At 47.7% G+C, this 118,017-nt stretch overlaps 15 protein-coding genes and 3 long non-coding RNA genes across 27 annotated transcripts; 8 read left to right on the forward strand and 10 right to left on the reverse strand.

Moving 5' to 3' along the window:
- Positions 1-10,119: 10,119 nt before the first annotated feature.
- Positions 10,120-13,036, forward strand: LOC120664577 (protein phosphatase 2C 51-like). Its single transcript, XM_039943847.1, has 3 exons — positions 10,120-11,031; positions 12,126-12,231; positions 12,316-13,036. The coding sequence occupies exons 1-3, from the start codon at positions 10,303-10,305 to the stop codon at positions 12,633-12,635; spliced, it is 1,155 nt and encodes a 384-aa protein (XP_039799781.1). The 5' UTR covers positions 10,120-10,302; the 3' UTR covers positions 12,636-13,036.
- A 17,512-nt stretch (positions 13,037-30,548) lies between these two features.
- On the forward strand, positions 30,549-31,892 carry LOC120664578 (ethylene-responsive transcription factor ERF061-like). Its single transcript, XM_039943848.1, has 2 exons — positions 30,549-31,689; positions 31,720-31,892. The coding sequence occupies exon 1, from the start codon at positions 30,649-30,651 to the stop codon at positions 31,501-31,503; it is 855 nt and encodes a 284-aa protein (XP_039799782.1). The 5' UTR covers positions 30,549-30,648; the 3' UTR covers positions 31,504-31,689; positions 31,720-31,892.
- Positions 31,893-34,306: 2,414 nt separating this feature from the next.
- Positions 34,307-35,703, reverse strand: LOC120668099. Its single transcript, XM_039948041.1, has one exon. The coding sequence runs from the start codon at positions 35,317-35,319 to the stop codon at positions 34,978-34,980; it is 342 nt and encodes a 113-aa protein (XP_039803975.1). The 5' UTR covers positions 35,320-35,703; the 3' UTR covers positions 34,307-34,977.
- A 509-nt stretch (positions 35,704-36,212) lies between these two features.
- Positions 36,213-38,340, forward strand: LOC120664580. Of its 2 annotated transcripts, XM_039943850.1 has the most exons (3): positions 36,213-36,601; positions 37,827-37,844; positions 37,934-38,340. In XM_039943850.1, exons 1-3 carry the CDS (start codon positions 36,223-36,225, stop codon positions 38,122-38,124), a joined length of 588 nt encoding a protein of 195 aa, XP_039799784.1. In that variant the 5' UTR covers positions 36,213-36,222; the 3' UTR covers positions 38,125-38,340. The 2 variants fall into 2 exon arrangements, with proteins under 2 accessions (XP_039799784.1, XP_039799786.1); XM_039943852.1 differs by lacking the exon at positions 37,827-37,844 and having other exon boundaries at positions 36,214-36,601.
- Positions 38,341-38,390: 50 nt separating this feature from the next.
- LOC120664579 (transcription factor WRKY19-like) lies at positions 38,391-39,862 on the reverse strand. Its single transcript, XM_039943849.1, has 3 exons — positions 39,459-39,862; positions 39,233-39,358; positions 38,391-39,091 (listed from the first exon to the last, which is right to left on the reverse strand). Exons 1-3 carry the CDS (start codon positions 39,734-39,736, stop codon positions 38,620-38,622), a joined length of 876 nt encoding a protein of 291 aa, XP_039799783.1. The 5' UTR covers positions 39,737-39,862; the 3' UTR covers positions 38,391-38,619.
- Positions 39,863-49,903: 10,041 nt separating this feature from the next.
- LOC120664581 (protein WHAT'S THIS FACTOR 1, chloroplastic) lies at positions 49,904-51,691 on the reverse strand. The gene has a single exon (XM_039943853.1). The coding sequence runs from the start codon at positions 51,614-51,616 to the stop codon at positions 50,096-50,098; it is 1,521 nt and encodes a 506-aa protein (XP_039799787.1). The 5' UTR covers positions 51,617-51,691; the 3' UTR covers positions 49,904-50,095.
- Positions 51,692-55,290: 3,599 nt separating this feature from the next.
- LOC120667317 lies at positions 55,291-55,791 on the reverse strand. The gene is made up of 3 exons (XR_005672149.1): positions 55,685-55,791; positions 55,497-55,569; positions 55,291-55,381 (listed from the first exon to the last, which is right to left on the reverse strand). It is a non-coding gene; the product is annotated as an uncharacterized LOC120667317 (long non-coding RNA).
- A 79-nt stretch (positions 55,792-55,870) lies between these two features.
- Positions 55,871-56,563, reverse strand: LOC120666119. Its single transcript, XR_005671567.1, has 4 exons — positions 56,492-56,563; positions 56,195-56,375; positions 56,010-56,099; positions 55,871-55,917 (listed from the first exon to the last, which is right to left on the reverse strand). It is a non-coding gene; the product is annotated as an uncharacterized LOC120666119 (long non-coding RNA).
- A 3,214-nt stretch (positions 56,564-59,777) lies between these two features.
- On the forward strand, positions 59,778-62,222 carry LOC120667592 (protein FAR1-RELATED SEQUENCE 5-like). The gene is made up of 6 exons (XM_039947634.1): positions 59,778-59,858; positions 60,020-60,130; positions 60,206-60,289; positions 60,382-60,444; positions 60,573-60,662; positions 60,774-62,222. The coding sequence occupies exons 1-6, from the start codon at positions 59,778-59,780 to the stop codon at positions 62,220-62,222; spliced, it is 1,878 nt and encodes a 625-aa protein (XP_039803568.1).
- Positions 62,223-63,832: 1,610 nt separating this feature from the next.
- On the reverse strand, positions 63,833-65,139 carry LOC120667377. 2 transcript variants are annotated; one of them, XM_039947464.1, is made up of 5 exons: positions 65,022-65,139; positions 64,762-64,914; positions 64,550-64,662; positions 64,385-64,457; positions 63,833-64,216 (listed from the first exon to the last, which is right to left on the reverse strand). In XM_039947464.1, the coding sequence occupies exons 1-5, from the start codon at positions 65,109-65,111 to the stop codon at positions 64,115-64,117; spliced, it is 531 nt and encodes a 176-aa protein (XP_039803398.1). In that variant the 5' UTR covers positions 65,112-65,139; the 3' UTR covers positions 63,833-64,114. The 2 variants fall into 2 exon arrangements, with proteins under 2 accessions (XP_039803398.1, XP_039803399.1); XM_039947465.1 differs by lacking the exon at positions 64,762-64,914 and having other exon boundaries at positions 65,022-65,124.
- A 5,904-nt stretch (positions 65,140-71,043) lies between these two features.
- Positions 71,044-79,351, forward strand: LOC120664582 (protein SPA1-RELATED 2-like). Of its 2 annotated transcripts, XM_039943854.1 has the most exons (9): positions 71,044-71,468; positions 71,549-71,650; positions 71,739-73,418; positions 74,120-74,277; positions 74,743-75,583; positions 76,759-76,905; positions 77,296-77,613; positions 77,728-77,787; positions 78,360-79,351. In XM_039943854.1, the coding sequence occupies exons 3-9, from the start codon at positions 71,754-71,756 to the stop codon at positions 78,549-78,551; spliced, it is 3,381 nt and encodes a 1,126-aa protein (XP_039799788.1). In that variant the 5' UTR covers positions 71,044-71,468; positions 71,549-71,650; positions 71,739-71,753; the 3' UTR covers positions 78,552-79,351. The 2 variants fall into 2 exon arrangements, with proteins under 2 accessions (XP_039799788.1, XP_039799789.1); XM_039943855.1 differs by lacking the exon at positions 71,044-71,468 and having other exon boundaries at positions 71,558-71,650; positions 71,744-73,418.
- A 350-nt stretch (positions 79,352-79,701) lies between these two features.
- On the forward strand, positions 79,702-81,288 carry LOC120664584 (umecyanin-like). Its single transcript, XM_039943860.1, has 2 exons — positions 79,702-80,252; positions 80,338-81,288. The coding sequence occupies exons 1-2, from the start codon at positions 80,069-80,071 to the stop codon at positions 80,658-80,660; spliced, it is 507 nt and encodes a 168-aa protein (XP_039799794.1). The 5' UTR covers positions 79,702-80,068; the 3' UTR covers positions 80,661-81,288.
- Positions 81,289-81,355: 67 nt separating this feature from the next.
- On the forward strand, positions 81,356-83,713 carry LOC120664583 (vacuolar protein sorting-associated protein 25-like). 4 transcript variants are annotated; one of them, XM_039943858.1, is made up of 7 exons: positions 81,356-81,594; positions 81,830-81,940; positions 82,039-82,175; positions 82,437-82,490; positions 82,598-82,686; positions 82,794-82,866; positions 83,317-83,713. In XM_039943858.1, exons 2-7 carry the CDS (start codon positions 81,858-81,860, stop codon positions 83,430-83,432), a joined length of 552 nt encoding a protein of 183 aa, XP_039799792.1. In that variant the 5' UTR covers positions 81,356-81,594; positions 81,830-81,857; the 3' UTR covers positions 83,433-83,713. The 4 variants fall into 4 exon arrangements, with proteins under 4 accessions (XP_039799792.1, XP_039799791.1, XP_039799793.1 ...); XM_039943857.1 differs by having other exon boundaries at positions 81,356-81,485; XM_039943859.1 differs by having other exon boundaries at positions 81,356-81,485; positions 81,834-81,940.
- A 1,007-nt stretch (positions 83,714-84,720) lies between these two features.
- Positions 84,721-86,133, reverse strand: LOC120667593. The gene has a single exon (XM_039947635.1). It carries the CDS (start codon positions 86,131-86,133, stop codon positions 84,904-84,906), a length of 1,230 nt encoding a protein of 409 aa, XP_039803569.1. The 3' UTR covers positions 84,721-84,903.
- Positions 86,134-86,798: 665 nt separating this feature from the next.
- Positions 86,799-87,336, reverse strand: LOC120664585. The gene is made up of 2 exons (XR_005670964.1): positions 87,030-87,336; positions 86,799-86,936 (listed from the first exon to the last, which is right to left on the reverse strand). It is a non-coding gene; the product is annotated as an uncharacterized LOC120664585 (long non-coding RNA).
- A 15,291-nt stretch (positions 87,337-102,627) lies between these two features.
- On the forward strand, positions 102,628-104,358 carry LOC120664586. Its single transcript, XM_039943861.1, has 2 exons — positions 102,628-103,733; positions 103,966-104,358. The coding sequence occupies exons 1-2, from the start codon at positions 102,768-102,770 to the stop codon at positions 104,116-104,118; spliced, it is 1,119 nt and encodes a 372-aa protein (XP_039799795.1). The 5' UTR covers positions 102,628-102,767; the 3' UTR covers positions 104,119-104,358.
- A 582-nt stretch (positions 104,359-104,940) lies between these two features.
- LOC120664587 (putative glucose-6-phosphate 1-epimerase) lies at positions 104,941-108,259 on the reverse strand. 2 transcript variants are annotated; one of them, XM_039943862.1, is made up of 8 exons: positions 107,536-108,259; positions 107,348-107,422; positions 106,779-106,835; positions 106,448-106,611; positions 105,985-106,119; positions 105,779-105,881; positions 105,449-105,548; positions 104,941-105,350 (listed from the first exon to the last, which is right to left on the reverse strand). In XM_039943862.1, exons 1-8 carry the CDS (start codon positions 107,650-107,652, stop codon positions 105,145-105,147), a joined length of 957 nt encoding a protein of 318 aa, XP_039799796.1. In that variant the 5' UTR covers positions 107,653-108,259; the 3' UTR covers positions 104,941-105,144. The 2 variants fall into 2 exon arrangements, with proteins under 2 accessions (XP_039799796.1, XP_039799797.1); XM_039943863.1 differs by lacking the exon at positions 105,985-106,119.
- A 3,820-nt stretch (positions 108,260-112,079) lies between these two features.
- LOC120664590 (common plant regulatory factor 1-like) lies at positions 112,080-116,361 on the reverse strand. Of its 3 annotated transcripts, none has more exons than XM_039943865.1 (12): positions 116,165-116,361; positions 115,125-115,206; positions 114,729-114,773; positions 114,563-114,652; positions 114,398-114,481; positions 114,155-114,291; positions 114,006-114,051; positions 113,832-113,874; positions 113,326-113,477; positions 113,075-113,152; positions 112,788-112,913; positions 112,080-112,680 (listed from the first exon to the last, which is right to left on the reverse strand). In XM_039943865.1, exons 2-12 carry the CDS (start codon positions 115,182-115,184, stop codon positions 112,459-112,461), a joined length of 1,083 nt encoding a protein of 360 aa, XP_039799799.1. In that variant the 5' UTR covers positions 115,185-115,206; positions 116,165-116,361; the 3' UTR covers positions 112,080-112,458. The 3 variants fall into 3 exon arrangements, with proteins under 3 accessions (XP_039799799.1, XP_039799798.1, XP_039799800.1); XM_039943864.1 differs by having other exon boundaries at positions 113,326-113,528; positions 116,165-116,359; XM_039943866.1 differs by lacking the exon at positions 115,125-115,206 and having other exon boundaries at positions 113,326-113,528; positions 116,165-116,359.
- Positions 116,362-118,017: the final 1,656 nt, after the last annotated feature.

Genomic DNA, 118,017 nt, shown 5'->3' on the forward strand with positions numbered 1-118,017 from the left:
GACCTAGACGCTGTGGAGAAGTGGTTGGCATTAATGCCTCCCCACGGCGGGCGGGTGAGTGGAATGACTGTTTGTCCTTTCTGTCGAGGGGTGGCTTTGCCCAGCGTCAGAAGAGCATGCCTCAACCACTCGCACTTAATACGGGTGGATGAGGGAGCTCCCAGTGGAAGGCTTGTGCCTGCGCCCACGTCCGTGTGACACGTGGCGGCTCCGGACCCCTCCCGAGCAGCTAGCTTTGCCGAGAGCTCACGGGGGTCCGGATAGGTACGTGGAGGTCCCGGACCCATCTGCGAGGGTCTGGGTCCTCGGCCACAGGTGCTGAGCTTTTCCGTCTCTGGGACACGTGGCGACACCGGACCCGTCCCCGAGCGGGAAGCGGGTCCGGGGCCGTTGGTCCGGTGAGATGGAGTCGGACCCCAGGGGTCCGGCTGCTCAGCTCCTTAGGGCGTAAACGATCCGCTTTCTCGAGGGTATGCTCGCTATCCTTGAGCGAGGCAGGGGCGCAGTCGAGGGCTTCGGCGGGGAGCCCTCGAGCGAGGGGGGGTGCGGACGGGCCGCACTGCGTACGTGGGCCGCGTGCTGGGCTTCTTGGAGTCCTTTCCTTTTTTCCAGATTAGGAGGCTGCAAGCCTTCGTGGGCCTGGTTGCCCAACATGCATTCGTTTTTAGAGTGATTTTAATCACTGATTAGGATGCCCTAATCATAGTACCCGACAATCACGGACGCTGATCGAGCTCTTTTTCTGGGGGGCTGCGGTTGCTCTAGTCCGGCGACAAATGATACGTACACGGACACCACCACCACTAGATGTACCCGAGGGCAGCATTGTATGTTTGCTGCCCGGTTATAGTACTATGCAGGTCGACATGATGCAGTACTACCGTATAATACGCCAGGCACAACTTATGGTTTGTACGTACAGGACCACTCACTGGTAGGAGTATACAATTTAGTAGTACGTGTATATAGTACACTCGGAGTCGGAACACTATTTTGAATATTTTGCGGCCGCGATCACTTCATCGGTGTGTTCGCTTGACTATAGCTGGTGCTGATTTATTCTGAGAGAACAGTACTGCAGACTGGTTAGTAACTGGTGGCTGGTGCTGATTTGTATGATAGAACAGTACTGCTGGTTGTTTGACTGACAAGTTAAACGAACAGAATATTAAACTGTCACTGATCGGTCCCTTTTGAACTAATCCTGATTTTTAATGTAACGACGGCCGACGGCATTCCTGTTCGGTTCGTGTATTTTTTTAGAAAAAAGTATATTTACCGAGCGCAGTATCACACCACTACTAGCACACGTGTAGTAAGTTAGTAACGGCACTTCTAAATTTCTATATGTTCATCACGACGCGTTCGTCACGCTAGCTAGATGCCAGGCAAGGCGCGCGCTTACGCACTGACGCACAACGACGCGAGATGGACGTATGTATGTGTATATGTACAATTAGGGGGTGTTTAGTTGGTGAAAAAGTTTGGATTTGGATACTATAGCATGTTTCATTGTTATTTGATAACAAATATCCAATTATAAATTAATTAGACTTAAAAAATTAATCTCATTCTAATCAGTTCAACTGTGTAATTAGTTATTTTTTCAATTGCATTTGATGCTTCATGTATGTGTTCGAAAATTTGATGTGATGGATACTATGCAAACTTTTTTGCCAACTAAACGCGGCCTTATTCTTATCTCGAGCCCTTAAGTGGCGACACGTCGACACTTCTTCCACCCCGCGCTTGCTTGCTTATCGCCCGTATATAAATACAGCTTGATACGACGACATGCGTACGTGGAGGAGCGCTAGCTAGCTAGAGGCCGCAGCGCCGACGAAATTGTACTCCCTTCCCAAAATAAATATAATTCTTGATTTAAAATTTATCCTATAAATAATGCAACTTTTACCTACTAATCACAAAAGATAAAAGTCTCCAGAAATTTTTCATACAAAAGACAAGCCAAGCCAATGTCTAAATTTTTCTTACAAAATACAAGAGACAAATTAGTAATTTTTATTTAGCATTGATTTACGTGTTCGATCTTAAAATTGTATTTATTTTAGGACGGATTGAGTACGTACGTGCACCCGATCGAACTGCGAAGAAACGATACCAAATACGAACATGCTCTGGCATGCATGCGTGGGCGCCTGGCACAGCTCGTGACACTCCTACTCTGTAGAACTGTCAACTGTGGAACTGTGTACTCTAGTATCAAAAAAAAAAAACTGTGGAACTGTGCATGCATGAGCACGAGCTTGAGCATTTGAGCCGGCCGGCGCAGGCAGGCATGCTGGCGGGTGGCGGCAGCAGCATTTGGCGCGTGTCTAGATGAAACACAAAATTTTTTTCGATGGAATCCTACTAATTTAAAGTAATAAATGAAGGTTATTTATAAAATATTTTATACAGATGGGTTGTAAATCGCGAGACGAATCTAATGATGCTAATTAATTTATGATTAATTCATAATTAGCGGATAGTTAATGTAGCATCGCTGTTGCAAATCATAAATTAAGTAGGCTCATTAAATTCGTCCCACAATTTACGGCCCATTCATATAAATTTTTTTTTATAAATAGACTCCATTTAGTATTTCATGTATATGTCTAAATATTCGTGATGTTTTTTTTTGTGTTTACGGAGTTTACGGGTTGTGATGGCCTTGAAAAACCGGCGGCATGCACATGCGAGCGCCAAGCTCTGGCCGTGTTTAGTTGCGCGTTGTAAAGTTTTTGAAAATGCATCTTTCTATATTTGAAGTACTAAACATAGACTAATTTGGAATTTAGCATCTAATTACAGTAGTAATTTAGCATCTAATTACAGTTTAATTAGGTTCATTAGATTCGTCTCGTCATTTACAGACAGCAGTCGCAATGTGTTTTTTATTTCGTCTAGATTTAAATCTCCATGTAGGTGCCGGAAAAAAATTTGGAATTTTGATTTTTTAACTAAACACGGCCTCTGCCTGCGCAGGGACATGCGAGCGCGCGAAAGTACATGCTACCTGAGCCCGTCGTGGCAGCGGCTGAGCGCCTCGAGCCTCGCGCGAGCACTGACCGGGACGCGTGGCCTCGTGGCCGCCTGGCCGGGGACTAGGGAGGAGGACGAGGACGAGGAGGCCCCGAGGGAGGTGAGCGGAGCAGCCGAGCAGGGAAGGGAACACCGTCGCCTCCGCTACGTTGGCGTAGGCCCTCCACGTCGCCGCGTAGGCCGTGCACGGCCGGAACCGGCGCCCGAGGCCCGCCGCTCAAACAGGGGGAGAATTCACAAAATAGCACTAGTTTCGTAGTGTTCAAGAAATAGCACTTGTATCATGCTTATCCATGAAACAGCACTCCAAGCACCCATACGATTCACAAAATAGCACCGGTCTTCATTTCCCTTTTGTTTTGATTCCCCTTTACAATGTTACTAAATGCAAAAGACCAAATTGCCCATGTTTGTCTGCTGGTTCCCAGTACATTAACTTCTTTTCCTCCAAGCTATTTCCTCCAAGCTAGAGACGAGTTAACAAAAATTAATGTATCCTAGTGTGGTATAAAACACTAAAATGTCTAACATATTATCAGTGACATGTGATTTATTAAATTTTGCATGGTTACCGAATTGGTCAAATCAATCAAAATTTGTATGTGCTAGTGTGGTACGAGACTATTTGTGGTGGGATTTCTAGGGTACCCACAGCCGGGTGGCGGAGCGCACCCGCTTATTCCCAGAGAGGGAGTACTCGGGGAGGTACTAGGCGATTGGGCTGATCTAGCTCTAAGGCGTGCACACAAGAACACACGATCTAAAGTGGTTCGGGCCGCCGGAGCGTAATACCCTACGTCCACTGGGAGAAGTTTTGATCTCTGTTGTGTATGAATCTATCCTCTGCCGGGCCTTGGCTTTCATCCAGGCTGGGTCTTCCTTCTAGCGGGCGCCCCCTTTTATAGACCAAGGGGGCGGATACATAGGACGTTGGGGCCCCAACAGGTGGGCCCAACGTGACTGCGTAGCATACTACGCAGAGTATTCAGATGGGTACAGTGGTTACGGATCTTTCCTCCGATACGCTCTGCTAGCGCCACAGCGGTCTTCTCTTGTCCCGTCACCAAGGTGTCCGTTGGGGGAGCGTAGCTTGCGGCGTAGCCTGTGGAGGCTATTATGTAAGCGTCATAATGGGTGAAGCCGAGCTGTCGTATCCATCTGTTATGGCAGACCTGGCAGGCGCAGCGTGGGCGGCACCTGCGGCTCCACTATCTTGGTAACACGCGATCAATAGTGCCTCTTGGTCAAAGAATCGCCTTGGCTTCCACCGCATCAATGCGGGTGTCCACCTACCACAATAAATGCAGTGGTGGGTGAGGCTTAGTATGGAGACCAAGCGGCCTTGAAATGTCGTGCTTGTAGACACGTGTCGCTCCGGACCACCCCGAGGCAGGGCGTCGACTTCTTCCCTTAGTGAGTGGTCCGGTTACCATACAAGGGGTCCGGGACCCTATGAGGGGTCCGGGACTTCCGCGGGGGTCCGGACCCCTCGGGAGGTCCGGAGCCCCGGCTGTTCGGGCTGCCCGCCTCTTTCAGGACACGCGTCGTCCCCGGACCTTTCCCAGTCTTGAGGAAGGTCCGGAACCGTCGCCGAGAGATCAGGACTCCGGACCACAGGGGACCAGCTGTTTGGACGTAGTCAAGGATAACTACAAGGCTCTTGCCTAGATACAGCAAGAAGGGGTACCCCAGTCCTGGGGTACCGACAGTGGCCCCCGGGCCCACCTCGGGAGAGGTACGAACCCGCGGGTGGGGCCACTATCGTGATGTGTTTCTACGTAACCTGATTACGCTGGTGTGCTCATACAAAGAGCGGGTGCTCCGGACCCCTGAGGCCGGTACACCGGTTGCTAGGTTCAGGCTCTAGAGTGCTCTCCGCAGGGCGATGAAGGTGTAGGCTTAGGGTACGGAACCAAGCTAAGCGGCTACACAGACCTCGGACCGCTCAGGGAGCAACACCACCTCCTGGACCTGGCTCTTAGCGACCGTGGCGAGCGGTCTCCGCCGGAGCGGGCCACCGGAGTGGACTTGAGTCGACCGTGGCGAGCGGTCTCCGCCGGAGCGGGCCACCGGAGTGGACTTGAGTCGACCGTGGCGAGCGGTCTCCGCCAGAGCGGGCCACCGGAGTGGACTTGAGTCGACCGTGGTGAGCGGTCTCCGCCGGAGCGGGCCACCGGAGTGGACTTGGGTCGACCGTGGCGAGCGGTCTCCGCCGGAGCGGGCCACCGGAGTGGACTTGGGTCGACCGTGGCGAGCGGTCTCCGCCGGAACGGGCCACCGGAGTGGACTTGGGTCGACCGTGGCGAGCGGTCTCCGCCGGAACGGGCCACCGGAGTGGACTTGAGTCGACCGTGGCGAGCGGTCTCCGCCGGAGCGGGCCACCGGAGTGGACTTGGGTCGACCGTGGCGAGCGGTCTCCGCCGGAACGGGCCACCGGAGTGGACTTGAGTCGACCGTGGCGAGCGGTCTCCGCCGGAGCGGGCCACCGGAGTGGACTTGGATTATTGCTGACGAACCAAAGGAAAATGTCACCGGTCCTCACAGTAAGGTGCAAGAAACCAAGCCTTATACTAGAAGGGAGCCCGGGACCTCTAAAGACAGCAGTCTTGGATACCAGAGTACTTGTAACAAGGTAGTGAAGTACGTAAGCTTAGGGTACATTACCAGGCTAAGCTACGCGGAGCTCCTCTACCCCAGGATACGAGTACTACTTCTCCAGAGCAGGTCCTTAGGGGTCCGGACTGCCTTCCAGCTAGAAGGGGCGTCCTCACCTGACTTCAAGCCGGCAACTTAACTTGGATCGCTTAACAAAAGAAAAGACTCTGTTTGGGGGGAAGAGACGGTTAACGAAGAAATAGCCAACCAGAACGAATGAATGTAATTAGAGTAGAGTCGAGACAAGACTAAGAAAATAACTCTCCTTTATTATTGTGGTTATCACGGTATACATCAGAGGTCGGGATTACGAGGTCGGACCTCCACCGCTCCGGACCGCTTTTTGCCTGTTTGTGTGATAGGGCCAGAGGTCGGGTTTACAAGGTCAGACCTTGACCGCTCTGGACACACACATAGGCGCCACGTTATTACAAAGGAGGATTCTCTTAATCTTTTCTTAGGAGTAACCTACGACTGCATGCTATACAGCGTGTTCTTCTCCGGTTGAAAGTGGCACGGCCACCCCTAAATTCTTCATAGTCGTCGGAGGCGAAGGCGCTCTAGATGTGCCTGAACTGCATCATCCAGCATCACCTCGGGAGCCCGGGGGGCCACTCCTTGCCTAAGAGCTGTCACATGCTTAGGTAGCATGAGACAAATTCTTTGGCTTTGAGTGGGAGAGGCCCCCCTACCGCCGTCGTCGTCTGCCGATGGAGACCAGACGCCCTTGCGCAGCAGAAGGACCGGACGTGGAGCGCGGAGAGGTGTGGTCGTTCGCCGGCTTGTCCTTGGTGCTAGCGCCAGGGGCCCCCGCGCCTGGCGGCGGGGCCTTGTCTGCAGCAGCACCGAGCTACGCTGAGGCGGATCTCCGGTGCTGGCGACGGCAGGACGACACGGCCAACTTCCTCCGGGATGGCCGTCGGCTCCGGGCTCTATGTTGAGAGAAAGCCTTGAGCCGACGTCATACCGCCGGAGAGGAAGGATGGCCGTTACTTGAGACAAAACCTTGAGCCGACACCGGGATGGCGCGGGGCGGCACGCGACAGGCGTCGCCCCCGCGCACCACCGTGCCGGCTCTGAGGCGTCGCAGTGGCAACGCACAGCAGGCGCAGCTGCCGTGCACCGTTGCACCGAGGGCGCTGGCGCCCCAGTGCCACAGCATGCGGCGTGGGTGCCACCATGCCTCTCTTCATCTTCTTGTTCGTCGTTGCAGAGGATGAACACGGCCCCAGAAGCCTGAAGATCCAGCCAGCGCCTGTAAGTCCCCACGGACGGCGCCAAATGTGGTGGGATTTCTAGGATACCCACAGCCGGGTGGCGGAGCGCACCCGCCTATTCCCAGAGAGGGAGTACTCGGGGAGGTACTAGGCGATTGGGCTGATCTAGCTCTAAGGCGTGCACACAAGAACACACGATCTAAAGTGGTTCGGGCCGCCGGAGCGTAATACCCTACGTCCACTAGGAGAAGTTTTGATCTCTGTTGTGTATGAATCTATCCTCTGCCGGGCCTTGACTTTCATCCAGGCTGGGTCTTCCTTCTAGCGGGCGCCCCCTTTTATAGACCAAGGGGGCGGATACATAGGACGTTGGGGCCCCGACAGGTGGGCCCAACGTGACTGCGTAGCATACTACGCAGAGTATTCAGATGGGTACAGTGGTTACGGATCTTTCCTCCGATACGCTCTGCTAGCGCCACAGCGGTCTTCTCTTGTCCCGTCACCAAGGTGTCCGTTGGGGGAGCGTAGCTTGCGGCGTAGCCTGTGGAGGCTATTATGTAGGCGTCATAATGGGTGAAGCCGAGCCGTCGTATCCATCTGTTATGGCAGACCTGGCAGGCGCGGCGTGGGCGGCGCCTACGGCTCCACTATCTTGGTAACACGCGATCAATAGTGCCTCTTGGTCAAAGAATCGTCTTGGCTTCCACCGCATCAATGCGGGTGTCCACCTACCACAATAAATGCAGTGGTGGGTGAGGCTTAGTATGGAGACCAAGCGGCCTTGAAATGTCGTGCTTGTAGACACGTGTCGCTCCGGACCACCCCGAGGCAGGGCGTCGACTTCTTCCCTTAGCGAGTGGTCCGGTTACTATACAAGGGGTCCGGGACCCTATGAGGGGTCCGGGACTTCCGCGGGGGTCCGGACCCCTCGGGAGGTCCGGAGCCCCGGCTGTTCGGGCTGCCCGCCTCTTTCAGGACACGCGTCGTCTCCGGACCTTTCCCAGTCGTGAGGCAGGTCCGGAACCGTCGCCGAGAGATCAGGACTCCGGACCACAGGGGTCCGGCTGTTTGGACGTAGTCAAGGATAACTACAAGGCTCTTGACTAGATACAGCAAGAAGGGGTACCCCAGTCCTGGGGTACCGACACTATTTATAAGAATCTTTAAAGATTTTGATGCATTCCTACAGAGATATAATATGTATTTCAGTAAGCCATTAACAAATTGTTTTAGTCTAAAGGATTTTGTTTTTGTAGTTTTCAAGCAGATTTGATGGTCATTTTGCTAAAACCAAAACTTCATAATTGAATTAACCAAATACCATGCCTTAGGAAAGACACAGATAACGCAACGGACCGCACAAATGATGGGGTGGCTGGCAATGAGCTGCTGGATGATGAGCTAAGGCACATCTTCATCTCTTTTTTTTTTTTGCATGGTGAAATTTGTTACTGGTGGATGGAAGGATAAAAAAAAAGGGTTGTCCTTGTGCCAACAGGGGTAATCTTGTCTTTTTGCATGTGAAGAAAAGATAAATAAAGAATGGAAAAGGTATGTGTAGTGTTGTTTTGTGAATATATTTTGTAAAACCGGTGCTATTTAGTGAAGATATGGTTTGGAGTGCTATTTCTTAGACACGGCTGCAAACCGGTGCTATTTTCTGGATTCTCACCTCAAAAAAAAACAAAAAAACAGGAGTCGCGGCGCGCGGGCGAGGAGCTGGGGAGGCGGGACTGCCGCGGCCCTCGGCCCTCCCTCGGCAAGCAAGGAAAGAAAGCGTAAGGGGACCCGGCGCGCGGCCTGCCCGCCACGCGTCCCCCCGCCACGCCCCCCCCCCCCCCCCCCCCCCCCAGGCCGCTGAACACTCGTTGTCGTCGCCACTCGCCACGCACGCTGGCCGCTCCCCGCATCCGCACCGACTCCGGGTGCGAGTGCAGGTGCAGCAGCGTTCAATTATGAAGGACGTGTCGCTGGGTGTCACTGCCGCTAGCTCCGCCAAGCTGCCAGCGACGACCTCCTGCTGTTGCACGGACAATGCCGCAACGGTTTTCGTGAGCAAGCCCGACGAAATGCTGCTGCTACGTGTACATGGAAGAGTGAAGCGTTACGGACTGTTCTTCGCTCGATAGGTTTGGAGTTGGGAGTTATGGAAGGCCCTGTTTGGATGTCCAGATCCAAAAAAAAATCTTAATTTTTGGAGTATTAAATAAAGTTTAATCACAAAACTAATTGCAGATCCCTAAGACTATTTTGCGAGACGATTCTAACGAGATATATTAATCTATGATTAGTGGATAGTCACTGTAGCATCACTGTAACAAATTATGGTTTAATTACCATCATTAGATTCGTCGCGAAAAGTTACACCCATTTATAGAAAAGTTTCACAAATAGACTTTATTTAATATATCATATATATAAGATTTCTTAATTTAAAAATTTGGATCCCTGTAACGACCCAAGGATGTTGTTGTTAGGAACGCTTGCTTGGCCCGTAGAATCTGCTTTCTTGCACGGAAAGCCTGTGCCCCCAACATTTGTCCCCGGCCGCGGACAGAGGCCTTGTTTGGCTATTTCACGATTCTAGCGTGCACATTTTTCAAGAAAAAAATTTATTTGTAAAAAATTTTTAGGAGTGGTGTAACTTTTCGCGACGAATCTAATGACGGTAATTAATTGATGATTGGCTACAGTGATGTTACAGTAACCATCCTCTAATGGCGCGGTCAAAAGTGTTATTAGATTCTTCAAGATCACTAGCGCGGGGTTTTAGTGTTAGTTTTGTAAACTGTTTTTATTTAACACCGTAATTAATGATTAAAATATCACTGTTCATTAGCACGCTAAAATCACGAACCAAATTTGAACTATAATCATCAACGTGGTGGAGAGGCCAGTCAATTCGCGCGACGTGCCCCCAGCCCCCCACACCCTCTCCGGCCGCACCCGCTCGCCCTCCACGTAGCCCCCTCGCCGCCCCCACCAGGGGGGCCCACGCGTGACCCGGGTGGTCCAACCCGCACGGAACCTCCCGTGCACCCGCCCCACCAACGCCGCGAGTCGCTGCGGCCGCGGCCCCGCGCGTCCCCCCGTTCCGAGAGCCGCGCGCCTCGGCGCCGTGGTCCATGGACCGCGCGCAGGATATTTTCCTGCCCCGCGCCCGAAGCGCATCGGGCGCGCACACGCCACGCGCCACCGGCGATCTCGCCCGTCCCGTCCTCACAGCGCTGGCGCGCGCCCCACCGCCCGTGAGGGATCCGACGGTGCCGCGCGCTTCTCCTTCCTCGGCCTCGCCGTATTAAACCCCGCCTCTGTGCGTCCTCGCCGGCCTCGTTTTTTTCTTCTCCATCGCTTTTTTCGCGAGAGGCGGGACAGGGACGGACTCATGAGGGAGACCAGCGCCGGCCCCGTGTGTAAGGCTGTGGCGGGCGGGGATGGGGACGTGGACGGGAAGGGTGCCGCCGTGGCGGCGACCGCGCGGCGACGGCGCCGGCGCCTTGAGCTCCGGAGGCTCGGGCGGACCGCGTCGGCGGCGGAGGAGGCCGTGTCAGCGAAGAAGGTCCGACCGGGGTCGGACAGGTCGTCCGCGGAGGCGGACCACGGGGCGGGCTGGCCGGCGTGCCTGTCGCACGGCGCCGTGTCGGTGATCGGCCGCCGGAGGGAGATGGAGGACACCTTCTCCGTCGCGCTGTCGTTCCTGGCCTCGCCTGACGCGGGGGGCAAGGGCGGCGGCGGGGGCTCGGACGGGGAGGAGGACTTCTTCGCGGTGTACGACGGCCACGGCGGGGCGCGGGTGGCGGAGGCTTGCCGGGAGCGGCTGCACGTCGTGCTCGCCGAGGAGGTGGGCCTGCGCCGCGGCGTCGGGAGCGACGCGCGCTGGAAGGAGGCGATGGTGGCCAGCTTCGCCCGGGTGGACGGCGAGGTCACCGGCGGCCTCGCGCCCCCGCCCAAGCAGGCCGCGGACGCCGACCCCGACCCGCCCTACCGGACCGTGGGGTCCACCGCCGTGGTTGCCGTCGTGGGGCAGCGCCGCATCGTCGTCGCCAACTGCGGCGACTCCCGCGCCGTGCTCTCCCGCGGCGGCGTCGCGGTGCCACTCTCCACTGATCACAAGGTACGTTGCGCGGTGCACCCCCCCCCCCCAACTCAAATCTCCCCTCCGACACTGACCAAGTGCATAAATTAACACAGCTAATTACACTCCCAGATGCCCAGATGGTACCTAACGACTTTAATACCTCGGATTATTGTTTAAACAACGAGACGATCTGCGCCTGAGGAGGATCAGATCTGATTTTCCAATCGCACTAGTTTAGCCTCCAGAATGTTCCTGCACGGCACGAGCACGGGTAGGCGATGATCTCTCGTGTCGTCTGCTCCTGGTTGGGGTGGTGCCAAAGCTGGCCGGCTCCGGAACGGGATGGGCCGTGGTGAATTCCCTAGCGCGCCTGCCGGCCCGAGGGTGGTTGCGGTTGGTGGGGGCTGGGGCAGAGCGCGCGCGGCGGCATTTCGTTGAGGGAGGCCACGTAGGTGACCTCTCCTGGGGAAGAAAGCGAGCTGGCACTGGCACTCTGCTGTTCGTCCGTGAGTTGTGTGTTAGGTCCAAGCACCCTGCCCCCACACAGAAAACGTTTTCTCTGTTGGGAATGCTCCATCTCGCAGGGTTGTAGGATCTGCTCCGGTGGTCGGTGTTGTTCTGGTACATTCTTGATTTTGAGCAGTGGGTGCCAACCAGTGGCTACTCCACCTAGCTTGTACGCACATACGCCCAAGGGTGCAGCCTATATAGGTATACAAGTTTGCAATGCAGAAACACTTCCAAATGTATGTATCCTCTTCTAGTAACGTGTCCCAGACGTGACTCTATGGACGTGGTTACATGTAGTTGGCGTAGAAAGTGCTTCGTCCTTCGTGTACAGTGTACTGCCGAAAGGATTTGTTTTTGTTGGTGGTGCAATAGTTGGGATAGATTAGATATAGATAGAATATGTTACTCTTTTAGCGCGAGAATTGAGTTGATATGATTTGGATGTTTAAATTTCGTTGTACCGTGGTTGTGCTCCTTTAGTACAAGGATTACTTTGTGTTGAGATCTGTAGCAAGCAAATAAAAACAAGGTCTGCACGGCCCATGCATTTAGGCGTGGTTTAAGCCATGAGCAGTGCTCAGGACGAGTGATCTAATGGATGCTTTGTTCTGACTGCGCAGCCAGATCGGCCGGATGAGTTGCAGAGGGTGGAAGCGGCCGGTGGCCGAGTCATCAATTGGAACGGGTATCGTGTCCTGGGAGTGCTTGCAACTTCTAGGTCCATTGGTAAGAACACACCTCTCCTTCCCATTTTTCTTACCACTGCAATCAGCGATCCCCTGAACGGCTGTGCCTTGCTACATGTTTCAGGTGACTACTACCTGAAGCCGTACGTGAGTGCGGAGCCGGAGGTGACCGTGGTGGAGCGCACGGACCAGGACGAGTTCCTCATACTGGCCAGCGACGGGCTCTGGGACGTGGTGTCCAATGAGGTGGCGTGCAAGATCGCCAGGAACGTCCTCAGCGGGCGGGCGGCCTCCATGTTCCCGGAGTCCGTCGCCGGGCGCACCGCCGCGGACGCCGCCGCCCTGCTGGCGGAGCTGGCCATGTCCCGCGGCAGCAAGGACAACATCAGCGTCGTCGTGGTCGAGCTGCGGCGACTGAAGAAGGCCAGCGGCGGCGCGGCCTGATGGGTTAATTAATTTACTAATGAGGCTGAGAGCACGTAGCTGTAGCGTGTAGATGATGACAATTTTTAAGAAATTTGAGCGTGCTGAGGAGCCGGGGATTAAGAGGTCTCTCGGCTATCATCAGGGGTTCGAATTGAAAGTCATGGTGATGCAGGGTGTTGGGTGTACATAGGCTGAGTGTTGTTGGATGTTTGAGGCTCTCGGTGTCCTAATCATAGCTATATGCAATTTATTATTAAATTCCCTTGCATTGCTTTCTTGACGTCATATGTGTTGATGTTCCTTTCTCGTGATTTAGCAGCAGTAGTTGACACCAGTCTAGGTTTAGCAGCACTCGAAAATTCAGTATCGGACCACGAGCAGTGTACACCTGGTCCAGACTAACAGGTTATCTTCAGGATCAAGAAGACCTCGCTCGAAAGAGAGCGAGAGAGCCTTGTTTGCGCTTGCGCCAGGTGTTCAGAGTGGTTTCTTAAAGAGCTTTGTGTTGCTGTAGAGCACTGGTTCTTTTGTTTCTTCAATTTCAATCCCTTTGTTTTGCTGCTTGGATGTTTGGCAGTAGGTAGTCTAACTTTGCTTGGGACTGCTTTTTGAAAGGTGGCGTTGTGATTGTTTGGGGTTGTGATTCTCTACTGTCGGGCAGGCGACTGTGTGTTTCCTGGTTTCTGATTGTGACTTTTGCCGATGAATGCTGTAATCCCTGCCCTGAAAAATGAAAATCGACGTTTTCAATGACGGCTACGATCGGCCCTTCGATTTTGTCCGCAACGGCAGCTCTCTCCTCAACTATGGCGATGGCTCCAACATTGGCAACATAGAGATTTGTCATCTGTTGAAGCGTATAGACCTTAAGATGCAACACATCTCGGTGTCTAGGTTTTAGGATCGAGGTCAGGACGGAGCCATGAATATAACATTACGGCTCGGTGAGATCAAATCACTCATTTCATATAACAAAACAGCAAATACCACGTAATTTATATACAAATTCAAATTATAGCACAAAACACGACGTAAGAGTGTACAATGTGCAATTCGGCACCATCTTAAGATGTACTGGTCACTATTTTTTTCACGAAACATGTACATGTGTGTTTAGAAATATGCATGCAACCTATATCTATATGGTCACCTCCGAAAGACTGATCAGGTGGACATTGAGATCATCATTGTCGGCAGGCACGCTATCTACCACAAAAAGAGTAGTGATCTGAGTAAAGGTTCCATTTATTGTAATATGTCGCCAAAAGACCTCTAGCTGACTTGGTTAGGGGAATCCAGCGGCACTCCTCAGGTCCTGGGTTCGACTCCCCGTGGGAGCGAATTTCAGGTTGAGGTTAAAAAAATCCCCTCACCTGCCTCACGGGTGGGTGCAGGAGTTCGGGGGTTTTCTCGGCCTGTATGAAAAAGTCTTCTTGTATTAATACAATGCCTGCCGTGGGGGAGGTCTTTCCCCCACAGATCGAGTTTTTTTTATTGTAATATGTCTGCTAGAGTTCAAATCCTCTGCCCAACAAGTGAGCTTGTATTTTCCTGAATTTATTTTATTTGTCAATAATTTGAAATGCTAAAATCATCTATATCGCATCAATCATAAAATCTAGAAAATGTAAAAGCAGATGTCTATTTTTTTTAAGTATATGCTAGCATATATTATGTGATTCTATCGAATAGAGAAATTAGAAATATGCTCCATCTTGTTGATGAAGGCTCGCAAAGAAAAGAAGGCTCCTCTTGTTGTGCTTTGTTGTTTGAGGAAGGCGAAGGAGGTAACCACCACATCCGGTAGCAGTGACAATAGTTTCTTAGTATAAGGTTACTCCAAATCTCTGTTAACAACCATAACTGTAGCATGATCCTAGTTCGCTACATGTAAAAATAAAGGAAGTGCATATGGGCCATTAGATGTAACGAGGGACATTCTTAGCCCAGTTTCGTTTTGTTTTAGTGGGCCGAATTCCTTTTTGTACGGAAAATAGTGGATCGAATGAAATGACGCCAAGCTTGTGCTCGTTGTGTACTTGTGTACAACCCGCTTACCATATGCAGCCCACTTTGTGGGTTTTTTTTTAAGAGGAAAGATCGCCATCTTTGTGTGTTGTTAGAGCAGCCGCGGCGTTGGTTTTTCATCGATGCCTCGACGAAACTACACGTCATGTTCCCTTCCGACTTCCGAGCATCGAGGTTTGCCAGTGCAGCAGCTAATGCTTGATTCGGAAAATTAAGGTTTGTTTATCTAAAAATGTCACATCGAATATTTGGACACATATATAAACTATTAAATAAAATTTATTTATAAAATTTTTTGTATGGATGAGTTGTAAATCGCGAGATGAATCTAACGAGACTACTTAATTTATAATTTGCAATATTGATGCTGCAGTAACCATCCACTAATTATGAATTAATTAGGCTCATTAGATTCGTCTCGCGATTTACAATCCATCTGTGCAAAATGTTTTGTAAATAGACTTTATTTAATACTTCAAATTAGTAAGATTCCTTTTCAAAATTTTTTGCCCTGTTTAGTTTCCAAAAAATTTCCTACAGTATTCGTCACATCGAATCTTTGGACACATGCATGAAATATTAAATGCAGTTGAAAAAAAGTAACTAATTACACAATTCAACTATAAATGATGAGATAAATCTTTTAAACCTAATTAGTCTATAATTAAATATTAATTGTCAAATAACAACAAAAATGCTACAGTATCCAAACCCAAAAATTTTCGCGGACTAAATAGGCTCTTAAACACACCCCAGGCACTGAGGCTTTTACATGCAATGACGCCGGGTGAATTCGAATCGCTTGAGCCTGGGCAAGGGCGGTCAAAGAAGAGGTAGTTGATGGTGGGACACACGTACGCTGCAGCTCAAAAGACAGCATGAAACGGTGCTGCCCTGGTGTCAAAAGAGCTTCGAATCCTTCGATGCTCCTGCCTGAACACTGTGGTTGAACACATTGGCGGAGCTTCATTGTGGCCAAAGAGAGCCATGGCCCCCGCTGGCCAGTGAAAATCCCCACTGTGAGAACAGTAAAACAGTTACTGTTCATCAATTTTTAGAGTACATTGTCATAGATCTCGTTAGCTCCACAAACTCCGCCGCTGGTTGAACACACAGTAGGAGATCTTAGCATGGCAGCAGCTCGCGCACTCGTAGAGACGAGACGAGAAGGAAGCACAAGCCATCAGTTTTCTGGCGAAAAGAGAGAATCAAAGAGAAGCCCGCCACGTCCGTGCGAGCGCGACTGTGGGCCGCGCTCAACCGGGATTGGCCTCGCCTCCCGAGAGGGGCTCTATTTGGTGGTTTAGTAGCGCTAGGTACTGTAATTAATTTTGACCATTAGTTACAGGTATTAAATAAAATTAGTTTACAAAACTAACTTCATAATTCTTACGCTACTTCGTGAGACGAATTTAATGTGGCATTTGACCGCATGATTAAAAGATGGTTATTGTAGCATTACTGTAGCCAATTTTCAATTAATTACCGTCATTAGATTCATCGCAAAAAGTTACACCCGTCCATTAAAAGGTTTTACAAATAAACTTTACTAGACATATGACCCATGCATTTGCGCGGTTAGTATTGAAAATTCAAAAATTTGCATATCGTTGTATCCTTACTATTTTTTAAAGAGTATACTATTTGTTACCATACATCACCCTATTCATTATCATAAATTATGTCTTGTTGGTTAAAACAATTCAAATACGATCTACTTATAATAATGATTTGATTTGTTTAGTTTTAATAATATTATGCATATAATTATTTTTATTTTCTTTTTATTCAGATTGATTGTTGTTATCTTTAGTTTTTATTAATAGTATATGTTTGTAGCTGATACATAGTTAAATGATATTTTATATTTAATTTTTCGTAATGACATTGGTCGGTGATTTTTAATTAGGCACACGGGTATTTTAGGCTAACTTTTACCGTAATGGCAGTGGTGGGTAAGGCTAATTTTTATCTTAATAGCAGTGGTAGGTAATTTTTATTTTTTTATTTTTTTCGATTAATGTGGGAATTTCTAAACCTGGAGAGCAAATGTGGAGGCTCGGTTTGTTCGCCAAATAATAAGATAATAGTATATGTTTGTAACTTATACATAGCTAAATTGTATTTTATATTTAATTTTTCATAATGGCATTGATGGGAGATTTTTAATGAGGCACGGGGATATTTTAGGTTATTTTTTATCGTAATGACAGTGGTGGGTAATTTTTATTTTTCTATTTTTCTCCGATTAACATGAAAATTTCTAAACCTTGAAAGCGAATGTGGAAGCTCCGTTTGTTGGCTAAATAATAAAATAATAGATTTAGTACTGCATGCATACAAGATTCCTTCCTAGCACTAGTTGCGCTAGGAGGAACCAAACATGGTCAGGGTTCCATGGATGGGCCCGCCCATCTTACAAGTGTACTCTCTCCATTCCAAAATAAATGTAATTCTAGAATCAAATACGCAAACCAATACTAGGTATAAATTACTAAAATATTATTTATCTTTTGTGATGAGTGGATGAAGTGTTAATTATTTTTTAAAAAATCTTTCGAAAATTATATTGTCTTTTGTGTTAGGTAGATCAAAATTAGTAATTTTATGGAATAAATTTTAAACTCTATAATTACAATTATTTTAGAACGGAAGGAGTACCGTGGCATGCTCATTTACTCCCCACACTATGGAGGACTGCAGGTGTAGAGGTGCAGTGCCCAGCTCGAGCTTCCCCCGTTTCTTCACGAAACCGAGCTCAGCTAGGCTAGCCCCCGAGGCCCCAAACGTTGCTGCAAGCAAGCAAACCTCGTTCTCAGTCTCCTAGATCTTAGAGTTAATTCCTTGAATGCCATCAAAATTTATATCAATCTCTTCAATGCCACTGAAAATTAAGCTATCCCTTTGTTGCCATCAAAATTTAATGTTTTATCCCTTCAATGCCATTCCGTTCAATTCTGCTGTTAACATAACGGAAGCTACTGCGGACCCCACGTGTAGGTGAAAGGGAAGACTAAGACTAACGCCGACAGGTCATGGTCGGCGGCGTGGCGAGCTGCCTCTGCTCGCGCCGCACCCCAACAGCACCTCCGCTCGCTCCGCCCCGCCGCGCCATGGCCCCTGCTCCTCCTCCCTCCCTCCCCCCGGCGCGCCGCGCCGCTCCGCCATGGACGCGTGCCGGAGGAGGAGGGCAACACGCCGCGCGTCGTGTGGCCTCCGCCCGCCGCAGCTGCCCCACTGCCAGCAGCCGAGCTCGCGCAGGCCCGCCCGCACGCACGCGCGCCGAGCTCCGGTCACCGGCGGAGGGAGCAGAGAGGGGGCGCGACGCCGAGGAAGGAGGCGCGGCGCGGCGAGGTGAGCCGGCCGTGGCGCCCCGAGGCGAGCCGATGGGCAGAGGTCGAGGCAGGCCGAGCTCGAGCGCCCCCGAGCTCCAGGGAGGGCGTCGTGTGCGCTGCTGCCGTCGAGGCCACTCCGAATCGGCCGGGCCGCCGCGCTATGGCCCTGCTCGTCGGAGGAGGACGCGGCCGGGTGCCGCCGCCGCAAAGAGCCTCCACCGCCGCCCCCACGGTGACGCGCCGCCTGCTGAAGCCGTCGCGCGGCCACGGCCAGGGGGGAGCGGAAGCAGGCCTCTGCGCGCTCGCCGGCCGCTGCTCCGCTCCGGATCCGGCCGCCTGCCATGGAAGGAAAGGAGGAGGGGCTGGCTGCGCGCCACTCCGGATCCGGCGCCGGCGAGGGTGGGCGGAGAGGGAGGGAGGGGGCAGAGGGTCGGCGGCGCCCCGATACAGTCGCCGGCGAGGGAGTGGGAGGACCGTCCCCGGCGATGGGTGAGGGAGCGCCGGCGAGGGAGGGGGAGGAGCGCCGGCGGCCGGCCCGCGTCGTGCCTCCGCGCGGAGAGGGAGCAGGGAGGGCGCCGGTCGCGAGCGCCATGGGGGCCGGCCGCGCGCCCCGCCATGGCGGGATAGAGGAGCCGTGGCGGCCGAGCTCTGCTGCCGGCCCGCCCGGCCGTCCGCGCGGCCCTTCGCCTTAGTCCTCCCTTTCACTTACACGTGGAGTCCGCAGTAGCTTCCGTTATGTTAACAGCAGAATTGAACGAAATGGCATTGAAGGGATAAAACATTAAATTTTGATGGCAACAAAGGGATAGCTTAATTTTCAGTGGCATTGAAGGGATTGATATAAATTTTGATGGCATTCAAGGAATTAACTCTAGACCTTATTAGGTTTTTTATATTCTATTTTAGGATTTTTTAGAAAGGAATTCTGTATGTATAGAGTATTAAATGAAGTCTATTTGCAAAACTTCTTCATGGGTGAGTATAATTTTTCACGACGAATCTAATAATGATAATTAATTGATAATTGGTTACAGTGATGCTACAGTAATCATCTTTAATCACGTGGTCAAAGACCTCATTAGATTCTTCAAAGTTTCTAGCGTAGGGGTTATGGAGTTGGTTTCGTAAATTGTCTTTATTTAATACCTCTTTTAGGAACAAACCAAATGGGGCATTGGATGATGCTGCGGCGACACCTATTCCCTCCATCTAAAAATATGCAAATCTCGTTCTGCAACGAGTTAATTTTTTTAAATTTAATTAAATTGGTACAAAATAATTTTAACATTTATGTTACAAAATTAGTATCATTAAATTAATGATGTTATATATATTTTTATATAAACTAGCATAGTGCTCGGGTAATATAATAAATCTAAGTAATATTATCAATAAAATAATATCACCAACTTTGTGCTCGTTCTCCGTGTGCTAGCCATGTTGTGATCATACGAGACATTGATTGTCTAGATTCGATGGGATTCCAATTAATTTATTTGAGTTCCGATTATGATTATGATTAATCTATCCAGATTTCAATTAGAATTTCGATTGACGAATGACTAGTCCGACTCGCATATGGCATGGATCAAACCAAAAATTTAGGTGGAAACCTTACTCGCTTTAGTAATATATATAAAATATATTTGAAAATATAAATATTAGTAATTTTTATACAAATATGATCGAACTTAAAAATATTTAACTTTTTTAAGAACGAGAATTGCTTTTTTTTCAGAGGTAGTACTCTGATGAGTAGCACAGCAGCGTCCCTCGCGGTGAATTCCTCGGACAAGCAAGCGACGGCATGCCTCTGCCGAAACTGTTTGGTTCGGAACCCGGCGGTTGAGCCGTGCACGTCACCGCGTCCGCCGCTGCCAAGTGCCACCTCCGATCCGAGCGACGCAGATCATCGGATGATGAGATGCCAATGGGCGCCTGATTCCCCTGCCAGCAGGGCACGCCTGCCACCGGGTCAATTAATACCAGCCCATGACTTTGGTCCGAAAGGGAGTGTCCCGGGCTCCCGGCCGCTCTCGCGGTCTCGCCTCCCCTGCGCCGTGCTACGTGTGCAAAGTCAAACACCCTCGGAGAACATCGACAGCTCAATCATTGAGCTCGAGCCACGCCACGGCTCTGCCGCTGGTTACACACATCACGGCCGTGGCGGGGCTGGATCAATCAATCAGTCAGTGAGTGAGTCAGCTATCGATCCCCGCTCAACAACTGCCCGCAGTAAGGAGCTCGGAGCAAGCGGAGCGCCGGTCGACCGATCGGCGCGCAGCAAACGGAACGCCCGGGGAGAGCGAGCGCAGCAGCCAAGCGGCGGGCGGCGGCGGGGGCCAAGTTTTTCTCCAGGTTTGACCACAACGCCCGGCCGAGATGGACAGACAGATAGACAGCCAGCCAGCCAGCCCTCGCCGTCTCGCCGTCGCGTCGGGCGCGCTCGTCTGCTTTTGTTTTTTACTCGCCGGGACACCGCCCTCGCGGCCGCGCGCCGGACACCTGTGCTCTGTCGCGATCGGCGTCGCAGGCGCCGGGGCGCGGCCTTGACGACGGAGGGGAAAAGGCGGTGTTAAATGCGGCCCGAGAGCCAGACGTTACGCAAGCAAGGCCGGAGCGGGACGCGTCGTCGTCCGGAGGATGGATCGGGTTGCTCGTACGGGTGCAGAGGGGAGGGGGGAGGTGGCGCGGGCGCGGTGGTCTGCGTCGGGGAGCACCCCCGGAAAAGCGTTCGTTTGGCTGCATCCGGCGCCGAGCGCGACGCGACGGCGACCGGCATGTGCAACCGCTTCGTCGTTCCCGGCGCCGAAACGGCCCCCCGCGTTCGCTTGCGAACTGCGATGGATGGCGCACCGGCACCGCGCGGGCGGCCGGGGGCGGCAGCGCGGAGCCAACCGGCCGCGGACACGTTCGCGCGCCGGGGCCGCCGCGTCGCTCTCGCCCGCGCTCGCCTCTGACCGCCCCGGTTCCTGCTGCGACCCGCAGTCCGCGAGCGCTGTGCTGTGCCTGCTCCCCGGTGGCCCTGCAGTGTAGGCCCGGCGCATACCGTCGCACAGGGTCGGTGAGCCGCCGCTGCGTGTAGTGTCCATGGAGAGCTGACGGCGCGCGGCAGAGACTCGCTCGATCCGCTGCCTGTGAGGGTGTTTGTTGTGTGCATGGAATGGCATATCAAAGAAGTCGTCGAAGCTGATCTGAATTCTGAACGAGAATCGTGGCTGTTTACAAGACTACGAAGTCTTCTCGGTTCAAAAGTTGGGAGAAATTTTGTTCCGGGCAAGTCAGAGAGAGGATGGCAAATTCTCCCTCCGGTCACGCTGCTGTTACGTGTGGCATCCAGCCTAGGACACAGGGCGGACGCAGAGCCCAGCACAGCGCTCGCAACGCGCGTGGCGAGTGGCGACCACGGCCGTATCCCATGCTCGAAGCTCACTACGAGGAGCAGAAAGGGCGCATAAAAACCGTAGTAAGCACGCGATTGCCCATCTAATTCATGCAATCATGTGCATAAAAGTTCAGTACGGAAGGTAACAACGAACAGCAACAAATCAACCTGTTTTTGTACGAACAAAAAGTGGCAATCAAGCAGGCTATAACATCCCGGGTTGAAAGATTGAAATTCCGGAAGCTCCGGGTTCAAAAACCGGAACCTCTGGTTTTACTCTGCTCCGGTCCCTTCCCCTCAAACCCTAACCCTATCCCTAGCCCCAACCCGACATGGCCGCCGCCCCCGAGCTCCGTTGCCGTCGCTGATTCGTCGTCCCCGGTGAGTGCCGCGCCAATTCCTCGTATGGGGAGCTTCATTACGTCGTCCTCCTCCAATTTCCTTCCTTACTCGGCCTCTTCCATCGCCGCGCAGAGCCCCGGCGAGCTACTCCGCCCACCGCCGCTCCTCTCCGTCGCGCCGCCGCCTCGTCGTCGTTCCTCGCCGTCTGCCGCCGGGGTGAGCTTCGCCTTGCCGTGGAACACCCCGTGCGCGCCTCCTCCGGCCCGCTCCGGCCCTGCTCTGCCGCCGGAACATGGCCGTGCCGCCGCTGCACCATGGTCGCCGCGTCGAAGTCGAGTCGCGGACGGTCCGGCTCTTTGGAGCGATCAGTCCGCCAGTGACAAGCTGAAACCGGAACCGCCGGTTTTAGAAACCGAAACTTCCAGTTTTGGCCTGACAAGTGCTTAAAACCGGAACATCCGGTTTTGCAACCGGAACCTCCGGTTTTGTTAGGGTTGCATATCCAAAATGTTATTTCATGTATATCTTTTCGCACATAATATTTCATGCATTTTATTTTATGCATAAGCATAACATCGCAATAATGCATGCATCTCATTCATGCATTATAGTGACTGAACCGTCGGAGGTCGAATACGTGGAGCCCACCGAGTCCGTTGAGCCTGAACCCGGGGTCCCGTTCGCGGTCGAGGCCAAAGCTAACCGAGGCAAGCAGCTAAGCATGAATCTTTGCTCCTATTTAACCTGATTTAATTAGTTATCTCACCGGGTAATGTTGGGTTATGTATATTATGTATGTATTGCATTCTTGTACCTATCTGCGTGCATTATCATTCCTTGATTTGTTATCCTTGTTCTTGGCACTAGTTAGTCAGTTAATCACTTAACTTGACCAGATGCTTAGCCCTGCTTAGAATATTTAAATCGCTCGCTAGACAGGAATAGTTTGGAGGATCACATTTACCAGTTACCCTTGATCGCACTGGCTCGGTTTGGTTGTTAAGGGTTTGGTAGCCTTGAGGTTCGAGCGGAATGGTAGGACCCAGTGAATTGAGTCACATGGGCAAATCCGCTTAGATCGTTTAAGGACCGTCCGTGGATGACGTCAGCTTTGAGCACCTTTCCGTGCTACCACATATCCAATATAATGGTACGGATAAGCCAATTACCTTCTTTGACTTGATTATCGATGTGCAGTTCTAGATACGTGGCTAAGGGCTATGCAGAGAGGCTCAGTGTGTCTCTGGGTGGAACTATGTGTAGGAAAGTTTAGAACATCCTGGTGGAACTAAGTCTCTACGCGTAAACTAGGTGTGAAAATTTAAATGAGCGAGCCTTGTTGGGAACGGTTGACGTGAGTACCCCCTTGCCCGGCGTGATCGGTTGGGTGAGTTGCATGGTCCTCGTGTCGTGTGGGTAAAGTAGTATACCCTTGCAAGGTTATAATCAATTCGAATTGCCGTGCTCTCGGTTATGAGCACGCTCTTTATCCCATGAACTCCTCGTAGAAGTGCGAACATGTTGGAATGGATTTTAGTAACTCGGGAATAACTATGTTATTCTTAATATGTTCTACTAAAATTTAATAGGGGTTCGGGCAACATTAATTAATTTTGCTATGTGTTAGTTTAGAGAGCTCATGCTTATGCAATAATTACTTAACCTTAAAGTTTTTATTTGAGTCTTTGCATGATCCTTGTGTATTTAATCGCGTAAGTCTTGCAAGTACCTTTGTACTCATGGTGCTTCTAACCCTAGTTGCAAGTGAACTGGAAGTGGTGTTCGGCCACTTCTACCCTGCCGATTCAGACGTGGGGAAGGAGTAGGTCGTTGAGGCTGGGATGGTGTCCTTGAGCAAGACATCATCATCGTAGTAGGTTTTATCGTAATCGAACTCCGTGAGAACATGTAAATATAATAATCTTTAAGTTTCTGTATAATATGGCTTCTGTGAGCCCAAAGTTTGTAATGGTGATTAGTTTGAACCATCCTATGTTGAACTTGTAATTTTAAGTGTGTAAAATTGCTCTTTGTGAATCATCGGCAATGTACGAGCTTGTGTAACGGTACGTGTGCTTAATTCTGGGCATGTGGCAAACACATACCGGGACTATCGGGTTTGTTCTCGTTCTAGGTGAATTGTGTTGGTTAAGTGTCTCTAAGGTGTGTATTAGCACGTGGCGTGTCGAGAAATAGACACGTGATAGTTCTCATTTTAAAGAATTAATCAATAATTTCATCTAAACCGAAGTCAAATTGAACGGTTCTCCCACAGGCCGAACCAATTAATCCGCTCGGCTGGATCGCACATCAGAGTATCAGACTACAAGTAGCCAGGTACTAGTATAGCAGGGTAGAAAGTCAAAGAATCCTAGACAGGGTTGCTGTAGCTACAGCGACGTGTGATCGCCGAGGGGGCCTGACCGAAAAGGCGGAAACGAGAAGCCGGGCCGCCGCGGCATCACACGAAGGAGGAAGAGGGAGGAGTTCGTGGGCTCGTGGCCGGGCGGCCGGCCGCGCGTCGCTGAGCGCCTGCCTGATTCCTCCTGGGCTCCTGCCCGGCACGGCCACGAGCCATTGACTTCCACGCTCGGCAGCCTTTCTCCCTCATCCTCACGCGCGGCCGGATGCCACCCTGCTGCCGTTGCTCTCGCCCTCGCCTTTTGCGCTTCAATGCCGGCCGCCAGGTTCCCATCTGAACGCGACGCCGGAGGCCCGGAGCTGGCCGGGGGCTCGCGACCAGCTCACCGCATTCACTGCGCGCCTTTTGGCTCCCGGGCGTCAACAAGAAACCGTGCCCCGGTGGGGGCGGCGACGGCGAGTGGCCTGCTCTCTCGTTTGCTAGCTTTGCTGGCCTTTTGCGTTTCGTTGCTTGGATTGGATTGGATTGGAGCTGGAGTTGGAAGGAGTTTGGCTGTTGTACCGTTCAACAAGGGTACCGATCCGAATCTTCTTTGTCCGAGAGGGACGCGTCAGGACTGACCTTACTTTTGTTGCCTTGCCTCTGTACTGTCACGGGTACCGGTTGTGTACCACAGTACCACACTGGGCTGCAGGACGCCAGTACTAGCTGAAGCATTTCTTTCTTCAGAGCTAGGATCAGCACTAGATGATCTGATCGTCTGTGGAATTGCAGCTCACAGTACAGCCAAAAGCCCAAAACTAAAGCAGAATTACGCACAGCTAACGCGTTCAGTGGGCACCCTGTACTTTGGTGACGAGAAATCGAGAGCAACGCATCATCTGACGATACAAGCCAAGGCTATCTGCTGATGAACCCTAACATTACTTCAGAGAGGAAAAACACAAGGGCGGAGGCAGCAAGCATTATGAGCAGACCGTGTGAACAACAGGAAATATGGCTCGGCGATCAATCAGGCGCTCGTGATCCATGCATGCCCGGCCATCCGCGGGCCTCAAGAGACTGAAACGACGTGACCGGCCCTGGGGACCTTCTTCAGATGATGCCATCGGGGGTAGGTCGAGGGCGGTCGGGAGCTTGCTGTTACGCTGTATCATCAAGTCATCTCATGGCCTCTGTGGGGGCACCGCAGATGCGCGCGCGCACTCACAGAGACACTCCTGGTCCCTGCCATGGCGCCTCCCTTTGACTTGGCACCACGTAGCCATTCAATTTCATTCCTGGCCACCGCCACGTATCCATCCGAGCTGGCTGTCAAGCACTGCTGCGACCATTTTCCTCGCCACCGCGACGTGTACAAACCGCATGGATTTGGATGATTGGCTGTCAATCATGCTCGGTTTTTCTCCTTCCATTTCTTCATGTTTGTGACAAATGGTATTTTTTAAGAGCATACGCTACCGTTCACAACTTAAAGTAGGAGCAGATATTATAGCCTTTTTAAAATGAAAACAAATACTCGATTGTGCAAACGGAAAAAGGAAGAAAAAAAGACACAATCATGCCATGAGAAGCCGCTTTCTAGAACGCAAATACGTGTCCCGCGAGTACCATGCTGCTGCTGCAGTGCTGCTCCAAACAGTCCCTTTTGGTTTTGGCCTCGGGGCATAAAAATGGCGTTTGACCACGAAAGGGACGTGAGCGAGTTAAGCGTGGGAACGGCCCCGTCCCCAGCCCCCTACATGACAAAAGAGCACTTTCGAGTTGCCTTGCTTCGTCCTCAACCTTCCTTCAATCCAATCCTCCTCCCACCGGGACCGACCGATGGCAATCACGCGATGCCCAGCAGCACCACTCCTGCACTCAACACCTTCTCCCATCACAACAATTGCTCGACAATGGTTGAAACAAATTGCTCGTCAATCTTTTTGCTGCAAAGCTGCCGAAAAAATCCAGCCAAAAACGCACCATTTTCACTTTTTTTTTTCACCTCACCCTGCGCATTGTTCCGTTTCAGCACTAGCAGCGCGGCCGTTTCGGTGGCCGCCGGTGGCTGCTCCCTTTCCTCGCGACCCTGCTTGTCACGGTCACGCTCTTGCTCGGCGACGGCGCCCGCTCCGTCGAAGCGGCCATCAAGGACCGGCTGCTGGCCGGCGACTTTGCCGCCGCCGATGACCGAGGTCGGGGTAGCGCAATCCGAGGTGGTTAGTGCCTCCAGTCGTAAACGTCACGCCGAGATCCGAGTTCCTGCCTGTAACATCCTGCTTTTCGTCACTAAATAAAAACTTGTTTTACTTCGCAATCATCTAACTGATTTAACTACAACAAACAACAATATGATTTTACACGCGTAAAACACGTGAATAGGCAAACCATTTTCTTTGCTCTCGCATACAAGTATACTCTCTCCCACTAGCCGCCTCAAAAGCAAACCAACCCACATGCTTCCCTCCCTGCACAAGTAAAGATGTCTTCTTCCTCTCCAGAAGCAACGAACGCATGGTCCTTTCCAGTAGCTAAAGCATGCCATGCTGGAAACAAGCTTGCCAAGTCTCTTCCCATGGATGCCTCTCGATCTCGTCGTACGTCGCCATAACTCTCAGTCCACGCGTAGCAGCATCTACCCGCCATCACTCACATCACGACGGCGAGGCCAACCACCTCAGCTGCTGTGCCCGTCGAGTTGTTGCCATCCGTCGACACGCCTCATCAAGCACAGTACGCCGGCCGAGATTTTTCTTCCGTGCGAACCGCCTTTTGCTGCCTATAAATCGAGCTGAGCCTCGCCGTTGCTGCCCATCGCCGTGTCCCCACCTCGCCCACGCCGCTGCCGCGTCCTCGCCGGCTTTGCCGCCTCGACGCTCGCGCACTTCAACGCTGCCGCTGTGCACGTTGACGCCGAGCTGCCACGCCGTCGTCCTTGCCGTTGTCCGCCTCGCCTATAAAAAGGAGCGAGGCCGTGCCGAGCTCCGCCACCAGCCCAAGCTCACCGAGCCGCCTCGCTAGCTGAACCACTCCCACGAGCCCAGCTAGATCGCTCTATCTCTCTGCTCCACTCACGGGACGAAGCTCCAGTGGTTGACCCTCTTCTTCAAGCTGTTCTGCACCAAGTTGAGATGACAGGCAGCTTCCCCACCATTAACTCCACACAACCATCGTCCCCATCCCGAGCTCAGAAAGCTACGGCCATGGTTGCCACGTGGCCGGAGCCGACCTGCACTGCCCATGCTCGAAGTCACCAAAATGGAACCCCTCGCCCTCCTCTCTCTCTCCCCATATGCTCAGTTTTCCGTATGGTAGCCGAGCTGCCGTGCGGCAAGCTCCCAAGAGCTCGGCATGCCCAAGCATGGTGCCCAAGGCAAGGAGCACGAAGCCCCTGTATCCTGCATGCACGTGTTCCCTCTGTTCCTTCTTCCCAAGACCAAAATAATTATCAAATCTAAAGCCCAAGTGCTAGCCCCAAAGCCCCAACCAAGAGTCCAGCAAACACCACTGGAAGCTCCTCCCGTTATGTTAATTCATTTTCGGAATTAATTAAACACCCAATATTACAACTATAATATCTCATCCATCCAAGCTCTGATTCCATTGATTCTTTTTCCTAAATTATTCTAAAATCATATACTATCTACTCCTCCTATTTTCATCTCCATTTGAACTCATTTTATTTTATGTTTGTGTTTGCTTGTGTTTATTTGCCGGTGGTGTCGTTCTCGTTCGTAGGCGACGGAGTGATTGAGGAGGAGCGCGCTGAGGAGCACGAAGGCCAGTACCGCGAGCCGGAGCCAGAAGACCCGTACCGCGATCAGGAAGCCGCCGACGCGTACGTAAGCGAAGGCAAGTTTCATCGACCCCTACGTGAGCGGTTGCATCCATGTGAGGACGTTTAGCTGTAGCCTGGGTCTAGGATCGATTACATATACCAGTACTTGAGTGATTGAGTGTGCTCATGCATGCATCTGAGTAGTCATGCATATCCAGAGCTGAGACTAGGATACGAAGGGATCTGGCTGAGATCAGGGCAGCTGGGTGTGCTGGAGCCGGTGCTACCGTGGTGGTAGACTGGCGGGTGAGTGCTACCATGGTGGTAGGCTCGAGTTGGTATGTTGAGGGATGGTTGCTGCCCTGGTGAACCATAAGGACCGAGTTGTTTTGACATCTCACCTAGCTTTAGTACGACCACAGGTTCCGGTATGGGCCGGACTTAGCCTAATCCCATTGGTTAGCCTAACGGTTTGTGCGGCCGGGCTGGGGTGTGACCACGGCTGGGTGTCGGCTATGTCGGTTGTCCGTTCGGGCAGTCGAGCGTGTGGGTACAGTGTACGACCTCTGCAGAGTGTATAATCCATTCGAATGGTCCATGCCCACGGTATGGGCAGGCTAAGGTGTGGTCCTGACAACTAGTGAGCTACCTACTGTGGGTTGTGTCTGGAAGGGTTTGCATACCATTAGTTGCATTGCTATTAGATTGTGCTTAATGTGTATCATGCATGTCATTCCCCTCCCGTAGGGCGAGGTGCAACTAGCTGAGTACTTTTGTACTCAACCCTTATTGATTATCTCCAGAGGATCCCGACTTTGTGCCGGAAGACTACGAGTAGATCGTATCCGCACCCAAGCTGATCGAGTGGAGCCGTGATGGATGAAGAGCTAGTCCTGCATATCGTTATGATAGTTGTTATTCTATGGTTGTTCTGTATAGTTTTGTGTTGTCACCTTACTTCTAGTGTATGTGTTAAATAAAAGCTATGTATGACTCTGGACTCCACTTGATGTAACATATATTATACCGGAGAATTAATTCGGTAATTAATACATGGTTTAACTTTGATCTTTGGGTCGAGGCGCTTCACTGCCCGGCCCACGGCAGCCCTCGTCGTCGAACCCGTGGCTCCCTCGAGAGCTACTGGATGGTGAAGCTGGTGGTGGCGCCGGCGGGCTCGGGCGCTGGGATGGCCGCGACGTGCTCGCGCTACTTGGCGAGCTCGAGCGTCGGGCTAGCCGTAGCACGCTAGTGCTCCTCTGCGCGCTCGGCGTCCAGCGCGGACGCCGCCCCAGGGCTTAGCCACATTCAAGCAGACAGGTGGGAGGCGCCTCAGCAGCGAGCTATCGACGGCGGCGGGGATCTGCCCGTAGAGAGAGGAAGGAGAGGATGGAAGGAAGAAGTCTAGGGTATTTTGGTCTATAAATTTTATAAAACACGTTAAAGGAGTAAATAGTGGCATATTTTAACAAATTGCAAAATTACAATGATACAGTTCCAATATTACAAATGGTATATGAGAGAACTCGTCCAATTCTAACGGCCACGGCTCCGCACCGCCGGCCGCGACGAGGACTGGAAACGTGGCGCCCGAAAGGCCGCTGTCTCCACAACAAATCCTCATAAATGCCAAAAGTTTGCTTTTGGGACCTTCACGGCTCCGCTCTCGTCATCTTCTGTTCCGACCTTTTGACGCGCCTAGCCCCCATGTCCCCATCCGCTGACCAGTCGCCACGTGTCCCTGCTCCGGCAGACCCACTCCCGAAACTACCCTTCATCACGAGTCACAGTGATGCACAAAATGCACAAAACCTTTATTTATGTGCAGTATTTAGGAAAGGGAAAAAGTAGAAGGAAAATAGTACTCTTTATTGATCATAATGTGTGTTATGATTGTTCTTCGGGGGCTCTTGCTGCTACTGATCTGGACACGTAACCAACCATAGCCTTCTCTTGTCCTAGTTAATTAATACTCCATCCGTTCCAAATTTCAAGTCATTCCAACAATTTTGGAGAGTCAAAGTTTTTTAAATTTGACCAAAATTATATAACAAGATAATAACATTTATGATACTATTTAAGTATTATTAGATTCTTTGTTAGGTATATTTTCATAGTATATCTATTTAATGTCATAAATCTTTGTATTTCTCCCTATAATGTTGGTCAAATTTTTGAGATGGTTTGACTCTCCAAAATTATTGGAATGACTTATAATTTGGAACGGAGATAGTACCGATTACAAATATGTTACGAGAGGATGTATGAGTTAACGTACTTAGCTGTTTTTCAACTAGAACATGACAAATGATGATAGTTTTGAGCCTATCATTTGTTCTCTTTTACTAGTTTCTTGGAAATCCTCAATATTTTATATTATCTTTGACCTAAGAGAAGGGTACGTCAGTTTTCAACATGAATGTTATCGTTTTGTGCATTGACAATTTGATATTGACACTAGGATGAACTGAGTCAAATTTGTTGCACAAGGCCACGAATTATAGCAGCTCGAGCCTCATCTAGTTGAGACGATAAGTGTAAACATGCCGAGGAGTTGACTTGTGCTGCAACTTGCAAAGCAAACCACCTGGATTTGGCTTCCGCTACTGCTGCGATGACATACTCCAGGGGTATAACGGTAAAACCGCGGTGGGATTCCTCGCCTATATAAGCCACCTGGCGCGCACCTTGGTCCTCCAACAGCCCGTGCAGAAGGAACACTAGTCACCAGTCGTGCGTCCCCAGAATGCCCTGCCCGCCTCGGCCGTAACAGCCTCCCGCAATTACTCCGCCTCGCCCCCACAACGCCGGAGCCCATGGACGCCAGCCTCCGCACGCTGACCCCGGCCAGCTTCCCCGGCGAGGTCCGCTCGGCCGTCTCCTCGCTGCTGCTCTCCTCCCCGGGCACGAACGCCCTCGACACGGTCTTCTCCCACCTCCCGCCGCCGGTCACCATCCCGCCGCTCGGCTCCAGCGTCTACTACCGCCAGTGCGAGCTCCTCCGCCACGTCGCCGCGTCGCAGCCGCAGGCCGCCGCCTGCTCGTCCTCGTCCTCCTCGTCCGCCGCGAGCTTCCAGGCGCCGCCCGACGACGCGGCGGCGGCGGCGGCCATGCTGCGGCAGAAGCTGTACCGCGGCGTGCGGCAGCGGCAGTGGGGGAAGTGGGTGGCCGAAATCCGGCTGCCGCAGAACCGGGTGCGCGTCTGGCTCGGCACCTACGACTCCCCCGAGACCGCCGCGCACGCGTACGACCGCGCCGCCTTCAAGCTCCGCGGCGAGTACGCGCGCCTCAACTTCCCCGGCGTCATGGACGGGCAAGACTGCCCCGAGCACCTGCGCCAGCTCCGCGTCGCCGTGGACGCCAAGATCCAGGCCATCCGCGCCCGCCTGGCGCGCAAGCGCGCGCGCGCCCGCAAGCAGCGCGAGGAGGGCAAGGAGAGCGCCCGCTCCGAGGGCGCCAAGCCGGCCACCGCGACGGCCGCGCGCCCGGTCGTCTCGGAGGGCGCCGCAACGACGTCCGAGACGACGACGACGACAACGACTTCGACGACGCCGTACGGGTCGCCGGACGGGGTGCTGTCCGTGAGCGCGGCCTCCGCCGACGGCGACTGCCCGCTGGAGCGGCTGCCGTCGTTCGACCCGGAGCTGATCTGGGAGATGCTTAACTTCTAGCTGGCTAACTGCATGGTGATGGAGGTGAGGAAAGGAACGAGGACCAAAACAACATCAGGGTCCTTGCTTGGGCTGTTGGGCATGGGCGCATGGCCGACGGTTGCAGCGTGTGAGCTCGTAGACCTTGCAATTTAGGTGCTGTTCTTTTCAGTTTATGAGCGTATAACCAACTATTAGCAGAAGAAAGTCGCAAAAAAAAACTATTAGCAGAAGAAGGATACTGTGAGTGTGAAGAAATAAAATGCCCAGGAAAATTGGGCCTCCTAGACATGATTAGTGGCTGAATACCCGACTTGTCGTGTTCTTTTCGCATCGATCGACGAGTTGTAAGAACTAATTGATGAATTTCTATCTCTGCATAAGCATCATTCCATTCCGGTGTTCTTCAACTCGTAGCATTCATCTCCTCTGTTTCTTGTTCCACTTGCTCTGCTTATCTCCGGTCAAACTTTCTCTACAGCACATATCACGCTAAGAGGTGTTCCTGCAACTGTTCGAGAACTATGATCCCCTCCCTCCATGCGGCCATGGTCCAGACTTCAGAAGCGTGTCTGCAGTGCTGCTGCGCTGCACAGTGCGCGCCCGTGTCGAGCTGGATCCTGAAGCGTGTCGAGACCGCGTTTTTTTCATTTTTATATTAAAAAAATAAAATTTCAAAAATATATGCCGAATAAGGAAATTTTCAAAAATAGGTGTCTGTCGCCCATTCAGTGGGCGACAGGACCTAAATGTAAAAAAAATACATTTAGGTGCTGGCGCCTAGGGCGCATTAAACAATGAACTTGTAAAATCGATATAAAATCGTAGAAAAATCAAAAAAATACAAACTCAACTATTATGGATTCTATGAAATAAGATCTACAACTTTTTTACATAAATTTTTTTATTTGATTAATGTATCTTGCTCTATTTTAAATATCAGTTTAATGCACTTTTATTTAAATCTCAAGATCCATCCTTTGGATGCATGTCATCTTTGGCCAGAGTGTTGCATATGGTGAGCATAGGCTTGTACAAAATTGGTAGTCCCATAAAACATTTCTAGTATAAGTTTTTAAATTAGATCTTGCAATATGTCTAGTTTAAATGTGTTATTTATCCATGCTGTTATACTGAGTATTAGAAGCGATAACTTTTACAGTACCATTATTTTATTTCCTAAGAGTTATAAAAAAAGTTTGGTAAATTTTAGATAAGCACAACTAGACCAAATGAATTATTTCATATTTTTCTAGGTACAAGAACTATTTTTCTTGATTTAGATACATTGATCAAATGAAAAACTTTATGTAACAAAAGTTGTAGATATTATTTCATAGAATCCAGAATAGTTGAGTTTATATTTTTCTGATTTTTTTACGATTTTATATCGATTTTACAAGTTCACTGTTTAATGCGCTCTTGGCGACAGTCACCCATTTTTGAAAATTTCACTATTCGACATATATTTTTGAAATTTTGTTTTTTTTAATATAAAAATGAAAAAGCTCCGTCGAGACCCGAGGAGCTGAGGCCCAGAGCAGAGCATGGACCGGGAAAACAGACGAAGATTTGCCCCATGCGTCCGTCTAACAGCTCGATATCCTTGTAGAGCCTGTTCATTTCGTTTGATTTCCTGAAAGATACCTCGCAGCCAGTAGTGGTCGATGGGGATTACTGGTCGCGTCATGTGCAACGTTCTCCCCCGGTGGTAGGCATGTGGCCTGAACATCGGTTGGTTGAACTGGGCTCCACGGTTGTGTCGAAACTCCTCCACAAAAATCTGGCCGGTACAGCCATCGTCGGAATGTTTGGACAATAGCAGCAGCAACGTAATCCAAACTGAAAGCTTCGTCCCACGCTGCGGGTCGAGGGTTTGCAGGCTTAGCCATTATAGCCTCGCGAGTCGAGGCCTCGAGCGTTTCAGAAGTTCAGGAATCCGAACGCTACACTAGTTCTGATTTCCGAAGGCCTTTGGGACACAGAGGTTTGACTCCCTTCGCGTACGCGTATGGCCGTTGGCGCGTGAAGCATCAGCTATGGCGCCCTGTGGGCATAGCGAACTGCCTGATGTTAACACGCAAAAAAATCCATACATTTCTTGGAGATCTAAGTAGATCTCGGCGTAATCATGTAAAGTTTAAAGCTCAACCGTCACGGACTCACGGTGGAAAGAGGAACCAAAACGTGAAATTAGGCTAACGAGGCAGTTCTATCATTTGCAGGCGGTACAAACGCCCAAAAAAAAACCTGGTGCATGTCCTCCATTATTATTCATCGATACGTGGGAGTTTGTCTGAAATCTGAAGCCTGGACTACTCTGCTGAACGGATGTCTGAACTCTGAAATGCACAGAAACACACCATCCATGGAGGCGGCGGACGGACGGATGGATCGCCTGTTCCATGTCTGTTGAGATCGATGCATTTGCCAATCTCACGACGTCAGGCGTCTGTCATGCAGAACTGCGCTACTCTGGCCGATATGTGTTTTTGCATTCAGGATTCAGGAACACCGCGCAGGTTGTGACAACCACTTTGGATATCACGAGTAGTGATTCGAATTGGCGGGCTGGTTTCGTATCGCCGTCAGGCCCCGTCGGATCAATGCAAGCACCAACTGGCCAGAGTATGAAGAATGGAATGGTGAAGTTGGTTCACACTGTAGACGCAAAACTGGAGACCGGAGCACGTGAGGAGAAGAGCCGCTTCTATCGTCGAAGCTCACCTCCATCTGCCCGTTTGACACATCCATATGTACACTTGGTTTGGCGAGGCAGACAGTTAAGCAGTAGCACAATCAGGTTAGTTTGGTTTGATATAGCTAGCTCATTTTTTGAACTCTGAATTCAATTTCTTGCTGACCTTTTCTGGAAGTCTGAAGATAAACTACTGAATGGAAGGCTAAACCAACAAAGCACTTGAAGAGCACCGGATCGGCAGGTGCCACCATATTGATCAGTCGAGCGATGTTGAGACCATTGTCTTCTCGGAATCGATCCGTTGCGCGGGTGTCAGAGCTCGACTCTGGGGTTGTTTCCAATTCAGTTTGAGGTCTAGTGAACCTACCTGGACTGCACGGCTCAACTGTGTTTGAGAAACGGACCTGCACGGCTGTACCAGCGGAGCGGAGGGGCGCCCTGTCTTTTCACCAATAATCGCACGAACTGTACAGAGAGCGAGAAGAAAGGGAAAGGATTCTGAAACGGGAGCAAGAAAAGGAACTGATGGCAATGGAAATCTAACATCTAGACTAATAATACCACCCTTTTCTTTTTCTGATGAGATGCACGGTATGCTAGCAAATCAAGCCATTTCTAACCGTTCCCTCCAACCATCTCGATCCAAATCAATCCATTTCGTGCAGTTTGCTCGTCCAGTCGCGCAACGCCGTCTGCTGCCGGGAGCGCGACACGAGCGTTCCTCTCCTGGCTGCGCGCGGGGTGTTGCCGGCAGCAGTAGCACGCGCGATCACGACGCGCCATCGGTTTCCTCCTCACAGCTTCCGGCCGCCGCAGGTGGCGACGGACCTGAGGATGGAGTGCAGCACCGCCTTGCCGGAAACCCTCGCGGCCTTCGCCACCGTCCTCCGGCGCCGGCCCCGCCCCTTCGCCTGCGCCACGGCCACCGCGGCGCGCTCCGCCACCGCCAGGGCCGCCACGTCGCCCGTGCCCCGCGCGCGCGGTGGAGACGGCCGCCGCGCGTACGGCAGCGCCATGAGGTGGGTGTCGAGGACGCGGTACACGGACGCGAGCTCGAAGGCGTCGTACAGCGGGCTCCCGCAGTCCCACGGCGAGAGCGCCGCCGTCGGCTGTGGCCTCTCGCGTTCCACCGCCATTTTCGTGCTCTGACAATTACCTGTAGCTCGTTATATCGAGACAGATCACGCCAGATTTAGCAGCAAATCTCCTAGATGACGAGCTCATCAATTTCCACCCTGGAAACGCAGATCTGGACGCGTTTCGAATAGGACATTTGACATCTTGACGAGTTGCTATTGAATGGTTAGATATGGCTGTGCAAGTGCAACAGCATCTTCTTGTTCTTATCAACATGAGAAGCGTCTCTTACACATTTAGCAATTTGCTTGCTTAGATGGTGAGTGAGAGTAACATGTTTCGCATCTACCCTAATTATGGAATGTACCTACCGCAGTTGGGCGTGATGCTGAACGATATCTGGACATGCCGCTCCGTACCTCCTTCCTGCTGCTACCATTCTACTCCCTTCCTTTCAAATTGTGAGTCATTTCAATTTTTTTGAAGAGTCAAATTATTTTATATTTGACCAAAATTACAGAAAAATTACAAATTTATAGAACCATATAGATGTACTATAATAAAAGTATAGTTAATAAAGAATATAATAATACTAGTATCATAAATGTTATTACTTTATTGTATAAACGTGATCAAACTTGAAATATTTTAACTTTTTAAAAAGAATATTGGAGTAACTTACATTTTGTAATGGGGAGTAGCGTTTAGCATCCACCATCCACGTCGCGGATGAAATTTATCCCACTCCAATATCCTTTTTTTTAGGAGGGGATGAACATTCACACCACAGTACCACCACACCATCTCGGCATCTTCTGTTCGGGAATTTAAGCAAAATTTGGGCCCGATTAGCGATTTTTGAGTGGAGGAAGAACCATATCTTTGCTGGGCCATATGCCGTTTCCGACTTCCCAGGCCCGGCCCATTTAGGCGCATCATCACCCCCAGAGAGGCGGAGAGCAATGGGAGCCACCCAAACACGGCAAACCATCCTTTCCTGCCCCCACGCCCAAATGCTGGCGACCGCCTGCGGCGCGCCGCCGTGCCCGTGCGCGCGGTCCCGTCTGCTCCCCTCCGCGAGCTTACGAGTAGGCTACGGCAGTGGGCGCGTCCGCAGCACGAGGCGGAGGGCGCCGAGGAGAGCAGCTGTGGTGCGGTGCGGGCTGCTGCCCGTGGATCCGTGGGCGCCGACCATGGACTCCCAGAGCTTGGCGTCGCAGCTCTTCGCCGTGTCGCTCTTCCCCTACCTGGGCTTCCTCTACTTCATGACCAGGTCCAAGACCGCGCCCGGGCTCACGCTCTTCGGATTCTACTTCCTCCTCGCCTTCGTCGGGGCCACCAGTACGCGCTACTTTCCCCGCCTCTCTCTCCCTACTCCCATTCCGCATGCGATCCTTCCTTCTGTTCTTCACGAAAGAGCAGATCTTGTTCTAAAGTAACATTCCGGCAAATGTAGGGCTTGTGTAGTTTAGAAGCACCATGACCAAGCCTACCAGTTGTAATAATTAATGCAAGTTGTGCTTTTGCCATTGGAGTAGTAATATTGCGCTAATAAACAACACATGATTCATTTTTTTTCTGGATGAGCGCACTCTTACATACAAGTTGGTGGATTGCATATGTCAAGACAAGTTGTCATAGCTGGAGAAAATGTACATGATTTTTTCTCTCGACAAATGTACATAAAAATTGACACATAGGCTTTTGTAGTACTGTTCATAGACTCAACATGAGTCTGTGAGAATGTGAGATCAATTATGTGACTGTCTGTCGCATTTGAGCAGTGGCTGAATGGTTAGATCATTGTCGAGCATAGAAACAGAATTATAGATATTGGTGGTTAAACACAGCATTCCGTGTACTGGATAAATTAGCTTAACAGTGAGTTTAACATTTGCGTGGCCTGCTCATATATGAACAATTGAACTTAGCCATTTGCTACGGGATACACCTCTTTTAGAAAAGGCTGTGGATCTTAAAGCGAAATTGTTAATATCAGATGAGGCCTGCATCATTATTCAATTTATCCTTTTACGATTAATGTTTGTGCCCTACCTAATATTAGTTGCTTTGCTTTAAGATTCATAGACTTTTTGGAAAGACATGAAATGATACAAACCTCGGTAACCAAATAAAAATTCCAGTAGTTTACATATGGAACTGAGTCAAGAAACAGTGAGTATTAGGACAAGTAGGACAGCAACCTTCAAGTTTATTGTTTTTGGATTCTTTGTTCTCTTTCTAAACCATTAGTCCAATGGCAAGTCATGCAAAGCAACTTTTAATGCATACAGGGAGGTGTAAAGTTAGCTATATAAGTTCTGCAATGCAGAAGCAATATGAATCTGATGTAGTTGAATGTGGTGCAAATGGACCAGATGACCAGTTTATTTCGAGGCCACAATGACACTTGCAGTTCAGTAGTGTACCTGAAATTCCTATGCATAGCCCTCCTGAGTTTAGTAATGCTTCTTTTCTGATTATTTAGCTGTCTAGCAGAAAATTATGTCAGTGCCATTAATTGTTTTCATGTTGTTTCATGCACCGGTTTTTATCCCTGGAGCAGTACCTGCTGGGATTTATGGTAATTGCACCATAAAATTTTCATCATCCTTATATTCTTGCTTACATTCATGCCGTGTGTACTTACTGATGCAATGATCTCCATTGCAGCAAAAGTTCATTATGGAACCTCTCTGTCTAATGTCGACTGGCTGCATGGGAGTGCAGAATCGCTGCTTACTCTTACCAATCTATTCATTGTTTTGGGGCTGAGAGGAGCGTTGAGGAAGCTGGAGGAAGAGGATACGAAGGATAGTATTTCTGAATCTTCTCAAGACAGTAAAGAAAAAAGCTCTATCTAGACAGTTCTGTCAGTATCCTGATGGTGCATCTAGTGATGTAGGTGTACAGGCCAACAAGGTTTATGTATTGAAACCCTTGCAGATTTTCTTTGTGCATATGCTGATCCAGAACTTTTTTCTTTTGAACCGCGCTGATCCAGAACGTTGGAGCTACTGCGATTCTGAGTAGTTGCAACGTCCACTGTGTAATGAGATCAGAGATTTTGATATTTGCAATCCTAGCTAGTGGCTATTCACATTCAAAGTGCGCCAACGCTGTTATTGACTAAGCCTGGATCTCTGCCTCAATTTGGATTTAGATAAACTGGGTACAGTGTGTTTTAGCTTTGTCCCGTTGCCCATTTTTAATCAGTGAAGTCAGGTTTGCCTCGGACAAGGCCATAGCACCCAGCTGTTGAAAACTTAACTAGAACCTGGAGCTAATACTGACGGCAAAATTCAGTACAGCTACCGTACGTGTTGCACATAACACTGACTGGACGATGGCAGATCCATCTAATTGGCAGCGTACAAGTCCTGATACTCCCAGTGGAAGGGATCGGCAGCATTCGTGTAGAACTCTTCGAAATGAGGCTCGTAGTCCATGCCGACCCCGAGGCCGCCTGCCGCGTAGCTGCTCCTGAGCTGCCACTCCAAGCCCGTCGGCGAGAGGAGCGGGAGGTAGCCGCCAAAGTCGGCGCCGGCACCCGGCGCGGGGCCGAACGAGTACGGCGCCGTGGGCTCTAGCCCGGCCCGGAGGCCCTCGGTCTCCGGCGCCAGCGGCGAGCGCAGCTCCTGGCCGGCGTCGGCGTGCCCCTCAGGCTGCAGCTGCCGCCGCAGGTGCTCCGCGGCGGGATGCGCAGCCTGGGCGCAGACGTGCGCGCCGTGGTACACGACGTCGTAGAGCAGCGGGTCGCCGTCGGCGCGCTGCACGTGCTTGGTGGCGGGGCAGCCGTGCGAGTGCCGGTGCGTGCACCTGAAGTAGGCCCTGCAAAAGCGCGAAACCGATCGACGGTCCACACGTGTCAGCGTCGCTCTCTCTACGCCGTCGATTTCTAGACTGGCCGTAACAAGAGTTTGGTGTAGCAAGATGGGAGTGACGTGTGGGGCTGTGACGTGAGCGGCTGACCTGGGGTACATGGCGCCGAGGATGTCTTTCTGCCCGTACTTGCGCCAGCTTAGCCCGTCGTCCAGGGGCGCCATGTCCTGCACCGCGGCCACCCGCACCTGCGTCCTGACGCACGGCGCCCCCTTCCTGCGGCAACAAACCGAAAGAGCGACCAGACACATGTCAGAACTCTGTTGATCGATGCAACGAACGACGAAACAAAGAACGGGTCGATCTTTCGACTTGCCTCCTCTTGGACTGGGCATTGCCGCCGCCGCCGCCGGCCGGGTGCTGGGCGCCGTCGCTGCGCGGGCTCCCGTCGCGGGACCCCGGCGAGTCCCAGCCGCACGCCCTGGCGATGCGGATGGACCTGTCGACGGACGACGCCAGCTCCCCGCAGAGCTCCCTGGCCGCCGCCGGCAGGTCCTGGTCCATGCGCGCCTCCAGCTCCCTCACCATGGCCTGCACCTGCGCCAGCTCCGAGGCCAGTGCGCGCTTCTCGCCGCCGCCGCCGCACCCGTCCATATCCTCACACCTCACTTCTGGCTCCTTCTGCTGATGAGGCGCTGAGCTACTTCGCCACGAAGGCAGTTGCCCAGTGTGGGAGCTTGGCGAGTGTGGTAGTGACGGGGAGAAGGCTACTTATAGAGTTGGAAAACGGGGGCTTTCCACTGGTCATAGCTGGGAAAAAATGGGGATCGTTTCAAGTTGGACCGGACTGGAGAAAAGTTTGAGACTAACGAGAGAATATTACCCTCCGACTCCGAGGCTCTGACTGCCTGACTGGCGTGGTTCAAACCCTTGGACCGGTCTTCTGGTGCTGGGCCCGGGCAACGCCATGTCCCGGACAGGCGGGCCCAGCTAGAGCTGCAGAGCCTAGTGCTGTCTGACTATTATTCTGGTCGGTCTTTCTTTTTTGCAAGAGAATCCCCTTGCTTTCGGTCCTCAAGTTCCCATTCATGGCGTGGCGTGATGTACGTGGTAACCAGGGTGATTAGCTTGCCTGCCATCCGATCATTGCTGGACCTGGACGCGTCGTGTCACTGCAGCAGCGTGAGTGTTTTCCCTGAAGATTCGTGTGCTCGGCGGGGCAAGCTTGCCGGGCCACGGTCCACGGAGCTAGCGAGCGCGAGTTCCCGGCCGCGGTACGTGGCGACGGCGGGAAGCCGTAGGTGCTGGCGCCTCCGCCTCGCCGCGGATGGGGATGGAAGGAAGGTGCCGGGAAGGCGGCGTGCGGTTTCTCCGGGGCTTCCTGCGGGATTCAGCGAAGATTGCGTCGCACGCGCACCTCCTTTCTTTTCCTGTCAGCGGCGCACGGCGAGTTTACCCCCGGGCGACTGGTGTAGCGAGCGTGGCGGACAGCAGCGGCCTTGGCTTGGCCTGGCGCGGTAACGTGGCGTGGTGTCAATGTGTCAGGTCATGGGGACGTACTAGGCCATGTAGCCATAGATTCTCCGTGATCTCGACTCGTTGGGGGGTGTCACGTCGTGGAAGTGCACAGGTAGAAACCCCCAAGCGCTTCTGGACCCAGCTGCCTCCTCCGGATCATGGCGGCTCGAGCAGCCGGGGGAAGAGGTGGCACTGTTGCTGCCGTCCCAGCGAAGCAAAAGCCGACGGGTCCAGGTCCAGCCAAGGGTTGGGGGTGGGGCTTTCGGGCGGCGGCGCGATGGGTTGCTCCGGTTCGAAGTAACGTTCGGGCACGGGGCGGGCAGGCTTTCAATGGCAATGGCACCACCGGTTCACCAATGGTGCCCCGAATCTCATCATCATGAGTCACACAGTTCACACGGTCCAGCCGGCCCGGGACACGACTTCCCTTCGAGAACGAGGAGCATCCCGGATTGATTGGGGTCGAGCGGTCCCTCCATAAGACCAAGTATTATGAGCAGTGAAGGAGAAGCAGCCCGCGGGCGCCTCTCGTTGTCCGGCCGGCCCGCCGCTCGTCGGTGGCTCGGACGCTCGGATAAGCTGGCGGCGGCGCGGACGACCAAGCTCTCTGTCCCCTCGTTTTTGAACAGAAGTTGCTCTCCGTCGGTTGCTGTCCGAAAGAAAGAAAGAAAGTTCCTTTTCCACTCCGCGGGCTTCCACACGTATGCTAGCTGGGCAGCTGGCTAGGCATGTCTGATCGATCCGTCGGAGCGACGGATCGGGGTCGGGTCGGGGGGCCCTTTTTGAACAGGAAAGGGGAAAGGCGACGCAACGCCAGCAGTAGGCTCTACTACTAGCACGCATTGTGTTTGCTTCGGCCTGGCGACTTTGACGGCAGGACGGGGCTAGAAGTTTTCGCCCCATGGCCTTTGATGCTGGTCTCGGCCTCTGCCACTGGTGCTGCCTTTGACCGTTTGACCGGAGAATTGGAGCCAGTAGCTGTGCTGTGAGGACGCCCCAACGGCCACGTGAGCGACTCGAGTGCTTGACTCGTTGACTGCCATCGAGCGGCTCAATGGATCGTCCCGCGCGAGCAAACACGTGCGCGCGCTTCGGTCCTCCGTGACTGTCCGGAGTCCGGACCGGGCTCCACGGCTCCGTGTACGATCGGCCAGGCGGCGCCGCCGCCTCCCGGGCGCGCGCCCCCGTGCTCTGGCCTGGCCGTGAAGCCGCGACACCGCGCGTCGCCCCCGTCGTTCCTGCTCGTACGCCGAGCACCGTGCTCCGGCGGCACCGTGCTCCTGTCGACAACCAGTCAGCCAGCACGATTCACCGCCAGTCATCCCCGTCAGACACTCAGACCTCAGCTCTCTGGCGATCGTCTAGGTGCAGGGTTTCATCAGCGCACGTCTGCAGTCAATGGAGCCCAGCACCACATTGCAATATTACAACAGGCATCTCGCATCTGGGAAGCCACAGCCAAGATTCAAGGCCAACACTGCAGGTACCCAACGGGTCAAGTCTTCCTAGCATCCGCGACAAGCCAGGCCAGGACAATTGAGAATTTGGAACTGTTTGTTATCACAATGCGACGGCAAAGATCAAAATGCAAGATCTGTAAATAAATCAACGAGATGAGATTTGAAGCGGACTGTGCATCGTTGAGTACTTGAGTAGGTGTTATGTTGGATCCGAGCGCTAATATCCAAAAATGCTAAACTTTAGCACTAGAGTATCCAAACAGAGTGTTAATGGGATAGACTTATCTTTAGCTAAGACTCAAAATTTTAGAAAGGATATGAGCGCTAACCGTGCTAAAGTTTAGCACTCAACTTTGGCCAATCCAAACATGCCCTTATAGCAGGCACCGGCTAATGGACAAGTCAGAGTTCTAACACCTAATATTTACCAATGGCACTTCTAAAATCGTTAACATAACTGATTTCCAAACAAAAAGCTTGTCTTAGCAACAACTGAAACTACATGCATGATTTCGCAAAGAGTTGAACAGAATGTATTGCTACCCCTGTTTTCAAATGTATGAAGTTTAGACAAGCTAATTAGTTCATCGTCATATGTTTAAAGATGGAAGGAGTATGTACCACAAGACGATTTAAGTCTCACTCAAAACACACTGTATTTAACTGAGTAAATAGCAGGGCTCCTCTTTTTTTTCAAGGGAAGGCCATAGGCAACAGATGGTAAATTAATACATTTTCCTTATATACAGGTTGGAACAAAATTGATATCAAATGAATGATGAATCATACCTCCCCAAATTTCTTAAAATTGCAGATTTCAGACCATGGTTATAGAATGAAAAAAGAGTAAACTGGAAGGGATGTGTTTTTGAATTTTTGACAGTGCCACATCCACCTATTTACCTTTGAGTTCGGTTTGGGCATTCCACTATTCCAGTTGTTTGCACTTCTCATTTCTTGCCTCCATCTTCTTGTTATGGCTTCAAATTGAACAAGCACTGGAGCCTGGAGGAGTAAAGAAATGCCAGTTCCCTTGGTTCGGTGGCAATATCTCAGAAACAATACTCTATCTGGTATGCACCCTGGAAACGGAGGCTTCAGGGTGCTCCTGGGAGGGCTTCCTTCCATTCACGGGGCGACACGTACCTTGCCTACCCAGATGCTCGGACCGCTACGCCCGACGCGGGCCCCGGCTTCCTTCCATTCACGGGGCGACACGTACCTTGCCTGCTGCCCAGATGCTAGGACCGCCGATGGGGAGGGACGCCCGACGCGGGCCCCGGTTTCTCCAGCACCGCCTTCCTCGGTCCCTGCGCTCTGTCCTCTCGCTGAGGGTGCACTGTGCGGTCTGCGTGTGGGCCTGCTTGGTGGCGCGCCGCCTCCGAGTCGCCTGGCCCTCCCCGGGGTGCACTGCCTCTGCCTCCGCGGGACGCAGCCCGTTCCCCCTCTCCCTCTTTTGCGGTTTCCTGTTCCTCCTGTTGCGGCGGCCTAGGGTTTGGGAGGGTTTGGGGGTGACGGGATCTCGCCGCCGTCGCAGGAGAGGGCGACGGTGGGCGGCCCGGATGACGACGGCGTCCTCCCGCCGCGCTCCTGCTGAGGCGCACCTCTTTCCCCGCATTGCCCCCTGTTCTCTTCGCCCCTTTGGTAAGCTCCTGATCCGATTTGCTGTTCGGGTTCTCTCGCGCCTCCTGCTGATTCTCGCCTTTGTGATTCGTGTCTCCCTTGAGGTTCTTTCCCTGTTTGTCGGTGCCCGCTGCCTTCTTCTGCTCTCGTGGGCTGCAGTGCTGCTGCTGCCGCTGGTGGGTTTCAGATCCATTTTATTGTTACCATTTTCTCCAATTTCCTGCTGATTCTTGCCTGTTCGTCTAATGTTTGTGCTCGTGATGCGCAGGTTTTCTCTACCTACTCTGCTTTTGGGTCACATTGCCGGTGATTGCCTCCTGCTGCAGTTGGTCAGGTATGAGGTTTACGGATTCTTTACCTTTGTGACCTGCACCTTTCCTTTTTGTGTGTGTGCTGCCATGCGTATGTGTGGCCAGTGTTGCTGCCGCTGTGATGTTGTTCATACTTCAATTTGGCCTGCGTTCAGCCCTTCCGTCCGTTATGGTTTGTGCTATGTGTATACTACAGTATGTTCAGGCGGCCTTTGCCAGTCATTTGCGAGGAGTTTATTAGCCCTGATAGGCAGATGCTTGGGTGGTCCTGCTCACCCCTTTGACGCCTTCTTAGAAGTTTAGTCGATTCTGTACATTGGTGCTCGCGTGTCCCTGACGGGAGATGTTTTTTTTTTCGTGTAGTTCCTTAGATGGATGTTCCTGGTCCTTCTCGCCGTCGTTCCAGGGAGACTGCCTCTTTGGTCGGTAGAAATGTACGCCCTAGATGTCCTCTACCAGATTTGGTTCAGTCACGGCACCGACGGCGTGAGGAGGCCGCTGCAGCCACCTTAGCTGCTCGTGCCGCTGCGCCGCGTCGGCCTGGGGAGGCCCGCAACTGGTTTACCTGTTTGTGCCGGCCATGTTTGTGCTAGAAATGTCCGCCCGAAGCTGCCTCTGCCCAGGGCGTCTTCTTCACGCCCGCTCCTGTTGTTTCAGTCCCGGGCTATGACTCCCGGCCCACGGCGGTATGCAGTTCTCAGTGAGTTGCCCTAAAAAATCCCTGCGTTTACCTTATTCATGAGCCTCTCAGCATCTGATTAAGACGGCACTCATACTTAGGAGACCACTTCTGTCCCCGTGTGCCTGTGAGCAGTGAGCACTGCTCAGCAGAATAGGGCCCGAAGAATGGCCAGGAATAAGAACAGGTCCCTAATGAGGAAAGGTTGTCTTAACTTGGCCCATGCCCTTCTCCATCTCCTGTTGTGTTTTGTGGACTGAAATTTTCAAGCTGTTCTCTTGGAAAATGCAGGGTATTTCCCTTGTGAGGAATTTACTAAGCCTATAGTTGCGTTCCCAAGAGAATTTTGCTGCATTGTTGAAAGGTGCAGTGCCCTTTTTACCTATGGTCTTCACCATCTGCGGCCACTGGTCCATGTTCCTGCATCTTAGCCTCTTACCTTTTTCCTGTAGAAACCTACTCCGGTTCTTACTACGGCGGCCCAGATTACATGTGCGAGCACTGTAACGCTGGTTTTTGGTACCAGGAACGTGTGGTTAGTCTCAGCTCTTATGCGCAGAAATGGATTGTGTACCATTCATGCTGCCGTGGTGGGCGCATTTCGCTTCCAAAGAATAGGCCATTCCCTCCTCCATTGTGTGATCTGATAAGGTTCAATGGAGGGCCTGCATCCAAGAGTTTCATGAAGCTCATAAGGCAGTACAATTCTATGTTTGCCTTTACCTCCTTAGGAGTAGACATTGACAGGTCAATAAACACTGGTCGAGGTCCCTATATAATCCGAATCAACGGAGTGGTTCATCATCGTATTGGCTCTCTAATTCCAGAAGAGGGTAATAGACCCCAATATGCGCAGCTGTATATCTATGACACCGAAAATGAGGTGCAGAATAGGCTTGCTATCCACTCTTCTGATCCAGCCGGCGATTCTGCGGCAGATGCCCGCATTGTTGAGTCTTTGATTGCCACCAATGATTATTTCTATGATATCATGCAAGAAAAAAATCACCAAACTGCTCCAAGACCGCCATGTTCAGAAAGAGCGCTACAGCAGGATCATACATGGCATGGCTGCTGTCTGTGATGAATTCAGTGACCTGCCACTTAAAAAGGTTGAGGATGGTCAGGACATCTTAGAATTCACCGAGACTGAATTCATTTTCAATGGCAGCAAAACAAATCCATCTCGTGTTGATCAACTTGCCTTGGCTCTCCTGAACATCCTTCGTGATGTGATCATTTGTGAGACCAAGCACAGCACCACTGCATTTTGTGAGTCATTTACCTTATCCAAAACCAATTCTCTGCAGCCTTATGCTCTATCTCCACACACACCTAATCAGCACTCAAATAACTTCTGATTGCAGGAGGAGGTGCGCCGTTCCAGCCATTGTATATACCCACGTACTAATATTACTTCTGCCTTGCCAGCACAAAGACAGGAGCTGCCTAAAGACCTGCTGATGGGTTCTTTTGCGTGCTCTGTCACTTAGCATGGCTAACTATGGTATAGCTCTTCCTTTTGCGAGTTGCCTTTACAGACAGCACCAGCACAACAACTGTGCCGACATTCTTTTGCGTCGTCCACCGTCTGACACCAATTACAGCAGTCATCCAAAATATGCTTTGGAGGACAGCTTTGTGCCAACTTCAGGCACAAAGGGCTAGAAACCAGCATCTGAATCATGAGTACGATAGTTCAGTCAAAGATCTCACTCAATTTCTTAATACAAGATAGGCCTGAGCAAGGAACTGGTGATCTCTCAAAGCTGGTTTCGACTTTGTGCGTGTTTAGTTTACCGAAATTAGTATGGCACCTGCCCTTCATAGTGTGTCTCTTTTGTAGTAACACATACCTCATCAACGCAGCTGCGCCTGTTGGATGTGCCTAAAACTTCTAGCACCTGTTATTGCCATTGTCCAAACTGGTCTTGATTCATATATGCAGGACTATTTAGTTTCAATTATAGTGCCTGTCTGCTGTGTTGCTTATGCCAAGTACTGTGATTACAGCATGTGTGCGTATACTAGGTTTCATGTGTTTTTGCTAGAGTTGCCCTGTTCAGCGAGTTCCCTACCCTGCGTCTAAATGTTTTTATCACTTAAATAGATGGAGTCATAAACCAAAGCATACTATGGATACCAACAAGTGATATACGAACTCAGATAAACATACATTCCAGCCACATTAAACATGATGCCCATTGTCACTCATACAAAACATTGCTACACTTCAGATGAAGACACATTCCAAACACATGGGGTCGCCTAACATTTTGGCCCATACAAAACATTGCTACGCATACTGTTAGACCAAACAAGCAACTACACGACATCAGTGCCCCGGCAAGCACAGGAAATGACTCAAGTTTCATCCATGAGCTCGGAGGACAATTCTTCCACTGCAGCTGTGGCCATCCAAACACTCTCCTATGCCCAGACAGCAGCTCCATGAGCGAGTATCCCGATGGACTTCCTGGACGAACCACCAACGGCATCCAGAGTAATATGTTCCAGCGTCTTCTGGAGTATCTCTACATGATTGATTGTTTGAGCCCAACCAGACTTGAGCAGCATGTTGTGCCTGAGCAGTTTTTCGTTCTTCTTTTGCAGGTCCTCTACATCACTGAAATTTGAGTTAGTGACCACAACACCAAAATCACGGCTTGCTGCCTGGATCAGTGCACTCGCCGCGGCCTCTTCTGCTCCATCCTTCGTCGTTGAAGCACAGCCCGTTGCCTCCAGAAGAGTAAACTCATCAAACTCAACGGGTAGAGGAACAATCACAAAACCCGTTGCCACGTAGAGACCATCAGCGCTTTCAAATGAGTAGAAAGGAATGGAACCCTCTAAAGTCTTGACCACATCAGCCAAAACAGTACGGCAAGAAACATGTGCCGCAACAATTCCTCCTATAGGGATACAAAATCGCGTCACTTGCCAAGCAAACACACGCAGATGCTACCACTTCACCTTCAGATTACACAAACAAAGACTCACTGTGCTCACCAGTGCCTGAAGCCATCGCCTCTTTGGTGAAGCCGGCGGTGCCTCTTCACAGCCACTTCCGCTGCCTCCACACGCACAAACAATGTCGCCTGAGCCCGACCTCCATTAAAATACAGAACTTTCCTTGCCTCCAACGAAACTTGCCATGGAAACCGACATCCTGGAACCGCCTCTGTCTCATCATGCCAGCAAACCGACCTGCTCGAGCATTAGGCAGCAGCAGCAGCAAACACAGCGTGTGCCAAGAGGTGGTCCACAAACATAGAAGCGGCCCAGCCCAAATGGCAACGTTAGAGCTCATGACAATGTTGCAATCCGAAAAAACAAAGTCTCAGCCCACTAACACGCCATACAAACGGGCGCAGCGTAGCGCGCTACTGACCTAGTATGACTACATGTATTGTTGTGCCAAAGTTTAAACATCACTGTTGTCTGCTACCCAGTCCACACAAAACTCGAATTACTACCCTACATGACTCCATAACAGCTGAAATCCGTTTTCTATGAAAAAGGTCCACATGCCCAACAAAGATGTTAGATTTTCATGCATCATCTCTAGAAACACAATCCTTACATATGGCTTGCCGTATATTTTATATCTCAAGATATGACTGATCATACAATCCAAAATCTTAGAACAATGACCTGAACCCAGTCGTGATGACTATACACACATTTTTGTCAATTCTAGTTTTACAAATATGTGTGCCATTTAACATTCACTGAAGGATTATTGTCGGTACCTCTAGACTAGGGTACCCCCTCTTGTTGTGTCTAGGCGAGAGCCTCGTAGTTATCCTTGACTACGCGCTGACGGACTGAGCAGCCGGACCCCCGCGGTCCGGCGCCCTTCTCACCCGGTCAGCGGCCCCAGACCCATTCCTTGCTAGGGAAGGGTCCGGTGGCGCCGCGTGTCCCGGAGAAGGGAGCGCTCAGCCAAAACAGCCAGGGGCACCGGACCTCCCACGGGGTCCCGGACCCCCATATACTATCCGGACCTCTCAGCGGGGAGGGAACAGACACCCCCCTGGGGCAGGTCCCGAGCCGCCACGTGTCCGCAGGCGCAGGCACGTGCGCGGCCGCGAAGCTTCCTCGGGAAGACTCGCCCACCTACCACATTCAATACGGGAGACGTAAGTGCGCTCTGCCACAGCAGAGTCCGAGGCGACTTTTGCCAGACTGCACTGTTGATCGCGCATTACCAAGGCACACAGTGCAGCCGCTGGTGCCGCCCACGCCACGCATATCAGTTTGCTATGCCAGTTGGACACGACGGCTCGCCTTCGCCCATCATGACGCCTACGCAGTAGACCCAACAGTCTACGCCGCAACCTACACTACCTCAAACGGGCGCCTCGCCGACGGCACTCCTCGGTCAGAGAGTCCACAGGGCGATGAAGCATATCCGGGAAGAGATTCTCAACCACTGTAGCATCATTAATGCCTTCTGCGCAGTATACTATACATCCGCGTTGGACCCACCTGTCGGGGTCTCAACGCCTGTGTGCGCGTCCTCTTAGGCTATAAAAGGGAGACGCCCGTTAGAGAAAGGTCAAGGCCGAAGAAGTCCCGGCAGAGGCCAGTACCTAGGGATGAAAGTGGTAATCTGAACTGTTAGAATAAATTTAATATTTTAAAATAGATATGTATAAAATTTGATGGTGATCATTACTTATATTATCAAGCATATTATTACAAATAAGAATAAAATTTTGCATAAATTACTTTATGCATTATTTGCTCCCTACAACAAAAAAAAGGTGAAAAAAATACCGAATTTGTTTCCGAATCCATACCGAATTTTATATCTATCATTTGAGAAAATATAGGATGAATTTAAGGTTTACCTTTTATGAATCTTTACAAGCTCAACGCTCAAAACAAGAATACAAATTTGTATACAAGATTCTATATCCTATTTATTCGCAATCAAAGAAAAACGACCAAAAAACTGATTACCGAATAATTACCGTTTCCGACCGTTTTCATCCCTACCAGTACCCAGCGTGGGCAGATGATAGATTCATTCATATGTAAGAGCAATACAACTCACAGTGGATGTAGGGTATTACGCCCCGGCAGCCCGAACCACTCTAAATCCTCGAGTGTTCTTGTGTTCTCGCTCCCTAGGTAGACCTACCGAATCGCTTAGCGCTTCCCCGAGTACTCACCCTCTGGGATTAGGCGGGTGCACTACGCCACCCGGCTGTGGGTCTCCACAAACCACAACAATTATGTTTGTAGAATTATCAGCACTGTCATGTAGGTTCCTCAAAAGTGTGTTCTACTGATGTTCTTGGTAACAAAAATCAGTAGGACACCTCAAAAGACAAGAGCTTTGCAACTTGATATTATAAAGAACTAACATTAGAGACTAATAATTCTATCAATGAAAAGCTTAGATCAGCTCAATTTACCACCGTTCCCTTGGTCTACCATCAGGAAATACAGGAACAGCTGCCCTGCCATTTGCTGAACCATCAGCATTTTTCATAGTAACCTTGACTTCTTGTGGACTTGAGTCGTCGTCTGCAAAGTCTGGCGGCGCGTCATCATTCTCACCAAACCAACCATCACCCCATTGGTAGTCAGCATCCGATTTTCCACCAGAAAGTTCACTGATCAAATCTTCCATATCAGACAGTCCCTCATCTTCATCATATTCTTCATCACTTCTTTCATTTGACAATTGTGCTGCTCCATTGGCTCCCTCGGCTTCCTCACTGGTCCAAGCCCCACCTCTTCTAGGAAAGCGCGGGACAGCAACGAGAGCCCTCATTTTCTCCTTAAGCAGCACCAGCATGTTCTTCTCAACCAGCTGTGAGTCCTTGTATGCTTCGCGGAGGAAGACTGAGTCCCTATCCCCTTTGAATGATACATAAAACATGTCTGGGTGACGAATGATCATGCCCCGCAGGGATTGCGAGAACCGGAACTCCTCCCTGAAGTGCGTCAGGTGATCCACCAATGTGCGCTTCTCAACTGTTAAGCTAAGAATCTCGTGAACCACTCCACAAGCATGCTTCTCCTTCTCAGCCGACCCAGAACGCAGGTGTGAGAAGTCAGCATATGGTGAAATATATGGCATTTCATTGAATTGCGCAATCCTGCGTGACTCTCCCCGCGTCAATTTCAGCCCCTTCGGCAGCTTCACTCGGTTGAATTTTAGTGGCCTCTCAATTATCAAATTCCTCTCCTCAGCTGCCCGTGTCCGATTCTCCTCCTCTGCGAGCTCCGCCGCAGACACCACCAGCTCGGGGTCCCAATGGGTGAGCTCCAGCCCCGGCCCTCGGTCCATCCGAACGATACGGAAGTACTGCGGGTACCTGAGGCAGATGGTGTCGCGGAACTCCGGCGGGAGGCCGAGGTCGTGCTTGAGGTGCGCGATCTTCTCGATGAGGATGCGCTTCTCCTGCGACATCATGAGCAGCTTGCGGAGCTTGGTGACGGCGAGGCCCTCGGACTCGTTCTTGAGCTGGAGCTCGTCGAGGTAGAGCCGCTCGGCGGCGGGGGTGAGGCGGAACTTGAGGGAGTAGACGCCCTCCTCGACGACCTCGAAGACACCCGGGAATTTCTTGAGGAGCGCGATGAGGCGGCGCTTGCGGGTGAGGCCGAGGTCGCGGCGGAAGCGGCCGAGGTCGCGGAGGCTCATCACGCGGTCGGGCTGCGCGACGAGGATGTTGCGGAGCTTGAGCACCAGCTTGAGCTTCTTGTCCCTCTGGATCACGTTGTCGAAGGGGACCTCCTTGCGGCGCTTCACGGCGGCCTGCGCCACCACCACCGCCGGTCGCGGGCGAAGGCGCATCGGGAACGGCGGCGGCGCGCGCGGGTGGAGCGGGAGCGAGGCCCCGAGGAAGAGGGACTTGGGTACCGCCGCAGCCGGGTGGAGGGCGGCCGGCGCGGAGGGGAAGGGGAGCAGGAGCTTGGCGTCCATTTCCGCCGCGGGGGTTTCCTTGCTTGCCCGCTCGCTCACCCTCGCCGCACCGGGAGTGGTAGGGATAAACCTCTGTACCAACCCCTTGACGGGTTGGATATTTTGGGTTCTGGACGAGCGACATTTTGGGGACAATGTTATTGGGCTTGGCCCAAACATATGGGCCCTATGCGAGAAGAAGAAGATCCTGACTTACTTTGGCAATGGACAATGCCATGGGCCTAGCTCGGTTACTGCTTTATCTCTCCTGTTTTTTCCCTGTAGCAAGCCAACCATGTTTACAGCCTTCAGCTTTTCTCACTAGACTGGGAAGGCATTCATTTGATGTTTTGAACCCTGCAGAGGACAAACGACTGAACTGAACAGTATCTTGCTCTAGTACTCAATTGGGACTGTCAGTTCCGACGTTCCGTGCACATAATAATACCATTAGAACATGGAATTATCATCAGAGACAGAGCATCATCCATGAGCAGGAGACGCTGCGCTGACAACCGGATCTTGCACACAAAAATTCCATCTGTCTATATATAGCGGATGCACCAGCCGGTCCGATCCGATCCTCTCCTCCCCACGCGCGCGGATCGGGGCCGCGCATGTCACGGCACAAGGCGAGGCCGTTTTTAATAAGCGAAGGCCCCGGCCGGACGCCTCTCCAGGTGGGCGCGTCTATTCATAACTCGGGCGAGCGTACGGCAACATATCGCAGAAGGGCGTCTGTCCGACTCCGTCAAGTGGACGTCAGGGCGTCAAGCTGTTTCCTGGGCCGCAATTTCTGGCCCGACGCGATTTTCTTCGGTTTCGGATTTCAGCTTCTTCATGCTCTCGTTCAGCTTTGCATTCTCCTGCTGGAGCTTCTTCATTTCGCTGGAGGATTTCTCCTCCTTCTCGCGGAGGGATCGGTTCTCCATCTGAAGTTTATCGACCTCCTCCCTGGATGTGCTGGATGTTTTCCTCAGTGTCATGAGCTTTCGCAGGTAGTGGTGCAGCCGGTCGATTACAAATATAAAAGTCGAACATGTGAACATTTAAACAATATAAATTGTTCGAAAAAATATTTCGAGACTTTCTAAACAATTAAAAATGTTCCAGTTTTTCAGAAACATTTTGCGAAGTATTAAAAAAAGTTATGAGTCTTAAACAATTAAAAATGTTCTGAACAAATGTTCACATTTTTTAGTCCAAAAAAAGTTCTGAGTCTTAAACATTTTTTATTAGAACTTTTTTGAATGTTCTGGAACATTTCAAAAGGTTCCCGGACTAGTTTGTGAACATTTCCAAAGTGTGAACATTTCAAAAAATGTTTGAGAACAGCTAAAAATATTCTGGATAATTACTAGAAATATTATGAAAGTTTTGAACTTTTTAAAATGTTCCCAAATAATTTGTTCAGAACATTTATTGATGCTCAGAACATTTTGTGGTGTTTTAGAGAAATGTTCCAATCTGTCCACAAAATGTTTGAGAACTAAAAATGTTCTAGATAATTACTAGAAATATTCTGAAAGTTTTGAACTTTTTAAAATGTTCCCAAATAATTTGTTCAGAACATTTATTGATGTTCAAAATATTTTTTGGTGTTTTAGAGAAATGTTCCAATCTGTCCACAAAATGTTTGAGAACAACTAAAAATGTTCCCGATAATTACTATTCTGAAAGTTTTGAACTTTTTAAAATGTTCCCAAATAATTTGTTCAGAACACAATATGTTCAGAACATTTGTGTGGTGTTTTAGAGAAATGTTCCAATCTGTCCACAAAATGTTTGAGAACAACTAAAAATGTTCTGGATAATTACTAGAAATATTCTGAAAGTTTTGAACTTTTTAAAATGTTCCCAAATAATTTGTTCAGAACATTTATTGATGTTCAAAATATTTTGTGGTGTTTTAGAGAAATATTCCAATCTGTCCACAAAATGTTTGAGAACAACTAAAAATGTTCCCGATAATTACTATTCTAAAAGTTTTGAACTTTTTAAAATGTTCCCAAATAATTTGTTCAGAACATTTATTGATGTTCAGAACATTTTGTGGTGTTTTAGAGAAATGTCCCAATCTATTCACAAAATGTTTGAGAACAACTAAAAATGTTCTGGTTAATTACTAGAAATATTCTGAAAGTTTTGAACTTTTTAAAATGTTCCCAAATAATTTGTCCAGAACATTTATTGATGTTCAGAATATTTTGTGGTGTTTTAGAGAAATATTCCAATCTATCCACAAAATGTTTGAGAACAGCTAAAAATGTTCTAGATAATTACTAGAAATATTCTGAAAGTTTTGAACTTTATAAAATATTCCCAAATAATTTGTTCAGAACATTTTGTGGTGTTTTAGAGAAATGTCCCAATCTGTTCACAAAATGTTTGAGAACAACTAAAAATGTTCTGGTTAATTACTAGAAATATTCTGAAAGTTTTGAACTTTTTAAAATGTTCCCAAATAATTTGTTCAGAACATTTATTGATGTTCAGAATATTTTGTGGTGTTTTAGAGAAATGTTCCAATCTATCCACAAAATGTTTGAGAACAGCTAAAAATGTTCTAGATAATTACTAGAAATATTCTGGAAGTTTTGAACTTTTTAAAATGTTCCCAAATAATTTGTTCAGAATATTTATTGATGTTCAGAACATTTTGTGGTGTTTTAGAGAAATGTCTCAATCTGTCCACAAAATGTTTGAGAGCAACTAAAAATGTTTTGGTTAATTACTAGAAATATTCTGAAAGTTTTGAACTTTTTAAAATGTTCCCAAATAATTTGTTCAGAACATTTATTGATGTTCAGAATATTTTGTGGTGTTTTAGAGAAATGTTCCAATCTGTCCACAAAATGTTTGAGAACAGCTAAAAATGTTCTAGATAATTACTAGAAATATTCTGAAAGTTTTGAACTTTTTAAAATGTTCCCAAATAATTTGTTCAGAACATTTATTGATGTTCAGAACATTTTGTGGTGTTTTAAAAAAATGTTCTAATGTGTTCACAAAATATTTGAGAACAACTAAAAATGTTCTGGATAATTACTAGAAATATTCTGAAAGTTTTGAACTTTTTAAAATGTTCCCAAATAATTTGTTCAGAACATTTATTGATGTTCAGAACATTTTGTGGTGTTTTAGAAAAATGTTCCAATCTGTTCACAAAATGTTTGAGAACAACTAAAAATGTTCCTGAAGATTTGGTTGAACACAACTCAGAATGTTCCATTAGAACATTTTAAAATGTTCCTAAATATTCAATGTTTTGGAAAAATGTTCCAAAAATGTTCCAAGGTTCCGGGGATTTAAGAAAGTGTTCCAATATTGGACAAGAGTGTTTCGAGGTGCCAGATTTGTAAAGTGTTCTATAATTCAATGGAAAAAGTATAAACTAAGTGCCGCAGCAATTACAATTCAGAAAAAAGTTTCTGAGCATCAAAATAATACACTAAATGAGCATGTAGAGAAATGTTTTCATTTGAGGCTATGAACTCAGTCTTCAAGATTCTTCCGCAGATTGTAGTCAAAAGCTTCTCTGCCAACAATTGTTGAAACTGATCTTGAAACTTAGAAGAAGCCAACGTTCTATAGAAAAACAAATGAAGATAAATTAATACGTGTTGCATTCAAAAAATTATAAAATACGCAGAACGATTTTGGAAAAAAGAAAAATGGACTAACATTTTGTCTCCTAAATGTTGAAATTATATCTGCTTTAGCTTTATTCTCCTTGCTGAAAATCAAGTGAAATAGCTTTTTCTCTCTTAATGCTTGGATGTCTGCCTGAAAAAGATGGATTTGCAAATTTCTGTTATCATTTGTAGTTAAATGAAATAAAAGAATATGTAGCAAAAAGATCAGTTAGAGAGGAGGGGGGGGGGTCTGCTTTTCAACTTACAATATTGAACTTAGCAATGCTTGTACCATCATATGTTTCCATAAAGCATGTTACAAAGATTCCAGAGTCCTCCCTAGTAAAAGTAGATTATTGCAGAAAAAGCATATATCAAATATTTTTTAGTGGAAATCACAAATTTGAATGTTTTTCAAAAAAGAAAGAAATCATGTTTAATAAATATGGCTTACTTTGATTGCTGTTTTGGAACATCAATGTAAGAAACAATGAAGTCATGTATGTTGAATTTTTGGAATGATGGAAAGGCCAAGATGAATAAGATTCTAAAGTTGTAAACCACAGTATTTGTCACTTTCAATGTCCTGTCGGCTCCGTATTCTGGAGATAAAATATCAAATCTTCCTTTGATGAAATTAACAACCACCAACACCCATTGTTTGTCAATAAAACATGGAATATGTACCTGGATTTAAAAACATGAAATTGTCATGAATGGAAAATAAAGATATCAGTAACAAAAACAAAAAAAACTATTGATTGAAGCCATGAACTCACCAGATTACAACTGTTCGGATCTACTCCAATGATTTGTATAAATTCACTCTTCAAATTTTTAGGATCAAGGGAATGATTCATTAAGATAGACTGAAAAAGAATATAAACAAATAAGTAGAAATTAACAGATAACAATATTTTATTATCTGAATTATATAAATCTGAAATTTGATGAAGTGTCTTACTGCAGTAACATTGGAGAGGAATATCTTTGAGATGTGGCAATTCAGTTGAGGGGATTGTTGGTATGAGAATAACTTACAAAAACAATCCATAACTCTAAAATGAAACCATCCCCCGGGCATCATAGAAAGGGAAAGTGTTCTTTGGTCAACCCAGATCCCATCTTTTTCAAATATCCTAGGACTGCGAATGAAATGTAATGTAAATGATTAAATTAAACAAACAAAATGAAAATTGAAAGAACTTGAGCATTTGTGATATATTTAATTTCGCTGAACAAAATCTGTGAAATAACAAACCTGAAGGTTAACTTTGAAACGTTATGTGTAAGCAAGGAATAGAAGCTGTGCTCCAGAGGGGTTGGAAATATGAATTGGATGTTTGTAGAGTGTATTCTTGAACTTGTTTCTGTTGGAACATAATTGAATTCTGAAATCTGCATAAGTTCACTACTTTTGATGAAGTTTTTTCCTAGGCCACTTGTGGCAGCAACAGTTGGATTCTTACTCATTCCAGAATTTTGTGCAAGTTCTTCGGCGAATATATCAAAATTTGGAAAACCCTGCTGCAGATCAACTTTTGTCATAGTTCGGCCAAGCAAAGCTTCATTCAATGATAAGCCATATTTGGGTCCTTTGATGAATGTTCCACTGACTGATTGGATACCAATTCGTTGGTTACCATCATTTACAGGTCTCGGAATGTCCATCGGAACATTGGCTTGTTGGGGGATGAAAGAATCCAGTAGAACTTTCTCTTCAGGAATTCTTTTTTTGGCTTGTAAAGAATCTGGAGCAAACAAATGAAGGATTATTAGTAAAAATGAAACATAACAGCTGAAAAGTGTTTGTAAGAAGAGTTAAATAATTTATGAGAATATTTTACCATTGCATTTGTATTGACCAAGCTTTATCAAGTCAACAATTTCTTCATTACTGAATAGATTATAATCAGATTTCAGCTCATGTAAACCAGAAATCAAATGATCAAAACTGTCATAAGTACTATCGAGAGTACTACCAAGATCTGTGACTTTTGGAAATTCAAGAATTTCATAACACAGTTTTGAAAAAACTTGTTCAACAATGCTTGTGTATTTCACTTCTTCTTTGAGTTCAGGGACAGGCAACATTTTGAAGTCAAGTTCATTTCTCTGCAGCTTTTGCCTCTTTTGAAAATGAGTCTCATGGACTGAAAGATGAGCATGTTCACATTCTGAATCTGAATCTTCAAGAAATTCCAAAGTCTTCTCTTTGGTTTTCTGCAGTGTTTTCGATGACACTACAAAAAGAACACTATGAACAAAGTCTGAGGTGTCTTTCATGATTCTCTGGGATATAGAACGTTGGAACTTCTTTGAAAGTGCAGATATTTGAAGCTTGACCTGTTTACATAATTTGTTAAGATGTTAAAAATGAAATATAGTTGAAGAGTTAAAACAATACTAAAACAGAAAATGGTTAGTAAAAATGAAAATATAAGAATATGATCTTACACTTTCAATTTGATCTGGTGGACAATTTTCTTTTATGATACATTCTAAATCATTTGCAAAAACTGAGTAATGATTCTCTTCTTTAAAACATTCTTTGAAAGGGGTGCAACAGAGATGTTTTACCTAGCAGAAAAAAGAGGAAATGAAGTCAATGAACTGAAATGTAAAAAGAGTAACAATAATTATTAGTAGAAGACAATGTTGTTTGGCTTACTGGTAATCTGCCAAATTGATTATTTGAACCAGGCTGTGCATCAAGTAGTGTGAATGTTTGTATGACAGTTGTTGACCAGAATTTCAATCTTGGGGGTGCCATTCCGAAATTGAATTCAGAGGAATAGAGAAACTCAAGATAAGCCACCTAAAAAACACACAGTAATTAAATTTTTTGCGTGTGGAATGATTTATAGATCATTGTTAGGAATCTGTATTATTGTTCTCTAAGATGTAAGTACTTACCACTAAGAGAATGACACAACCACCAGTTGGAATGCTTTGTCCGTTACTCTTCATATTCTGATACTTTTTCAAAGAAGAATTTAACCACTGCAGAACCAATGAGCACCAGTCTAGTTGAATAATTTCATCAACAACAATGACAGCAGACTAGTATTTGGAGCTGCAAACATTCTTAGTATTGGGGCAAAGAAATGAAGACAATGCCAACAAGACGAAAGCTCTTGCAAAATTTTCTCCCTTGAAGTCTGGTGTTATAATAGACACTAACTCATCGACAGAAGGTGTTCTTCCAGCTGAATTGAATTGTAGTTTGATAAACTGATAAGCTTCATTTCTACAGCATGGTATTGTTTCATTGCTCATGGGGATACCGAGAATTGATTTGACTACAGCAGAATTAATTGTGAATGATAAACCATTTGGAAGATTGACTGTATTAGATGCAGTGTCAAATCTATCTGCCAGCCATAGCACGAGATTCTTTGGAACTGATGAACAACAAAGATCCAGAATGGTTGAAAAACCAACATTTGATACAACTTGTTTCTGATCATCATTTAACTGGCCGATAACATGCATTAATTTGAAAGTGGAGTTCATCATTTTTAGATCCTAGAAAAACATTGAAAAAGACAGATTAAAGATGTAGCACTTGTAATTATATTTGTAGAAACACCAATAATCTGATTTGAAGTCGGTGATTTGAAATTTCGGGCAAGAGTACCTGATCCAATCTTTTTGAGGGTGGAATTGCTGGAACTTTAAAAGAACTTTTACTGGTAGTCCCCATTTTAATTACTCTAGATGACACCTGAAAAAAAAATGATCAGTCTAGAATAAGATAAGTTAGTAGATTTCAGTTTTAATTGAAAAAAAATATTAGTGGTCCCAGAAAAACATCTACAGTTGAATTTCATTGATTGGGTAAGCTGTAAAATATAAGAGTCTCTTACTGATGAATTCCAACAGTAATGTGAATCTGTAAATTAGCACACCGTGTAAAAAAAAGTCTGGAACCCTAAACGCTATCATCTAATTACAGCACACCATGAATTCCAAAAAGTAATGCTTAAAAGAAATGTTAGAACCCTAGAAGTGAACCAGACTCAGTTTTGGGTTATGGGGGCCTAGAATTCTTCAATCGACTTGTAGGAACTAGTTAGTGTGCCAATGAAAAATGGTCTTACAGATTTGGAATATAGAAAATGGTATTCTGAATTTGGGAAACACAGATCTGAGCAATGAAAGTTTTCTTCTAGTGGCGGACCAAAAAAGCAGGGGACCCAAAGATGAAAAAACAAAAGGGCGGATCCATGATGCAGGGAGGGATGGAGTTCGAAAAAAAGAAAGAAGTTTACCTGCTGTTAACTTCAGAAATCTAGAGCCATGGGTGGGGAGCTTTTGAGTAGTCTCATCTCTGTTGGAAGAAAGAGTGGCAAGAGGCTCTTCTAAAAAAATGATGTGGCTCGAGTTACTCTGCATACCGGTTCAATAAAAAAACAAAAAAGGACCAAACTACCCTTACCTTTAGACGGCTTGAGAAAGGGGAAAGAAACCAATCCTATTGAAGTCAACAGAAAAAAAGAGAGACCCGCCGCGCGCCGCCGGCGTGGGGGGATCATCTGAAGAGAATGGGGGGCGATTTGATTGATGCAAGATTGGGCTTCAGTCGAACATCAGATTTGGAGATTGAAACTTCGAAATCTACAAAGGTTAGAACGCTTTGTTTCTCTGAGTTGCGCCTTTCTTGTTTCGAAAATTGCTGATACTTTACTAATAGATCGAATTGCAAGTAATCTAGTACTCGTGCCTAAAAACAGAAGTTGTACAAGAACAATCTGTATAGAGTTTGACATATTATTATTTATGTTAGGTATGTTTATCTGGTTCAATCAACAGTGTTACAGCTGCGACAAGGCATGAATATGAAACTAGCTTAAAGAATCAGGATCCAGATGTTTATGATTTGAATCCAATAACCAAGGTAAGACAAATTTAACATTGTATAGATACCAGCCAAAAATAGATATTATGTCTGTCTAAATAATTTTCTTTTCAGGATACTGGATTGGAAGACTCTTCTATGCAGAAAACAACAAATATTGGAAAGAAGTTTGAGAGTGTGGTATCTGAACTAAAGAAGGTAAAACTTAAATTTTGTTCTCAAATGATGTTGTCATGAAAACTACATTGAGTTTGGTAGTTGTTATTTCATTAAAATTGTACATGCAAAAGTTGGATGATAATGCAAGTTCCAGAAATGATGTTTCAGCACAGAGTGATATGGTGAACCAATCGGTATGTGCTTGTGGTTCTATATCAGAAAATATGAATTGAGTTGAAGTGAAAAAAAGCTTTATCAATATTTTTTGTGTGTGATTACTATGGAACTATGTTATGACTTAAACTACTCAAATATTATTTAGGATCCCATGCTTGCAATTGCTGATATCTATAATGAGGAAAGATGTGAATTAGCTGGCTTGTACAATGATGGAGAGCACTATGATTCAGAGGTAATTGGGGGGGGGGGGGTGAAAACTTAAATGATTCCATCTGTAGATTGAAATAATTACCTTACTATTTTGGAAGTGAAAGTGAATATTGAAAAAATACTTTGTATTCAGGATTCTGCAGAGGGTGGTTTTCTAACAGATGAAGAAGGGGAAGATGATGTTGCCGAAGATGAAGAATATTTGTTTCCCAACCCAGATGAGGCTGAAGGTACCAAGAAACCAGAGATTGGAATGAGTTTTGACACGCTGGATGATGCTCACAGATTCGTGAATATATATGGGCAAGTGAATGGATTTGCAGTTTTTAAGGGGAGAAACTACAAAAATAAGAAAATATTTTTGATGTGCAATAAAAGTAAGAAAGCAGCAGAGCCAAAGAATCCACACAAGAAAAGGAAAAGATCCTATGTTAAGGGAACCAGTTGCAAGATGAGGATCATTGTAGTGTTGCAGCAAGGCAGATGGAAGTTCAGTGATGTAGATCTTGTGCATAATCATGATTTAGTGAGCAGCCCTTCTTTGACCAAATTCTTCATTAATCATAGATATATGACTGTTGAGGAGAAAATTTTTTCAAGAATTCTCCAAGAAGCTAGAATAAAGCCAAGGAGAATAATGCAAATATTTAGAAAGATGAAAGGCAGCTTCAAGAACATGAATTTTGGGAGAACACAGCTTAAAAATCTGAAGCAAGCTGATAGAAAGCAAAAGATGAGAAATACAGATATAGATAGCACCATGAACTACGTGAAGAAAATGCAAAAGCAACATCCTGGTTTCTACTACACTATGAGAACAGATGACAACAACACGGTTAGAAGTATTTTCTGGACTGATGCGTCTTCAAGACTAAACTACAAGCTGTATGGAGATTTCATTTCTTTTGATACTACTTTCAGCACAAATAAGTATAATATGCCTTTTGCTCCTTTGGTTGGGATTAATGGTCATGGGAGAACTGTGGTTTTTGGATATGCATTGCTAGAAAATCAAACTGCAGAAACTTTCTCTTGGCTATTTAATGTACTGCTGGAAGTAATGGATGGTAGAAGACCAGAAATTATAATTACAGATCAAGATGCTGCTATGAAGAAGGCAATATTTGAAGTTTTTGGGACAAAAGTTCATAGAAATTGCTTTTGGCATATCATGAGGAATGCTAGAGAGAATCTTGGAACCTTATTGAAAGACATAGAAAATCTCGGAAAAGAATTAGAGAAGTTGATATATGAGTCCATAAGTAGAGAGGAATTTGATGAAGGGTGGACAGCCATCATAGAAAAATATGGTCTGCAAGAAAATTCATCCCTGAAATTGATGTGGAAAAATAGACATATGTGGGTACCAGCTTACTTCATGGACGTGTTCTTTCCATTCATCAAGACCACGGGTAGAAGTGAAAGCACCAATTCATCATTTAAGGATTATGTTTTGAGAAAGGATAGCATAGAAACATTCCTTCGGCAATGTGAGATATTTCAGGAGGAACAAGCTGAAATTGAGCGGAGGGACAGATTTGAATCAAATGTTCAGGAGCCGGTTTTGCTTCTATGCAAATGATTGAGAGGCATGCTGCAGAGGTTTACACGAGAAGCATATATCTGAAATTTCAAAAAGAAGTTCACAATTCTGGAGCGTACTCTATTGAAGAGGTAGAAAAGGATGTGAAATATAATGTTCATAGGCTTATCCAGCATGAAGATATTGAGTTCTATAGGAAGACTTTTACAATTGAAGTTGACCAGAACTACAATTCATTCAATTGTATTTGCAAAAAGTACAACAGGGATGGGATAGTTTGCTGCCATGTGCTCAGGTTATTTACACAGCTTGGTATCCACAAAATTCCAGATAACTACATCAAGCAAAGATGGACTAAAAGCTATTTGGAAGAAGAATTGAAAAGGCATAAGCTTAAAGGACTTGAACAAATAGTAGATTGTGGAGATGACCCAATATTTAGGCATGCTATGATGATGAATTCCTTGTCAGAAATGTGCTCGAAAGTTTGCAAAGATTCTGAAAGAAGTGAGAAGTTTATGAAGGAAGTTCAAATGATTTTTGACAGAATGGAATGTGAAGAAAATGCTTCTCAATCAACTGATTTAGTTGTGTACAAAGACCCAGCAATTGTAGAAGTTGTTAGTGTCGATAAGGGCCACAGGTTGTGTCGGCCGGCTGAGAAAAGTTCAATGCAAAAAATTCAAAAGGATAAGACAGCCAAGGAGAAGGCGGCGAAAATGAAGGAGAATGCTACTCCCAAGAAAAAGCAGATCAGCAAGCAGCCTCCAAAAAAAAAGGCAAGACAGAAGCAAATGCTAGTGAAGTAGATGGTGCTCCAAAAGAAAAGTGATTCTTGAGACTTTATTAGCTACGATAGAAATATGATTATGAATTAAGTTAAATAAATTGTTGTTGCTCAAATGTGGGAGGGGGGTTAATTATGAATTGACCTTCGTCTTCTTTAAGTAGTTATTGTCTACGTGCTGCAAACAAAAACAGACATGTGGTTGTGTGTGTGACTACAAAGTTATTAGAATTGATGGAGAAATAGTGCAGTTGGCTGATCAGCTATAACTGTTGAAAATTGAAGCTCCTTGAAGACATCTCATCTTGTGACTACAAAGTTATTTCTGATTTTTCTTATTAGTTATCGCAATGGAATCAGTGCAGTTGGCTAAAATCAAGCGGCGTGAAAAAAGACTCCGAATCTTTGACACACTAACAGTTGACTAATCGGTCAGCGATGTTGAAAAATAAATCCAGTTACTAATAATCCTTCACCCATAACTAGAAGAGATGTGCACCACGTACTGAAGTCTCCAACCTTTAGCTGGCCTGAAAACTCGGTGTTTCTCCTCTTCCTTTTGCCTGAGGAGCAAAACTGATCGGAATGGTTATCTAACTAATTGTCAGTACTTGATGCTATAAGAGGGGTTAAAGCACTGACTCCAATGTTCGAGGGGACAAAAAGGAAGCCAATGTGAACGCATACAAGTTGAAATTCAAAAAAGAATTGAATCATTCATCTGCACCTTATGTCAGGTAATTAACACACAATGGGAAACAAATTTGCAGGTGAACACAGCTCTAGAAAAGAGAAACAGAAACCCAGGGGACATCGATCCTTTGTCAACCAAAGTCGGATGATTTTTACAAACAGAAATTATATTAGTAACTGATTACATACGGAATGTTTAGTTTCCAGAAACAGAAACTTTAAAAAATAGCATTGAACAAGCAACTTCCGAAAACTAGAACATCCAAGCACTGCCCAGCATAGAGGGTGCAGGGGTAGCAATGTACTTGAGCTCTGATTTCCATGTTATACCACCCTCAAAAAAAAATCCAAGTTTAACTTGGGTACATATTACATTAGTTTTGACACATATTTTGATTGCTACAGCTATCCCAAAAAGCAAAATTTCTGTAGGGGGATGGAATAGAAGATATCAAGGCTGATCTTCGGTTTGGTTGTTCTTTATTGCAGCTTCATTAAGATCTGAATTCATCAACTTGTAAGCGATGAGCTTCCTGAATTTAGTTGCTTCAGTCTGTTTTGGGAAAATAAAATGAAATTGAAAGTCAGCTTATTACTTCTTAAAGAGGGAAGCATGATTCAAAAACAATATAGAAACGCTGGTAAGAGATAATTTGGTCAAAAGATTGTTAAAAAAGCACTATGTTGATTATTAAAAATAATTCAATGAATGAGTACTTACGTGGTCAAATATCTTAATCACCGAACCATTCCAGTTGTACATAAGCAACATAGCAAAGATGCCTGAATCAAACCTGGACACAAAAAAAAATTAAAAATTAAAAAAGTTTACCATGGATGTATTCCCTGGTATGTTTGGTTAAAAGAAGAAACTAAAGCTACATACTTTTGAAATGGTGAGTTGGAGTGCTTTGGACATCTTGGAACTTGTAATTCATAATTCTGCAAGTCTCTGTCAAAAATTTCAGCAACTTTGCAAGTTCTTTGGAAATTGATAACCTGAAATGCAAAGTGACCAAAATGAAACTAATAAGAAAAATGAAAACAGAATTGAAAGTGAACACTTGCATCAAGCTGACAGGACAAAAAGACAAATACCACATTGTTTGTAGCAAATTTTATTGAATTTGCAGGCAATACGGATTCAGAGTTTGAAGCTCGAATTGCTGGATCAAAAAAGTGGACTTTCTTGACAAGGTAGTTGATGCATATGAGGATCCAATGTTCATTGAGTATCAAGGGGAACAATAACTGTCAACGAAAAATAAATTACATGATAAGCAAACTTAGAAAGTTAAATGACGAAAAAAACATCATACAAAAATTGGAAAAAGAAAGCAAGAATTAAAGAAAGGTACCAGATCAGCATTTGCGATGTCCATTTGTTCATTGATCCTTGTCAGTTCTGGCTCATTGGACTCTGGAATATATGTCTTAGGATCAAGCATGAGTTTTTACTGCTCCAAGAAATGTGAAAAAAAAATTCAGTATATGAAGACATTAAAAAACTAAGATTTGTGCGTGCAGAAAATTTGAGATAAAAAAATAGGTAGAAGAGTAGTACCACTAAAAAAGGTGTGAAAGCAACTTTGTTACGATCATAAATGTTTTCAGTATTAAGCTTGTGATCATCATTGAAGTATTGCACAAAAACTGCCATTAAATCATTGGACACAAAACCTCTGGGCTGAAGAGAAAGACGAAATGAATCATATGAACATTCAAATCCAGCGATTGAGACAAAAGTTGGGCTGCAAAGATGACAAGAAAAAAAATAATAGATGAGTTATACATTGAAATTAAATTGATGTGAAACAAAAGGGGAGACAGGAGGTGTGTGGCCTTACGATGGGCCATTCTCAATTGGATCAATGTTTTGTGAACGAACATACTTGATATATGAAAGTTCCATTTCATTAGTCAACTTGATTTTGACAGGGGAATTAACATGAGCTGAGGGGATAGCTGCCCTCTTCTTCCTTTTCTTCTTATCAATTGTAGATGAACCCATTCTGCACTTTCTTTTTGGATTAATACCACAAGGGGCTAGAAAAAAAAGGGACCAGGAAAAATTAAGAAGCATACACAAATAAAAAAATGAAATAAGACAAAGAATTAAATATGACAGGTAAACATGTGTCATTCATAACCGATGGCTCAATGTCTTGTTCAAAACCGCCGACACCTTCCATTTGATCAGTGAATGTTGGGGTGCTTGGACAATTAATATCATCATTCAACGCTGCTTGAGTATTAGAGCATGATTTTTGGCGATCATGATTAAACGAACTTGAAACAAGTCTCTCTTCATCAGTATGATCGACAAGATTATCAGTTTCTTGCTGTATATTGGACAAATCATGATGTGTATCATTTTCAGTGGGAGTTGATTCAGAAACAGCAACATTCTCACTGTGGCAATGGATATGAAGAGATCCTGAATTGTTTGTAAGCTTATCAGTTTCCTCTGAATTAGTGGCATACTTGACAGACTCAATGTGTGCAAGTATCTCAGAAGAGAGTAGAGACAGCCGATTTGAGAAAACAGAACCAAACTGATTCACGAAGTCCGAATAAACTGTTTCACCCTTGTCAACAATGCCAGCAGAAACATCATTTTTTAGAAGATTGCAATGCTTATCTATCAATCCTTCAATACTTGGGATGATCTACGAAAAAATGATATAAATCAATAAAACTGGACATAAAAAAGGAGACATATGAAAAGGGAAAAAAACTCACTTGAAAAGGGGCAACAGATTCATGATGTGAGCCTGAAAAAAAATCTGAGCTTATAGAATAATCATGTTCAATAGGTCCATCAGTAAGAGGCTCTTCGAAGTATGGTGAAGATATCAGACTATGAAACTGCATAAACAAATGAATAAATAAAAAACTATCTATGAATAATAAGAGGTTGGCAGTGTGTAGGTGTAAAACAAAAACTGAAGTAATGTAATAATCATATGACCGATTACCATCGAGAATAAAGAATGTATGTCGCTTACCTCAAGAATTCCATACGAAGGGCGACCTGGGTTTGATAGATTTCTGTCCACATTGGCAGCGAAAAGGAAGTCCTCTGATCTAACATTACAAATTCTTGGAACATCATAGCAAAAATTGTGATGATTGGCATATTCATGGCTGAAGTCGATGAAATCCATGTAGGCAATCTGCAGGAATAACAAGATTTTATGATGTAGAACAGGTAAAAGAAGAGTGTGAACCAGACTGGGAAAAAAACAGTAAGAAATGAAAATAAAAAACTTACAGCAAGGAGTGGGAGGCAAGAGCCAACGTATATCTTCCCATCATCTTTTGAAGAGATGAAACCTTGGTATTTTTTAACCTCAGATAAAATGTAGTTCAGCACATGAGTGCTCCAATCAAAAGTGTTGATTTGGGAAACATCCAAGAGATATGGAAGATAGTTGATGTTAACAAAGTTCTGAGTAGAAGGACAAATGATGGTAGAAAGAGCAACAAGCATGAACCATTTAATAAATGATTGCTCATCATGTTGATCGAGAAGGTTACGAACAACATCATGGATGGAAAGTTTGTCAGAAATTTTGACACCACAAGAATGCAGAATGATCGGGATCTCTCCAGAAGGTATTCCAATTATTTGTTGAACCATGTATCTTGTGAACTTGAAAGATTTCAATCTGTGCTTGAATTGGGAGAGATCAGTAACAACCTGCCCCATGACCCATTCAAGGAAAGGCATAGGCACTGTGAACTTGCGAAAACCCAGAAACTTTTCAAAACCATTCTTCGCCAAGAAACCTTTCTGATCTTCTGAAAGAGAATCTATGACTTTTTGAAAACGTTGGGTAGAGAAGCGATACTTGACACGATCCATAGCTGTTGTCATACTAGACAAAACACCCTAAAAATAAAATAGAAAAACCTTGGAATAAATTAGAAATATGATATAAGAAAAACTATGTTAGTAAACTGTAAACACACGAAAAAAGTTAAAAATATTACACGCATGAATTCTTTGTAACACATGAATATTTGTAACCCATACAATCACTCTGCACAAGGGGGGTGTTTACCCAGACATTCTCAAACTGCACATGGGGGATGTTTGTAACACAGCAACCTAACTACATACATGTAAAATCATAAAAAGGAGATCTCTAATTGGATACACAAAAATAAGGGAATTGGGGCGAAGATTTTCAACTAATTACATGTATGAGAAAAAACAATCCTAAGCAAAAAGAAGTATGGGATCCAGATGATAGCTCTAGCTAATAAACATAAAACTTGCATACAAAGAGGGAGACGACTTGATTTGCACTTGAACTAAGAATGGCACGACTCAAAATAAATTGGACTAGCAGACGAAGAAATGAATCGGAACAAAGTCGTCTCCCTGGGACTTGACCTAGAGAAGAAGAACAAAGGGAACAGCCAAGAGAAGCTGGGAACGAACCTAGAAAGATGCTGCAAAGAGATCGAGTGCCACCATGAAGACGCACAGAGGAAATGGAAATTCACCAGAAGAGAAACCCTAACAGCGGACCCGGAATGGGGGAGGGGGCGGCGGATGAATCGAGATAGAACGACGACCGGGTTAAAAAAAATGGGCCAACCTGGTTAATGGGCCGTGAGAGGTTAAAGGGCCATGGGGGGGGCTCTACGGTGACTAACGGCGCACGGACGGAAAGCCCTTCTGTGATGGATTGGAGCGCAGAAGCGCGCGCGATGAATAGACACCGCGCTCCAGGTTCCCCAATGGCAGCAGCTGCGCGATCGTCGCCGACGCGAACGACAGCCGCGGGGGCACAGTTCTAGGAGCAGGAATGTATGGCGGTGGCACTGTGGCAGTACTGTACTATACAATGTCGCCTTCAGTCTTTTTTTTTTGAAACGTCGCCTTCAGTCTTGGGATAGCGCTAGTAGGATATGTTAGAGCAAGGATTATAGAAATCGCCGACTGCCGGCTGGGAGCGCGTCGCATGCGGCGGACCCCACGAACCATCATTGCGCTGCAGTGAGACAACACATCCATTTCGCCGGCTCGAGCGAGCGAAATAACAAGCGCCCGCTCCACCTTTCTCACTTCTCCACGTTGGATCCCAGCCCGTTCCGCGCCGCCCATAATACTTGCTCTTATCTTCTTGAGAACGGGAAACAAGCGAGTGGTCGAAGTGTAAAGCTGCGTTCGACTGCCCATACCGCCATGCCCAATTGCTGGTACCTTGTCACACCTCAAGTCCTCAACTTCACGAGGACAAGCGTAGGTGAAGTGTCACGACTCACGACGCAATTCCCCAAAAGGAAAGAGAAATAGATGAAGATGCATCGCATCGCATGTAGTATAATTCTAAACTAAAACAAATATAGTAAAGTGCATAGCTGGTCCTAAAATTTGTAGTCACTTACTTTCTCCGTCCCACAAAAATAAGTCATTCTAGAAATTCTAGGATAAATTAACAAAAAGGTAAAATGACCAAATTTGCCTCTATAAATTTGGCACTAATTGATTTTTTTCCATGCATATGTACTTTCTAAATAGGGTAAGATGAGTAGTTCTTTGGGACAAATTTTAAATCCTATAATGACTTGTTTTTTTTTACGGATGGAGTAGATCCCTATATTCTTAAATTGCATATATTACTCCCCAAACTTACTCTTACCCCCTAAACTTACCCTCGGGTGCCACTTAAGTCAATATACTCTCAAAATGTAAATATCTTAAATCTCTAAACTTAGCTTCAGGTGTCATCTAGATCTATACTATTAAAGTACAAGTACATCCCACTAATAAAGCATAATATGATATGGTTGTTTAAATTCGAATAACCTTCTAAGAATAAAGTATGGTTGTCATGCGACCTAACAAACTAAGATATTGCCTTCAAATTAAAGTGAAACATCATCAACCATCTGGATTCATACTTAGCAATATTGCTTTATACACTTGGAGCTAAATTTTTTATTTTGACTCTAAGTAAATTATATATAATTTTTTCTCAATTTATTTTGAATGTCACTACATTTAAATAGTACAAGGACCTACCTGACACCAAAAGCTAAGCTTAGAGAGCTAGATTTGTATTTTAAGAGTATATGGACCTAAATAACACTCGAGACTAAGTTTAGAAAGCCAAATCAGTAACCTCAGAATATATGTACTTAAATAAGAGTTTAAGAACCGACCATGTGTTTTATTTAAAAAATATATAAAGATTAAGTTGTATTACGAAGATATCGCTAGGGTATCATCGGTTACCACCTCTAAACGTGGACCTGGGTGTACGACTGTACGAGAATATGGGCAATGAATAAAAATCAGGGGCCGGCGGCGCCAGCTCGTGGCCTCACGATTTATTTGTCCTATGGACTCGAGCTGGATCGAGATCGCGCGGCGGGGAATTGTTTAGAGGCCCGGGTGGTGGCGGGCAGCGCCCCACGTCGCGGCCGCCGCGGGCGGGCGCGCGGCGCGACCAAGGGCCGGTGGTATCTGGAGAATAATCCAAGGGCCTGAAGCCCTGAAGCAGGTTGATCCAAGGGCCTGGGCTGCCTAAAATCCGTCACTGGATTGATGGAGCACGTGATGTCATCTCCGACACAAGGATATGGTTCTTGCTGGTTGCTGCCGTTGGAAAAACACGTACTAGTACTAGGAAAAAAGGAGGGGAAAATAGCTTGGCCCTTGACTTCTTTTTTCCCCCAAGAAAGACCTCAAGTTCTGAAGAGAATGAATGGAAGTTCGATACGGGCTGCTCTTCCTTGGCATCATCACCGCATACGAAACCCTCTGCCGTTGTCACTCGTACGGTCATCGTTGCCGCTTGCACAGTCACAGGCAAAGCATGCCATTTCGGGTGTTGCAGCACAGGGGAGCTGGTTGGTTGGTGTACTGAAACTAGCAACCCACCTTCAATTTTTTATCTCCTTGCCTCAAAATTTCCTCTTTATTTGCTGCCAATTGGCGGATTAGAAAACCATATTTGCATGGCCGGGAGGACTCGTGCTCATCAACTCTGACGTATTCTAAGGCTTGACAACTGCAGTCTGCCGAGCCTACGCAGAGGGCAATATGGGAAGCCATTAGAGACGCTGACATGTTCAATCCTGGGTCAATTTTGAAAACACTAAAATTCTCCATGTTTTTGAAGCGGGTCAGAGGTTGGCGGTTGGGGCCAAAATAATCCAACTGCCGAAATTCAACTGAAAGTTGGATATTTCCAATCCAGTGTACAGTGTTTTGGATACCAAAAGCATAAAGCAGAGAGGTTCTTGTTCGATGGTGATGGGGTGCAGGTTCAGTCTAGTAAAAGTTTCCACTAGTGGCCACAGGGCACCACAGAACTAGCACCGAACAAAACAAGAGGCCAGGGTTGCAAGAAGCGGCGCGGGGCGCGAGCGCGCGAGCCCACGACACCCATCCGGGCGGGTGAACAACGGAACGGAGGCCAGCCGGCAAGCAGTCTTCCCCAAAAGCAGAGCTCCTCGCCGCCTCTCGCCCTCGCCGCGTCGGAAGAAAATTCGTTTCCCCCATCCGCGACGACTGGCGATTAGTACTAGTTTAATCCCCCGCCCCTCCCCGCACTTCTTCCTCCTCGTCCGTCCTTCCACCGCTTCCTCCTCGGTCGCTCGAGGGGTGGAAAAGAGCAGGCAGACGGAGAGGGGGTTCGGCGAGGAAAAAAAAGGAAACCTAAGCGGCTTTCCGTTTCGGGAAATTCTCGGCGCGCCTCCGTCGCCGCCCCTCCGCGCCCGGCGCCGGTGGCCGGGCTCCCGCGCCCCCCCAGGGCCTCCGCGGCGCGCCAGCTTCCCCCCGGGTAACGTGTGGCCCTCTTTCGCCGCTGCGAATGTCGCTGTTTGGATCGGGCGAGTCCTCCTAACCCTGTGGTGCGAACAGCTGCAGCCAACCGCTTGCGGGATCGTCGCTCTCGGGAGGGTGGGAGGGTGGGCTTGTGGCCGCGGCTGAGGATGCGCGGCGCGGGCTCCCGTCCGCCGCGAGGTATGTCTCCCCGCCACTGAATCGTGCCTCCGATGGGTTCCCGCCGCGCCGCGTGACCTTATATTCCGAGGGGGTGCGGTTTTGGCAGGGTAGGTTTGGTGCGATGGAAGGGACGACGGCGGCTGAGGTGGGCGGCGCCGCCGACGCCGCTGCCGGGGATGTGCAGATTAAGGGGAGCAAGGAGAATGGGCAGCCCGCGGAGCAGCATCAGCAGCCATCGGGCAGCGAGGCGCTGGAGATGCCCGCCACGCCACTCCCGCGCGACATCGATTGGTCGGAGCATTTCTCCTTCTTCACCTCATTGGGCGGGTTCGGAGGCAGCTCGGACGGCGCGAGGGGCCTGACCAGCGTTGGCCTCTCCAATTCCGAGTCGAGGCTAGACAGCGTGACACAGCGTGGTTTGGACCATGATGCGGAAGAGAGGGTGGAGGAGCTCACATTGGAGAATTGCATCAACACCGATGTTCAACCCGAGGTTTTAGCTGGTGGAAGCTCAAGCAGTGGGGATAGGCCTACTGTCATTAAGGGCCTGTGGGGTAACTTTACACGGATGGCATGGAGAACTAGTGAGTTGGCCAGCAGGGAGAATGCAGCAGTGAGTTATGGTGACATTGCAAACCCGAGGGCTGCTGATGCTTCTAGCAGGGAAAATTTGGGGATGAACCTTGCCAACAATATGATCTCTCGGAATAACGACATGTCTGGCAAGGAGATGCCCATGAGTCGAGGTGGCAATGTGAATAATGAGTTTGTGATGCCATTTCACAATCAGCAGCTTCTATTGTCTGCAAGGCCGAATCAGAATGAACATCGGGCTGACAGGGACAATGTTATTAGAGTAAGCAGCTTCTCAAATAGAATTCTAGAGCAGATAAGGAGTAAGACCTTAACACCTCCATCTGGGGTTGTAGGATCACCTCTTAATGGCAAATCAAAAGGTAAAGGGGTTGCTTACCAAGGTGCAGGGGAGGAGATCCAAGTGCAAGCTAGTGCAAGACCTAGAGTCCCTTTGGACCAGATCCCGACTATTCCTACCTCAATGTATGATTCTGTGACCAGAGTGGATCCGTTGCCTTTCAATACTGGTTCAAATGTTTCAAAATCTCACTGTGATGGAACTAGCCTGAGGGAACTGATTAAGCCTGGCCGCCAAACATTGAGTAAGTTTGAGAAAATGCATTTGTTTAAGCAGATCCTTGATCTTGTGGATAAGTGCCACACACAGGGTTATACTTTACAACATTTGCGGCCATCATATTTTACAATTTCATCTTCAAACCAAGTTAAGTATATCGGTTCTTATACTACACAAGTTTTGCCAACATCAATCAGACAAGATGTCACTAGAGAAGATCTTGGGAATAGAAAAAGAAGTTTTGGCCATAAAATTGAGCACCAAGAGTCTAATGGACATGGAAATTCAATGCGGAAGTATCATAAGGTTGGTGAGCAAGGCTCAGTTGCTGTCAGGCGACCAACACAGACCTTTTGGACTGACCAAAGAGTTGACAATCAAAATGAAGATGTCAATCCAGGTGTTTTAAAGCAAGAAAATTTTAGTTGCACTGTCAGAGAACGTTCTAAGTTTGTCGAACCATATGGCAGTTACACAACTTGTGCTCAACATTTTTCTAGTTCTGGCAACCAACAACCGGCATTTGAATTAAGGAATCTAGAAGAAAGCTGGTACATAAGCCCTGAAGAGCTCGGTGAATTTAAAGGCACATTCCCATCAAACATCTACAGCCTTGGGGTTCTTCTATTTGAGGTACATCTCTTACTTTTGTGTCATTTTCTTCTGTAGTACCCATATTGGATTCTGTAGAAGTAAAGCGATATGTGCAACTGCAGTTTGGTGGCTGGCAATAATTAATCATTTAAAATCAATTTTTTGTGTTTTTCAGTTTCTTAAAATCTAGTATAAGCGGTTGAGCTTTTGACACATGTATATCAAGGTGTTTCCTTTTCAATTACCTTAAATCTAGTAGAGCGGTTGAACTTCTGACGCATGTATATCAAGGTGTTTCCTTCTAAATAAAAGAATATGATAGGCATTCTGCTTTTATTGGTGCATCTGCACTTGAATTGCTGAAAGCATCTTGCTATGCAGCAAATATACATTGTGCATGCACCTTATGACCTGTTGTGGTTTGCAACTGTTATTGAGCCCCAAGATCATGGGGTTTTGATACTCTATAATTACCCTAGCTACATGAGAATCAATAACCTTGTTCTTTTCATATGCAATTAGCTGTTATGTAGTCTATTACAGGATATTGCACCTGTACTCCTAGCGCATGCTTGCACAAATTTAACTGCTTGCTACTTGAAACCACACTTGAATTGGACTTCTCCACTTTTCGTGTGATCTTGTATTTCTGTATATTATATCTTCTTGTTTCTGACTGAATTGTACACACCTTTAGCCTGCCAGACTATGCATTTAATGAACTTGATTTTTTTTGTCAGCTCTTTTGCTGTTCTGAGACATGGGAGGTGCACTGTGCTGCAATGTCAAATCTCCGCCAACGTATCCTGCCTCCAAATTTTCTTTCAGAAAGTCCTAAGGAGGCTGGCTTCTGCCTTTGGTTACTGCACCCAGATCCTTGTTCGAGACCAAAAGCAAGGTGAGTTTATCCATTTCTCTCCCTCATTAGCACAAAGCCACAAACTAAGAAAATTGCTTACTGATTAGTGATTGGTTTGATATAGTTAAAGGCTAATAGCCTTCTATTTGGTGAATTTTGTAAGTTGCACTTGAGTCTAGAGCAATTATTTCTCCAATAGAATGAAAAGAAGTTCTTTGTCTCTAGGATATTTGTTTCATAATAGGTTTTATCTGATTCTTGAGCTTTGTCCATGACCCATACCATGAATATATTTTAGCTTATGTAGAAGTGTTCAACTTAGACTCATGTTCCCAAGCCGAGGGATTACTTCTGTCATTCATCACATGTGGAAATTATGTTAGATCTGCTTAGTAGTATCCCTTCTGTGCCCCTTTTAGTCGGCGTTTCTTGGCCGTCTGAAGACCGCAAATAATAATATTATATGCTTGTTTGTGCCTAATAGCCAGTTTACTTTTTTCTCAGAGACATTCTTGGATGTGACTTGATAAATGAGGGTCGGGATTTGTCCTTGTTAGATCAGGCGCCGGTTTCTATAAGTGAAGATGACACTGAATCTAGTTTGCTACTTAATTTCCTTTCTCAATTGAAAGAAGAAAAGGAGATGCAGGTTGCTAAGTTATCAGCAGATCTTGGAAGCTTACAAACAGACATCGCAGAGGTTGAGAGAAGACACTCAGAAAGAATGGGATTTAGTTTAGAGGACACAGATGTACAGGCAACTTCTAGTGCTTTGTCAGGAGCTTCTGTGAGTGCCCCACAAGGTGCGTTGCTGTCAGGTTTGCTACCATCATTGTGTCAGTCAAGCATATACGAGGAGAGGGTAATGAGGAATTTGGAGCAGCTTGAAAATGCATATTACTCCATGAGATCTACTGTGGACACCTGTGAAGCTAATGCAATCAAACATCCAGATAACGAGGCTTTGAGGGTCCGTGAAAATTTCCATCAAATTCACAGTGATACGGATGAGCAAACGGACCGCCTTGGATGCTTTCTTGATGGTTTATGCAAATATGCCCATCACAGTAGGTTTGAGGTACGGGGAATTTTGAAGAATGCAGATATACTTAACTCTCCGAATGTCATCTGTTCATTGAGTTTCGATAGGGATGAAGAATATTTTGCTGCTGCTGGAGTTTCAAAGAAAATAAAAATATTTGAATTTGATGCACTCCTAAATGACCGTGTTGATATTCATTACCCGTTAATAGAGATGCCTAGCAAGTCCAAGCTTAGCTGTGTCTGTTGGAACAACTATATAAAGAACTACCTGGCATCAACAGACTATGATGGCACTGTTCAGGTATGTGTCTAACTGTATGTTGCTTTATAACTCCTAAGATATACGTTATCTGATCATCCATGAACAAATTGGCATATTATTTATTCCTTCTCGTAGTTTCCCTATATTTATTTCGATGATACCATTTATCTGGTTCAGATAAATTTGATCTCATAATTTGGTGGTGCTGTTATTATCAAGTAATGCACCAAAATGCTGACTTTGGATTCAAATACTATTGAGATAGGTTTATATGTTGGGGGCATTTGGGCACAAATATGTTCTCCACAAGCCATGTACTATTTAAACCTCGCATCCTCATAATTTTAGCTTTGGTTAGGACAATATGGTGTCTGCTGTGGCATCCCCGGGGTGGTAAAGGGCCTTAATTTTTAGCCTAGATAATCGAAGGGCCGGGCTCTAATCTTATACAATTTTGAACTAAAAATATTAAGGGCCAAATTGGATTGTGAAGAGAGCATTAGGGCCATGGCCCATTACCACCCACTGGCATGTCAGCATGTGCCAGATTCTTCTGTTTGAGTGCCTTCTATGTTATCAGTACTATTATGATCTGAGAGGGAGCACACACAGATTGTTGTTAAAGTGCTGTGAAGGTAAATTTCGTGAGGTTTAGGCTATACTGGTTGTTGTTTGAGAACTGCATTTTTGTCTGTTGAGTTTGTTGCACCTGTTGCCCCCAAAAGCTTAAGACTTCAGTTATACGAGGGTTGCTACTGATACTTTCAATACTTTAGCTACATTTGCATTGTGTCAGGATATCTCTATACGGAAAAGAAAAAAGACAGGGGAATAGAACTATGTACAGAGAGGACTTCTTGGATGAGTGGGTTTGCCAGAAAATATAAATATGAAGGTGGACATAACACCATTTCATATCTAGACTGTTTCATCTTCTAGTTGCTTCATGTGAAAGCAGCAGTTTCTTATTGTTCAGCCTTTTAGCACTCAGCACTGCTCAATGGCTACCCCAAGCATGTTCAATTTCTGAGTTGCAATCTTTTCCTCTCGTTTATGATTTTCTTATGGTTTGGATGTGTCTCTGCTGTTCCCTTGATACTTTAACGAAGAGCAAAAGCTTCTCTGCTATGAGCATCAGGCTGGAGATGGTCTTTGTGTTATTCCTGCATTTCAGCCTTTTTTATCATTTAACTAATTATTATTGTGAAATGCAGTTATGGGATGCCAGCTCTGGTCAAGGATTCACACAGTTTACAGAGCATCGGAAAAGAGCTTGGTCTGTGAGTTTTTCAGAAGTGGACCCTACTAAGTTGGCAAGTGGTAGTGATGATTGTTGCGTGAAAGTATGGAGTATTAACCAGGCATGTTACTGAAATACATCCTTTTGTTTCTTTACCGAGACAGTTTTCTTTGAGTCCTTATTTTGAACATGGGTGTTATATGTTACTCATCTTCAATACCTGGGTTAAAAACATGCTAAATAGTTGATACTTAACTACATAAGGTGAGACAGTTATATGAGTTCTACTTTCAGAAAAAAAAGACAGTTCTACAAGAGAAATATCAAACTCAACTAGCTGCCATATTTTTGCTGTCACTTGGGTGATAGTAACTCAAAGGTATTTTAAAGGCTGCGGTGTAAATATACTCGGAAATCTGCAGTTCGTGTATGTTGGGTTGACTGTTACCCTTTTATCTTCGATAGCTATTTCGTACTTCATTTTTTAATATTTTTAATTTCTTGTTCTCAGAAAAATTGCATTGATACAATCAGAAATGTGGCCAATGTATGCTGTGTTCAATTCTCTCCATACTCCTCCCGCATGCTAGCTTTTGGTTCAGCTGATTACAAGATATACTGTTATGATCTGAGGAACACAAGGATCCCTTGGTGTACTATTTCGGGACATGGGAAAGCTGTTAGTTATGTAAGGTTCTTGGATCCACAAACACTTATCTCTGCATCAACGGACAACACATTGAAGATATGGGATCTTAACCGGACTAATTGCAGTGGATTGTCTACAGATTCTTGCAGCCTGACACTGAATGGTCATACCAACGAGAAGGTACGAGATAACCGCACTTTCTTTCTTAAGTTTTACTGCCACGTGTTTGTTTCTTAAGTCAACTTGTTTGTGTAATTAATCCGAAATCAATCTTACTAATAATTGCTTGTGCAGAATTTTGTAGGGCTATCTGTTCATGATGGATACATAACCTGTGGCTCTGAAACCAATGAAGTGAGTATTTTATGTAGTGCATACACTTTCCTTGGCATTCTGACATGTTTTAGTGAGAAGACACTGTTAGGAATTGAGTTCTGTCTGTCAAGTTGTAAACTGTCAAGTGAGCAGCTATGTGTTCAGCACATTGGTGTGCTAGGCAATGCAAATCCTATAGAAGTTGAACAAATGTCAAAGGTTCAGATGTATCACCACTTGATAGCCTAGGGCCTGGCAAGTTTCTGGTTCCAACCATGTTGATGCCAACTCCCTTAGCTTTATAGTGAAGATTCTCATGTTGATGCCGTGGCTATTACTGTAGATCACATAGGTGACAGATTGCAACTTGGATTGTGTAAATTGTTTGATATTTTGACATTGCCACTGAAAAATTGCATGTTTTTTTTGCCTATCGTCCTTTGGGTGGTATTTTATTTTTAAACTATAGATTCACTTAGTGGTAGAACAAAAGTATAGAGCCTCCTTAATGGCAAATATGAAATTCTCCCATTTATTTACCGCATGTCAATGAAGCATATCCATGAATCTATAGTGGAAGTATTGCTCATATGTTTGTTTGGTGCGTGCAGGTATTTTCTTACTACAAAACCTTCCCTATGCCAATAACTTCTCATAAGTTTGGTTCTATTGACCCGATAACTGGACAAGTGACAAATGAAGACAACCAGCAATTTGTATCCAGTGTTTGCTGGAGAGGGAAGTCAAACATGGTAGTGGCTGCTAACTCTAGTGGCAGCATCAAAGTGCTTGAGCTTGTGTGAAAGATCCGGTGAGACTATAAGAGTTGTACTGAAGGAAAAAAGGTTCTAGGGTTGCCATACCGGCCCCTGATGCTGTTTCTGATGGCCGTGCTTAGTGAGTCCTCAATGCAAAACACTAAGCATTAATTGCCCCTTCCAGCCTGGTCTCATTGTATCACCAGAGCAGCAAAGATGCAAGTGCACCATTCAAGAAACCTACAATGCCAAGTATTGGTTTCGGATGCTTTGCTTGAGACTTCCAAGCAAACTGAACAAAATTTGCAAGAGTATGATGGGGGCCTCAACGGAAGGCAACTGTCAGCATCTGTTTATTGTGTTTGTATATTTGTGCGGCATTACTATTCATCATCTTGAGGGCCTAAGGGTCTGTACAGAATTAGGTGCCCTAGGGCCGATGAAGTATATCCAAGACAGGATGTTCTTTCGGGCTAGAGGCTGACGTGATAATACATGTACTAGATCAGTATTTCATGGTAATTAACTCAGTTTTGATGTGCGCTGGCTGGACTATATATGATGGTTAGAGCAAACAATTAGAACAAAACAGGGTTATCTTGTAGCTTGAAGAAGTTGGTCTTGCAATGTGTATGTTGTAAGGAGGATGTGTCTCCGTTCATTACTGTACATATATTTAGGACTGCCTACTGAAAGGCCTTGTAACTAGAGTAGAATGCTCAAAATACAGAGTCATCAGTTGAGTGTAATCAGAGTTAATGGTATTCTCAACAAGACGATGCAGATCTTTTTACCTGTATATGGTCATTTCGTTGATGTTTTGGCTGGAACAAGTGGAGAGCTTATTTACTTGTGCACGCGATGACTCGCTTCACCTGTAACATCTTTTGTCTGTCCGTAGTGTACATTCATTTGACCGTAGCCTTATAGCGTGTATTCTACATGTAACGAGTCAAGCTTGTACTACTGATGAGTGGCATATGCTTGTTCCGTGCTATTATTCTTTTTTTTTATCTTGTTAGTTGTTACCAACATGAGTCATATGGCAAAATATGCACTTATGCAGCTACCAGCTCGCACATAATCAGACCACGAGCTGTTCATGAGGCTCCCAACTGATTGTACGCCCGCACAACATTGGGGAAGGGCAAAATTGCAACAGCAGGCGACGATCGTAGTGCTTCGATCAGTTCAGAATATGACAGCCGACTTGCCGCTCTCTCTCTGAATTTCTTCACCAGCCAAACATGGCAAAAGCGCAGGCATACGAACTCCTTGAACGGCTGCCCATCTGCGACCTCTAATGATTTGCCAATTCTGGAGCGGAGCGACGCAACAGCCCATATAAAAAATAGGCAAACGTCCATGGATTCAACTCCTGAATTTCCCTCAAATTTGGCTCCCTCCTCCGCTGGCCCCTCCGTACCGTCTCTCCCTTTCCGCCATCGCAATCTTTTCTTCCGCGAGGGAAGGGAAGGTTCCGGCCTAGGGAGGTTGGGATCAGGAAGCGCCGCGGAGCGGCAGCGGAAGGAGAGAAGCAGAGGAGCGGCCGGCGACCGAGCATGTCGCGCCGGGGCCAGCACGCCCTGCTGCTCCTCTCCGCCGTCGTGGCGTCCCTCGTCCCCGGCTCGACGGCCGGGGTGTACCACATCGTCGGCGCCGGCAAAGGGTGGCGGATGCCCCCCAACAAGACGTACTACGACGACTGGGCGCGCACCAGGCACATCAGCATCGGCGACAAACTGAGTAAGCGTGCGGAAATTCTTGCCCCTCCTCCGGATCTCCCGACCATACTGTATAATCTAGTAATCTGCTCGGCGTCGCGTGGCAGTGTTCCTGTACCGGAGCGGGGTGCACAACATCGTGGAGGTGCCGACGCGGGCGCTGTTCGACGCGTGCAGCATGCGGAACATCACCAGCCGGTACCAGAACGGGCCGACCATCATCGAGCTCACCCAGCCGGGGCAGCGCTTCTACTTCTGCGGCGTCGGTGAGCACTGCGAGGTCGGGCAGAAGCTGGCCATCAACGTCCTCCTCGTCGCGCCGCCGCCGCCCGACACGCCCAACTCCGCCGCGGCGGCCACCGCCCGGCTCTCCCGCCGCGCGGGCCTCGCCGCCGCCTGCCTGGTGGCCGCTCTGCTAATGGCGGTCTGACTTATGCGCATATATATACATACATCCATGTAGTGAAACAGTGTCCGTCTGAATAGGAAGGGATCTTGGCTTCGGCTGCCCTGAAATTTTGCTCTCTCCTGTTCATCTGCTACTGTTGCCTCGTATCGTCTCGGTCTCGGATGATTTCTGATGCCCGAGCCACAGTCTGGGAAATGCTTCGGCAACAAAGCAGGAACAGGTAAATGGTGAATGAAGAAATAGGGGACTTTTTTCTTGAAGCCAGAAATAAGGGTCTTGGTACAGAGGAACTATAGTAACTGTAGGAAGGATTGGGGAAAGCAAAAAGGAATGAAAAGGATTGGGGATCATACATAGCATGAGGACCCGTTCTGGATTTGGATCAATAGTTCTGTTCCCATTGATCGCAAAAAAACAAAAAAAAAACTGTTCCTATTGATCGCAAAAAGAAAAAGTTCTGTTCCTATTGATTGCAAAAAAAAAAAGTTCTGTTCCTATTTGGGCCATGTCCCCTCCCGTCCACTGGGCCGTGTGCGTTTTCTCGCCTACAGGCCAGACAAGCCCCGCTATAGTCTGTATACGACGGTACGAGATCGAGACGTATTCCTCTAAAAATACGACACGTAATCACGTTTCACATACTACATCTCAAAAAAAAAAACAAATACTCCTACAAAAAGAAGTGGTAGTTCTACGTGTCGAACTTTTCGCTCTCTGATAGAGGTCTCCTCGTCCCGGCGAACCCGGCCGCCGGAGCCGGCGCCCACATTTAGCCAGAGGAGAGCCCAGGACCCTGACGGCGGCGCCTCCAGGGTTTCCCCGGCGACGCGCCTCAACCATCCGAGGGTACGCTGCGGCAATTTCACCAAGATTTATTCCCCGTCTTCCGCTTGTGCGCCACTCCGCCGCGTGGCCCCAGCCGCCGCCGCCGTTCTACCCCTGCACCTTGTCGGCGGTGTGTCAACCCAGTTTGCTTTTTTTCCATCTCCTATTCATGTTTCGTGTTCATATCGCTTAGGATTTGCCACATAGCAACATAAGATCACTCGGATCATTAATTTACTGCAGTTTTGATCAGTAAGATCTAGCGATGGCTTTTAAGGGGGGAGCCAGTGATATTTCCTTGTGCTTTGCATATTGGTAATTCCAACGGTGCTATGAATCGTGTGCTGTAACGTGTAATTCTTCAGGTAGGCGCGAATTTGATTGCTCGAGGAGATGGAGAACAATAACATAAAAAATATAAAGCGGGTCGGGAATTTTGAGCTTCCATGCTTCTTCAACTGCCCTCCTTACTTCACGTAATTCACCCTTTGCTTGATACCTGCACAGTTAAAATTCTTTGGCTGTGTTGTTGTTGTCAGCATTTACTTAGTTATATGTAATTTTTATCCTTCAGCTTGCAGCCGTCCATAGCAACACGTGAAGTACAAGTGCGTCTATGGAAAGAGCTGATACTTGAATATTGTCGAAGTCAACGGATATACACCATCTCACTTGAACAAGATTTTCCGTTCTCCAATCCTGCGATTCAAAGTGAGAAACTCTTTTGTTTCCTTTTTTTTCTAATTCTATGCTATCCAGTACCCTCTAATTTCAAAATTGATCGCTTTGTGAGTACCGATAGTAGCTCAGCAGGCTATCAACATTACTTTGTTTACCATCATGTGTATGAGTTGATCCTGGCTATTGAACGACTAATCATGTTATTGTGTTAGGTGGTTGCTGAGTTGGCTTTCGCATTTTTTGTTCTTTGAATCACGACTTATCAGTCTTTTTACTTGATGTAGCATGTAGGATCTCTATCCCGTGAGGCAAAAGAAGTTTTCCTTTCGGCCCTTGTTAGTGAAGGTGAATGGGAATATCTAACTCAGTTCCTGGTGAAAACGGGCCATATGCATCCAGAACTGTTTAAGATGATGACCAGTGATATTCACAACTGTATGATTAATTTGCAGGGCATGCGGAGTGGATGGACAGGAATTGCAACAAGTGTCTCATTCTCTGGCTAACAATACAAGATTGGGCTAACTACATATTGAACTTTGTGAGTAATTGCACTTTTAATTTTTTAAAAGCAAGAAAGTATTACACACATCCCCAGTGGCTTCAGAGCGTCATAACTCATGACTTGTTACTGCCTTTTATCTGTAGGTGAAGGAGAATGGATTGGGGAGCACAATGCCTGTTGAAGATATCCGCTCTGGATTTGACACACGTGGAACTGGTAAGCGAACATAGTCTCTTGAAGTGGTGCTACCTGGACCCAACATTTTATTATTTTTCCTAATTCAAGCCGACTGACTTTTCCATATGCACATTAACGGCCAAACTATCGTTGTACAATGGAGATTCCTGTATTTGTTCAAAGAAAAAAATTCATGTTAACAGGAAGAAGATATTCTCCCTTTTTTTTCTAGGGCATGCAAAAAAATATTAGCGGTGGATCAGGAGCTAAGACCATTTTATCACTTGGGAGTTGTTGAGATATTTTAATCACTTTCAGCCTCTGGGTCCAAACTCAGAAAAAAGTTTGTTACTATTTCAAGGCAAATGTTACTGTTTCTTTAAAGGAAATGTTCATTACAGTAGTACTTAAATCACACACCCATAAAAAGTAGCATCCTCCTATTTATTCTGAGATATGCTTATTGGTTCAATCTCGTCAATCATGCAGAACTTGCAGGAATTGATAGCATCATTCTAACGCGTGCGCTTCGACTGCTGGAACAAAAGGGAAAGGCTGCTATATTCAAGGTCAATGATTGTGAAGGTGTAAAGTTCTGTATCTGAATTAGTACATTATGTGGGCAGTATCAGCTATCTTAATTTTTTATGCAAACCGGTTATCTCGATCAAAGTTTTTGCAAACCATTGTTTTGACAAAACCTGTATATGTACAACATGATCATAGGAGAACAATGTAATGAGACGAACCTAGATCAAAAGAATAAGAGTATATCTGTATATGTAATGAGAAGTGGTACATCACAAAGTGATTCTGCTACTCAGAAAACAAGACTGAGAATGCCATTTCTGCTATTCAAAGGAGAAACAAGACTGAGAATTGCCCAGCCGTGGAACCAGGTGTTTTTTTTTTTTTTGTGGTGTGTGTGTGTGTTGGGGGGGGGGGGTAAGGATGTCTTCTATTCGCACATGGTCTGGGAGGACTCCCCACTGCTACTGCATAAACCAATCATCATGACCTATCTTGAGCAAATAAAGTGTCCCCCTGTTGCATAAATTGTTAAGGATCTCGTAGCAAGAAACACAATGATGAAATTAAAATTTAATTTGTTTAAATGGATAGTTCAATATGAAAATTGGCGTGTTGGCACATGTACATTATTCACAAGATTATATTGTGTTTTGTTCCCTCTTGCATGAAAAAGATCTGCATGTCATTTGAATTTTGATTCTGCAGCAAACACATTTCAGTGTAGAATGTGCTTTGCTTTCTTGATTGACCCACCACTCACTGCATGGCATGGAAGCTGATTTTTCATAGTCTAACTGAAGTACAGTTAAAAGATGCAACTGGACAAGTTAGTGCCTCTTCTTAGACTCTACAGAAGGAACAGTAAAGATCCTCTCCAACTTTTATTGGATTATGCAATACTGATATGACTGAACTCTGTTCCTTTCCTCAGTTCAGTCCTACAATGTGTACCTAATGCAGATTGTCTGCCGCGCTATGCAGATGATTATTGATGAAAAATATCAGCAAGCCTGGTAATGTTTAATGGGAAATTCGATGCTATTCTGTCAGTGTTACTGTAGTATTTATCACGGTTTTCATGCTCTGCATTTTCATTTTTCGCTTTCCTTTTCCGAACGCGTGAGGTGATGCCTTTATTTTTTTCCCTTTTGAACTGAACTTGCTTGTAAGGGAACTTGCAGTAATGCAGTCTATTCGAACTGATGAGATGCGAATAAGACAACTGCTGGTAAACACTGAAGCAATATTATTGCAGTATCGAAGCGCAATTGGTCAACAATGTGGGGTACGCATACATAATTGTTCTTCTGAAACCATTCAGCTAATGCTTTCTCCTGTTCAAAAAAAAACAGATAACGTGCTTTCAGGAGCTTCCCCTGTCTGCCTGGGCGTTGTCAGCTCTAACACGGGTTGGGAAAACAACTCTCGCTCGCATGAGTTGAGCTTCGTTGATCCAGCATCTGAATCCATGGCAGCTAAATAAGCGGGAGTAGTGTCCAGCATCTGAATCCATGGCAGCTAAATAAGCGGGAGTAGTGTCCTTGTTTACTGCAGGACTAGACCTTTGGGGCCATGAAGATCAAAGAAGGCGTGTCGCTCTAGGCTACCCCTGAAGACGAAGACGTTGAGGTGGTTCCACGGATCGTCAGGGACAAGCTGGATTTGCTTCAACACCCTCTTCCCCATCACATCGTACAGTGCCACCCAACATCTCCCGCGATCTCCCAGAAGAACCACATCCTCCTGCCCTTCCATGCGAGGGTTCATCGCCCAGCATGCACGCCGCAACGACGACGGTAAGTCCACCCGGAGTCGGAGCGTCCAGCTCGCGTCGCTGCCGTCGTGGTCCGCCAGTACCCAGAGGTCCATGGAGCCATTAAGAAAATTGGCCACGGCCAGCATCCCGTCCACCTGTAGCAGGAAGAGCTCCACTGCTCCAGGGTAGCGGGCCACCCTCCGCGGCGGGAGACGTATCCTCCGGAACGTCTCCGACTCGGTGTCGAACGCCACTATCTTGCCGGTTTCCTCCGCCCCGGGATACCGCCCGTTATCCATCGGGAGCAGAACCGGGGGGTACGACCGCAGCCAGTGGAGCTTGCCGTGAAGGGTGACGTGATGGAGTGGGAGGTTGTAGCCGATAGGGGCGAAGAGGGGCGCTGGTCCGAGCCGACGGGCCTCGGCGGCTTCGAGCGAGCAAACGTGGTGCGACCACCCTGCTTGTTGGCCGTTGGTGACGCACAGGATCCGGTGCTCGCCGGATGGCTTGTGGATGTAGAATCCGCAAGGCAGCATGAAGGTTCCCGGGGTGCGGGGCACCGCGGCCCACCGCCGTGCCACCGGGTCGCACACGAAGAAATCTTTATCCCTCACGCCGTTGGGGTGCCTCTCGAACAGCAACAGACCGTCACAAGAGGCGATCATGGCGTACCCGCTCCAACCCCTTGGGGGTCTGGGTCTCGTATACTCCGGGTACTGGACGTGGAGGCACCGCCGGGCAGTCGTCGCCTCGCCAAGGGTGTCCAGCAGCGGGATGGTTTCTAGCGCATTGCTCGAGCTCGGACCGTGGCGGTGGAGGATGAGCTCGTGGGGGCGGCGGCGGGCATGGGCGGCGATGAAGGCAGCGCTGGTGGTGATGCGGTGCCATGCCTTGCAGACCGCACGGGAGCGGAGGACGGCGGCGCAAGGGAGGCGAAGCAGGATCTCGGTGGCCACGTCGTCGTTTATATGTGGTGGTGATGACCTCGCTGCTGCTTGCCGTTTGGTCGCCGGCGCCATCATCAACATCATGAATTCGCGGTTGTTTTTTGATTGCTCTATGTCATCATATCTTCCCGCCAGCCTCTGTATATGTAGCTATGCATATACGCCTCCCCACGATGAGACATATACATATTCCTCCGCGAATCTAACAAGGAGTTCTCTTATACGAATAGATACAATACGGGTAGGATTCAAGGGATTTTTTATTTTTTTATTTTTTATTTTCGTTTTTTACAAAAATATATTTTCGATTTGGAAATTTACAGGAATATACCCGGCCGCCCCGCTGCCGGGCGGCCCGGCCGCCCGGTAGCGGGGCGGCAGGGGTATTTCTGAAAAAAATTTCGCGGAGAAAATTGTGCGCAGGTCCCTGGAGGCGGTCGCCCGGCAGCGGGGCGGCCGCTCTGGCCGCCCGGCTGCGGGGCGACCGGCCGTAATTTTTGCAATTTAGCCCTTTTCGCGAAAGAATTTTACATATGTGTCCTTTTTGTAACTTTTTGCAGAAATAGACCCTGAGGGTCGGCGCCGTAATATGTGGCGCCGAGATAACACGTCTTGGCGCCACAGATCACGGCGCCGAGGTGCCACGCACGCACAAGCAATCTAGTGAATCTTCGAACTTGCATTTAATATTTTCGGACCTTTTCAGGAGATTAGAATACTGTGAACCACACATCAAATATAACTGTAAGAATTAAGAACTAAAAATTACATTACACATCAGCATTACACATGATGTACCCAAACAACTACAGCAGGTATGACTCGAGTGATCTAGTCACGCTGTACTCATCAGCATCGGCTGCCAACAGATCCGGCTGCAATGAAGTACGAACATTGAGAATAAGAAACACATGAGGTATTTCAAAGCCATAAAATACATCAACACATCGTTTTGTACGAAATTGTACCTGAAACTGTAGGAGTCATGACTTGGAAGGGCCTTTCGACTGTGGGTGCTCATTGAAATCTTCAGGATCAATCGTGGTGGCAACACCTGCAAAACGTTCCTCAAGATCCTCCAGCCACGTAGAAGGTACCACGCGGGGCCCGACAGCGTCTCCGGTGATAGAAAAACTGAAGCGCCCTGACCCAAAGATCAAGGCTAAACCATGTATTAATTAACGAATAAGGTCTCCGGCATAATACATGTTACATCAAGTGGAGTCCAGAGTCATACAGAGCTTTATTCAACACAAACACGAGGGGTAAAGTGACAACACAACGCTACACAAAATAACCACAGGATCACAACTAGCATAACGACATGCAAGACTAGCTCTTCGTCCATCACGGCTCCACTCGATCACCTTGGGTGCAGACACGATCTACTCGTAATCTTCAGGCACAAAGTCAGAATCATCTGAAAAAAAAATCAACAAGGGTTGAGTACGAAAGTACTCAGCAAGTCCCACCTCACCCAAGTCCCACCTCACCCTTACGGGGAGGGAGTTACAGATTAATATGCCAATGTCCATTAATCAACCAAAATAAATAACAAATGTAGTATTAAAGGTAACCCAACCAGTCATCCATCTCATAGGCTAGGTGGCTCAACTAGTTGAGATGTCCACACCGTAACCTGTCCAAACCGAGGACACGGACCATTCGAATGGATTGTACACTCTGCAGAGGTTGTACGCTTTACCCACATGCACTTTACCGTCCAGAGACGGCTCCATCATAGCCGACACCCAGCCGTGACTCAACCCCGACTAGTCGCCCACAAACCCCCGGGTCTTGACCAATCCAGGTCTCACTCCAAACATAACCACCTCGGACGACTACCAGGTTAGCCAGTGGGATTAGGCTAAGGCTTACCCATACAAGCTCATGTGGTCGTACTGAAAGTAGGTTAGGTGAGATGTCACCACAACACACGGTCCTTAAGGTTCATCAGGGCAGCCGCAACCATAACCATCCAAATCCGAGATGTCACCACGACAGAGCTCAGTCGCATGTCTACCACCACGGTAGCGCATGCACCAACACATCCCATACTGCCCTGATCTCATTACCAACCCAATTTCATTATTTAACAAAATCTAATAACATGCAGGTCTGGCAGTAAATCAGCATGCAACATGGCTTCATCCAGTGGTTTCTCTCATTCTCTCAGTGTTTCATCTCATGTCTTCCCTATGTCTATCAAGTTTTATTTAACCTCACTTAGGATCAATCATGGTCAATGTAAAGGATCGATGAGACTTGCCTTCTCTTACGTACGCGTCGGTGGCGGCGGTTTCCTGGTCTCCTGGTTCCTCCGGATTCTCCTCCGGAATCGGTTCTATTTCGACGTCACGTGTAGACAAACATACATACAAGGCAAACATTCATCAATATAATACATTAATATAGTTGTATTAAATAGAGTTTGATTTTAGATGAATTTAGTAAGAAGAATCAAGTGAATCGGAGCTTGGATGGGTGAGATATTATAGGTATAAGATTGGGTATTATTTATTCCGAAAATAGAAAACAATATTGATTTAGGTGCTGCGTGGGCTGTGTGGCGTGAGTTGTGTGGCGTGAGTGCTTGCTTTGGGCTGGACGGCCCAACATTGATTTTAACTCAGATAGAATCATGCCGACACATGCTTAGGGGAACAGAGGAGACAACAGCAGCTCGCGTTCTTCTCTGCCACAACGCCGTGGCAGCAGGCTCGAGCTCTCGGAGCTTTTCCAGAACGGCGCTTCCAGCCACGGTTCTCGAATCTGAGAGCATGGGAAGAGAGAGAGGAGGGAGAGGGGGTTCCACTTTGGTGGCTTCGGGTATGGGTGAGCGGGTGTGTGGGACCGAAGCCGGCGACCAGAGGGGGGTGAATGGGAGCCGATCAAAATTTCTTCGAAATTCGAATCGTCGGCCTATGTCCCAAAATCGCCCAAGCCCTCAAGCGTTCTGACCAAAGTTTGGAGTAGCTATTGAAAAGCTAGCCCAACACAAAAGGCCTCAAACGAGCGAGCGAAACCACGAAGCAAAACGGAAGCGAATCGGGAAAACTGCAGAACTGATCTGCCTGGACCGGTCTGACCAGTGCGCTGGACCGGACTGACCGGTGCGCTGGACCGGTCTAACCGGTCGTGCCTACCGGTCTGACCGGTAGCACCCAGAAAACCCCCGAGAAATTGGATTCAAATGTTGAATCTCGAGCAAACGACTACGAAAATCGGTGAAACTTGGGGGATTGCTTCGCCCCTACCCCGTGAACATATCTCCAAAAGATCTCGTCCTAAAGATCAACGATTCTTGAGAATTCGAGAGGAGATCAAAAGGGTTGGGGTTTTCTCTAAAACTCAAGAACTCGAATTCGAAAGAGCTCGTGATTCCAGAGGGTGTAGGACAGGGCTAGATGCACGGAAATCACAGCTAAGAACTCGTAGCCTCCTCTCAATCAAGTGTGCCAAAAACGAAATCGAAAATCCATTGCACAAGGCACAAAACCAGGGGATTGAATCGAATCAAAAGCCCAGAGGGCACGAGGAGGATAGGGCCTCCTTTCCCAATCAAATCCCTTACAAGGTTTCAACAATCCATGGACAAAATCAACTCAAACGAGAGGAACAGAGGGAGGGAGACACAGGGGCGGCGGCCTGGAGAAACAGAGAGTCCACGAACAGATTACAAAAGCTGTAATTAACCTAACACAAGTGAAGGGGTATTTATACCCGCGGGACCGGTTAGACCGATACGCTGGACCGGTCAGACCGGTTGGTGAGACCGGTCAGACCGGTGCTAGGGACCGGTCAGACCGGTCGGCCTGCAGCACCCCCTGTACAACGATCTCATCCGACGGCCGAGGTTCTTTCTTCGGAACGAAGTCTTCTCCACGATGCCTCCGTCTTGATGAAGATCCATTCCGCGGTTTTGGAGGGTCCGCGAAACCAGGGTAGGTGGCCGGTTTTGAGAAAACCACCAAAACCTCACGCGCGGGAAGATTCCCGCCTCCACGCCGTGGCCCTAGACGCCGTTCCCGCCTCGGCCTTCTGACGGCCCTAGACGCCGCCCGACGCCCGTCACCTCCTCGCCCGCAGCGAGGCCCTAGACGCCGTCGACGCCCGTCGCCTCCGTCAGTCCCGAGACCGACGCCCGTGCCTCCACGACTTGGCGTCTTCAACCGCCGTCCGCCTCCTTGGTTTTGTGGCGCAAACCAAGAAACCCGCCTTCCGTCGGCGCTTGCGCCCTTGATCCAGGAGTGGATGCCACAGCTGCCGCCCGGTCCGAGCTCCGGTCCCGACTGCCCTTCACCGCCGTCCACCGCACGGTCCATCGGCCACAGCACCTCCACGACAGCTCCCCGTCGACACTCGACGCCCGTGTACCTGCAATCCAAAGGCCAAGCGCACGATTACACCGCACGGTCGACAATTCACTCATCACAAGCAGGATAGAGTACTCTCGTTCCTCAATCTTCCCCTTGATGAGTGCATTGTCAACACACCACCTGAAACCAGAGAAGTGATAAAAAGAGAAGCAAAAAAAATGAAGAACTCAAGCAAATGACACAAAGCTCAGAAAAGCAAGAACAGTCACTTACTCAATCAAAGATCGATCCCCTAAGACAAGGGCAACGGCTCGACGCAATCGATCAAAAGCTAAAACATGACTCCTCAAAGACAGAGGTAACGCTCGACACAGTCATGCAAGAAACAGAGGGAAAACCAGGAGCCAAAACCAAAACAGAAACTCCACAAGCAAAGTTTTTCCCTCTCACATGTGCAACTCTCCCAAAATGATGCACTCTCAAAGGCCTGTGCCCAACAAGTTTTTCATAAATCAAACAAGTCTCCCCCTTGTTCGATCACTTCTCTCAAAATTCTCCCCCTTGTTGGCACATGCACACATCAAGTCTAAAAAGACCTAAAGCTCCCCCTGAACAGATGTTATGCAATGAATGCAATGCAGGAGGTGTAAGTGAAAGCATTCAGGGATACAAAGATATGAGCAACATCTAGTCACAAGCACGTGTGTATCCATAAACAAGACCCGCATCTAGCTCAACAGGGTATATCAAATCAGTCTAGAGCTAGGCAAGTTCAGTTTAGGAGAAATAAAAGCATCACCCATGATCTAGCACTAACAAGTAGGGAATGGAAAGCAGTGCTACTCAAACTCATACAGGTGAGCCAAACCAGCCAAAACAAGTTGCCAACCTTCATTTTTCAATCAAATTTATATCATGCAATTCTTAATGCCAGGGGTTGAAAGCTTGTCATGCTTCACTTAGCAACGAGGCCAAGCCTATGCCAAAAGACAATCAGAAGCTTAAAGCACTCGTTTCAGTCATGCACAGCCTTGCCCGGGTTCTCACAAGTGCAAAGTGAGCCGTCCCGAAAGCTCGATCAGTGCAACAAGCAATCCCACCTGGATCTTTTCAATTCATTTCATGAGCAGTTCAAGCAATTTTTATCAGATTTAGATCATTTCAAGTATGAATTGCTGAACGAAAAGGCACACTAGCATGAATAAGATAGCAAAGCACATCAACACGCCCTAACATGCTAGTAGCCAAGACAGGGTGATCATGTTTTCAAATTTTCAAATCAAAATAGCTTAACTCAGATGATGTCATATACACAATGGAGCAAGCTATACATGATCAAGTTTATCAACTCACACTAGCAGTCACTAGAAGATCATAGCAATGTATACAAGAATGCTAGTGCAAGTGAGACAATGCAAAATGCAAACATGTACAATGCATATGCACAATGCAACTACCAAACCTAGAAAACAAAGAGAAGCAAATAAAATCTACAAAGCTAACCAAAGAAAAGTCAGCAATCAAAAGGGGTAGCAAACCCCAAGCTCCCCTCGCAAGCAAGCAAAGGTGTCCTGCTCTAGCGGTTTGGTGAGGATATCTGCGGTTTGCCTCTCTGAAGGGACATGGATCAGGTCTATGTGTCCTCTCTCATGGTTGTCTCGCAGGAAATGGAATCGGATGTCTATGTGCTTGGTTCTGGAGTGTAGGACAGGGTTCTTTGCAATGCTAATGGCTGACATGTTGTCTACAAAGATAGGAACCCTACCGAAACTCAAGCCATAATCCTGCAAGGTTTGTTTCATCCAAAGTATCTAGGAGCAACAGCTAGCAGCGGCAACATACTCGGCTTCTGTGGAAGAAAGCGCTACGCTAGCCTGCTTGCGAGAGGACCAAGACACCAAAGATGTACCGAGAAATTGATAAGTGCCGGATGTCGACTTGCGATCCAACTGACACCCACCGAAATCGGCATCAGAAAAGCCCACCAAAACCAGAGAAGAATCCGCAGAATACCAAAGACCAAATTCAGGGGTGAATTTCAAATACCTGAAGATACGTTTCACCACCTGCCTGTGGGAGGTGCGCGGCGAAGCCTGATACCGCGCGCAGAGGCAAACGCCGAACTGGATGTCCGGTCGCGTCGCCGTCAGGTACAGGAAAGAGCCGATCATGCTCCTGTACTCCTTCTGGTCCACCGCCTCGCCGTCCAAGTCCTCATCAAGCGCCGTAGATGTGCTGATCGGAGTCAGCTGAGGAGACAAGTCACTCATGTCAAATTTCCGCAGCAAGTCTCTAGTGTACTTGTCTTGATGGACAAAAGTGCCCTGAGGAGTTTGCTTGATCTGCAGCTCGAGGAAGAACTGCAACTCACCCATCATGCTCATCTCGAACTCCCTGGACATCTGCTCTGAAAACTTGGAGACAAGAGCGTGAGAAGAGTCACCAAAGATAATATCATCCACGTATATCTGAACTAAAAGAAAATCAGTGCCAGATCGCATGAGGAACAAAGTCTTATCCACACATCCCATTTTAAAACCCTAAGCCAGCAAAAAGGTTTTCAATCTATCATACCAAGCTCTAGGTGCCTGTTTCAAACCGTAAAGAGCTTTCTGAAGTTTATAAACATGGTTTGGAAACTTGGGATTTTCGAAACCAGAGGGTTGCTTTACATAAACCTCTTCTTCGATAAAACCATTCAAGAAGGCAGATTTAACATCCATTTGAAAAACCTTAAAACCCTTGGAAGCAGCAAATGGAAGAAAGATTCGAATAGCTTCCAAACGAGCAACAGGAGCAAAGGTTTTCTCAAAATCAATACCCTCTTTTTGGCAAAACCCCTGGGCAACAAGACGAGCCTTGTTCCGAATAACCAAACCATCCTCACCCTGCTTGTTTTTGAAAACCCACTTCGTTCCGATGGGATTACAAGCAGGTGGAGACTCGACTAAGACCCAAACTTGGTTTCTTTCAAAATTTTCAAGTTCCTCATGCATGGCATTGACCCAATTAGAATCAGAAAGAGCGTGTCCAATATCTTTGGGCTCAAAAGAGGCAACAAACGCTGAATGAGCAAAGCCAGCGATACTTGTTACCTTGGACCTGGTGACTCGCTCGTTGAGATCACCTAGCATCTGTTGAGGTGGATGGCGGCGCTGAATGTGTCGCGGTGCTTCCCGTGTCGAAGTCGCCTCCTCCTCAACCAAAGCTGGTGTCTCCTCAAGATCAGCTGGTGTAGCCTGAGTCACCTCGTCGAACAACCCCCGTGAAGTAGACATAGTCGGATCGGGGCCGTCTTCATCGTCCGAGCTCGTAGCAGAGATAGCTGGGTCCACAGCACGCGTGGTAGCCTCAGCCTCGCCATCTGCAGCTTCTTCCTCCTCATCTTCAAAGATGGAGGTGCCGAGCTCATCATCTCCTGCAACTTCAAAGACAGAAGAATTGCACGGTGCAGTCTCGTCGAAAGTGGCCTCACAAGTCTCTATGACGATGTTAGTATCAATAATCAACACACGGTACGCTCTAGAGTGAGAAGCATAACCGAGAAAAATACCGTCAGATGAGCGAGACTCAAACTTATCAAGATTTCCATCTTTCAGCACAAAACACCGGCAACCGAAAACTCTGAGATGGTCAACACGGGGCTGGCATCGAAACCGCAACTCATAAGAAGTCCTGTGCATGAAAGCACGCAAGAAAATGCGGTTGGACACGTAACAAGCAGTGTTAACTGCCTCAGCCCAGTATTTGCGAGGAGTCCTATGCTCATCGAGCATCGTCCTCGCCATCTCAACCAGCGTCCGATTCTTCCGCTCTACAACTCCATTCTGTTGTGGAGTGTAGGGAGAAGAATACTGATGTTCAAGCCCTTGATCACTGCAAAAGGCGTCAAAACGAGCGTTTTTGAATTCTGTGCCATTGTCACTGCGGATCGCTCGCATGGCCTGGGGTAGCTCATTTTTCAACCTCAAGATCAAGTCTCGAACAAATTCGAAAGCCTCATCCTTGGTTCTCATGAAAAAGACCCAAGAATAGCGAGAAAAGTCGTCCACAATCACAAGCACGTACCACTTCCCACTAATAGACATCACCCTAGAAGGACCAACTGTGTCAATGTGTAACAATTCTCTAGGGTGAGCGGTCATCACCTGATTAACAGGCGGATGAGAAGCGGCAATCATTTTGCCGTGGCGACACGGATGGCAAACAAGGTTCTTCTCAAACTTCAGTTTGGGCAATCCTCAGATCAGGCCAAGTGAGCTCAGTCTCGACAACAAATCGAAGCTCAAATGTCCTAGTCTCCTATGCCACTTCCACAAATTAGAAGAAGGACCAGCCATCAAGCAATGAGAAGGGCCAAAAGGAGTTCCAGAGAAGTCAACCAAGAAAACTCGATCGCGAGGTGTAATCCGGCAAACCAAATCTCCCCTGGAATCCAAAACACGCGAATAGCCCTCCTTGAAGCGAACCTCAAACCCCTCATCAAGAAGTTGCGAAATAGAGAGCAAATTAAAACCAAGATTCGAAACCAAAGCAACTTCTCTCAGGGTAAAGCGATCAGAGACTCGAACAGTGCCAAGTCCACGTACCTTTCCTCTTCCATTATCCCCGAACATAATGTACTCCTTTGAGCGCATCGGGGTGAGGCTGGAGAACCATTTGTCATTTCCGGTCATGTGGCGCGAACAACCGGAGTCCATGATCCAATTGTTCTCCAAGCCTCCGACTTGCACATCAGTAGTGAGACAAAGGGTGAGCAAATGTCTCAACACTGGGGTTAGCAAAGTGAGAAGCAAACCAGTGTCGAGCCATTTGCTCTACAGAAGGGTTAGCAAAACCAGACAAAGAGTATCCCCCGTCCCGTCTACCGCGTGACTGACGAACACCACCGCGAGGAAAGCGTGGAGCCTCAAAACCTCCTCCAAAGCCTCGGTCTCGTGATCCATAGCCGTACTGAAAACGACCAGGAGCATGGCCGGCAAAGCGACCACCCGCTGGAGCACGGTAACCACCACCGTCTCCCTGACCTCCACCTACACGGCGCGCCCTAGCAACTCGCCTATCACCACGCCGAGAAGGACCATGCACCCGAGCAGAGTACATGTCTGTGTTCCGTCTCTCCTACTCTCTCCTCACAGCCCGCTTCCTCCTGAAGCAAAACTCCTCCAGGTGACCTTCCCTGTCACAGAACTCGCAGTGGTACCTCACCTCACGCTTGGGAGGTGGAGGCCTAGCCTGCGGACGGGGAGGAGCAACCCTCTTCTTCTGGGCAACCTGGGCTGTGGTAGCAGGGAGCGTGTCGAGAGAGTTCCTCAGCTCATTGGGCTTTGGAATCCAAACCTGCTTCTGCGGAGGTGCTTTCGGTGGTTCTTTAAGCACACCATCCGCGGGGTCAACAAGCGAAGGCTGTGTACTCGTGCTAGCAGTGTTTCCAGCAGCCTTGCCAATCTTACCATACAACCTGTCAAAGTCTACCTTTGTGTATGTGTAACCGACCCCAAACCCATCACCACGCTTGAACTGCTTAATCATCATGCCCAACTGCGGCTCACTGCTAGAAACCCAACTCAGAATCGCCCTAAGATAGGTATTCTCATTCTCCAAATTGGCTTTCTCTACCGCAAGACTATCCATATCAGCAATCAAACCAAGGCAAACAGAGCAGTCAATAGGTGGGTTAGACTCTATGACCTTAGTCTTTCCAAAAGACTTGATCAAAGCGTTCTTCTCCTCTAGCTCCGACCTAAGCGTGGGACAAAGCTTACAAGCGCCAAGCAAAACTGGCCTAGACTTTATCTCCTCTAGCTCGCACACAACAGTAGCAAACTTAGACTGCAACGAAGCTAGATCAGACTTAAAGATAGGACACTCCTCGCATTCAAGCACATCGCTAACAATAGGAGCATCCATAACCAGTTCTAGTTCATGCTTGGCCTTAGCGAGCTCATGAGACACGTCAGCAAGCGAAGTCTTAGCAACATCTAAGTTCGTGACGTTCTCATCATGCTTGGCACGGAGAGCAACAAGATCGTTCATGTGAGATATGCAGCCAGCGCACTCATCCTCACTAGATTTCTCCCTAGCACAAGCCAGCTCAGCCCTAAGCTTTCTAAGCTCTCTAGCTGCTTCCTTAAGCAGCCTCTTCTGGTTGTCAAGAGCGGCGTACAACTCCCTAACCTCTGTATCAAGCAGGTCGATCGTGGAGTTTACCTCTGAATCGCTCTCGGATCCAGGAGAAGAGCCAGAGTGTGTCGGTGTAGCATGTCCACCTGAAGACGCACGAGCACCATCAGCTTCGCCCGCCATGGTGCAGAAGCTCTTGCGCCGACCGGCCGCCAAGCAAAGGCCGATGAAGCCGGTGGCTTCCATGTCCCGCTTCTTCTTCTTCTTGTCGTCGTCGTCGGAGGTCGGTGAAGAAGAGCGGTCGGTGTCGGAGCTCTTGTCGAGGTCGCTGAGCTGCGCCAGGAAGGCCTTCTCCCACTTCTTGGCCTTGTACTGGAAGCGCTTCTTGAGCGACTCCTTGTCGATGCGTCATCCCCGGTCACGACTGCGGTGCTTGTGGCGCCGACGCTCCTTGTTGGAGCCTCCCTCATCGCAGTCGCGGTGGCGGTAGTAGTCGAAGGAGTTATTCTGGCCACCGTCGGACTTCTTGGGGCAATCGGCGATGAAGTGGTTCAGGTCGCCGCAGTTGTAGCACCCGGGGTTCTTCTTCCTCTGCCTGTTGTGGTAGACGCGCTGGAACTTGCTGATGAGAAGGCACAAGTCGTCGTCGCCCAGCGTCTCCAGCTGCTCATCTGAAACAGAAGGCAAAGAGGCAAGAGAAAAGCCAAGAGCAGAGTTAGCGTTAGAGCTCGATCTACCTGGGCCAGTCACAAGAGCGACGCTCTTGGAAGGAGGGGCACCATTGAACTTGGCTCGTGTCTGGTTATCCACCTCCGTGGCCTTGAGCTTGCTGAAAAGCTCGTTCACGGTCAGAGTCTCATAGCCTGCAGACTCAATGATCGTGTTCACCTTGAGATCCCACACAGAGCGGTCAAGTGCGTAGAGCAACTTGAGAGCCTTCTCGTGCTCTGTGTACTCAAGGGCACCAGCAGATCTGTTCGCATTGACCTTGTTCACAATCGACTGAAAACGACTGAACATCAGGTCAATGCTCTCACCCGGCTCCTGTGTGAAGTTCTCGTACTCACGCCGGTGAGTCTCGAACAGTCTGGCCTTCACCTGAGGTGTACCCTCGTGGTAGTTCTCAAGGCACGTCCAAATCTTGTGGGCTTCCTGAAAACCCTGGACGCGTGAGAACTCCACACGAGAAACACCAGCGAACAAGGCATTGACAGCCTTGGCGTTAGCCTCGTGCTGGGTCACCTGAAGAGGCGTGGTCCGAATAGCCAGCACCACATAAAGCTGGTTCGTGGTAATCTCCCAGACATCGGCTCCCATGCTCTGCAGGAAGGCTCTCATGCGAACCTTCCAGTAGGCACAATCCTCGCCAGAAAACACCGGGATCTTACCAAGACTCGCCATGGTCGCCGAGTAGTTTTCGAACCGGTTAAGGTATTGAAAATCTCAACCAAGCTCTGATACCAATTGTGGGACCGAAGCCGGCGACCAGAGGGGGGGTGAATGGGAGCCGATCAAAATTTCTTCGAAATTCGAATCGTCGGCCTATGTCCCAAAATTGCCCAAGCCCTCAAGCGTTCTGACCAAAGTTTAGAGTAGCTATTGAAAAGCTAGCCCAACACAAAAGGCCTCGAACGAGCGAGCGAAACCACGAAGCAAAACGGAAGCGAATCGGGAAAACTGCAGAACTGATCTGGCTGTACCGGTCTGACCGGTGCGCTGGACCGGTCTAACCAGTCGTGCCTACCGGTCTGACCGGTAGCACCCAGAAAACCCCCGAGAAATTAGATTCAAACGTTGAATCTTGAGCAAACGACCACGAAAATCGGAGAAACTTGGGGGATTGCTTCGCCCCTACCCCGTGAACATATCTCCAAAAGATCTCGTCCTAAAGATCAACGATTCTTGAGAATTCGAGAGGGTATCAAAAGGGTTGGGGTTTTCTCTAAAACTCAAGAACTCGAATTCGAAAGAGCTCGTGATTACAGAGGGTGTAGGACAGGGCTAGATGCACGGAAATCACAGCTAAGAACTCGTAGCCTCCTCTCAATAAAGTGTGCCAAAAAGGAAATCGAAAATCCATTGCACAAGGCACAAAACCAGGGGATTGAATCGAATCAAAAGCCTAGAGGGCACGAGGAGGATAGGGCCTCCTTTCCCAATCAAATCCCTTATAAGGTTTCAACAATCCATGGACAAAATCAACTCAAACGAGAGGAACAGAGGGAGGGAGACGCAGGGGCGGCGGCCTGGAGAAACAGAGAGTCCACGAACAGATTACAAAAGCCACAATTAACCTAACACAAGTGAAGGGGTATTTATACCCGCGGGACTGGTCAGACCGGTACGCTGGACCGGTCAGACCGGTTGGTTAGACCGGTCAGACCGGTGCAGAGACCGGTCAGACCGGTTGGCCTGCAGCACCCCATGTACAACGATCTCATCCGACGGCTGAGGTTCTTTCTTCGGAACGAAGTCTTCTCCACGATGTCGTCGTCTTGATGAAGATCCATTCCGCGGTTTTGGAGGGTCCGCGAAATCCGGGTAGGTGGCCGGTTTTGAGAAAACCGCCAAAACCTCACGCGCGGGAAGATTCCCGCCTCCACGCCGTGGCCCTAGACGCCGTTCCCGCCTCGGCCTTCTGACGGCCCTAGACGCCGCCCGACGCCCGTCACCTCCTCGCCCGCAGCGAGGCCCTAGACGCCGTCGACGCCCGTCGCCTCCGTCAGTCCTGAGACCGACGCCCGTGCCTCCACGACTTGGCGTCTTCAACCGCCGTCCGCCTCCTTGGTTTTGTGGCGCAAACCAAGAAACCCGCCTTCCGTCGGCGCTTGCGCCCTTGATCCAGGAGTGGATGCCACAACTGCCGCTCGGTCCGAGCTCCGGTCCCGACTGCCCTTCACCGCCGTCCACCGCACGGTCCATCGGCCACAGCACCTCCACGACATCTCCCCGTCGACACTCGACGCTCGTGTACCTGCAATCAAGACCAAGCGCACGATTACACCACACGGTTGACAATTCACTCATCACAAGCAGGATAGAGTACTCTCGTTCCTCAGGGTGGAAGGTGGTCGGCCACGGGCGGCCATGGATGGTGTCCTGCGAGCTCGTGGAGAGCTCACTGGTGGAACAGAGAGGGAAGGCTGTGGGTTGGGGATGGTCTAGCAGGGTGTGGAGATGCTTACCTCAAGAGGAATTGAACCAAGGTGGCCTAGTTGGAGAGATCAAGAGATCGACGAAGAGTCTGTTCTTGGGGAAGAACAGAGCAAGAAGTCGGAGCGAGGGATCACGGTGGAAGGTGGCCGGCGGAGTGGGATGTCTCAGCGAGCTGGTGGCGGAGCTCGGCACGGGCTCGCCCTTTTATAGGCGCGGGGACGGCGACAGCTACAAGTGGGTGTCACGCGAGGACGGTGGTGTAGCAGCTCGGCGCTCACATGAACAGCGGCGAGCATGTAGCTGAGACGATGGCACGCAGCCGGAGTGATGGCGCGGCAGAGGTGGGTAGTGACGCGTAGTGGGGAAGGCGGCAGCTAGGCGCGGTGGACGGCCTCGACGCGTAGCAGCTTGGCGTGCGGGCTAGGCGTGCCTTTGCTTGCTATGCTCGTGAGCAAGCTGTGCGGGGAGGGGTGCACGTGGTGACCAGCCGGCGAGCATCTCGCGGCCATTAAAGGAGCTCGGCGTCGCAGAGCGGCGGCCCGAGCGGCGAGGTGGCACCGGGTGACAAGACGGCTCGGGCAGGCGCGAGCGGCGCGGCGAGCATCTGGGATGCGTGTGCCCGCGTGATGCGTGTGGATGCACAGGGGGGTGGGCTGTGCGTGAGTAGGGAGGAGGAAGGAAAGAGGAGAAAGGAGAAGGAGGGAGAAAAGAAAAGAAGAAAAGGGAAAGAAAAAGGAAAAGGAGAGAGGGAAAAGAGAGAGAGAGCAGCGGTCGGCGGGATTCGCGACGACGTCGACCACGCGCGGCGGTCGGGCGACACGCAGCGCAACACGTGGGACGAGGAAAAGAAAGAGAAGGGACTGTGATTGATTTCGGTGTCGGGCGGCGGAACGCCGGGAAGGATTTCGGAAAAGGAGCTCGGTCAGATAAAGATTCTGAAACGATTCGAGTTCAGCGACGGAATTTTTTTTGAAAATTATTTTTAGCGAGTGATTTGTTTTGGTGAATTTTCGAGATGTTATAAAAACCAAGCAGCATCGCAACGTCCTGTAGAGTCGGTGCCATCTCCCCACAAGGGAGGTGGAACGTGTGTGTCTCATGTCTCCATCTGTTAACGAGAGCTAAAAGTAGAGACCTGTCTAGCTTCACCAAAGCACTCTCAGCAAGACGAGCCACAGTGAGAAGACCTACCTCGCTCAGCCTGCATCATACAGTGTACAAATGTTAATACATTATATAATGAAATGTATAACGGATAAAAACAGAAAATAGACGACATATCACCTGGGCACCCATCGTGGATCTACAGGAACCAACTCTGTAGGTGGATGTGGATGCAGCACGTTTAGTTCTTGGTGCTGAACCTTCGCAAGGAAGGACCGGTGACCCGAGTCTATTGTTGGGTCCAGCAACGCAGGAGTAACCCGGCCATACCTACCACGTAAGATCAAAATAATACAATACAATCACACACATCTAAATATTTCTAATAGTTCCTTATATTTCCTAAATAATTTCTAAGATTTTCTAACGATTTATAATAATTTCTAATATTTTCTAACATTTTATAAATTTTCTAATATTATCTTGCAATTTTTAAGATTAATTAATTAGATTGCTAATGTACTATATCAATGCTAATCACTACAAGTAACTACATCTAAATGTACCACTAATCAGTCCTAATAATAATTAAACTGATTGCTAATCTACTGTTTCAATAAAATAGTTTCTATAATTTTCTACAATTTTCTAACATTCTCTACAATTTTCTCACATTTTCTATAATTTTCTAACATTTTCTACAATTTTCTTATATTATCTTGCAATTTTTTTGATTTTCTAATACTTCTCTAACAATTTTCTAGTATTTTCTAATACTAAATCTAACACTAAATGTACTATATCAATGCTAATCAATATAAGTAAGTGCACCTAAATGTACCACTAATCACTCCTAACAATAATTGAACTGATTGCTAATCTACTGTTTCAAAAAAATAATTACAACATAATCTATTTATAAAATGTAAAAAATTTTATTTACCTATAGTCGCTGGCTTGAAAATCCGGCAGGGCTTCGCCGCTTTGCCTCTCCCTCCCTCCCTCTTTTTTCTTTTTTTTCTGGATTTTTAGTGAGGCAAATGAGGGGGTAAGGGGCAGCCAACACCTTATATAGGGTTGGGGGGCCGGTCGCCCCGCAGGCGGGCGGCCAGAGCCTGCCGCTCCTCTGCCGGGTGGCCTGGAGGGCTGGCTGCCCCGCTGCCGGGCGGCCGGTCCTCCAGGGACCTCGGCGCAATTTTTTGTTGACTTTTTTTTGCAGATAAGTCACTGACGCCCGGCTGCCGGGCGGCCAGGTCCCGGCCGCCCGGCAGCGGGACGGCCGGGTATATTCATATAAATTTCGAAAACGAATATATATTTTTTTTGTAAAAAACGAAAATATAAAAAATAAAAAAAATAAAAAAACCGCTAGGATTCAATGCTGGTGGTTTCGGGGTCAGGACGCAGAGCTTGACAGGCTTACCGGCCGATGTCAATCAGGGGTGTTTAGAAATAGGGACTTCAAAAAAGTCCCAGGGACTTTTTAGTATTTAGAAGTATTAAATAAATATTAATTATAAAACTAACTGCAGAACCCTGGGGCTAAACTGCGAGACGAATCTAATGATGTATCTTAATCTATGATTAGCGAATGGTACTGTAGCATCACTGTAGCCAATCATCGATTAATTAGGCTCATTAGATTCGTCTCGCGAAAAAGCACTCAGCTGTCAAAAAACATTTATAAACAGATTTTATTTAATAATATAAAATAGTAAGATTCCTTTTGATGTGATAGGGACTTTTGGAAAAAGTCCTGGAGCCAAACAGGCCCTCAAGGCCCAACAGGCACACTCACGCCGCCTTTTTTTTTTCGCTCGGCCGGGGCTGGCTGATCTGCATAAATGTCACACGAATCTCTGGCATCCAATCCCACACAGATCTCTCTCCTGGATCTTCCAGAATCGAAAGTCCGAAACAGAATAGAGTACTCTCCCACGCTCCCCCAACCTCCGCCATCCACCCCACCGCCAATCCCCATTCCCGCTCGCCCCGCTCCTCTCCATGGCGGAAAATCTCCCGATCTTTGTGATCCACGAGATCTCCGCCCGGCTCCCGTGCGAGATGGACCGCCTCCACATGGCGCTTGCCTGCCGATGGTGGCGTCAGGCCCTCGCGCTGCAGGACGCCCCGCCCCTGCTCCGAAGACTACCATGGCTCGTCTTCCCCTTTGTGGAGGGCCCCGACTTCTGCTGCATCGCATGCGGAGGTGGCGTCCAAAGCACCACGCACCGCGTGCGTGCCCCGGAGCACGAGCGCCGCGCGCGCTACTTCGGCTCCCACGACGGCCGGTGGCTCCTACTCGCCGCCAGCCGCCTCGGCGTCAACATGGCCACCAACGTCCGCAGCGGATTCGGGTACTGCCTGCCGGACAAGTCCGTTGATCTGCGGGGCGAGATCAACTTCGGGATGTACATCCACGCCGCCGCGCTCTCCTGTTCACCAGATAAACCAAACTGCATCGGCGCGGCCGTGGTTCAGTACCTGGCGGACCTCCGCGCCCCGCGGCGGGTGGCGTTTTTCACCGTCGGGGACGGTGGCGAGTACGCGGTGGATCCCCTCCCCGAGGACTTTGATGAGGATCCTGAAGATATCATTCACTTCGACGGCGCTTTCCATGTGCTGACAAGCAACGAGCATGTCCATTCCTGGAAGCCTATCTTTTCCAACAACGGAGATGTGCGCCTGGATTCTCATCACTACATCTTCTGCCACGACGGACGGTTCTACGACGAGCACGTCTATGGTCGCTACCTCGTGCAGTCCCGCGGCGAGCTGCTCATGGGTGTCAAGTTGTCTCCAGATTTCGACTCCAGTGCTGGTTTCACGTCAGGATTCAGACTGTTTCGCATGGCTCGGATGCTTAACCTCGACGCAGTTGCTGGCATGACATACTGCTATTGGGAAGAGCTTCCTGATCTCGATGGAAGAATGATGTTCCTCGGCCGAGGATGCTCGAGATGCTACGAGGTAAACACTTTCCCAGGCTTCACAGATAGCGTCTATTTCGCCGACGACCGCACCTTTCACTATTCCTATAGGATAGTCCATGACCTTCCGTTTCCATGTGTGGATAATGGAAGGTGCATAGGGCAAGGTCCTGTCGACCGTTGTTTCCCTATGTACCAGGGCACATCAGACTATTCATCCCCAGTTTGGCTTCTGCCATGAGAGGTGTCGATGAGAGGCAGTATTCTTGCAGAGACACCGGGAAGTGGACGCCAGGGCTGCCTCCCAATGTCGAGCGCTTCTTCCCGAAGGAGGGCCCTTCAAACCACTCTTCTCTGTCTTGGCTTCTCCCTTAGACGGCAGGTTTTTTGCTATGATCCTCTACCTCCATTCGATTAGTATGTGATGTTGGAGCGAGATAGGTGATGCGAGTGTTCGTTGCTGATCGAGCTAATTGCTGTAATCTTTGTTCAGATAAGATGATTGCTGAAAACTTTGAGATCATTGCCGTGCCTTGCGCTTCTATACTTTCCTGTACTTTTTTGGGATTCTATCAGTTTGCGCCCCCTGATCCTGAATGCATAAATGGTTACCGGTTGTGACCTAGTGAGAAGTAATAAAAAAACCATACTGAAATATTTGTGTTTGTGATCAGAGTTTTTCCTTATGATTTCACCCTAACAATGAATTAGATTGCTTGGAATCTGAACTTGTGTGATTCAGTACCCTCTGTTCCCTGAAATTTGTTTACCATTGGGTAACTGATTTAGTCGAGTACCTCTGCTCTGGTTTACTAAGAATAAATGCAGGAAACAACCCACGGTATTATTCTCTGCATTTTCATTTTTCTCTTAGCTGGTCCTTTTTCTGAACTCGTGAGGATAAGCCTTCTTCATTTTCCTTTTTCAACTAAACTGGAGAGGTCGACTTGTATTCTCTCTGTTCTGGAACGGAAGAAGGCAGGGAAATGACTTCCTTCTTGGTCAATCTTGCCTGTTTTATCATTTGCCGTGCCAATGATTGATTATATTACCAGAAGCTTTGCATATCGATTGATGTTTCTTTTACAATGACCACTGACTGTTGGAGGCATCAATGTGGACCGTGGAGGATGTCATTTACTGGTTCTGCTACAATTTCTTCGGATGTCTAGGCAAATCATGACTACATTATATAACTAGAAATCTTGTGAAAACTAAGCCAGAAACTTAATATTGCCATTTGGATGCATTGTGCCTGAAGCAAAGCGCTACTATCATTATTGAGATTCCAGAGACCAGGTTACAATAGAATTGTTCGATTCTAGAATCAATTTGAGCAGCTGACTGATCATAGATGCACCTACTTATCCCTGATGTACAAAGGAGGTTCTTACTTCTCTTATGAGGCAAATACATATAGCACTAAGAAATGTGAACTTCCACATTACACGCTAGATGCTGACGGGATGATCAAGATGATCGCTGCAATTGGTGGATGAAACTGCAGAAAGCTCCAGCTTCCCTGTCCACTCCTCCCCTGGTTTCAGGGTGATTGCTCTCTCCACCGCGGCCGCATCAACACAAAGCATCTGCTTGTACTCCTCATCACCAAAGTCCACCATAGTCTTTGATTTCTTTTCCCACGGATTCCATACAACTGACAGGGATACAGACAGTGGTTACAATGAGAAATCCGACGTGCTGTTAACAATTGATTTTCTGGTAGGTGACTATACTAAGGGCAAAGTATCTTACCAACGTCAGGAAGTCCTTCCTTTCTTATCACAAATGAGTGTTTCTTCTCATGGTCAAGAACTGCTACTACATTTGGGGAGCTAACATAGACTCGATCGACCTGTATAGCAATTGAACAAAAGACAACGGGTCACCACTAACTACTAGAAATCTTGAGCTTTTTAGACAGAATCTTCTACAGTTATGCTTAAGCATCCATAAAAGCTAGCACAATTATATGATTGAGTATACCACGGAAACTTGCAAGACTTAGGTTTCCACTACTTTGAGCAGATTTAAATAGTTTTACATCATCAATGCATCCTTTAAAGTACTGGGGGAAATTTTCACCTCTGACTCAAATGTTATGGCGTCTCCTTGTTCTGTAAACCGTTCTTTGTGGCTAAGATTGTCAAGATAATCAAGGGTCTCCAGACCTTCTATCCTCACCTCACTGGAATTAACAAGACATAGCATGTCACTCATGGAACGTCACTGAAGGGAGTAGTTAGATAGTGAGGTACAAACAATCGCTTGCTGGGCAAATAATGCCTGACCTGATGTCAGAAACAGAAAGATATGTGTGATAAGCAAATGAGAAACTGAATGGCTTGCCATTGACATTCCTGATGCGTGAGACTAATGACAGGTCCCCATCTTTTGAAAGAGAGACCCTCAGACGGAATTCAAAACTGCAACCAAATTATAGTTGTACATGAGGAGATTCATATGAAGGAACACAGATATACAATTACCACGAGAACTCAATTTTGCATGTTGTGAACTTGTGACTCAGCATGAGAAGAAATCTGGGTCCATTTGAAAATATGGCAGCATAATATTGTCAAAATTTTGCATCCAGACAATATTATCAGAAATGCCCAGCTTCAGTATTTAAACGACGCATCTTGATGATGCAATACTTAACAGAAATCTGGCGTCTAGCCCACATTTAATTGCAACATAATTTACACATAGTAACAGGAATGCAAACACAGATAACTGGAAACAGATGCATACCAATGTGGCCAGCACTTGAGGTCATCTTCAGATGGCTTTAGTATAAGGTCAACAGAAACTTTGCTAACGTTATCATTATGATTTATTGGTTGATGCTCATCATCCAGGGCCCATATCCTGTTTCTTGCAAATCCATGTCTTTCCAATGTCCCAGAATACCCAAACTGCATGGAGTTTTAAGTTATCAGAAGCGCAACGAAGAAGACAAGTAGCTCCCCTCTCGATTAGTCATCTTACATATAAATTTGTATGTTGCGGATAAATTCAAAATTACAGCAGAAACGTGCAATCCAATAGAAAACCATGAGAAGAATGGGGCATACTGCAGTACCTGTGGGAAACACATCTGAATTCCACCTCGCATCGCATTTGGCGGCTTGAAGATTGCCTGCACGTCAGAAACAACAGACATGAAGTGCTTGAGACCATTGAAGCAAATAGAAGACAACAGGCCCACCACTGGGCTGTCCATCAAGATGAGAAAAAGGAACTCAGCACAGGAAACCGAGGGAAATCATTATGTGACTTTAGGACCACAAATTAGTCCCAGCTCACAGGGAACATAGCAAAAGTTGATTTACCATTTGCCTTCTCCAGCCATCAGGATGGACTACAGAAAGAGTGGCAAGTGTCTCGATACAAATTAATGTTATGCATCCCAGACCATTTGAACACAGTTACCACCAGCCTGTAAATTTCAGAAACGCATACTACACCTCCAACAGAATGATCAAAGAGCATTCACCAGCTTGACCACAAGAAGTTAACCGTATGAACGAATATTCCCACAATCTGACTAGGTGCACCCAGATTACTATCAGAAACTTCCAGGTATTACAGATTACTGGACACGGAAAGAATGAAAGGAGGGGAAATGAAGGAGAGAGAGAAAAAAGTCACCTTACTGCTGGTGAAGAGGAGATCCTCGCCGCGGTCGTTCCTCCAGGAGACTACCTGGCCGCCGTGCAGGCTCACCTGCAATGCAAACCAACCAATCCAGCAGCGGCAAAACCCCGTCAGAACCACACCAAGGCAAGCAATGCCAAGCCGATCGGTCAGTAAAACAAATCCGTGGTCGGTAATCCTACCCGCGCGGAGGCTCCCTTGGGCGAGCGCAGCACGACCTGTGCGACCCCGTTCCAGTCCCTGAGCACCTCCAGCCCCGACCTCGGATCCGTCGAGTTGGCGAAGCGCCCCATGCTCATCGACAACCGGCGCGGCGCCAAGCAAGCAGCGCTCGGCGCAAGAAGAGCAGCACACGCGCGCGGCGGGGGAGAGACCGACGAGTGGGGGCGCTGGACTGCAGCCGCTCCTACTAATACCAAAGAGGGTGGTGGTGGTGGTGGTGGTGTTGAGGAGCCCGTGGTGTCGCCATTGGGGGCGGTTCGGATGTTACGGCCAGGCCGCGCGGGGCGGCGGGCGGGCGGCACGGGCACGGGCACTTTCCGTGTGAGTGAAAAGAAAGGCGCGCGCCGCGGGGCGGCCTAGAACCCGTGAGCCGAGCCACCTAGCGCGCGCTAGCGGCAGCGGCGGCCTTCCTCCTCCTCCTGACCTCCTCCGCTTTCCCAACAACCCGTAAAGACCTGAGAGGGATCGGCAAGCCCGCACGCCACGCCACGGCGCGGCGACAGGGGTCAGAAGCGCAGCGGCGGAGCGTGCGCGCGCGACGCGACCACCTGGAGGCACGGCCACAAACTCACAATGCCACCATGGGGGGAAGAGGAAGCGGGCGGTGGTCGGTGGAGCGGAGAACGGGAGTGCGCGTGCGCTAGGATCCAAGGCGAGGGAGCGAGATGGTGTTGGTGGCGTGGTGTGGCGCCTGCGTCTGCGTGCGTGTGAGAGCTGTAGGAACGGCCCGGGAGCCCGGGGGCCCCCGTGGAGTGAGTCCAAGCGCGGGCGCGGCCGTGTGAGAGCTGTAGGAACGGCCCGGGAGCCCGGGGGCCCCCGTGGAGTGAGTCCAAGCGCGGGCGCGGGCGCGGGCGCGGCCGTCCGCCACGGACACGTGCCCCCGGCGGCTCCGCCGCTTTACGGGAGCAAAAGGGTTTTCAGGCTCAGGTTTGCAGGGTGGAAAAGTCTAGGAAATCCTCGGCGGTCTAAACTTAAGGTGCAAGCGACTGGCTACTAATGGTTACTTTGGCACAATTTTTAAGGCATTTTTTACCTAAAAGGGAAATGCCAGGGTGCATGCTCATCCTTCCTAAATCCTAAGCTTCATCATACTGTCTACACAAGCAGAAATGATGAATGACAAAGAAGGGAAAGGTCAAGTGGTCAACCCATCGGTTATTTCAGAAAGGTAACCTCTACTCCGGGGTATTCACTAATTAGCTAAATTTAATTATTCACAAAAAAATATTTGCTCCCTTATATAGTTTCTGAAATTTGATTCTCCCATCCTTAATGACAATGAGATAACAGTATACCAGTAACCTTGTGATGGGACTCCAAATAGAACTCCGGGCATCATAAAATCTCCCAAACCTGGTTTATGGAATGCTGTTATTCGAGAGCATTTTTTTATCTAAGTGTTCCTTAACAGTTAGTTTTACCTATCCTGATTTAATTGCTGACACGAAGGTGTAAATAAACCATTTTTAATCGGTGCTTGAGAATGTAGCTTTTTTTTCCGAAAGATAAGAATGTACTCCCTCCATCTTGCAAAATAAGACATTCTAGCAATTTTAGAACTTGTTTAGATCCTATAAAAATTTGGACGAAATTTATTGTAGCAATTTTCAACCGAAGATTAGAAAGACTAAACATAATCTAATTATAAATCTTGATGGGGGAATAAACCAGGGGTCCCTAGCGGGCCCAACTTGCGTGACGCAAGGCCCAGCAGACTTATTGGGCCAAGGACGGGACAGCCTGGTAAGCCGCGCGGGGGACTGCCTTCGCTGCTAAGCGAACGGGTCTGGGAGCCCGACCTCCCAGACACGTGGCGGCTCCCCGACCTAGTGACCCGGGCCAAGGCCGGGCTGGTGGCTCGAGACGTGCGCTCCAAGGGCGCACGCGCCCCCTGGCAGGCGTGCCGGCCAAGACAGCCTCCGTGCAAGCCCCAAGGCGCCGAATCCCTCTATCTTGCGCACGGGCCAAGCCAGCAGGCCTCCCTAACAAGGGGACAGCGCCACTTGCGTGGGCCCCTTGACACAATGGGAGGGGGCGTCCACAGACGTTGCCTCCCCTCGTCGTAATGATGGTCGCCTCTGCGCACCACTCCATTACGCCAGCGATTGTGACCGGACGCTCCCAGCCAGGACTCGGTAAGACACCCCTCACCAGGCGCGCCGTCTGGTGACAGAGCTACGCAAGATAGCCCCCCAGGTAAGAAACCCAGGCTCCGGCGGACAAGACCGAAGGAGATCCCCGAGTGACCGACCGGGTGGTCGCGCCGCCCCGACTGAGCCAAGATGGGACAGCGCCAGGGGAACACACCACTCAAGGAGATCGCCAGGATCATTCCTTGTGCCAGAAGATCGCCAGGATCAAGCTCGCCCACTCCCGACCGACTGAGTGGGCCCCGACGACTGACAAGGACGATTTGCGCCCCGACGGTGCAAAGGCACAACGCTAGATCACTGTAAATGGGGGCCCCACCTTGGATTATAAAAGGGAAGGCCCCCAACGTAGGAAAAGGTGGTTGGACTCTCACGGGTTCGACACTACTAGACCATCTTGTAAGCTCCCCTCTGAACTTTGAGCACCCAGACTCGAGAGCAATAGAGCAAGAACACCACCCCCATACTGGACGTAGGGCATTTTAGGCCCGAACCAATCTAAATTCTCAGAGTCTTTGCGTACTAGACCATATCCGATCAAGCGCACAACAATCAAGCAATCGAGTAGTTTTGTAGTCGCTCATTTCCCGCAGCGACAAATCTAGTTACACGTATGGACGAGAAATCACGAGACGAATCTATTAAGTCTAATTAATCTATTATTAGAGATTGTTTACTGTAGCACGACCTTATATAATCATGATCCGATTAGGCTTTAAAGATTTGTCTCATAATTATACCCGGGATTATGGAATGAGTTTTGTCATTTATCCACATTTAATACCCCTAATTAATGATCAAACGTTTGAAGCTACTGTAGCGCTACAAAACTTTTGGGATCTAAATAAAGCCTTAGGACATATTAAAGGAGAGAACAAAAGACGTATGTATCCTCAAGGGCTCTTTGTTAACCGGCTGCAATTAAAGTTGCTTCTAATATTAAACAGCGAGAGAATGAAAAAAAAAGGTAAGGATGCAGCTAAGAGCCATGGATTAAATGATTTCATTTAATATTTGTCCAAAACTCATAGAATGCTTTTTATTCGGGTATAAATTTTAAACTCTTCAATGCTTACATTCTAGGATGGAGGGAGTAATTTTTAGTTTGGGTTTCGTGTGTACGGCTTCTCTTTCAGGCTCTTTGCGCGCGCTTGTCCGCTTTTCCCTTCCCATAAGTGAATAAAAAAGGTCAAGTTTTCTGGCCTCCAAGCATTTTTGGCGTTTGCTGAAGCTTCGTATTTTTCTGCCATCAAATCTTCGCGATGACACAATCTGACTGCTCTTTTCCTTATCTTCGTGGCGATAAGCGTATTTCGTTTGGATGCACACACCGACAACCAGTGCTGCAGCCTGCAGGGCAGGGAAAGAGTGCCCATAGACCACTCCACTAGAGCGCCATGCAGGTGGAACAAAAAGCTGTGCGTTGATGTGGGTAAACCCTGCTTATTCTAGGCTCTAGCCAGGGCTTTTAGGGCCCATTTGGCCACCACTTTGTTCAAAAACAGGCGTGTGCGCTTTCTTCTACGGCAACGGATAATCTTGCCAAAAGTGTGTCATCGATGAGTCAGGGGCTCGGAAGCTTTCGGGAAAGAGTTCGAGCTCGCCCCTGAAAAGTCACCTTCGGTTGTTGGGTCCGGAGCATGTGCGAGCCTGACTGCGAGTCCGTGCCAGGATCAGCCTCGTCCGCCGTGTAAAGAGGTGGCGGCTTAGTCAGCGTGCCGGAGTCACGTGTATCCCCTGGCTTGGGTTGAGGCGTTCAGCTAGATTTTTAGATATTTATCATACGCTCATTAGCAATCTAGGACTCTGGAAAAAGTCATGTGTTGATTGTGTTCATAGTACTGTTCCGTTCCGTTGCCTTTTTTTCTTTTTTTTCCCCGGCCTCTTTTGGTGAGAGGCTTAGCACAAAGTCTGCAGGTGAAAAAACCTGCAAGAACGTTCTCGTTGATCCGTTTTTTAAACCTAATCTCCCAGTTAACCGCGAGTAAGCAAGCACTAGCGCAGCGCAAAATGCGTCACTACATGGATAATGCGCCCGCAATTTGAAGCAAGCGTAGCACCTTTGCTTGTGACTCGGCGAGGGATCCATGCGTCGACAATTCGACATCCTAAAAGGCGTCTGCCTTTGACTTGGGAAAGAAATTACAAGCGGCTGTTTACAATGGTCAAAGACTCAAAGTGGGGTTAGGATATGAGCCGGACGTCGTCACTGCTATAGTTGGATCCTTTTTTTTTGTTTCAAACAAAAATAGTCAACGCGGATGCTCTTTTTTGTTTCTGCGAAATACGGGCACATACTCCTGTCAATACCACCGGAGTCCATCAAACCCCGCTGCAGTTTTGTGCAGGCATCCTTGCTTGTACAAGCTCCGATTCACACTTTGTTATTGCACCGAAAATGGTCCAAAAGGACGGCCTCGAAGTTTTCAGGTTGGCATGCAGCACAACACCCTATGTTACAACTTACAACACTGCTAGACGCTCATAGCAAGTAGATAACACGCGGTACATCAGGCATCCCCTGCCAGCGACTGCACTGGTGCAGATACGAGTTACCTGTGTTCTCATCTCAAATGCTATACCCGAATCAATGCCTCCTACTAGTACACTGGACCGCTAAACGTTATGGTGAGACAACATGAGCTTGCGACCAAGACCCCCCAGGCCACATGCATCTGTGTTGTATTAGCCGGCCTCTCTCCGCGCCAGGGGGGAAAGAGAGGCAGGTCAGCATCAGCTTACGGCAGCGACGTCCGTGGACGGATTGGAGTCGAGGAGCTGCCGGAGCTTGGGCTCGCCGTGCTCCGTGTGCCAGCTGACCCCCGGCGCGCTCGTGGTGCCGTCGATCATTGACAGGAAGTTTTCCGCGGCGGGGCGGGGAGAGGGCGAGGATGCGGCGGCTTTGTTCGGAGACGGATCTGTAGGGGCCGGCACTTCAGGATCCTTCAGTTTCACCTGAGAAAATAGCATGCAGTTCCATCAGAGAAAGGCAGAAAGAAATGCTGAGCCTCGAACGGTGCATAGGACGTCAGTGCGAATAGCCTGAGCAAAAGGTTCATTACCATCAGAGCGGAATTCTCTAATCTGAGCTTCTCTGAACTCACTGTTAGCCTGCCAATTTCAGATCTAAGGGACGTGTTCTCTGCTGTAAGAGATTCCACTTGTGTTGCCATCTCCTCTGTCTCAGCCTACAACCAGGAGAGCATTAAGATCGTACAGTTGATGTATATCGTAAGGACAAAATCCAAATCAAGTTTCAGTTCTATATGTTTGCTACATATATCGCACTTGTGTCGCAAGTCAAATGTTTACGTGAACAACAATGCATAAGATGGTGAAAACAGCACACCTGTTTTCTCAGCTTTGATCGTCTAGCAGACTCTCTATTTGATTGCTTCCTCTTTTCACGCTTCAGTTCTCTCTCATCCTGCCATGGGAAAATAACAAATAATCAAGCACGTCAACACAAAAGGTTCTCATATATATATCATTCAGGGATAACGAATGGTAAGAACATGTCAAAATTCAAGTCTAACGAAAAAAATATATATTTCTGATAAAGTCAATTTGCTACCAGTTACAAGAGCAGATGGGATATACCTTGATTGATAAGTCAGTTGGTCCTCCAGTATGAGGCGGAACAATCACACCAGGAGATGGAGATATCGATGCACCCATTGCCCTTGAGTTATCAACATTTGTAGCGCTGGGCTTAATTACTGGAGCTGGAAAGCAGTGTTGTGGCAAAATGGCTGTATTTGCCAGTGTATGGTTAGGAGCTATAACACCTTCAATCCTTGCAGCTGCGGATGTTTTGGCACCAGCAAATATATTTTAGCTATAAACATTTCTTGCCAACTCTTGTTCATAGAACAGGACTTGATCACAGTTTATATCCTATGAAGCAACTAAAAGAAAACATGCAAACAAGACCACCAAAGAAGGCATCTAGAAGAGTACGAGATGACCAATGTGGACAATATTAAGATAATAAAATTATCTAGCAGCATCTGGCTCTAACAAGTCTTGTAAAGCGGAATTGTGGAGAAATAGTGAATCCATGACATCTAATAAGCATTGAGAGAGTTGTTGGAAAAGGAAAATACCAGGTCCATCAACTGAGCTCAGTTTCCTGGAAGTTTTGTTCACCTGGATTATGCAAAAGTTCAGCGTAATGATGAAGAATAATACAATTGCATAATATTTCAGGCATTTTCAATGAAAAAAAAGCCAAAATGTAGTACAAAACATAACGACTACGAGCATGAAGAAGACCATACCTTCTGATCATTTACATCGCTGGAGCCTTCTGCACTGTAATCTTCACTGAGTAGACCATCACAAGCATATAAGTTCAGTTTATCAAAATATTAACCGGAAGGGGGCACTAAAAAAAATCCAAAAACAGGAGGAAACATCATGCCAGTACCTGGATGACATTGTTCTTTTACTGTTACCGCTGCCAGCAGATACCGGCGTCCGATCAATTTCTTTAAGTTTCTTGTTGGAACTTTTATCCTTACTAGTTGCAGACTTCGTTGGCTCCACACTCAAGGGATTTGATACCTTGGAAGCATCATGACAAGACCAAATTTATAAAAATTGAACATAATGAAATTTTTTGAAAAGGAAATTCATAATCAAGAGAAAGGTTAGTCATAGGTATCTTTACCATGGGCACAAGGGGGTGCGGGTAAGCTGCTCCATGTGGGTACATTGCAGCATATGGTGTCCCGAAAGGGTGTGGCATTAGAGGCTGCAGAGAGGCAAAGAGGGAAATTAGATTTCAATACAGTATATGAAACATCATATGCAAATGGACATCGAACTCACGTACCTGAGGACCCCACATATATGCTGGTGGATGACCTGGAGCTATTGCTGGAGCAAAATATGTTGGTGGCAAGACACCGGGCCCATAGTATGCCTGTGAACATACGTGCATATTCCTTAGACTACCGTGTTCCTATGAAATGGGAAATTGCAAAAGACCGAAACTCTACCTGCATGGTCGACCAATCAGGATATGGAGAAGGAGCTGGTTGATCCTGCAAATAAATATAATCGATGAGGGCATTAAAGGTAAGTAGTCCTACACTTGCAACCAATGAAATGTCAGTCAGAAAATACATTATATCATCATACCATGTAAGGTATGAAACCGGCAATAAACATGAGAATGAGTAGGCAAGAATTCATTGTTCATGTTATATTGACAGATTAAGGACACTGGACACAAACTCCGTATGAGGAAAGTGACCCAATCAAGTCCTTGCTTCATCTAACTGTATAGATGAGTCAACTTCGACATTTGAACAGAAATCAATCTTAACTTGGGATAAGTAATCACTACTACTGAATCATATTGTTGGAACTGCTACTATATCACAAATGACTACCTTAGGAGATGATGCTGTATTTCCAGTCTTCTGGGTAGCCACAGATTCATCGTGCGCCATGAATTTACAAATATCTGCTAGTCTGACATGTATAACTTCATATTATCAGACCATGTAATTTTTTTTTCAACAATCGTTTCCAAAAAAATTTCCAACAACACAATAACATGCAATTTTAGTCAGCCAAAACGATATCAAACCAGCTTGAAAGGTAAAAAACCTTTCCCCCCAATGAAAGGCGTTGACTTATGCTGCAAAACCCTATTTTCATGTTCAACACTACAGACCAGAATGATCCTGTTTTGTTATCTGAAATAAGATCTGAACTGAAAGCCTTTTCTACAGCCAACTTCTTTTCATATAAAACGCAATATAAGGCACAAAAAACTCGGGAGAATTTTTCACGCATGATTATTAAAAATGACATTTTTCTCCATAAGCTACACCAGATAGTTTCACAGGACAAAAGGACTAGGGTTCTTTTTTAAACGGGGACAAAGCCGCTAGTTCGCCCGGGAAATATGCTAAGGATGCGCACGAAAAGTAAGAAATCTACCTCACCAATTTAAAACACACGCAGCCGAGATTTAAAAACTGCAGCTGGGATGCACCTAATTTTTCAAACCAATATAGAGCCCCTGCTGACTCTACAAGCCTGCACTCAAGACTAAAGGAAAATCAAAACTTTCTACGAGGACTTTCCTCCTTCGATATCCAACGAACAGGACAGACAAAGCAAAGAGTTGGACTCGGACACAAGGCCTCCGACGAACTACCATGTTGGATGTTTCCTTTCGCCGTGACGCATCAATGCATCACGCACCCAGCTCAAGGTCTCCCTGTCGAATATGTGTAGAACTCGAATTGCCCCCTGATAATAAGTCCCCGCGCATGAATTACTCCCGTATCAACGATGAGACTAAGCCAAATAACTAGATGCAGCTCAATACCGCTATGAGATAACACAGGCATGGACCTACGCAGGGAAGCAGGAGAAATCAACGAGCATTGCGCACGAATTGGGACGGGAACCATCTCACCTCGCCAAATCAGGTGACGATTCCGCTCGGCAGCGGGTGCTCCACGGAGCAGACGGCACACGAAGCCCAATTGATCCAATCAGGAGAGCGTGTGCAGCGAGAAGGTGAGAGACAGAGACCGCGGGAGGGGAGGTGGTGCGCGAGGGGAGAGGCGACGAGGCAGGGCCGCAGGGGAGCGGAGGCGAGCGGGGAAGGGGAGGAAGGGGACGAGGGGAGGGCGGAGGGGTGCCAAAGGCTGGAGCCACGTCACGAGACACGTGTCTGTGATAAGGACTGGGCCACTGGAGCGTGTCCGGCCAGGCTACCTGCTACAAGCACCTTGGATTGCATCCCACAGATTTGCTCGAACCCACTTGGTTCTCGGACAGCAACCGCTAAAGTTCCTTAAACACTTTGACAGAGCCATGTGTAAATACTACTCTAATATTTCTTCGGGAGAAGAATAGTACATGTCTACTTCAGATAGTGCGTTTCGATAAAAGAAATATTTGCTAGGACTATAATTGGGACAAATCATAAGTTATATTCGTAGGAGTGACATTCATAATCTCTAATGAAAATTATGTTCCATATATATAAGAGCAATTACTATAATGAGCTTGGGGCCGACAAAATCCTAGGTGGAGAAGAGAGAATGATGCCGACGGCTCACGAAACGTTCGCTGGAGCAGGCGAATGAACGCTCCAACCCGCTTCTGTCGTGGTGTGGTAAACCACAGCCGGGTGGCGGAATGCACCCGCCTAAGCCAGATGGTGAGTACTCGGGGGTTAGCTAGGACTAGTTCGATCTCCTAGAAGAACACGATGAACATAGCCGGTTTAGAGTGATTCGGGTCGCCGGAGCGTAATACCCTACGTCCACTGTGTGCTGTATTGCTTGAGTCTGGGTGAGCTTGAGAGCTTGTTGTGTACAGCGAGCGCCTCCCTTTTATATCTCAAGGGAGGCGCGTACATGGCCGTTGGGTCCCCGACAGGTGGGCCCAATGATGTAGTATAAAATAACATACTGTTCATACATCATGGCGTTGCAGGCGGAGGAGATCTTACTCCTGGATTTCCTTGCCTGCCCGCGGGGATCCTCCGTCCAGCATATCCATGCCCCGTCTTGTCGAAACGGCGCCAGGCGTAGCTTGCGGCGTCGCCTGCTGCGTAGCTGAACGGGCCGTGTAGCTTGCGGCGTAGGCGGCATGATGGAAAAGTGCCGTGCCGTCGTATCCATTTAATGCGGCAGACGGGCTCTGCGCGGATGCGGCGCAGGCGGCTGCACTGTATACCTCGGTAATACGCAGTCTACAGTGTGACCTGGCAAAGGCTGCCCCGCGTGCCGCGGTGGCAGAGCACGCCTCAATCACCCACATTGAATGCGGTGGATGGACGAGTCTTCCATCGGAAGACCCGCGCCCGTCCCGTGCCTGTGGGACACATGGAGCCTCCGGACCCCCCCGGCGGTATGCTGGCTCTACGTGCGTGGGAGGTCCGGACAGACGCGGGGAGGTCCCGGACCCCTATGGGGGTCCGGGCCCTCGACTGTTGGCTCGGAACTTCCCCTCCTCAGGGACACGTGGCGTCACCGGACCCGTCCCAGAGCGGGGAGCGGGTCTGGGGCCGTTGGCCCGGTGAGGTAGGAGCCTGACCTGTGGGGCCCGGCTGCTCCGCCCCTTATCGCGTAGTTACGGATGACTACGCGAGTCCTGCCTTGCTGTAGTAGAAGTGAGTATCCCTGCTACAGGGTACCGACAGTGGCCCCCGGGCCCACCTCGGGAGAGGTGACGAACCCGCAGGTGGGACCATCTTCGTCCATCTGTGCGAGATGTTCGTGGGGGTGCGGCCCTGTGTCGTCCTCTTCCACCACT

The sequence above is a fragment of the Panicum virgatum genome, chromosome 3N, assembly GCF_016808335.1.
Source record: "Panicum virgatum strain AP13 chromosome 3N, P.virgatum_v5, whole genome shotgun sequence".
NCBI classification, from domain to species: domain Eukaryota; kingdom Viridiplantae; phylum Streptophyta; class Magnoliopsida; order Poales; family Poaceae; genus Panicum; species Panicum virgatum.

Excerpts from the sequence above, each read along its gene's own strand:
- LOC120664577 (XM_039943847.1), top strand. The coding sequence starts at position 10,303 with ATGAGGGAGACCAGCGCCGGCCCCGTGTGTAAGGCTGTGGCGGGCGGG. Across the intron at positions 11,032-12,125 it reads CACTCTCCACTGATCACAAG|CCAGATCGGCCGGATGAGTT; the intron begins GTACGTTGCGCG and ends CTGACTGCGCAG. Across the intron at positions 12,232-12,315 it reads TGCAACTTCTAGGTCCATTG|GTGACTACTACCTGAAGCCG; the intron begins GTAAGAACACAC and ends TACATGTTTCAG.
- LOC120664578 (XM_039943848.1), top strand. The coding sequence starts at position 30,649 with ATGGACGCCAGCCTCCGCACGCTGACCCCGGCCAGCTTCCCCGGCGAG.
- LOC120668099 (XM_039948041.1), bottom strand. The coding sequence starts at position 35,319 with ATGGCGGTGGAACGCGAGAGGCCACAGCCGACGGCGGCGCTCTCGCCG.
- LOC120664580 (XM_039943850.1), top strand. The coding sequence starts at position 36,223 with ATGGGAGCCACCCAAACACGGCAAACCATCCTTTCCTGCCCCCACGCC.
- LOC120664579 (XM_039943849.1), bottom strand. The coding sequence starts at position 39,736 with ATGGACGGGTGCGGCGGCGGCGGCGAGAAGCGCGCACTGGCCTCGGAG. Across the intron at positions 39,359-39,458 it reads AATGCCCAGTCCAAGAGGAG|GAAGGGGGCGCCGTGCGTCA; the intron begins GCAAGTCGAAAG and ends TTGTTGCCGCAG. Across the intron at positions 39,092-39,232 it reads CTCGGCGCCATGTACCCCAG|GGCCTACTTCAGGTGCACGC; the intron begins GTCAGCCGCTCA and ends GCGCTTTTGCAG.
- LOC120664581 (XM_039943853.1), bottom strand. The coding sequence starts at position 51,616 with ATGGACGCCAAGCTCCTGCTCCCCTTCCCCTCCGCGCCGGCCGCCCTC.
- LOC120667592 (XM_039947634.1), top strand. The coding sequence starts at position 59,778 with ATGGGGGGCGATTTGATTGATGCAAGATTGGGCTTCAGTCGAACATCA. Across the intron at positions 60,290-60,381 it reads TGGTATCTGAACTAAAGAAG|TTGGATGATAATGCAAGTTC; the intron begins GTAAAACTTAAA and ends TACATGCAAAAG. Across the intron at positions 60,445-60,572 it reads GTGATATGGTGAACCAATCG|GATCCCATGCTTGCAATTGC; the intron begins GTATGTGCTTGT and ends AATATTATTTAG.
- LOC120667377 (XM_039947464.1), bottom strand. The coding sequence starts at position 65,111 with ATGCTTGATCCTAAGACATATATTCCAGAGTCCAATGAGCCAGAACTG. Across the intron at positions 64,663-64,761 it reads AATTTGCTACAAACAATGTG|GTTATCAATTTCCAAAGAAC; the intron begins GTATTTGTCTTT and ends TTTGCATTTCAG. Across the intron at positions 64,217-64,384 it reads TGATTAAGATATTTGACCAC|ACTGAAGCAACTAAATTCAG; the intron begins GTAAGTACTCAT and ends TTCCCAAAACAG.
- LOC120664582 (XM_039943854.1), top strand. The coding sequence starts at position 71,754 with ATGGAAGGGACGACGGCGGCTGAGGTGGGCGGCGCCGCCGACGCCGCT. Across the intron at positions 75,584-76,758 it reads ACTATGATGGCACTGTTCAG|TTATGGGATGCCAGCTCTGG; the intron begins GTATGTGTCTAA and ends TGTGAAATGCAG. Across the intron at positions 77,788-78,359 it reads GTGGCTCTGAAACCAATGAA|GTATTTTCTTACTACAAAAC; the intron begins GTGAGTATTTTA and ends TGGTGCGTGCAG.
- LOC120664584 (XM_039943860.1), top strand. The coding sequence starts at position 80,069 with ATGTCGCGCCGGGGCCAGCACGCCCTGCTGCTCCTCTCCGCCGTCGTG. Across the intron at positions 80,253-80,337 it reads CAGCATCGGCGACAAACTGA|TGTTCCTGTACCGGAGCGGG; the intron begins GTAAGCGTGCGG and ends GTCGCGTGGCAG.
- LOC120664583 (XM_039943856.1), top strand. The coding sequence starts at position 81,858 with ATGGAGAACAATAACATAAAAAATATAAAGCGGGTCGGGAATTTTGAG. Across the intron at positions 82,176-82,436 it reads CTCCAATCCTGCGATTCAAA|GATCTCTATCCCGTGAGGCA; the intron begins GTGAGAAACTCT and ends TGTAGCATGTAG. Across the intron at positions 82,687-82,793 it reads CTAACTACATATTGAACTTT|GTGAAGGAGAATGGATTGGG; the intron begins GTGAGTAATTGC and ends TTTTATCTGTAG.
- LOC120667593 (XM_039947635.1), bottom strand. The coding sequence starts at position 86,133 with ATGGCGCCGGCGACCAAACGGCAAGCAGCAGCGAGGTCATCACCACCA.
- LOC120664586 (XM_039943861.1), top strand. The coding sequence starts at position 102,768 with ATGGCGGAAAATCTCCCGATCTTTGTGATCCACGAGATCTCCGCCCGG. Across the intron at positions 103,734-103,965 it reads GATGCTCGAGATGCTACGAG|AGACACCGGGAAGTGGACGC; the intron begins GTAAACACTTTC and ends GTATTCTTGCAG.
- LOC120664587 (XM_039943862.1), bottom strand. The coding sequence starts at position 107,652 with ATGAGCATGGGGCGCTTCGCCAACTCGACGGATCCGAGGTCGGGGCTG. Across the intron at positions 107,423-107,535 it reads CCAAGGGAGCCTCCGCGCGG|GTGAGCCTGCACGGCGGCCA; the intron begins GTAGGATTACCG and ends TTTGCATTGCAG. Across the intron at positions 106,120-106,447 it reads CTCAAGTGCTGGCCACATTG|TTTTGAATTCCGTCTGAGGG; the intron begins GTATGCATCTGT and ends ATTTGGTTGCAG.
- LOC120664590 (XM_039943864.1), bottom strand. The coding sequence starts at position 115,184 with ATGGCGCACGATGAATCTGTGGCTACCCAGAAGACTGGAAATACAGCA. Across the intron at positions 114,052-114,154 it reads AAAAGAACAATGTCATCCAG|TGAAGATTACAGTGCAGAAG; the intron begins GTACTGGCATGA and ends TGGTCTACTCAG. Across the intron at positions 112,681-112,787 it reads TAGAGAATTCCGCTCTGATG|GTGAAACTGAAGGATCCTGA; the intron begins GTAATGAACCTT and ends CTATTTTCTCAG.